The sequence below is a fragment of the Indicator indicator genome, chromosome 7 (assembly GCF_027791375.1).
Source record: "Indicator indicator isolate 239-I01 chromosome 7, UM_Iind_1.1, whole genome shotgun sequence".
NCBI classification, from domain to species: Eukaryota; Metazoa; Chordata; class Aves; order Piciformes; family Indicatoridae; genus Indicator; species Indicator indicator.
Window position 1 is genome coordinate 819528 of NC_072016.1, and position 139926 is coordinate 959453.

At 46.2% G+C, this 139926-nt stretch overlaps 7 protein-coding genes across 7 annotated transcripts in view; 2 read left to right on the forward strand and 5 right to left on the reverse strand.

The window, feature by feature from the left end:
- Positions 1-9849: 9849 nt before the first annotated feature.
- ACADSB (acyl-CoA dehydrogenase short/branched chain) lies at positions 9850-29100 on the reverse strand. Its single transcript, XM_054382184.1, has 11 exons — positions 29059-29100; positions 24117-24276; positions 23129-23229; positions 22141-22347; positions 21535-21705; positions 19948-20073; positions 19395-19487; positions 16761-16850; positions 13664-13801; positions 12357-12456; positions 9850-11700 (listed from the first exon to the last, which is right to left on the reverse strand). The coding sequence occupies exons 1-11, from the start codon at positions 29098-29100 to the stop codon at positions 11630-11632; spliced, it is 1299 nt and encodes a 432-aa protein (XP_054238159.1). The 3' UTR covers positions 9850-11629.
- A 2676-nt stretch (positions 29101-31776) lies between these two features.
- IKZF5 (IKAROS family zinc finger 5) lies at positions 31777-38477 on the forward strand. The gene is made up of 4 exons (XM_054382429.1): positions 31777-31790; positions 32091-32254; positions 32616-32798; positions 37534-38477. Exons 2-4 carry the CDS (start codon positions 32122-32124, stop codon positions 38475-38477), a joined length of 1260 nt encoding a protein of 419 aa, XP_054238404.1. The 5' UTR covers positions 31777-31790; positions 32091-32121.
- Positions 38478-42202: 3725 nt separating this feature from the next.
- PSTK (phosphoseryl-tRNA kinase) lies at positions 42203-46461 on the reverse strand. The gene is made up of 7 exons (XM_054382306.1): positions 46228-46461; positions 45695-45980; positions 45110-45312; positions 44585-44656; positions 43476-43578; positions 43189-43308; positions 42203-42405 (listed from the first exon to the last, which is right to left on the reverse strand). Exons 1-7 carry the CDS (start codon positions 46459-46461, stop codon positions 42203-42205), a joined length of 1221 nt encoding a protein of 406 aa, XP_054238281.1.
- A 1380-nt stretch (positions 46462-47841) lies between these two features.
- LOC128968036 (disintegrin and metalloproteinase domain-containing protein 9-like) lies at positions 47842-75477 on the reverse strand. Its single transcript, XM_054382356.1, has 22 exons — positions 75396-75477; positions 73640-73737; positions 72672-72748; positions 71984-72062; positions 70976-71052; positions 63270-63489; positions 62719-62784; positions 62562-62633; positions 60984-61156; positions 60237-60321; positions 57463-57584; positions 55867-56038; positions 54969-55058; positions 53235-53430; positions 52485-52590; positions 52169-52343; positions 51618-51698; positions 51003-51108; positions 49314-49446; positions 48847-48910; positions 48277-48329; positions 47842-47920 (listed from the first exon to the last, which is right to left on the reverse strand). The coding sequence occupies exons 1-22, from the start codon at positions 75475-75477 to the stop codon at positions 47842-47844; spliced, it is 2406 nt and encodes an 801-aa protein (XP_054238331.1).
- A 1875-nt stretch (positions 75478-77352) lies between these two features.
- On the forward strand, positions 77353-83453 carry C7H10orf88 (chromosome 7 C10orf88 homolog). The gene is made up of 5 exons (XM_054382598.1): positions 77353-77477; positions 78054-78126; positions 78650-78856; positions 81083-81561; positions 83225-83453. Exons 1-5 carry the CDS (start codon positions 77368-77370, stop codon positions 83451-83453), a joined length of 1098 nt encoding a protein of 365 aa, XP_054238573.1. The 5' UTR covers positions 77353-77367.
- A 1645-nt stretch (positions 83454-85098) lies between these two features.
- Positions 85099-114256, reverse strand: LOC128967988 (CUB and zona pellucida-like domain-containing protein 1). Its single transcript, XM_054382307.1, has 12 exons — positions 114193-114256; positions 104133-104192; positions 102412-102514; positions 99837-100043; positions 93390-93566; positions 92978-93192; positions 91768-91918; positions 89970-90193; positions 88939-89111; positions 87875-88260; positions 87031-87299; positions 85099-85271 (listed from the first exon to the last, which is right to left on the reverse strand). Exons 1-12 carry the CDS (start codon positions 114254-114256, stop codon positions 85099-85101), a joined length of 2202 nt encoding a protein of 733 aa, XP_054238282.1.
- A 17625-nt stretch (positions 114257-131881) lies between these two features.
- Positions 131882-139926, reverse strand: part of DMBT1 (deleted in malignant brain tumors 1) — a 57862-nt gene continuing 49817 nt past the window's right edge. Inside the window, exons 26-32 of the mRNA XM_054382308.1 lie at positions 138920-139394; positions 137487-137798; positions 135944-136094; positions 135443-135654; positions 135058-135230; positions 133049-133437; positions 131882-132167 (exon numbers count right to left, since the gene is read on the reverse strand). Of these exons, the coding sequence (XP_054238283.1) occupies positions 131882-132167; positions 133049-133437; positions 135058-135230; positions 135443-135654; positions 135944-136094; positions 137487-137798; positions 138920-139394 (1998 nt within the window). The remainder of the gene's footprint in view (positions 132168-133048; positions 133438-135057; positions 135231-135442; positions 135655-135943; positions 136095-137486; positions 137799-138919; positions 139395-139926) is intronic.

Consider the following 139926-nt stretch of genomic DNA (forward strand, 5'->3'; position numbering starts at 1 on the left):
ATTGTATGCTGCAACTTTTAAAGGCAAAGCTGGGAAAGTAGGACAGATGTTGTTCATTCTAAGCAGATTTCTGGAGTGCACAACTCATTTTAGCAATTTGATTCCTTGAAAGAACAAGTTGTGGAGAAATGGCTGAAAAGCCATTCTTCCAGCACTCCGATTTTTTTTCCCAGTTAATAATTCAATTACACATCACTAATGTATTTGTAAACATCCCCACTAAAAATAGCTAGTTGTGGGTTTTTTTTTTCTCCTCCTCTTTTTGCCTTAAGCCTTGCAAGACTGAAATCTGCAGATGGAAAAATCTAAAGATGTGAATCCCAGAACTCCAGGAGGGCTGTGGCCAGGCACTCCTGCTGACCGCACACAGAGCAATCTCATGTTTTAGCTCCAAAATGTTATCCTGCTTTATTTTTTCACAGACACCATATCACAAGCTGAGAAGCAAGGGGAAGCAGGTCCATCCCCTTGTACCTTTGCCCTGTGCAGACAACCAAGGTGCTGCACAGAAGCTACAGCTTCAGATGAGCACCGAGCCCTCAGCTGAAGCCCTCATCTAAAACCTGGCTCACGTGCAGCCTTTGCTGCTTCTGAGGAGGGCTGAGCCCTAAATTTGAAGACAGGCAGAAGACCCCACTTCAGGGATCTCAGCAAGTGTCAACCAAAGCAGATGACACTGGCAGCAAGTGGAGCAAGTTGAATTGACAAGCACTTACAGCAGGTTGGGTCCCAAGAAGCAGGCAATGGCAGGGGCGCTCTCATCTCGAGGCAAGACAGAAATCAGCTGAAGCCATGATCTGGCTCCTTAAAATAACTGTTTCTCCCTCTGCCCTTCCCAGAAATAGAACATGAAACCACAGCATCTTGGCCAAATTGGAATTTGCATAGTTCTGTGGAGCATTTCCTTCAGTTAGCAATGATTTAATTATTTTTCACTTCCTCTTCTAGAAATCATTCCTGGATAATGAGGTTAGCATAGAGCAGATACATTTCAGTCAAGAAGTAGATGTAATTCAGTGCCGGAAGGCTTTTACAGTTGAAAAAAAGAAACAAAGCAAAGCAGATTTTTGGACACTTCTGTACAGAAGTAGCAGCATAGAGAAAGTTGGCTATGAAATGACAATAATCTGAGAGCCCAGGGCACTGGGTGCTCCCACCCAGTCCTCTGTCAGCCCCCCGAGAGGACAACCACAACCCTCTTGCAGCCTAGATTCTTACACAAGGGTAACAAAAGCACATTTTAAACAATTATTCAATTCAAGCTCTGTTACCTCCAGAGAACTGTTTATCTCTGCAAATTGAATCACTGAAGTCATACTACAGCAGAGCTAAAAGGGAAGAGCTCCTGCTGCACCTCACTATGGACCTTGCAAACCCTGAATCCTGCACAGCACTCAGATCTGTTTTATGACAAATAGCTGGACCCAGCTTTTATTATTCAATCAAAGTAACCTGCTGTATCAATTAAAAGTAGACACAGCTGCAATTAAACTGAGAACATTGTTTTCTTTTCCAGGTTTGACTAGACAGACACTGAGATAGACCCAAGCCATTAAGAAGGGAGTGCAGCAGTTTGTGTTTGGTAAAAATCAGACAGTAGAAGATAAGGAGTTTTTGGTCTGAATGTGGGGAGAACAAGCCTAGGAACAGAAATGCAGCCCCCCCATCATCTAACCATTCTAGCACCTAATGGAGAGCCACAGAGCATTTTCAAAGTTCAGCAAAACTATCCAAGCAGAAAATAAAAAGTGCTTTGCCTCAGTTCTTACAGGGTAAACTGGCTGAATTTGCTGTGTAAACATCTTCCACCTCAGGAGCAGAATCTCTCAAGTTTTCTTTGCTAAACCAGACAGCAGCAGCTTCTGCACTAGAACACATTTGTCCCATACCCACTATATTAACTCCATTAAAAAACAAGTTCTGTGCGGCTTTTCAGTATTTAATTACATTCCCAGAGCCTTAATTTCTGAATAATTCCTCCAATTACTTGATAGTCTTGAAGATCTTTTCCAGCCAAAACAATTCTAGGATGATTATTTTTAGGTTAGTTTAGCAGAGCTGATACAAAGCTGTTCTCTAGGAGAAAAAAATGCAACAACCCTCCCAAAAACCCCCAACAACCAAACCAAAACACACAGAAAAAAAAAAAAATCCAAAAAAGCCCAAGGAAAAAAACCAAAAAAGGAAAAAGTTGGTTCTACAACTCAGTACCATTTCAAAGTTGGCTTTTGTGCTTCAGCTGGTCCTTTAGCTAGTGTTGGGTGCATGATACAGTGACTCCACAAACTGAGTTTTATCAGCTAACACCTTTTAGCATAAATAATGTTTGCAGCTTCTGGGATTCTTCACCTTTCATGCTCTCTAGTCTTTGTATCTCTATAGAAAAACAAAAAAACCCTGAGAAGTCAGTGTCTCAAAAGCAATGTCTCAAACAATCACCTCTTTGGGTACCATCTGCACAAAAAACCTCAGCAACATGGTATCAGATTCAGACTAGATGATTGCTCTGGTTATATTGAAATTTCTGCATTTTCTGCAGAAAATTCTTGTCTGGGCCAAAAATATCCAAGAGACTTGCAGAAAATTATGAAAAGGATGATCAGAAAATGATTCTGTTCCTCTGGCAGGTGGGGCAGCATGGAAGTCTTGGCTGAACATTCACAAGAGAAGGTGAGAAACAATCCTACAACCAGGGGAAGATCAGCTCTGGATGTGTGTATGAGAGCTTCTTGTGTCCTATGGAAACCTGCCCAGAGTCCTTCTGCAGGCTCCAAAATGGAAACTGCAGAACTGAATGGATCACACTTAGGGGACCCAGAGAAGCAGGACATACAAACTCATTGGGAAGCCACCATGCTACAGCTCTGATCTTCCCTTCTTTCTCTCAGCCATCTCACAGCTGGAAAACATGAAGACATCTCTGGATCTGGCACTGACCCAAACAAGCAGTAACACTCCTTTCCATCTCTTTCCACCACTCAGCACTTTCCCAACTGCCACCCTTCAGTCATCACTGAAGGTGAATTAAGGCCCATTTTAACTCCTGCTCGTGTCTGAAAGCTGCCTTCTCTCCTCTGTTAGCACATCCAAAGCACTCCAGCCCTGCCTTATCTGGCCTTTAACCACAGATGTCCTTAAAACTGTCACAAGTTCTGACAATGGTTTGTGCGACACTGGCAGCAGACTGCAAGCCCTCTTGCTCTGGCTGATTAGAGAGCACAATTTAATTTCAGGCCATAAATGCTAATTTCCTGGTTAGGTGCTCCCCAAAGACACCAACTTGAATGTGAAATTGGGGGTTTACTGCTCTGTTTTAGGCTCTCCTGATGTTATTTAGTTTCTATTAATGTAAGAGTAGGTACAGCTTGTAACAGCTTTGCTTTCTTCAGAGATGCCTGCAAAGTGTTTGCTGAAGGGATTTTTCTGCATGCTGAGAAGTCCTCCTTTGTGTGTGGTAAAGAAACCCAGCTCTGAAAGTGCTGCTTACTTGGCTGCTGAGACCCAGGCTTCTGGCAGGTGGGGAGTGTGTTTGCTTTGGGATCACAGGATCACAGAATCACAGACTCAATAAGGTTGGAAAAGACCTCAAGGATCATCAAGTCCAACCTGTCACCCAAGACCTCATGACCACTAAACCATGTCACCAAGTGCCACCTCCAATCCCTGCTTGAACACTTCTAGGGATGGTGACTCCACCACCTCCCTGGGCAGCACATTCCAATGTCTAACAACTCTCTCCATGAAGAACTTTTTCCTCACCTCGAGCCTAAACTTGCCCTAGCACAGCTTGAGACTGTGTCTTCTTGCTCTGGTGCCAGCTGCTTGGGAGAAGAGATCAACCCCCTCCTGGCTACAACCTCCCTTCAGGATCTTTAGGGAAGCCACCTTGAGATCATTTTCTATGTACAGTCCTCTGGCATTGGGAGCTCCACAGCTGCTCAGACACAGGCAGAATAATTTCAGAAAGATGTAAATCCGAATGATCTTGAAAGGCAGAAGAATGCTGTAAAAATGCTACTGCTGCCTATTGAGACTTGATTTATATTTAAAAATATATCAGAGAAAAAGATGTTACACTGCACAGTGCCTGTTCTTCTGAGCATTAATGTACCAACATGAATCAACTTCTGCAGGCTCTCATCTCTGAAACAAGCTATTGGGAGACACACTGGTTAGTTTTAGTTACCTCATCTATTAGGCAGCTATGGTACATAAACCAAGTATTTTTAAGGGATAATAAATGCCAACATTTCAAAGCAGCTAAATAACATCTCTAGGAGCAGAGGAGCAGATAATGAGAAATTCCCTTTATGCTGCTAAGCTGGACTTTGTTAATGATAGCAACTGAGCTTACAACTGGCAGATCTAACTGAAATAATGATTGAAAATCCTACTTGTTAGTCTGGAACTCTGGATTCACTAGGCAATGAGGTCTGACTGGCTCAGAAAGAGCTCCTGCTCCCTCTCACAGAATGGGCTGAGCTGGAAGGGAACTCTAAAGCTCATTCAGTTCAAGCCCTCTGCAGTCAGTAGGGGCATCCTCAACTAAATCAGGCTGCCCAGAGCCCTGTCGATCCTCACCTTGAATATTTCCAGGGATGAGGCTCCAACCACCTCCCTGGGCAACCTGTTCCAGTGTTCCACCACTCTCATGGTGCAGAACCTGTGTGTACTGCCAAGTACTCTACCTAACTGCAGACACTCAAATCCAGAAGAGTTCAAGCCACATCCTCTCACCTGGACCTAGAGCACAGAGCTGCACTGCAGAGAAGCTGGCTTGCAAACCACTCTGCAATGCCTGGATCTCAATACCACAGAAAATGCCAAACTGTGTGAAAGTTCTTTGGGAACCATACCATACATCTTCACCAAACCATGCATCTTCATCTGCCCACCAGCTCTCGCTGCATTTGTGCCTTCAACCAACACTTTGCACAGCAAAAACACAACAGCTAAATATTTATGAAGTGCTCGTGGTAGCTGCTCACCACTTCCATGTAATTCTCCTAGGAGCAGATCTGTCACACTCAATACACTCTGGGGTTGAGGGAAAACATTTCTTCAGCTTTCATGTATCCAAAACCCACGCTTGGGAAAGTCAGACAGCTGCTCTCCAAGCAGACTGCATTTCACTTGGTAGGAAGAACTCAAAATGTGTCTCTCACCAAAAGCTTTCCAAGTGGAAAAGCAGTAACATGTTAATTAGAGAATCCTTTACACAGCAAAAGGCTCCCAACATGTACTTTGTATTTCATATAAGCCTCCTCTAACACAATCTTCACATGGGGAAAAGAAAATACAGAGGAAAGAACAACAGCACAGAAAACATGATAGAAAATGCTGTATTTGAGTATTTCCCAAGCAGTGATTAAGCCTTTCTGTGGAAATGTGCCTCAGACCTTTATCACAGACCAGAGCAAAGGTAAAGAACTCTGAGAGGTGATACAGGAGTTCTCTCACTGTACAAAAATGGCAACATCTGGGACAAATATTAAATGACAGATGATTAGACAACTATCACCTGATGTACAAGATCACCACTGATTCAAGTGACATACCAAATTCAGGCACTTTAAAGTACATTCTCAACACAAGTATTTTTTTTTAACCAGGGATGCCCTGATGCAATGTTTGGACCTCAAGATGCTGTTTCAGGGCAATAGACCAGACTGCCCAAAGGCACATCAAGGGAGAACTCACTAACAGAAATCCACATGAAGTGTGAAGCCACTCTGAGTCTGGCACTAGCTCAGAGCATTCACAAGGACAGCTCTGCAGCCCTACACCACCCACAGTCCTGTGCCTGCATGGGGAAATGCAGTTTATGACTGTGCTGGTTTGGGGCCAGACAGATCCTCTCTTGCCCCGAAAGGGACAAAAGAATGAGACTCACACAAACGGATTGGAGAGTGATGGAAAGTTTAAATGGAAAAGCAATTGGTGAAGCTACAGAGAACTACAAGCTACAAAGCATAGTGACAAAGAGTATCCCAAAGCGTACAGAACCCCTCACAGAATTCCCAAAGCTTCCCAATCCTTCCCTTCTTCCCACCTGAGGGTAAACCCAAACCCCCCAGGGCTCTTTCTTCCCCCTCCCGCTGCTAGGCAAGTCTCAGGCTGGCCAGGTCTGAGACTGCCCCCCCCTCCATTCTCCTCCTGGCATTAGGCCTAGACAGGCCTAAGAGGCCTTGAGGATACTCCCCCGGCATTACCCGATAAGAGAGGACATCTCCCGTGGGAGCAGAGAGGGAAGAAAGAGGAAGAGAATGACTTTGCAGATGGCCTTATAGGGTGCAGGACTTATGGGTAGAAATACGTCGTTTCCTGTGTCCACCCCTGTGGGTGGGCACCCAGGACACCAGAGGTGTATCTCATGCGGCAGTGGCAGGGGGCACCCAGCCTAAACTGCCACATGCCACCCCTTATTTCATACCCATAATTCCTGCACCCAAAACATATCATCAGATCAGAAACAACTTTCAGATGACATGTCTGGCAAAGTCCAAGTCTCCATCTGGGCGTCCTTCCAAAGAGTCTCTCCCTTGGGCTCAGGTAACAGTTCAGTCCAGCTCTTCTCCCTCATCCTATGGAACGTCCCAGCGACGCAGAGTTCATTCTTCTGCACGGTGAACTCTTCATGGATCCGATGGAGCATCCTGGCCACCTGGAAACAACCTCATAACTTCTCAACCAAACATTTCTCCATCCACTCAAGCGGCATGTTTCCACCCCTCGGGGCAATCGAGTCTGAGCAATCAGGCTCCTCAACTCGACTCCTTCCACCCCTTGCAGGCAACAGCACGCTGAGACTTTCCAAAGCTGCACGGACCTTTCCCAAGCCCAGTGCTGACCGCTTCCAGCCGCGGCCCGAGGCTAATACGGATGCACACCGCGCACAAGCACACCGCTCCCCCTGAGCGTAAGCATGCTGAGGCGTGGAGGCATCCGGCTACACAGCCCTCCCCCGGAGAGGGAGTGGCTGCACTGCAACCCACCGAGAAGAGAGGCGGAGCCAGGTGCTAGGCGCCATTTTCGGAACGCGTCCGAAAATCAGGGGAGAGATAACAGCGAGAGCCGCCGTCACCTCTGCAGCCGCGGTACAGATCAAAACCGCCGCCACCCCTCGGGCCACAAGAGCGGCTTTTCCAGCCAAAGCTATACTCGCTCCCTGGGTCCTCGGAAGCAGCTTTTGAACTGGAGCCACCGCCCGCCTTCTTGAGTTGCGGGAGCCACCGCTCACCGCCCCGCTGCGGCTAGCCCCCACCGCCGCGGGACAAGCCGACCCTGGTCTGCTTCCGACTGTCCCTCCCCCTTCCTCGGCTCCGCGCCGCTCTGCTCGCCGCTGGCGCCGCGGGGAACAAAAGGGAAAGGGACAGGCACCGCATTCTTAAGCTTTCCCCCAGTGCCTGCAGCTATAGAATCGCCGCTGCCGCTTCGGAACAGCAGGAGGGATTCCACGCCACGGCTACGCACCAGGGTGTCCCCTCGGAACCCATAAAACGCCCACACGGTCGCCCCAGCACAAAACCTTGAGCCCAGCCACCAAAAACCAACAACGCCCAGATACCATTTTAACTTTTCCACCCCTGCTCTTCTCCAATCCAATTTGCAGAGTTCAGCACAGGAACCATCCTCTGCTACCAAAAATCTGTGCTGGTTTGGGGCCAGACAGATCCTCTCTTGCCCCGAAAGGGACAAAAGAATGAGACTCACACAAACGGATTGGAGAGTGATGGAAAGTTTAAATGGAAAAGCAATTGGTGAAGCTACAGAGAACTACAAGCTACAAAGCATAGTGACAAAGAGTATCCCAAAGCGTACAGAACCCCTCACAGAATTCCCAAAGCTTCCCAATCCTTCCCTTCTTCCCACCTGAGGGTAAACCCAAACCCCCCAGGGCTCTTTCTTCCCCCTCCCGCTGCTAGGCAAGTCTCAGGCTGGCCAGGTCTGAGACTGCCCCCCCCTCCATTCTCCTCCTGGCATTAGGCCTAGACAGGCCTAAGAGGCCTTGAGGATACTCCCCCGGCATTACCCGATAAGAGAGGACATCTCCCGTGGGAGCAGAGAGGGAAGAAAGAGGAAGAGAATGACTTTGCAGATGGCCTTATAGGGTGCAGGACTTATGGGTAGAAATACGTCGTTTCCTGTGTCCACCCCTGTGGGTGGGCACCCAGGACACCAGAGGTGTATCTCATGTAGCAGTGGCAGGGGGCACCCAGCCTAAACTGCCACAATGACAATCCATAAATGCCTATCCCAAAGTGAACAGGGGGATGGGGAGCACAGGCAGCTCTTCCCAGCTGCCAGCAGCACAGCACAGCACAGCACAACACAGCACAGCACAGCACAGCACATCTTATTACTGAGCTGACATGTGTGTTTGGTCTGGTGGTGGGATGAAGGGGATGAAGCAGCTGAACTCTTCTCAGAGTCGGTGCCCAGAGTAGCTGATGCTCCCCACAGCAGGGCCCTTTCAAAACAACAAGGGCAGAAATTCAGTGGTTGTGATTGCTTTGTGTGCACATCCCTCCATAGAACTTTGCAGACAAAACTCCAACACAATGCAAGCATTTCTTTCAGAAGCTTTTATGCACAGAGTACGTCACATACAACGGTGAGAGGTGAAATATTTCCATCTGCAGCATGAGTCAAAGGCTTGGCCTTGCTTTTCTGAGAAGAACTGGCCAGTAGCTGGTGAGGCTGTGCAGGTTGTCTCCTGCACCAGGCATCAGACTGCAGGCAGTCACATTATTTTGATTTTTTCCTGATGATTTTTTCAAATGGACACCTGACAGAGTTGTAGACAAAGAGACAGTCCTTCTACATCCTCCTGAGTAGCCAGCTCTTCACAGCCCTTCAAAGAGCTCTGCACTTTCCTCCAGAAAGGCTTTGCTTTTAGCACTACATTAAGTCAGTGAAGTGTTGCACTTCCTAGCCTCACACAAACCTGCAGAAGCCAAGCTAAGACATTAACTCCAACTCCAGACCTATTCAAAAGTCTGAATCAAAGCCTGATCTCTGCTGACACTCATGTTAGCAAAGCAGGCTAAACTTCATCAGCTGAGGGCTGCCTCACCTCAGCACAACTCATCACACTGAGCAAGCACTTTGTGGCACAGTTATGATCATTTTAGACTCACAGGTAAAGAGCATGCTGAGCAGAGTAATTAGACCTAACTGTTGTGGTGTTTGCAGTCCTGATTCTAGTCTAACGATCTTCACAGCCATTTCATGTTAGCTGAAAAAAGGCCTGCAAGCAACCTTAAATGATTAGCGAGGAGATAGTAACAGCAACAACAACAATAATACTGATGATGCTGAAGGTAACTTCAGAAATCATGTAGTCTTCCCTCCCACTCTTTCAGTCTCACAGCTGTTGATCACACTGATATGGGAGGGGCTTTTTTAATTGGCATAAGGATAATTACCACATCAATTCTTTGCCTATCAACAGGGAAAGTGTGTAGGTAGGGGGGTGCATTCACTGCAGTAGTTACTTCACTTTGAAGCTGGCAGAAAGTCAGAAAACTTTGTAAGAGGTGTTTTCCTCCTTGCTTGTTTCTTTGTGTAAGTGTGCTGGTTTGAGGCCAGCCAGAATATCTCTTGCCCCGAAAGGGACAAAAGAATGACACACGCAAACGGATTGGAGAGTGATGGAAAGTTTAAATGGAAAAAGCAATTGGTGAAACTACAGAAAAAAATACACAGCATAGTGGCAAAGAACATCCTAAAGCATACAGAGTCCCTTACATAGTACCCAGAGGTTTCCCAATCCTCCCCTCCTCCCACCTGAGGGTCTGCCCAAAACCCCCAGGGCTCTTCCTTCCCCCCCTCCCACTGCTAGGCAAGTCTCAGGCTGGCCAGGTCTGAGACTGCCCCCCTCCTCCATTCTCCTCCTGGCATTAGGCCTAGTTAGGCCTAAGAGGCCTTGAGGATACTCCCCCGGCATTACCCGATAAGAGAGGACATCTCCCATGGGAGCAGAGAGGGAAGAAAGAGGAAGAGAATGACTCTGCAGATGGCTTTATAGGGCGCAGGATTTATGGGTAGAAATACGCCGTTTCCTGTGTTCACCCCTATTGGGCGGGCACCCAGGACACCAGAGGTGTATCTCATGTAGCAGTGGCAGGGGACACCCAGCCTAAATTGCCACAGTAAGGCACTGCAGGCTGTTTTACAAAATCACACTTTTTAAGGGTCATTTCCCCTGGTTTGGCTAGAAATCCTTTGGCAGTCTCACCCTGTAAGATTCTAAGCTCCACTTGAAGTGAATCATCAGTGACTAGCAAGCTTTAAAATGGGATTCCTCTAAGTCAGCCAAAAGCAGAAACCAGATCCTCCCTCCCAAACCCACTTGGAACAAATTGCCAATTACAGCAATCAGAATGATTTTTCATATATGAAGTCTTCTGTCTCCTTAATCTCAGATAATTAGTTCTCCAGCCATGAAGAGGTTTCTGCTGTAAATAAAGCATAGAGCAGAAAGAGCAAGAGGAAGAACTTGGATATTCTGTGGGACTCCAGAGTACCTGGCACCTGGAACAATTCAGGGTCATCACATGGCAGAAGATTTGTGGGCTTCAGGAGCGTCCACTTACGAAGGACTATGAAGAATATTAACTCTGTCCCAGCCCAAACTTGCATTTGAAAGTAAACAGACAGGGATGAAAAAGCAAATTCTTCTCAAAACCTCCCTCTATTTCCCTCTCTCAAAAGGAGAAAAAGTTTGCTAGAGAACCACTAGCATCCATGAATGAGTTTTCTGGGCTGCAGATGAACAGTCCCCCCCAACTCACCAAGGCCCTAAGCACTGAAGTTTGTGAGTGCACTGAGCATGGCAAGGCCACTGTGAGGCAGCATCACAGCATCCCTACTACCTAGCTGCCTCTTTGCAGAACTGCCAGAGCTTTTTTAACCCCCTTTCACAAAGATTTCAACTCAACCTTTTATGAAAGGAGAACTATAAATAGGCTTTTAGATTAAACCCCTTAACAGCCGAGAAGGCTGGAAAGGGAGGTAGATATTATCCACCTTTCACTACTACGAATTGGGGCTGGAAGGGCTTAATTACCAAGATATACTTAAGAACACAGTAAGGGCTGCTATAAAAATGACTCCAATTACAGCAGCTCCACAGAGGTGGCTCCACCTGGGAGAGAGGAAAGCAGCACTTCCGTCTTCCTCCACAGACCTCTCCTGTGCCCCATGCTAGAGTGGGGCATAATGAACAAAAGCAGCTTCATGCCACGCAGCAGTTCCACTGCACATGGAGATGCCTTCCCCTAGGTGGTTTAACAGAACCCTTCACACCAGCCAAGCCAAGGATTTGGCTTCAGTCTGACATCTCAAGGTGGAGAAAAACCTTTTGTATAACCTAAGGCAACAAAATTATTTGAGCCATTGTAGTAGCTTAGAAATGTCTCAGGCAGAGATACTTTTAACCCATGATTTGGATTTGAAGGTGGAATTCCACACTCACTCTCCTGGAATGGGGGATTCATGGCTTTCCTTGTGGTTTTGTCTGTGATGATGTATTCTTCTTTACGATTTATACAGTTACAAAGAAAGGTGCAATTCACAACCAACGTTCAGGAAAATAACGTTAAGAGTCAAGGCAGTCCTTGTGGCTTCAGTACTCCTGTGCTAAGCATTTTGCAATGGTGCTCAGCTGGATATTTGAAGTTCCTTCGTAGATTGTACCTGAAATCAGAAGAAAATAAATTAGAATAGAAATCCACAAATGAGTGTATGAAGAGAGACCTAACAGTCCAGTTAGAACATTTACAATTATGAAGAGAAGCTTTATTGAGCAAGTTCTATAAACAGGCCTATTATTTACATAAAAGTTCCTATTTTATCATCTGCAACAATTAAAATCCAGTTCTGCTGCTACAACATAATGACATTTTCCTGAGAAGCAATTCCTTAATAACCAACAAAAATTAGATGTTCACAAATGCTATCAGCAATGGCAGTCAGAAGTTAATAGCTAGCAATGCCAAAGTGTTAGGTCTGAGGATTATATTGGTACACCAGGAGGTCTTGAAAATAAACCTCCACATAGATTCAGACCTCAAAGGAAGAAAATATTTTCTATTTTTACTGTTATTTTTTCAATGGAATGGAACACAATGAGTGTGTCTGTACTGCACTTTTACCTAACTCAATATGCCACCTTGCTTTATACACAGGTATTTACTCCTGAAGTTTTACCTTCTTATACCTGAGCCTTTAAATCAGCTGCTTAGTGTCAGGGGGGAAAAATGTCTTAAATTCTCCAATCAGCCAGCTGTTCATCCTCAAACTTTTGTACTGCTAATGCTACAAGGTATACTTGTTAAGAAACTGTCACTCACCTATCTTGCAGTCACGATAGTACTTTTCTATTGGGTAATTCTTTGTGAACCCAACACCACCCATCCATTCAATGCATTTACTGGTTGTCAGTGTTGCAACCTGTCAAAACAGTTTCAGAGTTACCATTTCAGGATTCAAGGGGATGCAAGTGGTAGTAAATCTTATTCTTTGTAGCTGTTTGAAGTAAAGCACAAAGCAGGAACTAAAGCAGTTATTGGAACAGATGGGAAGAGAAAGGACTGCTATTTTTTCATTCATCTTATTTATGCAAATTATTTTAGAACAAAAATGCCATTTTTCTGCATCAGAGAACATCAAGAATGCACTAAATATAATGGCAGTAGTTTAGATACTGCACCGAGAAAGGGACTAGCAGGGCTATGCAAGACAGCAATTCCATAGAGGCAGAAGCAATCCAATTTTGAATCTTATCATCTGGACTTTTGAATCTCCTCCTGCACTCAGACACCTTAGTCCTGGGTTCATTTTTGGGCCCCTCACTGCAAGAAGGACATTGAGGGGCTTCTCCCCAGAGAAAGGAAACTAAGCTGGAGAAGGGTCTGAAGAAAAGGGCTGGTAAGGAGTGGCTGAGGGAACTGGTGGTGTTTCGTGTGGAGAAAAGGAGGCTGAGGGGAGACCTTCCCACTCTCTATGACTACCTAAATGGAGGTTGGAGCGAGGTGGCGGTCAGTCTCTTCTGCCTAGTAACAAGTGATAGGATGAGAGAAAAATGGCCTCAAATTGCACGAGAGGATGTTTAGGTTTGATATGACAAGAAACTTTTTCACTGAAAGGGTTCTCAAAAACTGGCACAGGCTCTTAAGGGAGGTGGTTGAATCCCCATCCCTGGAGGTGTTTAAAAGACACAGAGATGTGGTACTAAGGGGCATGGTTTAGCACCAGACTTAGTAGGTAATGGCTGGACTCAATAACCTTAAAAGTCTTTTTCAAGCAAAACTGTTCTGTGATTCTGGATTAAGACTTGCTGAAACGTTCATGAATGAAGCCTCACCTATGCCATTTCTCCTGCCAGAAAAACAGAATTCTGGGAAAATGAAACCTCTCTCAATGAGTAAAAGTGCTAATTCACTTTCTGTGTTAATGCTGTTCCTTGGTTTTCAAAGCGCTCTCTAGGGGCAGGAGCAGTTCACCCTGCGGTGCCTACTTTGCATTGCCCACACTGACTGAGAATGAGCCACGAGGCAAAACACACCCACAGATTTCACAGCAAAAGATGAACGGCAAGTGATGCATGCCACAAGAGATGAAACTCTCAGGGGGCACTGGCAAGGAGCGTGGCAGTCACCTCTGCAGCGTAGTACTTGGCCATGCTGGCCTCCTTTATGATGGGCTGGCCTGCTTCCACCAGCCGTGCCGCGTTGTACGTCAGCAGCCTGGCCGCCTCCAGCTGCGTGGCCACCTGAGCTATCTGGTGCTGCATCCCCTGTGAGAAGCACACAGCAAGTCAGACACAACCACGCTCTAGTGCTCCACTAGAATCTCTAGCAAGAGCCATTCCTTTCACCAAGGGTCATACCCAGACTCTACAACAAAAATACCAAATCCAGAGGGGTTAGGCGTTCGACAGCCCTCTGCACCTAGTCATGCTGAAGCTGAGGAAGACTGCCCAAGTCCTTTTAAGGACTGAGCTCCCAATTTTCTTCTTCCTTCTTCTTGGATTCAGGAGTGCGAGGGAACTCTTTGTCTGACTAGCTGGACAGGAGGGTTCAATATGAACCTCTGTGCACCCATGAATATCAAGGATGATCTCAGCCACATCTTAAATGTTCTCCTTGACACCACAGAGATCCAGGCAGGTCAGAGCTGTGACATTAACCAACAAAAGTCTTAAACAAAGGGGAGAAATTGCAAGGTGACGAGAGCAAAGAGCAGTGTAAGAGTCTAGAGAACGTGACTGATGGATTCAAAGAGAAGGACAAAGCTGATGGAGTCACCTCCAAATGTTGAGTATTACAGAATAATAGCTTTACTTTAGGGGTCTCTTTCAACTTGGTTGATGATTCTGTGATTCTATGATGATGACTGAAAATGAACATTTAGTTAGAATAGAATAGAATCAAGAAGGTTGGAAGAGACCTCAAGGATCATCGAGTCCAACCTGTCACCCTACACCTCATGCCTATCTAAACCATGGCACCAAGTGCCACGTCCAATCCCCTCTTGAACACCTCCAGGGATGGTGACTCCACCACCTCCCTGGGCAGCCCATTCCAATGGCCAACCACTCTCTCTGTGAAGAACTTTCTCCTCACCTCCAGCCTAAACCTCCCCTGGCACAGCTTGAGACTGTGTCCTCTTGTTCTGGTGCTGGTTGCCTGGGAGAAGAGACCAACCCCCTCCTGGCTACAACCTCCCTTCAGGTAGTTGTAGACAGCAATGAGGTCTCCCCTGAGCCTTCTCTTCTCCAGGCTAAACAGTCCCAGCTCCCTCAGCCTCTCCTCATAGGGCTTGTGCTCAAGGCCTCTCACCAGCCTCGTTGCCCTTCTGGACATGCTCCAGCAATTCAACATCTTTCCTAAACTGAGGGGCCCAGAACTGGACACAGTACTCAAGGTGTGGCCTAACCAGTGCTGTGTACAGGGGTACAATGACCTCCCTGCTCCTGCTGGCCAAACTATGCCTGATGCAGGCCAGGATGCCATTGGCTCTCTTGGCCACCTGGGCACACTGCTGGCTCATGTTCAGGCGGCTGTCAACCAGTACCCCCAGGTCCCTTTCCACCTGGCTGCTCTCCAGCCACTCTGACCCCAGCCTGTAGCTCTGCATGGGGTTGTTGTGGCCGAAGTGCAGCACCTGGCACTTGGATTTGTTGAATACCATCCTGTGGACTCTGCCCATCTGTCCAGCCTGTCAAGGTCCCTCTGCAGAGCCCTTCTACCTTCTAACAGATCAACACCTGCTCCCAGCTTGGTGTCATCTGCAAATTTACTGATGATGGACTCAATCCCCTCATCCAGATCATCAATAAAGATATTGAACAGGATGGGGCCCAGCACTGATCCCTGGGGGACACCACTAGTGACAGGCTGCCAGCTGGATGTGGCACCATTCACCACCACTCTCTGGGCTCGGCCCTCCAGCCAGTTCCTAACCCAGCACAGAGTGCTGCTGTCCAAGCCACAAGCTGCCAGTTTGGCCAAGAGTTTGCTGTGGGGGACAGTGTCAAAGGCCTTGCTGAAGTCCAGGTAGACTACATCAACAGCCTTTCCCACGTCCACCAGGCGGGTCACCTGATCATAGAAGGAGATCAGGTTGGTGAGGCAGGACCTGCCCTTCCTAAATCCATGTTGGCTGGGCCTGATTCCTTGGCTATCCTTCAGGTATGCAGTGATTGCCCCCAAGACAATCTGCTCCATGATTTTCCCTGGCACTGAGGTCAGGCTGACAGGCCTGTAGTTCCCAGATTCTTCTGTTCGTCCCTTCTTGTGGATGGGCGTCACATTGGCCAGTTTCCAGTCTTCTGGGACCTCTCCAGTGAGCCAGGACTGATGGAAAATGATGGAGAGAGGCTTGGCCAGCTCATCTGCCAGCTCTTTCAGCACCCTAGGATGAATCCCATCAGGTCCCATGGACTAATTGGCTCAAAAAAGTCAATGAAATCTTTCACCTTATTAAAACATTGATGCTGCTCCAAAAAATTTGCAAAACTATATATGCAGGTCAAAATAACAAAATGATCTGGCAACTGCAAACTTCATTTCCCATTCGAAAGATGCAGGTCCAATAAGTTCCTAGGTATCTCTGAGTGCTTCCTAGAACTGATATAAATGATAAGCACTACTAATGTTCCTTCCCTTCACCCAATATGCAGCCTTCTTTTAAGAGGAAAATGACTAGAGTCATTACAATTATATATCTTCCTTATTACACTAGGCATCATTCTTACAACAGTCTTTTTTTTTGGTTTAAGATACAGATATCATCATGAAAACTAAATCTCTTTGTATATTACACAGGAAATCGAATCATTCAATCAGTTTTCCTCATCTTTTTATAATTTCTAGTGTCTCCAGAAAAAGGCCTTGTCCTGCAACTCGTCAAAGCTGTGAAAACTGGAACGCATTCAACACACTGTGACATTAAAACCAGAAGGGAAAGGACTTCCATGGGCATTGTTTTCAAAGGCAGTGAATGTACTGGGACAAGGAGTTCCGCTAATAATGCTTTGGAAGTTTGAAGTGATTTCCATGGTATTTGCAAAGGCAGAGAGCACTGAATTGACGTATTTTACATATGCTCATCTGAAAGTCTTGTGACAAATTCTTCACAATGATTGAGAAGTCAAGGACACGCAGACCAGATGACTCATGTGAATGACTTTACCTACTCTGGTAACCAATAGTCTCTTGGAAGAAATTTCCCACCTGTCCATTAAGGAATACCTGGAAATCAAATACGCTTTTCCCAAACTGGACTCTCTCCTTTGTGTAAGGAACTGTGCAGTCAAAACAGCCCTGTGCCAGGCCTAACATCTGCAAGGAAGAAGGCAGCTGAGTTAGAACAAACAAAACCAACACAAACTTTAAAGAATAGGGGTTAGTCCATACTGTTACATTCCTGACAGAAACTTTCACAGAGTAACAGAAGTAACAGAACGGTAGGGGAGACCTCTGGAGATCACCTAGTCCAACCTAGGGACACCCAGAGCAGGATACCCAGGATTATGTCCAGGAGAGTTTGGGTTCTCTCCAGAGAAGGAGACTCCACAACCTCTCTGGACAGCCTGCTCCAGGGCTCCAGCACCCTCCCAAGGAAGTCCATCCTCATGTTCAGATGGAATTTCCTGTGTTTCCGTGTGTGCTTGTTGCCCCTGGTCCTATCACTGGGCACCAGTGACAAGGGTCTACCCTCATTCTCTTGCCCCCTACCCTTTAGATATTGATAAGCATTGATAACATCCTCTCTCATTCTTCTCTTCTCCTTCTTACTAAAATCCAATTACCTGTGGAAACACTATCCCTGATTTTTGATCAAAACTCAGGTATCATCTGTGGTTGCACAAATATTAAGTGTGTCTGGAAAAAAATCCTAATTACACAGGAAAATGACTGCAAACTGAAGATCTATAGATCTACATTACACTAGTAAAGGAAAAATAATGTGAATGATTATTCAAAGCTATTTTCATAAATCAAAATAATTTCTCATTTTCCAGAAGCCACTGGATTGTCAGAAGTAGCAATTGATTCCAGAAGTTACAACATTAGTACCATGGAAGGAGAGCCAGCATTTCTGCCAGCACTTTCCACAAAACAATCTGAGAAGCTCCACTGTCTATTCATATACTCTCCTCACCCAGCTGCAGACAGCAAACATGATTGTTATCTTGGAGGAGGTACAAATGACTTGCACCTTGCATCTGCCTTAATGTCTGATTTGTTGGCCTGAAGAAACATTAAGAGCTCTGAAAAGTAAACTACTTTTATGGGTTTTTAACTAACAGATTCTGAAAAGTGTATTCCATTCCAAACAAGACAGTAAAGAAGGAACTCTGCCTTTGTATCTTGGCATATATAGCAGCTTAGACCAACTACTTTTAATGCTATACAATAGGGTTCGGGCAGACCCACATCATATTAAGCCAAAAGCCAAGAGCCCCAGGAAGGTAAAAACATGACTACCTGGGTTCAGACATCCAGTCTTTAATAATTTAATGCTCTAGTAAAAAACCCACAATACATAGGAAAGTGAGAATGTGGGCAAAGAAGGTAAGAAAATAATCAGCTGAACTACACCTCTTGTTTTTTTCTTCTTACAGAAACTCATGTAGATGAACCAAGCACATCAGCTGCAGCACCTGTGACAAATCTGCTCTAAACCTGGCACTAAAACTATCTGAAACCCTTTTCACAGCCACAATTACATTTTATAAGATGTTCATTATCTTTTTAAAACTATTACTACTTCAAAACTAAATTCAGTACCACAGGGCTTTAGAGCTGCTGTTCTTGCCCATTCAAGTACATTTCTCTTCATTTGAAGGTGTCAAGAAAGTAGTAATTAAGATATAAAAACTATCTGACCTTAACTTTAATTAGGTTCTAAGTCTAACTTGGAGTAATTAAAGAGTAAAACCTAGACCACGTATTTTACTGTCAGAGCCTCTACACTATTTGTATCTCTGGGAACAATGGGGCCCACAGCCCTAGTTTTTAAATGTCATATCAGTCACAGATAATCTTCAGCCAGGGGTGGAAGAGCCAATCCATTTAGCAGCATAGTACAGTGCCATGTGGAAGCTCTGAATACTTTTGGTCTGCCTGCAAACCAGGACAAATAGTAAAGGAAACTGATAGTGCAGGCATAGATACAGCACTACTACATCCACAACCAGGTAGAAAAAAAAAACAACACAAGATTACTTTGATGACCAAACTAAAAATAGAAAAACTTATAAGTCATTTTCCTATGGGGCTAAACCTGCTTTCCACTGAAATCCAAGATCTAAATGGAGTTTACAACATAATATAACGTTTTGAAATAACTCCAAGATCAGCAAATATTCCTCCCTAAGATGCCGTAAGGTGCAAGTTTTAAACACAACAATGAACTAGGATACTTCTACTGTAAAAGAAATAATCATATTTACTTTAAAAATCAATGTACTTTAAAAACTAAGGTGTTGGGCAAACATTGGTAAGCATAAGGTCACATCTAGAAGTAGGTGGAGAAATTAATATTACGCATTTCAACAGCTGCTTTCCTTTGTAAAATAAATTTGCATAATGAAAGATAAAACCGTTGATGTATTTCAGGAGCAATAAGTTAGCTAACAAAGACAAACCAATTGCCATGTAATGTTTTCTAAATCTATTGCGTGTGTCACTGGGGGAGAATTTCGCCGCTCAGCGTCGGTGTGTCCGTGCCACTTAGCTAAGGCACAGTGACATCTAGTGGCGATTGCAGGTACACCAAAGTTGTTAAGTTCTTTTTAGGCGCCTTAAATATCGTGTACATTTCAATCAAAACGCCAAGTGATAGGCCGGATGTATGAAGCACCAAACCCACTCACCCACCTGGGCAGCAATACCTATCCTGCCTGTGTTCAGCATTCCGATTGCGTACTTATAGCCTTGGCCAACCTGTCCCAGGATATTGCTTGCAGGAACCTAACGAAGAAAATCACTCAATTATTCCTGCTCTCTTGTGCTTTGCAGTTGCTAGCTAGGTTCACAGGTGAAGCAGTGCATGTATTGTTTAACGTTCCTCAGAACTGAAGGCATAAAACACGAACCAGACACTTGATTCCTAGAATATATGATAAGAACATTCCCTCACATGCGATGATAAACTGATGACTGAGAATAACTTTATCACAATTTAAGAAACCCGACCCCCCTAATGTCACCCAAGAAGGAATTTACTACTTACAGTTGTTTCAGTATTTGACTATAACTTAGATACAGGATTTTGGTGAAAGAACAGGGAGAAAAAAAGTTAAAATATGCCAAACAAGCAGTATGTCTAAGGAATAAAATATTGGGAATTGAGTTAATGTGCTTTCTTTAGAGGTGGTCAGGCTCCAGTTATACAGAAAACATCCTTCATTAACTAAACAACTTACATTACCTTAACATTTTCAAATGTTACTGGGCAGGTAGAAGATGCTCTGATTCCCAGCTTGTCCTCCTTCTTCCCCACCTGGAGTCCCTCTGTGTTGCGATCTACTATGAAGCAGGTAATCCCCCTGTATCCCTAGGGCGAGTGAAAAATACTACTCAAGAATTGCCTTTTATACTAATGGCACCAAATGGTGCTCTAAGTATCTCATTCCAGTACTGAAATTTTACACCTGCTTAGAATCATAGGGTTGTCAAGGCTGGAAAAGACCTGCACAACCATCGAGTCCAACCGTTAACCCAACACAACCATGTCCCTCAGCACCGTATCCACACAGCTTTTAAACACCTTCAGGGATGAGGATTCCACTGCTGCCCTGTGCAGCCTGTTCCAGAGCATGACAACCCTTTTGGGGAAGAAATATTTCCTGATGTCCAACCTAAACCTTCCCTGGTGAAACCTGAGGCCATTTTCTCTTGTCCTGTCACTAGCTGCTTGGGAGAAGAGACTGACCCCCACCTCACTACAATCTCCTTTCAAGTAGGGTTGGGGGTTTTGTTTTGTTTTGTTTTGTTTTTTCTAATTAAGAAGGAGATACTGGAAGAAGTTTTTAAAAAGTAAAGTTTTAAACAATGTAGTTTTGTATTTGATTTTCACTCTACTGCAGTGCTATAGTACACTGTAAAGCCTGCAGCTGTCTTTTGTGAATTTACTCCCTACATACCGAAGCACCTCTCCTATTACGACAGGCTCAAAGAGTTGGGGTTGTTCAGCCTGGAGAAGGCTCCAGGAAGAACTTCAAGCAGCCTTCCAGTATATGAAAGGAGTCTACAGGAGAGCTGGAGAGGGCCTTTTCACATAGGCATGGAGTGACAGGATGAGGGGTAATAGCTTTATACTGGAAAAACCTGGATTTGGATTAGACATTAGGAGGAAATTCTTCCCCATGAGGGTGCTGAGGCAATGGAACAGGTTGCCTGGAGAAGCTGTGGAGGTTCTAACTGTGGAAGAGTTCAAAGCCAGGTTGGATGGGGCCTTGAGTAATGTGGTCGAGGAGGAAGTGTCCCTGCTCATGGCAGGGAGTTGGAACTAGATGACCTTTAAGGTCCCTTCCAACCCAAACCATTCTGGGATTCTGATATCCAAATTGGTGACTTTAAATGTGCATATTCAGCTATATATTCTCTCACATGGAAAATTTGCTGTTGTATTCCTGTTAGTTCTTCAGTGCATATAGCCTGAGCTCTGTTTTGCCTTTTAAAAACAACAATTTAAGCCAGTTAACAAGTTAGTTAAGTCAGAAGTTAAGTCAATTGAGTCAGGAGGTCTGGAAAGCCATTCTCAGAAAAGCAATGCATGCTGTGCTCTTCATCTAGGCAATCCTGGCTCTGAAATGTTTACTCTCCCCGGTGGGAGGAACCTATGAAACTTCTTAGCAAGTTCCCCATTTTTGTTGGGAAATATTTTTATGGATTTGCTGTGAGCTAGAAGAAGTTCAAAGAACATTAACCTTTAACATCAGACTATCAATATAAAATCCATAGTTTCATATATCATCAGCTGTCACCGAAACGCTACTATGCTTGAACAGCTTACTAAGGATGGATCTGTGTTTGCCATCACAAAGAAAACTCCTGCATGTTCTGCTAAGCTAATCCACATCTTGGAGCCATTGATGACATAGTAGTCTCCCTTCTTTTCAGCCCGAGTCTTCAAAGCAAAAGCATCACTGCCAGATCCAGCCTCCGAAAGACAGAAACTGCCTATCTGCAAAGGATGAGAAAAATTCATTGTAGTGGTCCCTGAACACACAGGCACAGCAGAGAAGAAATCTGAAGCAATAATAGTTCTAGACAAGCACAAGACTCTTCCATTCAAACCTTTTAACCTGCTGCAGCAAAGGAACTAAGTTTTAGATCTGGACATTAAGAACAGACAAAGTATGTAATGACATGCCTCTCAAAGTCCACTGCTTTGAAGTTCTTTCCCACAGTAAATTCAATTTTAATGAAACTAGCAAGTGCTACTTTTACCTCTCAGCTACTGATGACTGAGATTTCATCTCTAGCCAGTATTTCAAAGTTCACAGATATTTTCCAATGCTGCACTTACCCATCTGGCTACTGAAAAAAAATCACCTGCTAACACTACTGAACTAATGAAAATCATGTTACAGTTTAGTGGAGCAAGACTTTGACTCACCAGATCTCTGGCAACCCGGGGCAAGTAAGTTCTCTTTTGTTCTTCTGTTCCATATGTGAGAAACAACTTATTTGTCAGTGTGTTTTGGAGTTCACATAGAAGAGCTACAGCTGCATCAACTTTGGCCAATTCTTCTACCACCAAGATGGTTGAAAAAAATGAGGCTCCAGTTCCTCCATATTCTTCCCCAAGCTCAATAGCCATCAGCTGCAATGTGAGAGATGCAAACAGATCAACCTGTCAACAATCTGTTAGTCCAAGCTGATACTTGGCAGATTAAAATGAAAACCACAGAATGTAAGGATTTCCAGATCCTTCCCCAAAGACCTTTTTCCCTTCCATACCCTTAGCAAGCTAACATTTCTTCACAGCTGACAGTCAATTCACATAAGACATAGCTAACGTGTGCAGTGTAAGATGCAAATCATCACCCTAACTTGATTACATTTTCCAGAACAATTGCAGTTTCAGGAGAAGTCTAATAGTTAGAGTTGTCATTGTATAAAATGACATTATAAAGACAAACAAGGCTTAGGTTATAGTAGAAAGGCTAAAATTGAAGCCAGGAATGATCAGCAGGATATTTGCAACACGAGTCCTGTGGCTGGCCAGTAAGAACACAGAGGACTCCTCACACCCTTTTCCAGCAACACATGAGAGTCATGCTGATTCTGGCATTCCACACAATTATGATTATCCAATTAAAACAAAACAAACAAACAAAAGGGGAAGGAAGACAAGCAACTCAAAGATAAGATGAAGAATGTGGGAGAAATTGAAAGAATATTACAGTGAAAGATGGAGAAGGACAATGCAGTAAAAGAGAAAGTTGCCCTGCTGTTGATGAATCCCAAATTTGTTATCGTTCATTAGTTCATTTGAATTCTATCCCTCAATCATTTAATCTAACAATCTGAGAAGTGCAGAGCTAGAGATCCATAAAATGACATCAGTTTCTGAATGAGAGATGAAGTGAAAGTGTGCAGACCCCTTGTTCAAACAGTCCCTGGATTACAGAGTCTTCCATTTTTGAATCCTCATCCATTTTCTGCACCAAGGGCGCAACTCGGTCCTGAGCAAATTTTGTCACTGTAAGGAAGAGAAGAAAGCAGGCATGTAAGTATTCTAACAGCCTCCTTGGAGATCAATGTCACAGTAACGTGGTGCTTCTGACTTGTATTCCCTGACTCTCCTACACTAATTAATGAGGACAAAGACTTGCCCAAGTGAAGGAACGTGATGTACCCCAAGTGTGGAGATGTAATTGCTTTCTGAACTCAGCGCCAACCCTATAAACAGAAACAAATACTTCCTAAAAATTCACAATCTTGAAAGCATCTCAGTAAATCCTAGGTAACAGTGGCTAAAAAAGAAAAGGGATAGAAAATATTTCAAATACATCCATTATTAGGATAGTGTTCCTTCAAGGATTAAACCTGCAGTTTGGGAAGATAGTCTCAGGCTTTTATCATGATTTCAAGTGCACAAAGTCCTGTAAGGCTGTTTCTGCTTAATCAGAGCCCTTCATAAGCTCTCTCTCAGATGTGAAGGTCCTCAATCTTTCACCTTTGCTCCCAGGATCCCTTCTGAAACACTGTCTCCTTCATCACATCACATCTGTCACCATTCTCAGTACATTTGAAATCTCTGAAAAGCAGCCTGAGCAGTTAACTGTAGCTGAACTAAACATTCCAGGAGGCAATGGCAGGCAACTTCACTTCTGCAGTAGCAGTTTTAAACAGTTAATATTTACGCAGAGTAAACTGCACTGTGGTAGGTGGAACTCTGCTATGGTAAGGTACAAAAAAGATCATTACCTTTCTCTCCTGTGAACTAAAGCAGTTTTGAAATGAAGCACAATCCCACACAGCAGTTGCAACGTTTAACCACAATTAAATAGAGAAAAGACATTTTTAAGCCACAATTGCCCTTCTAGTGAGGCATTTCTGCATTTTAACTGCACAGAGAATAAGTACCCATGTTTTTCAGCATAGTCTCTTCTTCGGTGAACGTCTGAAGTGGAGCACAGACAGCTCCATCATTGGCTAGATTTGGCTTGAGTTCTGATTTCGAGGATCTAAAGGCACGTGGAGAAGCTCTCCAAGGAGCCAAGCAGGCCGGTGCATTTCTTTGCAGCTGTTGACAATAAATACAGAACATCAGAACATGTAACAGAATTGGTATTTGTATACAGGCACACAATTGTACCCACTGGTTTTATTCAGCAGTGGAACAGGAAATATCCTTTACATTCAAGGTCTAGCTTGAAAGCTTTTGAGAAGATATAACCCCCTCAACTCCAGTGTCCTAAATGTCCTTCAGTTACTCTTAACTCCAAACAATTTTCTTTGAGAGATTTGCTAACACAATGATATTTTACAAAGTCTTTACAGACATTAATGTTAGTCCATTTTTGTGTTCACAGCAAATAAATCCTGCTGATAGCATTTATTTTGATAGGTGGCCTTGTAAATCTGCTGCAACAGTATCAGTGTATATTTTGACACAATTAATCCCTTTATGAACAAAGATGGTAAATGCAAAGCAGATATACACAGGTTTTCATGGAAGACCAGTCAACTTGAATGACAAAATTTGCTTTCTCCCTGTTTTTTATAGTGATCAGAACCCCTTGTTTCTAAAGCAATCTGATTGCACTTCATCTGGGCTACTGGTATTTTGCTGTGAAAGGGCATAACTTTAACAGCACTGTGAATTTTTGTATTCCAGCTGAGCTTTCATCTACCTCTTCATTATTTTCAGAGTGAGCACCCATTTCATAGATAAAGCCCTGGCACCCAAGTGTTTCTGTGGAGTTAATTTCTATACAGCTAGTTTAAATCCTACAGCTAGTATGGTGATAGCACTATGTAACTAATAACTACTGTGCCTTATTTGGATGATTAATGTAAAAAGAACAGGAAGGAACTAAAGGCGAGTCATCATCTATGCTTACCCTCTCCCAGTCTGTCCATGACATACAGCAATTTCAAATGATACCAAGTAGCACTGGTTATCCCACCAAGGGGGTATTACAGTGTCTTACTGCAGGGGAATGGCATTAAGCATATGTGGCAAAATTCCTAAAAATGAACAAAACAGAACAGTGGCTTTTGGGAGCAAGCTGCATGGTGATTGTGAGATGGACAGACATAAAGTGATAGGCAATTAACTTTGTACCTTGGTGAACTATACTTTAGTGTTCAAAGACTCGAGTAGGTAACAGCAGGCATTAGAAAGGAAGATGCTTGTTTTGAAAGTTCTTACACTTTCCACCCACAGAGTAATTTCCTAGCATTTTAGAAAGAAGTTGGCATAATGAATATGATCTGGCTCAAAGAGTAACAGGCTAACAGTAACTAAACTACTGCAAAATGTACTGCTGAAAAGCAGTGCTCAAAAAAAGCAGCATAGTTTGACCGACTGGTCTCAAAAGAGGCAAGATAGAAAAATGGCTTCGCTCTCATAGCTCCCCAAACCCACCTTACTCTGTGGCTGAAGTCTACAGCTCAGACCTTTGCTGCAGATTTCTGCCGCTTTTGCTATGTCAGTCTACAGTGTGGAGACATTCATGTCTTCTCAAGGCAAGTGCTGACAGAAGCACCCAGCAGAAACACAGCTCCCTCATCAGAGTACCACACATAGGAGCATGTGCCTGCCAGCACACACTGCACCCACCGCCAGCAAGGCGACTGAGGGTGCGGTGCCACAGCCAGGCTGTGCTCCAGCTCCCACAGCACCGCACAGCTTTGCACTGCACGCCGTGACAGCTGCACACTGTGACAGCAGCATGCCAGGACAGCAGCACTCCTCACAAAACACCAGCAACTCGGGGGGCAGGAAGTAAAGATCCCTTTGATCCTTCTAATAATTTACTCTCTTTCATGCTGGCTTTCAACACTTGTCACCTCCCTGGCTGAAGAGCTGACAGGAAGCAGAGCTATGGAATCTTTCTGGCGTAGAGATGACATGCTTAAGTCTGTTATGGTAAGGAAATGACAACTTTAGCACAAATACTCATGAAGGACCAAAGAAAAAAACCAAAACCAAACCACCAGTTAGAGATGGCAATATAGAAAACAAATACTGATGTGAACATCCAATGTTTGTTTGCATTAATACCCTTGGTCCCATAAAGCAAATGCTGCTAGTGGGGCTGATTCAGGAATACAAAGTTTGGATGACCAGCAACAACTGCAACACTTTCAAATCATAGAATCATGGTTTGAGCTGCAAGGGACCTTAAATGTCATCAGGTTTCAATGTCCCTGCCATGGGCAGGGACACCTCCTACCAGACTAAGCTGCTCAAGGCCCTGTCCAGCCTGGCTTTGCACATATCCAGGGCTGGAGCCTCCACAACTTCTCTGGGCAACCTCTTCCACTGCCTTACCACCCTCATGGGGAAGAATTTCTTCCCAATGTCTCATCTAAATCAAGCTTCTTCCAGTTTGAAGCCATCACCCCTGTCACTCCATGTCTTTGTAAAAACTCTTCTCTTCTGCTATTCTACCTGAGTCACTGTAGGTCTTCACAGAAAAACAAAACAGGACTTCTTTTAATAGAGATAAAAGCCAAGGCAACCATGTTCTGGGATCTGTCAGTGAGGAATAGATTATTCACAGAACATCCAGCTATAGCAGGGTCATTCAATATCCACCTGCATAGGGTTCATGTTCCTAGCAAGTTCTGAGAAGAAAAACCCAAGTCTACACACACAGAGTATGCTTCCTGAGCACTTAGAATATTACAAATCACACATACTTCCTGCTTCTTCCAAGTGCAAAGAGCATTTTTCTTTCATGTGGCATAGCCAAAGACGCAGCACTGTGAATGTACTGTCAGCACCAGTACTGACCAAAAGCTGTCAGGAAAAACAGCATTTTTGAGATGCTCTGAATAGGTATGCTCAGCAGTGAGTACTGCTGGAACCACAACGGGTAGGACTCCAGCATTACATCTGCTTTCATTTGGTGGCACCTGACCCTTGTATATAGGACCAGTAACCAGACAGCTGAACATGTCACTAAATGCATGCAGAAGGCTCTGCTTCATGTGAAGTGGGAAGTACAGATTTTATAGATCAACCTCCCCCAGCCTAGATTTCTCTCAAGTGATTTCATGAAAACGAGAAGCTGGCCAAACCTGATTACAAGCAGCTCAGCAAGGTCGAGCAAAAGTGCATGCTGTAACAGCAGAGGTGACCTGCCAAATGCCTGGCAAGCAGAAGCTTTGAAATACAATAAACAACACAGTATTTGCTATAGGTTACAGCAAGGCTGCTCTTGGGAATAATGCCACAAGTGTTGAGAAAGTTGGAACTCACTGAAAGGATCCCTTCATTCACTTCCCCTCCTTCTGCCTTTGAAGAAACCATCCCAGGCTTTCCAGCCTCCCCAGAACTTTCACTTGGGGAGGCTCTTCCACAGCAATCAAAAAGTGTCCTATCCCAGAAGCAGCAAAGGCATATGCATGCAGACATGGTTTGATAATGCTTGTTTGATAGCCCACCGAGGTGGCACTCCAGGACAAAACGAATATTCCTAACAAGGTTACCTCAAAAAGTCCTCAAACCACTAGGATGGCCCCAAGGGATGGGACCTACACTGGCAACACTCCCACACAGGGAAGCAACCCCTAGGTGTACCAGAGTAATGGCACAGTATAGAAATGATGTTTGATTTCAACATTTAGACTTAAAAAAACCCAGAAGTAATAATAGTAATAACAATTACAAAAGTCACTACATTATTGTTTACATTTTTATTCTTAGAATCCATGCAGACATACACCACCACTGACTTTCAGATAAAGTGCAGATGTCCTTTACTCAAATGCTTTGATACTGCTTTCCTGCTTTCCCCCCCTCTTTCTCTGCAGGTAAGGAAATGATTTCCACTGCTACAAGATTCAGACTGCTTGGCCAAGTAAAAACATGTACTTGAAAATTGGTCCCTGGGCTGCTGATAACATTGATTTTTCTATTTATCTCAATTCTTACCTCCACCTCAGCTCTTTAAAGATCAGGGTTTTTTTGTTTCCTTCTGTTTGCTTTACAATCTAAAACAAGATTTTAATGCTGGCAGACCTGGCAGCAGCATTAAGATACAAATAAAAGAAGGCCAGAGCAATATATTTTCCTAAGCTCACTTTGCTTTCCTTGATGACTTCCACTCGTGTATCTGGTCCTAGCTGCCTTCCAGACAGCTCCTACTTCTGTAGCTGAAGTAGAGAAGATCATTTATAGGGTTGGCTTTCTTTATTTCACTCATCACAACATCCTGACCAGCTGCCATGAGAAGGTCCCAGGCCAGCATGCCTCCTCACTCCGCACAGTAAAAAGTGTGTGGCACAAACCCAGCCTTTCTGCTTGTTTCCTTTGCCGTCTGGTTACCCCTACGGGCTGCTCCAGCTACCAGCTGTTTCACAAGCCTGGCAAGAACGTTTTGTCTCAAGAAGTTACTCAACATCACCCCTCCACGCAAACCCCACCAGACCCAAGGACAGGAGGGCTTTCCAAACCCGCCTTTACCCGCTCCAGAGCTGCCCTTCAGCCGGCTGAGCAGACGCCGCACCTCGCCAGCTCCCAGGCCCAGCGAGCGGCTCCCCAGGGCCCCCCGCGGCGGCGGGCGGCCACGCCCCTGTCCCCAAAAGACCACAGCCCACGGCCGACACGGCTTCCCTCTCCCGCAGGCGGGACCGGAGAACCGCAGACGCGGGTGTCCCCTGGGAAGCCGCAGCCAGCAATCTGAGGTGAGAGGCGATGCGGATCCCCACACCGAGCGCAGATCCCCGGCTCGCCGCTCCCTCAGGCGCCGTGACAACGGGCACAGCCGCACCGGCAGGCTCGGAAGCGCCGAGGCAACGTCAGCGCCCAGTTCGGACAGGGATCCCACCCCGCCCAGGCGCCCCGCTTCACCTTGGCGCAGCTCCTCAGCCAACCTCCCGCTGCCGCCGCCATGTTGCCACCGCCCCCCGCGGCCCGGCCCCCGCGGCCACCGCCCCCCTCCGCCCGCCGGGCCGGTCTCGCGAGGCTGCGGTGGGCCGGGCCGGGCCGCGGGAGGGAAGGCAAACATGGCGGCGGCGGCGGAGAGGAGGGCCGGTAGCGGTGTGGTGCGGCGCTGGTGGCGGTGAGTAGCGCCCCGTCCTTGCTGCCCCGCGTCGTCAGGGGGCTCGGCAGCAGCGCGGCTCATGCCCCGCTCCCAGGGGTGGGGGCGGCGGCCGTGACATGTCTGCCCGGCGGCCGCGGGGTCCCCCTGCTGGGGCCTCCCTTTGGCGTGAGGGGGGCCGGGCGGCGGGGAGGCTGCTCTCGGAGCCCCCTCGAGAGCAGGTGGGCAGAGACGGGGGAAAGGCAGGCGGGCCGGCCGGGAGGGTCGTGCTGCCCCGCCGGCAGCGGGGGCCGGGTCATCTCCTCGGCTTCTCCCTTGTGAAGCCGGGAGGCAGCCAGCTTCAGGCAGAAGTCTGCCGTGGTTGTGTGGTTTCCCGCCCACGCGTGAGCGTGTCGTGGGTCGGAGAAGGTGGAAGAAACGCGGGGGTATTCGTACATCTGAGGCAGGAGGGAGGTGGCGGAGAACAGGCAGTTTGCTTTGATGACAGCTCCTGGGGCTCGGGCAGGCTTCCTTGAGAAGGAGCAAGAAGGGCTTGGGTAGAGTTTGCGATCCTTCCTTCTTCCTTAATTGTAAGTTATTTCGCTGAAAAAGATGTGCCTGGGGCAAAGAGATCTCCCGCTCCCCCGCCTGAATTCCTTCGAGGACAACGGGATATACACATGTGGTTCTCGGTCGTTTTATTCGCTTCGAGTTACTGCAGTAGGAGTTCTTACACTGTTAAATGACTGATTTTGCTGTGTCTGGATGGTTTTCTTTAGCAGAATTCTTTAGGCAAAACATTTATAACACCCTTTCATCCCACGGGTCTTCTTAGACAGTAAACTTCATACACATGGGCAGGGTAACCAGTGTGAAATCCAGCAATTATGCCCCTGGAGAAAGCAAATACCCAGTGCACTACCAACCAGCCTATAAAACTGGAGAGGGTGGAGTTGTCTATGCAGAAAATGTCCTAAGCAGGACTTGAGGAACATCTGCTGTGATCAGCCTGTGAAACATGAGCTGCTCTGCTCAGGTTTCTAATGATTGGAATTGCATTTACTAGTTTGCACTAATGACAGCGAGCATCCGATCCTTGTCATTCTCCCCTGAAAAGGAGAAGTGCTGGTTGTATACCTATAAAAAATGCCATGTAAAGTCACAAAAGGCTCTTTGTAGAGGTTTGAGGCAGTACTTCAATTGGGGCAATTTACCTACACTGACATGAAAAAAAAAATAGAAGGATCCATGAGGTAGAGAAAGGAAGTTTTATAAAGTTGCTCACCAAAATAATGCATTTTCCCCAATAATTTTTTTTTTGGTGGTAATTTTGTGTAAAAAATCAAATGTCATTATGAAAGTAATCCATCAAATAAGTTTTTATGCCTTACACAAAGTGTTACACAGATTCTTCTGTGAAAATGCGTACCTTTAACATTGTTTCATGGTGAACCATTCAATGTTTAGAATGGTTTCATTTTAATTTGTTACTTTTTGTCATTATAATTCAGCCTGGTCAGAATTCTGCTTTGCGCTCTCCTCCTTTTCCCTGTCTTTAATTCTTATCCTGATATCTTTGTTTTATTGCAGGAGACACCAACAAATGGAACACAAATTAACTTAAGCCTGCAGAAGGCTGCTGACACCTGAAAGAGGGTAGGCAAAATTGGTATGTAAAGATGTGTTCAAAACTAGCTTACTGGTGGTAATAATGGTGGTGGCTAAGCACACTGGGGTGTGATGGAAGAGAAGATACTCATCTGGATACTAATAATGAACTAATACTTCTAAATAACTTTGAAAATACAGGAGAATGTATGTAAATGTGGCCTTGAGGTTTTGTAGGTCACCTGTGCCTTGTTTAGTAGCTATTGGAAAAAAGTATTCTTATAAAAAAATGTATCATTAGAGCTTATTTCTGACTGTAATCTGCAGGAACAGTAATGTGACTGACTTAGTGCCCTCTTTCCAACTGAATCCTAAGTTCTCTCTTCACAAAGTCGTTGCAAATTTGGGCTCTAGAGGTTTGTCACTTACAGTCCCAGAAAAGAGCATGACCAATGACTTCCAATGAAGATGCTTGTGATTTCAGTGTTAAATATGAAGGTTTTTATGCAGAGCAGATGTTGGGAGAACTATGAAATACTGCTTTTTATAAGTTTTCTTTCCATCTTTGCTCATCAGTGATGTTCGGTTGGTTTCCCAACCTTACAATTGCCATAACTGACTCAGGTCTGGGATTTTTGTGGAACCACGTGTTCACCAGAGAAGCTGTTCGTGTGATCTGTGAGGTAACCAAGAGTGGAAACAGTCTTTGGAAGGGTTTTGCTGGCAGTGTAATTGTTTTAATAAAACTTACAGCAGTAAAGTGTTAGAAGGTGTATTTTAAAACTTTTTGGAAGTTTCTTTCTTGCACCTTGTGTGAGTTGGGAAGAATGATGGACTGCATTTCCTTTTTTTCCTTCCAGGAAAAGTATAGAAGCTGTGCTCTGTGTTTTCTATCTGACCTGTTGGGAGTACATTTTGGAGCATGTTTGCTACTTAGCAGGGAACTGAAATTCAGGTACAATCCATTTAAAAAAGAAAAAAAACAACATGATTTTGATTATTATATCATTTTACCCAATTTGGTATTTTCTGTATGTTGCTGTTGCTGAAAATGTTTTCCCCAGCAATATATATTTGTTAATACAAATTTTTAATGAGTTACAAATTCTTTTCATTGTCGATTTGTGCACTGAGTCATGCTGTCTGATAAAAGTGGTCCTTCACTTAAAAAAACCCCAAACAATCTGAAACAAACTTGGTTGTTTGTTATTCAAATTCAGTGTCACTTGGGTTTTGAAAATATTTTTGTTTCTAGGCACAAGAGGCTGTAAACATAAAGAGTGAATATGGGTGAGAAGAAGCCAGAACCTTTGGACTTTGTAAAAGATTTTCAGGAGTATCTTACACAGCAGACCCACCACGTAAATATGATTTCTGGATCAGTTAGTGGAGACAAGGAGGCAGAGCCTCTTCAGGGAGGTAAGCTCATTTCTGGGCTTTATTTTTTTTTAATTTGGAATCATAGCATCACAGTATGTCAGAGGTTGGAAGGGACCTCAAGAGATCATGAGGTCCAACCCCCCTGCCAGAGCAGGAAATAACTGCACTGTTTATATTCTAGATAATTATGCAGCCTGCTATGGCTGTCTGGAATAATTTCTGATAGATGTTTTCACATCACCCAAGACGTGCACACAGCTTAGTTCTAATCAGGGTACGATTTTATAGTCCTGTATACTTAAAGGGCATAGGGAAGCAAAAGATACTTGGCACGTTCTCACAGCACCACAGATCGTATCTCGCTGATTCTTAACTGACATCTCTGTTGTCTTATTCACAGCTGGGACAGAAGGTGATCAGAATGGTCTGGATCATCCTTCTGTTGAAGTTTCACTGGATGAAAACTCAGGAATGTTAGTGGATGGGTTTGAAAGGACATTTGATGGAAAGCTAAAGTGTCGATACTGCAACTATGCCAGCAAAGGAACAGCACGGCTGATAGAGCATATCAGAATCCATACAGGTAGGAAACCTGCACTGCTGTGCTGTCAGGCACTGTGCTGTTAGCTCAGTGTTTGCTTTGGGGTGGGAGTTAGCATCTTCAAGTAATAGGATGGTTCTCAGAGTCACTCAGCAATTAAAGCTGGGTTTTGAGGTTTATTCACAGAGTCACAGAGTGGTAGGAGTTGGAAGGGACCTTTGGAGATCAGTTTGGTTTTTTTAAGGTGTGCCATGTAGCTATTTAAATTCTGCAAGCTCCTGCTCACACTTATTATTGCAGATTACTGAATCTGAAGGAACTATATGGGGGAGTAAAGCTTAATATTAAAAGCACCAGTGTAAATTGAAGGGCCCTAAATTTAAATTTTGTTTTTTTCATGCTGATTAGAAAAGTCCAAAGTGTACATGCTGCCATGTGGAGATTTATAGAGGCTTTTCCTCCTCTCTTGTTTAGCTGTGAAAATATTCCTGGTTTGTACAGCATTCTAGATGGGGAAGTACAAGACACACTAATAAGAATGGTGTTTTCTTGATGGCAGAGTAGTCAAACTTGAGGTGTTATTAACAGGTGGTTAATGACAGTGTGAAAAGTTACTTAGTGTAGCTTGTTAGAATATCCTAAACTCTTCATCTCTATCTAACTTCTTGGTGGAAACAAATGAGAACAAACAAACCAGAGAAAACAAACAAAAGGCCCTTGTAAAGTCTGACTTTGATACCTGCTGAGTATATTACACCAATACAAAACACTTTATAGCTGCTACCTAATGAGGAAAGAAAAAAAGAAAGGGTTATTCTGCAAAAAGTACAAGTTTTTACAGGTTTCCAATCTGGTATGGACTGTCCTGAAGTGTATCATGTCAGTGCTCCTGGGTAGGTGTCATTCTGGGACACACTTTGGAGGATGCACATTGTCGTAACTTGGCTGTAATCGTAGCTCTCTTTAGTTAGAGTTATTGTTGGTTGTGGTTCTCACTTTGCTGTGTACCGTTGCTGTTGCACAGTCACTCCCAGGATGTGTTTTGGGGAAGTAAAGTGCTTGCAAAGGACTTCTGAGATCATTGAGTCCAACCATTGACCTAACATGACCATGGCCATTAAATCATGTCCGAAGTGCCATGTCCACAAGTTTCTTGAACACCTCCTGGGGTGGTGACTCCACCACCACCTGGGGCAGCCTGTTCCAGTGCCTGACCACTCTTGCAGGAAAGAAATTTTTCCTAATATCCAATCTAAAACTTCCCCTGGCACAATCTGAGGCCATTTCTTCTTGTTCTGTTACTTGATACTAGGGAGAATAGACAAATACTCATGACAACCTCTCTTCAGGGAGTTACAGAGAACAGTGAGGTCTCTGCTCAGCCTCCTCTTACCCACATTAAACAATCCCAGTTCCCTCAGCTGCTCCTCATAAGACTTGTTTGCCAGACCCTTCACCAGCTTCTTTGCCCTTCTCTGGACTTGCTTCAGCAGCTCATGTCTTTTTTGGTAGTGGGAGCCCAGAACTGAACCCAGTGTTTGAGGTGTTGCCTTGCCAGTGCCAAGTACAGGGTGCAGTCATTTCCCTGGTCCTGCTGCACACAGGATTGTACTGGAAGAACGGAGCTGTATTCCCATTGTCAGAGAGTGTGTGCATGACTCGTTTGGTAAGGAAACTTTCACAGAGGTGCTAGCAAGTGGTTGCCAAATGGGAGGCACTCATCACTCTGCTGCAAAATCATGCAGGTTGAATTACTTCTGTTCCAGAAACCTGGCAAGCAGTGAGAGAGAGATCCAGGGGCAGTTGGCCTGCTGTATGTCAAAGAGCTTCAGCAGTCTGGAGACACCACACAGTGAATGCTTCCTAGCCAGGTTGTTGCCTAACCTAATGAGATACCAAGTAACATAGTACACCAGTAGCTGCACTGAAGGTGGTGCATGGAAGTGAAGGGGTACAGCCTGTTTGGGGTTGTAGTTTAGACAAGAATCTCAGGCAGCCAGAGGCCTTCTGGCTTCCCTGTATAGATTGCCTTTTTACAATACATCTCATGTCCTTAATTTTAGTACTGCACTGCACAGTGTCCCATTGGCAACATCATTTTGACAATAACTCAACGGCTCTTCAGAAAGCCTTGCTTTGTTTCTTTGTACAGAGACCTCCAGGGAGGGCTTCTACAAGGCCTAATGCTGAGTCCTGCATTTGAATCACAACAACTCCAGGAATGCTCCAGGCTAAGGGACCAGTGGCTGGAAACTGCCCATCAGAGAGAGACCTGGGGCTGCTGTGGGCAGCTGGCTGAATATGAGCCAGAGGGTGCCCAGGTGGCCAGGAATGCCACCAGCATCCTGGCCTGGATCAGCAAAGGTGTGGGCAGCAGGACTAGGGAAGTGATTGTCCCTTGTACTCAAACTGGTGAGGCCACACCTTGAATACTGTGTTCAGTTTTGGGGCCCTCATTACAAGAAAGACTTTGAGATGCTGAAATGAGTGCAGAGAAAGGCAACAAATCTGGTGAAGAGTCTAGAGAACAGGGCTGGTGAGGAGCAGCTGAAGGACCCGGGGGTGTGTAGTCTGGAGAAAAGGAGGCTGAGGGGAGGCTTTCTCACTCACTACAACTACCTGAAAGGAGGTTGGAGTGAGGTGGAGGTCAGTTTCTTCTGCCTAGTGACAAGTGATAGGACGAGAGAATACGGCATCAGATTGTATGAGGGGAGGTTTAGGTTGGAGATTAGAAGAAAATTCCTCACTGAAAGGTTCTCAAACACTGGCACAAGGTGCCCAGGGCAGTGGTTGAATCATCATCCCTGGAGGGATTTAAAAGCCTTGTAGATTGTGGTGCTGAGGGACATAGTTTAGCAGCAGCCTTGGCAGAGTTATATAGTGGTTGGACTCCATGATCTTATAGGGCTTTTCCAACCAAAACAACTCTGTGAAGCTTTTGGTTTGTTTGGAGGTTTTGTGTGAGTTTTTTGTTTGGTTTGGGGTTGGTTTGTTTTTTGGGTTTGTTTTTTTTTTTTTTTTTGTTTGAGGAGTTCTCTTTGCTGTCTTGCTTTGGTTTTCTTGTGGTTTTTTTTTCTCACTTGAGGGCAAGGAGATCGAAGACCTGAGTGTCGTTTTGCTGAGAAGCATGCCAAAAGGCCAAGAGATTAACTGCATGGAGTGTGAAGGCTCAGAGTGGCTGAATCAGCATTAAAATAGGGCAATAGTAGCTGACTGGTAGCCTCAGAGCAATGCAGGTAAAAGATGATGCATCCTGGATAACATGCAAGCACAGCAAGGTACCTGCCAAAGTAATTATAGCCCAGACACCATCACACTATCATTATTAAGTGCAACTTACTGCAGAATTAACTTCCTGCTGAGTCTGACAGCACCATAATTAGTGGTTCACCAGCTGTGTTGTGTTAAGGGCATGCAACAGGGCATGCAAATCCTTATCTCTGTGTAACTAGTTTGGAATGAAATAAGCCCAGACTGCCAGACTCTGAGAATGCAGGGAGTTTGTCAGTCTTTACATGGTGGTGGTTCCCAAATTTCTGGGTCTTTGCACACATCCATACATACCTGAATACATACATGTGCTTGTGGAGAACTCATGGTTTCAGCTGGTGCAGATAAAATGCTTAAAAGGTAGCATGGGAATTGCTTTCTTTTCTCTCGAAGAACCAGTGATATAAGGGAAAAAGTTTTCTAGTAAGTATTCCAGGCTGTGATTCCAAACTATGGGATGCTCAGCATGGGAAAGGCTTTCTTGGCAGTACTTGCAGCATAATAGTGGCCCTTGCTGCATTCTGGCTTTTAGAGTTGTTGCAGGTGGCCTGTATTGAAAATAGTAGAAAATGCTTTAAAAAAGTCATGAGGGCTGAAGAGAAGGAGCCCACTCACATTTGTTTTGGGCTTGTCATGCTGTGTGGCAAGAGAATGAGCTGCACAGCAGTGATTTAGATATCACCCTTGCACTCCAGACAGGAGGCTAAGATGATGTGTCATTTCAGCACGTACATGTGCCTCAGATCCTTTAGGCATTCCTAGCACTGCAGATCTGCATCTGAAAACTCCTAACAGTGATCTGTTACGAAAGTAGAGTCAATAGTGCCAAAATGTCTTTGTTGCAAATGTGGGGGCATGTAATTATGTTTGAAAGCTTTCAAAGGCCTTTTAAAGGTGTTCACATCTTTAAATATTTAAAAGAAGAGCCAAGTTCTGCCTCTCAGGAAGGAGAATATCTGGTACTGTGGTGTCTGAGAGAGTGCATGGATGCGTAGGGCTGGCTTTTGTTTTCTTTAGCTCTTTATCTCCAAGATCCTTCTTCAGAACTGAGTTCTTGAGTGAGTAAGTGTGTCTGTGGGTTATTTAGATAACAATTCCAGGGTGATTAAAAGTAGGAATGTTTAGAGGATACCAAGAGGGTAGCCTCCCTCAATGGTAAAGCACAGTTCTCATTGGGAATGATTCAGTGTGGTGGTGCAGACATTCCTGTGTCCAGCTGCTCTGTCAGTAAGGGTTGGATGCAGTGAAGAACATAAACATTGCTGCACGCTCTCCTTGGCATCTCTACTGCAGTTCCCAGGCAGGTTCTCTGCTTTGCTAATTCTGGTCATGTTTTTTTCTGATGACTACATTTACTCTGCTCCTCCACCAAGTGCCCAGCTAAGCTCAAGGCTCAGTATCTTGACTCTGAAGCTGAACTGTTTGATGAGCAGCTCCCAGTTAGCCGTGGTCTGTTCTGCGGAAGGCACTGCGAGGTGCTCTGGTATAATCTGTTTTCATTTTCCAGGTGAGAAGCCACACAGATGCCACTTGTGTCCCTTTGCATCAGCTTATGAACGTCACCTGGAGGCCCACATGCGCTCGCACACGGGGGAGAAGCCCTACAAGTGTGAGCTGTGTTCCTTCCGCTGCAGCGACAGGAGCAACTTATCTCACCACCGCCGCCGCAAGCACAAGATGGTGCCTGCCAAGGGGACCAGGTCTTCCCTGAGCAGCAAGAAGATGTGGGGCGTGTTGCAGAAGAAGACCAGCAGTTTGGGGTACAGCAGAAGAGCATTAATTAATCTGAGCCCACCTTCCATGGTGGTTCAGAAACCAGATTACCTGAATGACTTCACTCACGAAATCCCTAATATCCAGCCTGAGGCCTATGAAGGCATGGCCAAGCCAGCCCAGAGCGGCGGGTTGCCAAGAGACCCACAGGACCTTATGGTAGATAATCCTCTAAACCAGCTGTCTACCTTAGCTGGACAGTTATCTAGCTTGCCACCCGAAACCCAAACCCCAACCTCTCCTGACGTTGTTTCCTGTCAAGATGAAAAGCCTTTCATGATCCAGCAGCCCGCTGTGCCTGCGGTAGTTTCAGCTGTGTCAGCAAATATTCCCCAGAGCTCCTCTCCAACCAGCCCAGACCCTCGGCCTGCGCACAACCAGAGGAACTACAGCCCCGTGGCAGGTCCCAGCAGTGAGCGCAGTGCCCACACCAGTACTCCCAGCATAAGCAACAGCCAGCCGAGCACTCCGGCTCCCACCCTGCCGGTCCAGGACCCTCAGCTACTGCATCACTGCCAGCACTGTGACATGTACTTTGCAGACAATATCCTTTACACCATTCACATGGGCTGTCACGGCTTTGAAAATCCCTTCCAGTGCAACATCTGTGGCTGTAAGTGTAAGAACAAGTACGACTTTGCTTGCCATTTTGCAAGAGGCCAACACAGTCAGCATTGACTGCAAAGCTGCCGTGGGTTAGTTTTTTAAGGTATTACAGTCTATTTTTCGTACTTGCTGAAGGACAACTTGCACATTCCCAGAAGGAGTCTTTCACATCCATCACTTTGACATAGGAGGCAAATTTACGTTGTTGTAAAACTTGCCAGGGAAATTTTATCTTAAGGTGTGGTTGTTATTTTATGTGTAGCCTTGCAAAAAACAGCCGAGAGCCTGGTCTGAGGGTTGGAAAGCACTCACCTGCCCTGGCTGCTAAATTGAAGCTGCTTGCACTTAATCCCAACACACATTCTACAACTGTAGAAGCAGAGCTTGTGTCCTGAAACACAGGATGCAATTTTCAGACTGTTTACTAGGCAAGACAAAATATATTCACCATAAAACAGGAAAGGGTAATGCAATGATACCTATAGTTACTTTGGAGACATGCTTATCCCTATAAACATAGCCAGAAAAAAATGGAAAACCAAACAGAAGCAGCTTGGACTGACAAATTCAGTTTGATGTAAAACTTGCTGTTATCTGCTGAAGGTTAATAACATGGTTTTGGTTAGTGTAGGCCAAACTCTTCATGCTAGGGCTCGAACACCAATTTATTGTGTTTTAAAGCTCATCACAGAACTAGATGACAAGTTGTGGTGACTGAAACTTGAGTAGGAAAAGATTTATGAGCTTGTCATTTGCTAGTTAAACAAAAATTAAACGGAACAGCTTAATTTAAACTGCCCTTACTAGCATGTTACAGCTCACTCTTGGTAAAAGGAGGTCATTTTGGAACAGTGATAGGAAAGAGCTTATAGAACTAATAAATATTCTGTGAGAATTTCATCTGCCTTTAACTCCTACAGCTGTTTATAATTTGCACAGTCAGACTTCTTCTGGCAGAAGTTCTAGTAGTAAACAAACAAGTAGTTTACAAAGGAACCATCAGTTCAGTTTTATCTGGAGCCAAGCTACAATGGACAGGTTGCCTGTGTGCTTGCAAGGTGTGTTTGCAAGGTGTGTGATCTGGCGTATAGACGACTTCAGCCCACTTGGAAGTTAGTTTCTCTTGGCCCTGCCCCAGCTTGGTTGTCCTTTTGGTGTGCTAGAAGTAAGGGGCAGGGTGTCTGGGCTTTCTGAGCTGTTGGGGTGGCTGGCAAAGGAGAACTGGCCAGGTGATGTCATTGTGATTGAGGATTGTGGGTAGAAATGGTGGCTGAAGATGTACACAAAGTCCCTTGCACTTGGCTGTCCTTTCTATGCTGTACGTCTGGCTTCAGAAGCACCTAGGCTAAGGGACAGGCACTTTAACAGGAACCTCAATAAAACATTCTAGCAAAATGAATAAAAGCTCTTGCTGTGCTCCGTAGGAATGGGGAATGTGAAGAGCTGCCGCTTTGCCCATCCTTGGACATGCACTTTTACCTCCATTTGTCTTTCTCTAGACAGATTCAGGCTTCCCTTATGTATTCCCCTTTTATTAGCAGCAAAAGACAACAGCAGATTTATTTGTTAAAAGCAGGAAGAGGCTGGAATCTGAGTAGCAAATGTTTGGTTTATTCAAATTTCTGTTGCTCAGGTGGTCTCTGCACCACACCCCTCCCCAGGCAGCTGTTTGGTGAGCAAAGGTGATTTTAGCTTTGTTGATTCATATCAAGAGAGACAAGATTTAGTCTCTTACAGGTGCTGATCACATAGACAAGTTCTCCTTGGGCTGTGGCCCCAGTCTTTCTCTCTCTTGGTATCAGGAGGGAGATTAGCCCCAGTGTGCTAGGGATGTTCTGCAGTTCCTGATCTGTTGGGACTTCATTTGCAGTGCTTGTAACCATTATAGACTAGGTCAGCTAATGAGTTGGCAGCTCAGAACAATGACTTCAGAACATGCCCCTGAAGGAAATTTTAGGTAGAAGAGCTAGGTCACTACTAGAGGTAGCTGTTAGCAAGAGGAAGCCTGCATGATTTTACTGGAAGGGGGCCCTCAGCTAGGAGGGGATCCTCTGTTGCTGGGGAAGGAATGTTCTTAATGATAGATCTCTGTGAAAAAAATCATCTGACTGCAAACTTTGCAGGTTGTTGTTTGGAATTGTTTTAAGCTGCTGACAATGCCTTGTTTCTCCTTCCTAAGGAAGGGAAAGCTGAACATCTGTCAAGTGCTGAGCAGTGCTAAACATATTTTTCCCTCTTTCCTTGAGCCAGCTCATGTTTGCTGGGGGTGGTTCTTAGGCAGCAGCAGGCTTTGGTGTTCATCCCTTGGTTCTGCAGCCAGACTGTGGAGTGGATCCCTGTCCAGTGCTTCCCAGAAGGTCACCCTCTGGACAAGGATCCTAATGCTGTGTGTTCAGCTGTGCCAAACAGTGCCCCAAGTCTGGTTTGGTTTTCTGTCTGCTGAGCAGGTTTGAATGTGGATTTTCAGGTTAGTTTTTCATACTTTGGCACATAGTGCTTGCTATTATTTAAAGCCCTGAATCAGTACTGGAAAATTGTTTTAGATCCTGGTGATTCCCTTGCACAAGCAGGCCTTGCACAGAGTCCAACAGGGACACTTGTCAGGAATTATGGGACGGAGTCCTTGGTCAGGAGGACTTGCCATACTGCAATCTCTACATGCTACAGTGCACTAGCTTGTTTGTTCTGAACAAACCCCAAACCCTTACATTTTAAGGTGGTAATGAGCGTTTTAACTTCTATTGACAGGGAAGTTGGGAATGAGCTGAAATTTCTCCGTAGCTTGACTCTGTTAACTTCTGTAGTGGCAAAATATGAACTTGGTGGGGGTTTAGTTTTTCTTGTCCTAGATGATTTGATAGATTTGTTGACATTTTTAACATGCACTATTTATAGGACTCAATGCAGACTGACTGAGGCTGAGTAGTTCAGTGAACATGCAAACACTGAACTGAAGATCATAGCAGATTATCTTGGTTAATTCTTAACCCCATCGTTATGCAGCTAGGAAGGAAAATTGGTTGTTTTCACAGATACATGTTTAGAGAAGATGATTTTTACAGGAACCATTGGCCTTTTCAGATGAACTCGGTGCTGGAGGACACGTTCCAGCAGTGTGTCCTAGCAAAACGATCTGCCCCTCTCTGTTTTGTTCCAGAATGCTTGGGGAGGGGGGTTTTGCTTCTTTGGTTTTTTTTCTTCCTGACAAAGGGAATGTAATTCAAAAGTCTTCACTGGCAAATTTTTCTCCTAATTTTAAGCTTCTTTGAAAATGTACAGCAAATGGATGTTCTGCTGCAGGAAATCTATCCCCTGCTGAAGCATTTTTCATGGAGCAATCTTGATGTGTGTGCTTCGAAGTTACCTGCTTTGTTCATCACCTGTATTTCAGTGTAAAGAGCATATTTGGTATGCAAAACAATGAAACCTGTTAGAGCTGTCAAAGGAATCTTACCGTGTAGTGAATGTTTTCAGCTGCCAAGGTGAACTCTGACATGACTCTATCCAGTGTAGTTCATGTTGTGAAGCTTTGCTTTTGTAAGATATGAATAAAATAACACTTTCTAATGAAGTCTTATGTGAAGTGCCTGAGCTGCAGCAGGTGGAACTGCTCATCTGCTCCTGACTAGCTGTAGTGTAGGATGTGGTGAGGAAGTTAAGCTTGGCTTTGGGTGAGCAAGGAACTTGTGTTTCACTCTGCTCAATTTGAAAAGGCTTGATTTTAGTGCTGAACGAGGCCATGCTTTTACTCCTTTTCACTGTTAGATATTTGCTCCTCCTCCACATTCTTTGTTTCCTCATACTCCTGTTTCCTTCTTATCAAGAGTTCTGTGTCTGAAATCAAAGTGTTTGTCATAGTGAGGTGGTGTCACTGCATGTGGAGCTTCTGTGTATGTTGGTATTAGCAGCTTTGAAGCTAGCACCAAATTTTCAGTTCCTTTGGAGGCTGGAGTTAACCCTACATGCACACAGTGGCCGGGCTTCTGGTTCTTTGCAGTTTCTGTCAGGGAAACAAGCAAAAGAGCCAAGAGCCACCCATCTCCTTGTTTTTATACCTAAAGGTATGCTCTGGAAATCCTCAGCCACCCATTTGGCAGGGCAAAGCAAGTTACCATCCAAGGTGCTCTTCAAAACCTCAGCTGGAGAAGGCTTTCAGAAAGCTGATCCAGTCTGAAGTTAGTCCAGCAGTAAGCAGGAAACAGGACTAGATCACTTCTAGGTGTGCCTCCCAGGGTAACTTTTCCCATGAGTCTCTGAAAATTAAAAAAAATCTAAGGCTGGATTGAGCTTCAAAGTCAAATGTGAGTGCATTTCTCTTCCATAATCAGGAACTGAATTGAGTTGGAAAGGACCTTTACAGGTCATCTAGTCCAACCCCACTGCAGTAAGCAGGAACAGTCCCAACTAGGTCAGGCTGTTCAGAGCTCCATCAAGCCTGACGTGGAATGTCTCCAGGTACAGGGCCTTCACCACCTTCCTGGGCAACCTATTCCCCAGAGCTGCTATCACATCATCCCCCAGCCTGTGATGATGATGGGGAACTTCTAGGAGGATCTGTTCCATGATCTTTGTGGGCATAGAGGGAGAAGGGTTACAGAAAGTATAGGCCTCCAGAGGAGGAAGCTGTCTTGGGGGTGTTGAGCTGTACTGCATTTTAAGCACTCTGGACTCTTTTAAAACAAAACATCCCTAAGGCATTATTTGAAAATATATTTATTAACTACTTTGGTTGCTTCCTGCTGGAATGAGGAAATGCTGCAGGCAGCAGGCGTGGATTGGTGACTTTCCAGGCAAATTTGGTCTTTCCAATTATTTCCCTGACGCAAGTCTTCCAGAAATTCTGCTTTGAGTTTGCCGAGTTCTTCTGCCAGGCTCTTCATCTCCCCTGGGAGTACCTTTTTATCTAGAAGAAAATGAAAGCTGAACTTCTAATTTACAGGCTTTGACTGCACTTCTCCCGGTAGCTGACCAGACTGCTGAGGGCCACCTGCCTCAGCCACACCTGCAGGGCTGGGATTCCTTAACAACTGCCTGCGAGGGCAGTTCAGAGGTTTGGTCTCTGGAATGTACTACCTGTATCTTTAGCATCCTTCATGGCCTGGGAGATGATGCGCCTGCAGGTCTGGTCTGCCTGATGGATGGCACTAGCTGCACAGATTGCTCGGTCTGCTTCCTGGCCAGGGGGACCAACAGGGAGGAGGAACACATGCAAGCACAATACATTTGATTTAGGCTGTCACCAGCTTCTCCAGTACCTTAGTAGCAACACAGTGACCAGCATAGCTCATGCCTGCTCTGGTGTATTAGGAGCCAGGTAGGTCCACATGGGCGACCACCAGAGACTGGCATGTGTGATACATGTGTGGCCAGCAGGTCAAGGGGAGTGATTGTGCCCCTCTACTCTGCCCCTCTGACACTGCACCCAGCTCTGGAGCCAGCAGCACAAGGATGATATGGATCTGTTGGAGAGGGTCCCAGAGGAGGCCACAGAGATAATCTGAGGGCTGGCGAACCTGCCTTACAGGGACAGGCTAAGGAAGTTGGGGCTGTTCAGCATCCCAGTACTTGAAGAGGGCTACAGGAGAGCTGGAGAGGGGCTTTTTAATGAGGGCTTGTGACAGGACAAGGGGCAATGGTTTGAAACTAGAGCACGGTAGATTTAAACTGGACATTAGGAAGAAGCTCTTTTGCTATGAGGGTGGTGGGACACAGGAATGAGTCACCCAGAGAAGTTGTGGACACCTCAGCCATGGAAGTGTTTAAGACCAGGCTGGAGGAGGCTTTGAGCAACCTGGTCTGGTGGGAAGTGTCTCTGCCTATGGCAGGGGGGCTGGAACTGGATGACCTTTAAGGTCCGTTCCAACTGAAGCCATTCTATGGTTCTGTGCTAAGAAGTGAAGGTCATTTCCCTCAGTGTGATGTGTCAGCTCCATAGTTTTGTTAACCACTCTAGAACACATTACAATTTTCTTAAAAGAAAGTCCAGGGGTTTGCCTGCATAGGGTGCCAGAAATACCCATTTCAAGTAAGATTAAATCTTTGGTGTACATTTTGACACCAAGGGATGCAATGGCTGCTTCTCAGCTCCTGTCATCAGGATGTTCTGGGCACAGCTGAGTAATAAGCCATTCATCACCACCACCTGCAAGAGACATGGCTGTGAAGACAAGCAGGGCTACCTTGTTCTCAGTGCTCTCCTCGTTCTGCTTGAGTGGGTTTTCCAAAGCCCTGGCCAGCAAACTAATTATCTGCTTGCTACAAAAACAAACATAAGAGTAAAAGGCATTAATCAACCAGTTTCACAGAGGTGTCACTTTTTTCATTTTGTAATGACACCCGATCAGAGGTAAAAAAAGGCAAATTTTCAGTTGAATTTATGAGATAATCAATGCAATGATCTTTATATAGCAGGTGAGATGAAAACAATTACAACTAAAACTAAAGGAATGATTTCTAGTGTGAATGTTTCAGGCAATTGTTACACAGCTTCTCACCAGCAGTTTAGAAATGCAGTTAGTTTGGAGGTTAAGTCTGCAAGGAATGGTGGCTGTAAGCTCCCAGCAACTGACAAATGTTGTGCGTGTAAGGGGCTGGCTTCCAAACACCACCACAGGGATAGTTTTAACGTATTGTTTTGATACAGCTTTTGCCCACCCATTTCTGAAAGCAGTACTTAGTGAAACCCCTCACATCAGTCCAGTAGCACAATGATCCTCTGAAGTGCCACCACCACTTGGCAGAAGGAGGCTGTTCTGCTCCCAGGCATTTTTCTTGAGATCAGGCATTTCTATTTTGTTTGCCATCAAGCATATTGTCTGGTCAGGTATGGGCTGGCTTCTGAGACGATTTCTCTGCAAGCAGCATTCAAGTGGACACTCTAAAAATAGCTGGCAGAAGCTCAAGGAATCTAAAAGAACATGAACAGACAGTTTTACCTTTAAACTGGTCAAGTGAAAAATGATGAGAGCAACATGTACGAGAACGGCTTTACGTGAACAAGGAGCTGCTACACGACTTCTGAGCCTGAAAACAATGCTAACTTGAATACAAACAGTCTTCAAGGCTGCTCAGGTAGTAATTTCTGAGACCAATGCACATAAGAAAGGCTTTAAGTGACCTAGCAATGTCTAATATTACAGTGAGAAAGTTGGGGATTGCTTTACTGCAGTAATCTAGCAGTTCAGAATAACAGATGTTACACAAAAGCACTTAAAGCAAGGCAGTTAAAGGCCACTGAACCTCCCACAAAGCCGAAAACTTTCTCATGCACAGGGGCGCAGAGTAATTACATTTGCGAGCCAGCTGGTACACCTCATATCTCATGCTCTGGTAATAAAAGTTGTCATCCAAGATCAGGTAGAGCGGCCGAGACGCGTCTCCCAATGTCCGGTAACTAGCTCCGGCGTGGCTTTCTGCTGAGAGCAGCCCCTGCTGCCGGCAGCAGGCCAGGAAGCGCTCCCAGGCCGGCTGGGTGGCGGCGGCAGGGCGGGAGAGCGGGTCCCTGGTGAGCAGCGCCAGCAGGAAGCTCTCTAGGCACTGCAGCAGCTCCCGCCGGCTCCGCTTCCAGCGCGGCAGCTGCGGAGGAAGGCAGCGGAGGGGTTAAGGCCCGCGCTCCCATGCCGCCCCACCTCAGGTCACCCACTGCCGCCGCTGCTGAGCTCTCAGGGGTCCCGCTCCGCCGCCCTCCCCATTCGGGCCCCGGTACCGAGGCGGCCCCAGGTGAGGGATGCACCGCGCTGCCTAGCAAAGACCGCCGCGCGACGCTACTGAGCGCCGTCCCCCGGGTGGCCAATGAGAGCAGCGGAAGAAGCGCCGCACTGACCAATGAGGACGGTTCCTGCGACCCCGCTTCCAGCTCGCACGGGCCGAAGGCTTCTGGCGGGATCAGCTCGTCGTAGGTGAGGAGGGCGCAGGCCCAGCCTAGGCGCTGCGGCAGTTGGCAGCGCAGGGCGCGGGCCAGGGTGGACTTGCCGGCCGCCGGTAGCCCGCACAGCACGCACAGGCCCACCCGGGCGCGCCCAGCGCCGCCTGGCTCCTCTTCCTGCGCCGCCGCCATGAGTCGGACAGGAACGCCGGTGGTCGCCGCCTCAGTGCGCATGCGCGATGGGAGGCCCCCTGGCGGCCTCCGGCCCCGCCGGGAGCTGCGGAGAGCGGTGTCGCAGTGTGGGTGAAACGGGCGGGGGCCGTCAGTGCTGTTCGGTAGTAAACTCGGTGATAGTTTAGCGAGCCCAGAAGCGTCAGGGGGCTGAGCGATTCCGGCTGTCTCCCGCGGTGAGACTGGCTGCGATCATAAAACAAAGATCCTAGGAGGTGTGCTGACACTGGTGATTTATTTTAAATGACCATTTATTTTAATGTTCGTGTAAATCATTGTTAAGGACTAAAGGATATGAATAGTTAATAATAACAGCGATTTAAGATTCTGAGGAATTAGGGAAGATGACAGTTCTTTGGAAGATGCTTCTTGCCAGTGCAGAGTTTTGCCTGCAATATATTTTGGGTTCTTTCATCTAGGGTTAGCAATGTTTTCTTAGTGAGGTCACTTCACAATTCATTCACTCTTCTTGCTAGTTCATGTTCCCACAGTTTGCAGATGAACACAGTCAGTGTGGAGTTTACTTTCTGACCATGGAATGCTTTAGGTTGGGAGGGACCTCTGAAGTCCAGCTAGTCCAACCTTCCTGCAGTCCGCAGGGACATCGTCAACTAGAGCAGGTTGCTCAGAGCCTTGTCCGACTTGAGTTGGAATGCTTCCAGGGACTGGGGCATCTGCCACCTCTATGGGGAACCTGGGCTGGTGTTTCATCTCCTTCACTGTAAAAAAAAGTATTCCTTATCTCTAGTGTAAGTCTCCCCTGTTTTAGTTTAAAAGCATCACCCCTTGTCTAGTAGGTAATGGGAGGGGAGCTCTGGATCCCAGCTTTGGTAGGATTGCACTGAAGCCAGGGCTCAGGTCCTTCAGCCTGGCACTGTTCAGCAGGCACCATGGAGGTCTCCAGACAGCCTCGGGGTTAGACAGGCTGCAGCGTCCCCAGGAGGTCAGTCTCCATTCTCATTTCCACAGCAGCAGATGACTAGAGGTGAATAGATGATGTCTGTAAATAGATGAGTTCAGCCTGCACAGAAGGCAGTGCCTCAGCAGAGCTCTGCTCTCTGGTGCTGTTACAGGTTTAATCTAACAGAGTGGAACTTCAGACTTCTGATTTAAAAATAAAAACAAGAGGTGAGGTAGAAGAGGCATAAACACAGCCAGCAGCAAAGAAGGAAATCAGTGTGTTACAGAATCTGTGTTCAGTGCCTCTTGGCATCAAGCCTTTTCCCAGAGGTATGTGCTTGCAGAAGGCATTTTGGCTGCACAAGGAGAGGATTGGAGGATCCCAAGCTCTTAGTTTTTTTCAGACTTGTCAGAATTGGTTGAGGGCTCCCAAGAAGCAAGTCAGACAGCTTGTTTAGGTGGGACTGGAGGTCTTAGAGGTCCTGGAGAAACTGCAGGAAACTGGGTTTGTACTGGCTGCCTGAAGTGTGGAAAACAGATAGTGTGATGTATTTAATGACTTGAGACAACTGGTATTTGTAAACTGGTTCCTTACCACCATCTTTAAACAGTTGCTAGCATTTATACATAGATTTAACCCTCTCTGTCCCTCTCTCTTCCTCTCCCTGCTAGCATTTGTGCTGGTCCCATTGTGCTGGTTTCTACACAAGCACTAGAACTGCATTTCTCCTTCAAGCATTTACTCTGTTTTATCTCATATGGTGCTGCATGAAAAATCCTCCTAAGCAGGACAGGAGACCTCAGTAACTTCACTTCAGTGACACAGCAATGTAAACACAGCAAATGTGAAGTGAGAAGGGTTTAAATGCTACAAACCTTGGAGCAGGGAAATGTGATATGGTGAAAAAATCAGGACTCGATGTGGCAGACTGGAAAAGATGTTTCAGAAAATCAAGTTAACAACACACAGGTTTCAGGGTATAGCTCCTGACTCACTATCAAGGGAATGGCATTTTAGAACATGTGGCATTCTTCCTATTCTCCCTCCTGGTTTGAACTAGACCAGAACTGATCCTCATTAGTGATTTGACTTCTCAGCTCAGTCTCTGCTTGGTGTTGGCTGCTGAAGGTCTTGTCCACCCTGGCCTTGAACAAGTTCTAATCTCCAGTCTAAATCTGCCCTCCTCAAGCTTCAATCCCTTCCTCCTCATCCTGTTACTACAAGCCCTTGTAAAAAGTTCCTCCCCAGCTTTCTTGTAGCCCCCTTCATGTACTGGAAACACTTGGACTTCAAAACCCCTTGAAACCACTGTTTTAAACCCTTGGGACTTCAGATGGTTTCAACATATCAAAGAGCATCAAGTGATCAGTAAGTATACTCAAGAGAAGGAGCTGTATAGTTTGGGTTACTCACCATGAAATAATGCAACTATGGGTCTGTCCTACCTGATCATTGCTTGTGTTGTGACCTGGTCCATTGTTCTGCTTTGGTTGCTGCAGATGGGTATCCCTGAAATAAACCCCACATCATCAGGCAGATCCCTGCTGGGTTAGTCACCTTCAGGGCTGCAGCATTGTTCAGGGGACAAGGCTACAGCTCAGAGCTCTGCATTCTGTTCCTGACTCCACCCCTTTCTATCCTGGGCAAGTAATTTCAATGTGTCTGTGCAACACAATTATCCATAACAATTAGGGAAGTGAAGTGTATTAGGGGGAAAAATGCTTGAGAGCTGACAACTGGAGGGGCTTCATTAAACCACCTAATAGCAGGGTACTGGCCATTAGAGTCCCTATAGCAGGGAAGTCTTTTCTTTTGGGGAATTCTGTGTGTAGCTAAAGCTTTTGCCTGCCTGCTAAACTGATCTGGAGCATGCTCTCAGTGCTGAAATACTCAGTTGCAGGAAGGGAAATACCTGTGTTGTTTTCTGCTTCTCCTGCAGAACTTCCTTCTTATTGCATCTCTCTTAATTACTGCTAACACAGTCATGATGAGTACTGGCAACACCAGGAGGAAAAAAATGAGCAGACCATTCCGAAGTGATGTATCTAGAGAAAAGGAATTGGAATCATGTAAGATAGTGACCTCATTTAACTTCATTTTAAAGCATTTTTTCCTGCTAAAATCACATTTATGTTGAAAAAACTACAGTCCCAGAATCACAGAATGGTGGTGGTTGGAAGTGACCTCTCGAGATCATCTAGCACAAGCCTCCTGCTAAAGCAGGGTCATCCAGAGCAGCTTGCCCAGGATCACAATGGCCAGGTGGGGTTGGAAGCTCTCCAAAGAAGGAAACTCCACTTCCTCTCTGGGCGCCAGGCCTCCAGAACCCTCACAGGAAAGAATTTGTTCCTCATCTTCAGACTGAACCTCCTGGGTTCCAGTTGCTACCTGTTGCCCCTTGTCCTGTCACTGGACACCACTGAAAAGAGCCTGGCCCCATATTTTTGAGCACCTCCATTTAGGTGTTAACCACTGATAAAATCCCCTCTCAGTTTACTCATCTCCCAAGCTAAACAGCCAGAGGTCTCTCAGCCTTTCCTCATTCTATTCCCCTCTGCATCTTCATAGCCCTCCCCCAGACTTTCTCTAGTAGTTCCTTGTTGACATTTTCAAATGATTATAGATTAAAACTTGTAACTCCACTGGAATGTATACATGCTATAATCAGGAGAGCAGGATTTACCATATGTTACCACAAGTTCTGCTTTACCCACTCCATCGTGTATCATACTCAACCTTTTTCCTTTTCTATCTTTGTTTTCCAAGAATTCTAAAGCAAACAAATTCATTTTGGTTTTGCTTGCACCTCTTCTTTGCCTTCCTAAGCCGTTTTTTCCCTTTCCCAAAATATGAATTTAGATACACTAGATCAGATATGAATTGGCTTTCTTTTTGCCTCATAGAGCTACAGGTGATGACCTATGCTTGGAAACAAAGAGAGGGAAAACATTTTTGTGTGGTCTCTCAGTGTGAAGCTGTGGTAGTTTCAAGGCTGTGCCTAGAAAATTTTCCACAGATCTTGAACAGAAAGTGGTAGAATGTAAATAAATCTATTGGATTTAAAACTATTGGATGTAAAAAGGAAAATAATGATAAGGTCTAAATAATCCCATTGGCCTGATTAGCAACCCACCACAGAAGGCCAACAAAGTCTACTCCATTTTCCCTTTGCAGGATGTCATGGCTCTTACACAAACCAGCTGCTTCTTGCTGTCTGCATATCCTTACCCCTCTTATTTCTGTTGACCCTTTCCATATATACAGGTTTCATCCTCTTGCTCTATCACATCCATTTTATCAGAAATCTGTTTGAAATACCTAAATAAATGTTCAAGGATCTAGCCATTAAAAAAACATGTAACAGTAATTTTAAGCAACTTGTGTTGCTGTTTCTCTCAGGCCAAGAGAGGTCTAATTCCCCCTTGGACCAACTTCCTAGGTGTTTGCAGACCTACACATCAGACAGTCAGGTTTGCTCTTTGAGTCAGTCTGTGACCGAGTGTCCCATGCAGTAGCAAACAGCAGTGGACAAAGTGCCTGTTGCTGGCAGGTGGCTGTGGCAGTGGCTGGGAGCAAAGGAGGGCCAGTTCCAGCAGCCTACCGATGTGAGCTGGGCCACTGTTGACGCTGCTGCCGTACCCGGACTGGTTACAGAAGGGAGGCACCCAGCCCCTGTTGCAGTGGCAGTTCCCGTTGTTGTTGCACACCTACAGGGATACAGCAGGGATTAGTCAAGCCAGCAATGCCTTCTGGAAGCAGCCATTCCCAATCTCCAGTATCTGTTTGGAGTTAATCATTAAGAATTGTGCATGGAAACAGGAAATCCTGCCTAGCACAGCATAGAAACCCATGGGGTAGTCACTGGGCGTGAGCTCTGCCTCTCCAGAACATCCCAGAACACTCAGTGATGCAGGCACCAGGAATTATCCTTCCCAGAATTTAATCTTTGGGGTTTTGTTTGCCTGCAATAGATTCCTCAGAGAGAACTCTTCAGTTTTAAAACATTGGGACTCCATTTTGGTTTTTCCTATAGAAATATGTAGAGCAGGAGTCACTCAGCTGCCCTCTTTGGAGCAGTATTTTCCTTATTATTATTTCCTTCCTTCCAATACAGATAAGAGGAACCCCCAAAGCCATCTGGTGATTGCTTTTATGCAGGGATTTTATCCCTGTCTCTGTCTTCAGGAACCAGGGCATGCAAGCACCATCTACTCACCCCATTGTCATTGCACCTCTGCTTCACATCACAGCTGTAGCCCAGGCGACTTGCATCAACACATTCAAAACCCACACAAGCCTGGAACAGGTGACACAGAACTTCAACAAATCCTTTTCACAGAATCACAGAGTTGTTTCAGTTGGAGAAGCCCTCTGTGATCATCTCGTCCAACCATTGACCCAACACCCCCATGGCCATTAAGCCATGCCCTGCATTGTGCTATAGAAAGATACATGGTTACAAGTCTCCAGCACTGTCTCAAATGGCAAGGGAAAGGGCTGAGAGAACACTCGGGGCTGTACAATTTCATAGCTGCATTTGTCTCAGGTTTTCTGAGGTCTGTGGATGCATTTTGGTGGGGTGATTCAATAACTGCTATTGCAGTAGGGATTTGTAGCACCCCAGTTTTTGAAGAGCTAGTTCATTGTTTGTATACCTGAGAAGGCAGATTTATGTTGTATTATGGCATACCAATAAGAGAGCTAAGTAGTGCTTTGGAAAGCCAAGAGCTTTCCAGCTGGTGGAACAGATTCTGTGATTTATTTTACCTTCTTTTCTCCACAGGCTGTTCCATCATGAACTTGAGCAGGATCAGGGACATCTGATCCCAAGTCAAAGTCAGAAGCCCAACATAAAACCCCAGAGGCATTATTGACAACGCTCCAGGCAGGCAGATTTTGAAGACTAACAGATGTGCACTGGAGCTTGCCACACAGACTGTGCCTGCAGGGAACAAATGACACCCAGAGACAAGGTGAGCAGAACAGAGCCCAAGCTCACTGCAAACACACTGCCCAGCCAAACTTCTCAGCTTGCATTGCAAGGAAGATTTTTGGGGTTAGCTTTCATTTGCTGGTGACTTACTGTACAGGACATTTCTTGTAGACTCCACCTCTCATTCCACAGTTTCCAAACCTATCTCCTTTCATGTTTGCTCTCTCGAAGCACACATCAGGTGCTTTTCGTGCCCCTGTGTGAAACCCAGAGAATCTTAGTCAGCCACTGCACAGCTGTCTTCATTTAAAGAGTGGACAGAAATAATTTTACTCCCAAAAGACATACAATAAAGATGCTCTCATTGAATTGGAGAGAAATACAGAATTATATTCAAAACTACACAGGAAAATACAGAACACACGAATCCTCAACACCTAATACATATACAGGATACGTGAAACCCCCCCAGAAACCTTCCCCCAACCAGACTAAACCACAAATCCCCCCTTCTGCTGCCTCCCTTCCATTAGACCTAAGCAGGCCAAGATTGCTCAGGGGAAATTAGTCAGGCCTCTGAAGGCCACAAACAGGACTACTCCCCCATTGTTAGCAGAGAAGGGACTCCCTCCGGAGAGCAGACAGGAGGGAGAAAAGAGACCGAGTTGGCCTAGCTGCCAACTTATAAAGAAACAGCAGAATTATGGGATTGAATAACAAAATTACAACTTTCCTGCCCATCCCTGGAGCTTTCTGGTCCTCCTGGATGACTCAAACTCCATGATTTTTTACTTAAAGGCCTCAAACTACCACAACAGCCTTAAACATCCAAGAAAGAAAGGAAAACTGGCAATGTCTTTAGGAGACTGCAAGTCTTTTCACATTGAATGGGAACCATACCTTTTCCATAGATGGCTTCACACTGTGAGTCAAAACTCTGGCATACTCCATAGTAGCAGTAGGCCTTCATGTTGTCACAAGGGTAACCATTCATGATGTAAGCATCCTCTGGACAGTAGGCATGGCTTCCGTTACAGTATTCAGGCAGGTCACAGAAGTCCATTTTGGATCTGCATTCTGCTCCTGCGACTTTAAACTAGAATCACAAAATTGTTTTGGTTGGAAGAAACCTCTAAGTCCAGCCATCAACCCAACACCACCATGGCCATCAAACCATGTCCCAAAGCACCATGGCCACAGGTTTCTTGAACACCTCCAGGGATGGTGACTCCATCACCTCCCTAGGTAACCTATTCCAATGCCTGACTACTCTTTCATAAGGAAATGTTTCCTAATCTCCAATCTAAGTCTCCCCTGGCACAATTTCAGGCCACTTGCTCTCATTGTATCACTGGATACTAGAGAGAAGAGACCAACCCCACCTCACTATAATCTCCTTGCAGGGAGCTGTAGAGATAAATGAGAACCACAGAATCACAGAATCACAGAATCGTTCAGGTTGGAAAAGCCCCTCAGGATCACCAAGTCCAACCCAGAACCCTACTCTACAAGGTTCACCCCTAAACCATATCCCCAAGTACCACATCCAAACCACCTTTCAACACATCCAGGGTTGGTGACTCCAACACCTCCCTGGGCAGCACATTCCAATGCCTGACCACTCTTGCCCAAATATTTTTTTCCTAATGTCCAGAGAGCAATGCCATTCTACTTTTAATATGAAACAGTGGAAGTTCTAACATGAAACCCTGACAGCTGGGAACCTTTTGTGATTTTAAGAAAGACAAAGTAGTTTTTCAGGTTGTCCTAATTTTGCTGGGGTAGAATCCTAGGCCAGCCAAGGGCTGCAGGCCAGGAGCAGTTTGGAGTCAGCCAGGGCAGCTGACCCGAGGTGGCTACAGGTGTGTCCCAGACCATAAACTGTCACACTCAGTGTAAAGGGGGAAGTTTGTTGAGGATGGGGGGTTTCCTGCTTGGGCTCCTCCTGACCCTGTTTCTCTTCCTTTTTCTGCTTTTGATGACTGCCTTCCCATTTACTGTGACCCATTTACCGTGGCTGCTGTACCTTTGCTGGGCTGAGTATAACTTTGAGTACTTTATACTGGCATTGATATCAGTTTTCCATTCATTCCATTTTGTTTTCAGCCCATGAGTCTCCTCTCCTTTTCCCAATCCCCCTTCTCTCCTGGAGATGGGTCATTGGGTAATTAGGGCAACTGCTATGGTTCAGTCCCAGGCACAGGCTAAGCACAGGCACAAATCAGTATCTGACAAAGAGCCAAATCTTCCCTCAGTTTCCCATGGTGTAGATACAAAGTTTATGAGCTGAGCCTGCAGAGGACTTGGGTAGTTCATCCAAACATGCACACAAGTACAAATGAAAAAGCAGCCAAGTACAAATGAAAAAGCAGCCAACTCTCACAGACCTTGGAGAAGGTCTTGGTGAGCCCCTTGACTGCTCCTGCCTCCTACAAGGGATGCCACAGAGGTGACATTCCACTTCCAAACTACTGCCCAAGGCTTGTTTGGCACCCGTTCTCTGCTTACATGCTCTCTGCTGGTGAGCATGGTCTGACAATGTGAAAATCCATCAAGAGTACTACAACAGCTCTTCTCAATCATTACAGAGTTCTAGTAAATATTACCAGTTTAGCTCAGTAAAACACAGCCTACCTTGCAACTTTTGCAGCACAGCCCTTGAGCACATTGTGATCCAGGGGTGAGTTTGCAAGTTGCAGCATCACAGCAGGGGTTAGTGCACTCCTGAAGAACACCCACAGACAAGGGGACACAGGATTTTGGCCTTGCTCTATAGAGTACAGCATCAAACCAAATGCACAGACAAACTAAACCTTAAACACACCATCCCTTGCATGTATTATGTGTTGTACCACAGGGTGTGGGATAGGCTTACGCCTTAAGTGGACTGTAAAAGAAGCAGAACACACTGGTTTTTAAATAATACTTCTTTAAATAATACCCTCTCCCCATCTTATTTTTCCACTACACTAGCAGGCTAATGTAGAGAAATGTTGGTTTCTGCTCATGGCTTAGAAAAAGGCTATACAATGGCACCTGGGTTTGCTGACAGCTTTGTGATTCACTGCTCTTTCTTTTTGAGACACCTCTCTTCTAAAGAATAAGTCAACACATCCCACAGTTTGAGGGACATTCTGACCATGCAAATGCAACAGGCAGAGTTCAAAGTTTAGAGAGTTCTGTTTACAGCTATAGAGCTCTGTAGAGCAGAGCAGTAACAGCAATGCCCACACTGCTAAAACCAGCACACCCCCCCTGGTGTTTCCATGTACTCTGCACTGAAATGCTGTTCTGTTTTAGGCATGGGCTCAAAGCTCTGTGGAGTCCTGTAGTCCTTAACTGAGTTCCCATGGAAGTCAAGGAATAATGTTAATCTTTTTCTAAAATGTATCCTTATGTTGCTTGCAAAAATGGAAATTTACAAGGAAAACTCCACAGATATTACTTCAAATCAGGGAAAAGAGAAGGCCAGTGTTATACAACAAATCTAATTTAATGTGCAATAAGTACCCAGCTGGATTTCAGTCATTACCTCTGGTTTGCCACAGTCACATTCCTCATTGCTATCGACCACATTATTACCACAGACAGGCTCCTTGTAAATGTTGCTTGCTTTTGGAGGGTTTCTAAGGCAGTTTCCTCCTCCATTTAGAATAAGGTTCTCAAAATCATCAGCACTGCAGCTGCTGAAATTCCTGGCACCACTGGAAAGCATAACTTTTTTTAAAATTTATAAATATTCCGCTTACAGGAAAAAGTACAACTCAAGCCCTTCAAATATTGCCAATCTGTAATGAATCCCAAGTTTCATAATGCTAAGAGTCCATGAGGTACTTCATTCTCACTTTATTTTGCACTAGAGTACAGTACTAGAAATTAAAAATATATAACATAAATGCAAGGATTCTCAGAAGGAAAAAAGAGACCATCACGTTATCCTTTCTGGCCTCCTACATAAAGCTGGCCTTAGAAAGACCGTGTCTGTACTCAGGCTAAAAATGCTTGATTAATAAATGATTTCTAGAAAGGCATTCAGCTTCCTTTGGAGTCCCTAAGAACTCAGGAATGCATTTTCTTATAGTATCATAGAATGATAGAAAGGTTTGGGTTAGAAGGGATATTAAAGGTCATCCAGTTCCAGCCTCCCTGCCATGGGCAGGGACACCTCCTACTAGAGCAGGCTGCTCAGGGCCCTGTCCAACCTGGCTTTGAATACTTCCAGGGTTGGAGCCCTCACTTCTCTGGGCAACCTGTTCCAGTGCCTCACCACCCTTGTGGTGAAGTATTTCTTCCTAATGTCTTATCTAAATCCAGCTTCTTCCAGTTTGAAGCCATTAGCCCTTGTCCTGTCACTACAAGCCTTTGTAAAAGTCCCACTCCAGCTTTCCTTTCAAACACTGGAAGGCTGCTTTAAGGTCTTCCTGGGGCCTTCTTCACTCCAGGCTGAACAACCCTATCTCCCTTAGCCTTTGCCTATAGCAGAGGTCCTCCAGCTCTCTGATCATCTTTGCAGCCCTCCTCTGGACCCCCTCTAACAGTTCAATGTCAGTAGTTTTGCCCAACATCCAATTACCCTGACTGGGTAATACAAATGTGGGTAGATAAAATAATGTAATCTTTTTATCTTAAGGGGAAACCAAAGAATGAATGAACTGAAAAAAACTAGGCTGAGAGTTTAAGAGCATCTGTGTGAAGGATGCATGTTTGCATAAGGCCAGTGGATACATGCAAAACACTTTCAGCAGGGGAAAAATAAATGAATGACTGTAATTAAAACAAAAAAAAACAAACAGTTTGAGGAATGCTTCAAAGAAAGAATGACTGGACTGGAAAACAGCTGACATTAGAAATGAGTTACAATGATGTCAGGCTCGATGTGGCTCTTGGCAGCCTGCTCTAGTTGGAGGTGTCCCTGTTCACTGCAGGGGGCTTGGACCAGATGACCTGTGAGGGTCCCTTCCAACCCTATGCAACCTGTGAACATCAAGTCAGTGAATTCACCTCTGTGTTTAAACTGTCCAAACAGCTCCCCATTCTCAAGAGTTCTTCATGATTTATGGGAGTTTCCTTAGGCATGATCACAGCAGGTAAATAAGCACTAGTAAAATCAGGTAGCTGGAAATCTTACTTGTCTGTGCTGTGCATAATATAGGATGCAGGACACCTCTGGTCATCGTGTGTCATTCCCAGATTGTGCCCCAGTTCGTGTGCAACTACTGTGGCATGACGTAGCATATTGGTGTGCTGCAGCTAACAGAGAGAATCACTGTTAAAAAGGTACAAAAAGGAAGACAGTGCCAAGCTTCTGCCTACTGATTTGGCCAAGCTCTCAGAGCCTGTGAAGACAAAATGCTGAACTGTATTGCAAAATGAAAGCAACAAGGACAACTTATCTCTTGGTTTTTTTTTCAGTAGGGCCAGATCCTGCCACTCTTTCTGTTCCTTCTCCTAGGATCATATTCTGAATAATGAGACAGTTACCCAATCATCACACCCATTTCAGTGAAGTCTTCAAAGACAAAAAGACTGTTAAAAGAGCAGAATTTGTCTCTTCAGGTTGCCCACGATGTTGTGGTATCCACACTGTAAGGGCAGGAATCTCTGGAGGTACTGGCACTGCCCCAAGGATGAAGGACAAACCCCAGTGGTTTATCAGTAATTTAGCCACCTTTCAAATGTGGCCTGTTTCTAGCCTTACCCTGGGGAACTGCAGGCACTTAGGGTGCAGTATATTCACTGTCTACCCATGTAAAAAGTAAAGCTAATGCACATTATTTTGTATCTGCATTCCCATCCCATAAGCACCGTGGCTGTGAACTTAAGTGGTATGAGGATGGACTTTTCTTATGCAACAAAGAATTACAAAAAAGGAGCAAAATACTAGAATCATAGAATCATAGAATCAGTCAGGGTTGGAAGGGACCACAAGGATCATCCAGTTCCAACCCCCCTGCCACGGGCAGGGACACCTCACACTACATCAGGCTGGCCAGAGCCTCATCCAGCCTGGCCTTAAACACCTCCAGGGATGGGGCCTCAACCACCTCCCTTGACAACCCATTCCAGGCTCTCACCACTCTCATGGAGAAGAACTTCTTCCTCACATCCAGCCTGAATCTCCCCAATTCCAGCTTCATTCCATTCCCCCTAGTCCTGTCATTACCTGATAGCCTAAAAAGTCCCTCCCCATCTTTCTTGTAGCCCCCTTCAGATACTGGAAGGCCACAAGAAGGTCACCTCAGAGCCTTCTCTTCTCCAGACTGAACAGCCCCAACTCTTTCAGTCTGTCCTCATAGGAGAGGAGCTCCAGCCCTCTGCTCATCCTTGTGGCCCTTCTCTGGACACCTTCCAGCATGTCCATATCCCTCTTGTAATAGGGGCTCCAGAACTGGATGCAGTACTCCAGGTGGGGTCTCACCAGAGCTGAGCAGAGGGGGAGAATCACCTCCCTTAACCTGCTGGCCACACTTCTCTTGATGCAACCCAGGCTCTGGTTGGCTTTCTGGGCTGCAAGTGCACATTGACAGCTCATGTTGAGCTCCTTCCCTGCCTATCCTTCCTAAAGAGCTTGTACCCTGTGCTGTCTCTCTCTGTGCAAAACAGTTCAAAACCCCAAGGATCAGATTTGTACTGCAATGTACAGAACCCTTATTCCATCCAATCCCTCTGCGCTGCAATGTGCAGAACTCTTATTCCATCCAATCCTTCTGCACTGCAATGTGCAGAACTCTTATTCCATCTAATCCCTCTGCACTGAATAAATCAAAACTAGAGGCAAAGCTGGGTCTGAAAGGCAATGTTCATCAGAGAGGAACAGGGTGAGGTGATACCTATTTTATCATGGCAATCCTTAATGCGTTCATTATGGCAATAATAATTCTGCAGCCACAACCAGACTGCCAAATTTTGCATTGTTTCTGTGTTTTTGAAGCTTTCCTTCAAGTTTAGGTCCATCCTTCACCAATATCCATCCATTTTGAGTACTGTGTCAGCATGCTGCCCTTCTGATTTCACTTTGCCCTTACTCTTTAAGGACAGTTAGTCCATGTGGAGCAGCAGCTGAGAGGAGCTGTGCCGCTGCACCTGCACAAAGGACACCGGCATCAGAGAATCACAGAATCAGTCAGGTTGGAAGGGACCACAAGGATCAGCCAGTTCCAACCCCCTGCCATGGGCTGGCCAGAGCCTCATCCAGCCTGGCCTTAAACACCTCCAGGGATGGGGCCCCAGCCACCTCCCTGGACAACCCATTCCAGGCTCTCACCACTCTCATGGGGAAGAACTTCTTCCTCACATCCAGTCTGAATCTCCCCACTTCCAGCTTCATTCCATTCCCCCTAGTCCTATCACTACCTGATATCCTAAAAAGTCCCTCCCCATCTTTCTTGTAGCCCCCTTCAGATACTGGAAAGCCACAATAAGGTCACCTCGGAGCCTTCTCTTCTCCAGACTGAACAGCCCCAACTCTTTCAATCTCTCCTCATAGGAGAGGTGCTCCAGCCCTCTGATCATCCTACTTCAAGAATAAATCAGCCCTCTGATCCTACTACTTCAAGAATAACTCAGCCAAGAGGACTGGAATGTGCTGAAGAGAGAAATTGGAAAATATAATTGATTTGTTTTAATGCACAAGTCTTTACATAAGAAACCCCCATGACAGGAACCATACAGCTTCAAGACTGGGGTGACTTGAGCAAAGAGGTCAGCAAAGGGCACTTTATTTGGGATGTTCTGGCAGGTAGCTCTCTGGAAGCAGTATCTGGCAGTAGCAGTAGCTACACCTCTGCATTGTGTGCATGCAGAGGGGAAAGCCTTCAGTTGTTCAGGTGCCTCTTTGTGCCACTAGCAGTTTAGCAGCTCCTGCCCTAGCTTCTTCCAATAACAACCACGGGAGGTACTTACAGTGCTGATGGACCCTCCCTGGACCTGTGAGCAGACAGTACCCACAAAAGCCATTCCAATGGACCCACCATAAGAGCTTCTCCCTCTGCAACAAAAGCAGTTTGAAGGTGTTGCTGAAAGAGAGGCTGAAAGCTCGTGATTTCTACTCAAGCACACTAATAAGTTGGAAACAAATATTGCAAGACTAAATGTGGCCTTTTTGAAATCAAGAAGAAATGTATCACCATGGAAGTGTTTCACTATTATTAATAATTAATATTAGAGTCTGAAATATAATAATGAATAATACAGCTTGGAAACAATGATCCAACACCTAAATCTTGTGTATCTTTGCTTCCAAGTTCACAGAATGGCTGAGGTTGGAAGGCACTTTGGAGGCTATCTGGCCTGACCTCCCTGCACAGAATCACAGAATGTTAGGGGTTGGAAGGGACCTTAAAAGACCAAGTCCAACCCCCCTGCCAGACCAGGATCATCTAGAGTAGGTCACACAGGAATGTGTCCAGGTGGGGTCTGAATGTCTCCAGAGAAGAAAACTCCACAACCTCTCTGGGCAGCCTGCACAAGCAGAGCTACCTGGACTTGATTGTCTATAAAGAATTCATGACATGTTGCCATTTTCCAGGTTAAAACAGTTTGGAAGTGTAGTGAATTTTACTCTAGTTACATTTTCCTTCATACACAGCCCCCAAATCTCACAGACCAATTGCCCTGGCAGCATGGCCACTTTTGCCACTGACCACTTACATGATGAGATGCCCAACGTCGTTTTGTGATCGCTTGAGAAGATCTTCCTGCCTCCAAGACACAAATCTGCTCAGTACATCTCCAGCTGAACCATCCATCACAGATATGTGGTTTGTGTCTGTCCAGATCTCTAACCCAACCAAAACAATGTGGATGTTTAATGCTCTATACATCTGAAAGAACCACAAAGACAATCACTGTCCATCAGTCTGTCTCAGCTGAGTTATGAAAGGTTATCTCACTGCTACTGAGTAAGCAATAAGCTGAACACTGTGACCAATCCATAACTTCATTTTCTTTGAATAATTAACAGTTTGATGTTAGGAAAGAATAGATAAGTGAAAAGCAATCTACTTCATGAAGATACCTAAACCTAGAATCATAGAATTCTTTGGGTTGGAAAAGATCATCCAACCATCAAGACCTCTGATCCAGGCTGGAAAGGACCTCCAAGATCATCAAGTGCAGCTGGAGAGCCTGGAAAGACCACATTCATTCACTTCCTTAGCTGATTGTCTTGAGGAAAAACTGGGAGCAAATGATCACAGAGCTTATGGAATCCATAGATTCATAGAATACCAGGTTGGAAGGCACCTCAAGGATCATCTAGTCCAACCTTTTAGGGTAAAAATTGTTCACAGTGTTGAGTGTTTTCTTAATCAAAAAAGAACTGTCAGTGTGAGGCGAAATTCCCCCTCCCCTCCGACAACAACCAGGCTAGCCCAGTCCGGAAGCAAATGAAAGCTGTATTTACAAAGCAGAATCTACAATCTATGATGAAATGCAATGAATATGTACAAATATACAAAATTCACAACATTTACAAATATATACAATCAACAGAAAAGCACAACCGATCTCCCTTTGCTTCCCCCCAAAGGGGACCCTTCCCAAAGAGGCCTCCCTCTCCCAGGAGCTTGCCCCCCCCAGGCCCCCCTTGGACAGAAAGCAGAGTTAGTTAGAGCAGAAAGTTGTTAACTTAGCTGCTAAGGTCAGTGTGTGTTATCTTCAGCCAGAAGAGAAGAAGAAGAAAACAGCAGCCAGACAGCCCAGCAACTGCCCCCACTGCAGAATGCAGAATGTGCAGAGTGCCCACTTTGTTTTGGGTAATAGTTCTTAAACATTTCTATCTATCCAATGGAAGTGTTTAGAACAATCAGTATTTTGCTTTCTTACACCCAATAGTGACTTATTTACACTCTTTCACTTTCTCTGTCCTGAACTTTGCAAGGAAAAATTAAAAAGACAGTTTCAAACCACCACAACAGTGTTGAGTGTTTTCTTAATCAAAAAAGAACTGGAAGTGTCAAACCTACTGGAGAGCTCACATTCCTGCAGCAGCCATAGTCTGGGAGCATGGACAAGTGGTTTAAAAATCATCTTGCATCTCTCCCTCTGTCTACACCTCTGTAAAACCTGTGCTTAGATTCATGAGGTGCCTTAAATGTGTTAAAAATTGCTGAGTAACTTCCAAAGGCAGTTTCAGAAGACAATTGTTCAGATTTAGTTCATTAGCTGCTCTTCTGAAAACCATACTGGAGTAGAAAGTATTGAACCTCAGCAACTGATCTGACCTACCCCATCAACGTAGTTAATCAGCTCAACTGTTTCCTTTTGCACTGCAGCAGGATCAGAATCCTTCATCAAAAACTGTAAAATATCATATGAGGATGTCAGAGAGAAAAAAAATTAATGGTGTAATAAAAATGCATGTAGCAGTGGATGAAATCATTACCCTGTTGTTATCCACAACCACAAATAACTCCACGTAGCCTTCCTGTGGCAGGACAGCTCGCTTCTGCTGCAAAGCAGAAAGCACAAGTCAACAGAAAGAGCTCAAACTTCTTCTTTTTACTTATCTTTCTTGTGATTTTTCACCTCATGGATTTATAAAGAAGTTATGCATTTTTTAAAAACGTGGTCTATCAATTTGCCTGAGATTTCCACACAAATATCTGTATGTCAGTAATTCATCTGGGCTCAGACACTGGGGTGCATGAGCTGAACGGCAGCTTCATGCCTTTCACATCATACCCAAGACTGTCTTGGGCAAATCTGCTAAAAGATTCCTTGCTTCAAACTCTTCCCATTGTGCTGTTCTTCTGTTTCAGGATTTCCCTAGCAATACTTCCACCAGTTTGGGGCCCATGCTAATGAAGGCAACAAGGAAGTTGCTGCCAGTCTACTTGCAATGACACCAGGCCAAAGAAAGATCTCTGAAGACCCTTGACTGGGTCAGATCAAGGAGAAGGCTTGGGTGCAAGACACAGACAGAAAGGTACTTACCCTAAGAAGCTGTTCCCTGCTGGAGGTGCTGTTTGATAAAAAAGCATATTTCACAGCCTGCTTCACAAACAGCTGTTCCTGATGAAGGCTGCCATTCAGCACACCACACTGGAAGGAGACATCCTGCATACCTTCTAACTGGTAAAAGATGTGTTCAAATGTGCTGGATGCGTTGAGTGGCTCCATCCCATACCATTTGCCACCAATGTAGAGAATTCCTCTAATAATCTGTGTCGGTGTGAGCTGAAATTCCCCCCCCACCGACAACAACCAGGCTAGCCCAGTCTGGAAGCAAATGAAAAGCTGTATTTACAAGCAGAGTCTAAAATCTACAATGAAATGCAATGAATATATACAAATATACAAAATTCACGACATTCACAAATATATACAATCAACAGAAAAAGCACAACCGATCTCCCTTTGCTTCCCCCCAAGGGGACCCTCCCAAAGGGGCCTCCCTCTCCCAGGAGCTTCCCCCCCCAGACCCCCCTGGACAGAGAAGCAGAGTTAGTTAAGCAGAAAGTTGTTAACTTAGCTGCCAAGGTCAGTGTGTTATCTTCAGCCAGAAGAGAAGAAGAAACAGCAGCCAGACAGCCCAGCAACTGCCCCCACTGCCGAACGCAGAATGTGCAGAATGCCTACTTTGTTTTGAGTAATAGTTCTTAAACATTTCTATCTATCCAATGGAAGTGTTTAGAACAATCGTTATTTTGCTTTCTTACACCCAATAGTGACTTATTTACATTCTTTCACTTTCTCTGTTCTGAACTTTGCAAGGAAAAATTAAAAAGACAGTTTCAAACCACCACAGTCCACCCCTTCTAAACAATTCCATTGGCTGCTACTATCATTTATCTAATCTAAAATAATATCTACAACAATAGGTGAATAAAGACCATAGTCCATTCCGGCTATTTCAGATGTAGATGATTCAAAAGAGTCAAATCACAGGAAAAAGAGCAAACAGCTTGTTTCCTCGCACATGGAGTGAAGAAAGGAACAGGGACTCTCAGGTGACTCAGGGCTCTCAGGGTTTGTGCACCGTAGATCTCATGAACTCTCCTCTTGGGCGCGATGCTGTATCTGTGCAACACTCTGAATTTAACCTCTCTCAGCCAAAGTTAGATTTCTTTGTGGAATACACTGAATTTCACCATTTTCTTGCATCACCCAATAGGTGTGACCAGGACCTTCAGCAGAAACCACCCCTCGGACAGGTTTGGCCTCTCCTGAAGGAGAAAATACCCAAACAGTTTTGTCTAACAGATTCTTTTCTCTGATAACAGGAACTCTATCACCTTCCTCCTTTCGCAACAAATCTGATTGGGCAGGTCCAGCTCGATTCACTGAACCTCTACTATTCACCAACCAGGTTGCTTGTGCTAAATGTTTCTCCCAGTTTTTCAATGATCCACCCCCCATGGCTTTGAGAGTGGTTTTCAGCAAACCGTTGTAGCGTTCGATCTTCCCTGCAGCTGGTGCATAGTAGGGAATGTAGAATATCCACTCGATGCCATGCTCTTTGGCCCAGTTTTTTACAAGATTGTTCTTGAAATGAGTTCCGTTGTCTGACTCAATCCTCTCTGGAGTTCCATGTCTCCACAGGATTTGTCTTTCCAGACCAAGAATGGTGTTACGTGCAGTTGCATGAGGAACTGGATAAGTTTCCAGCCATCCAGTGCTTGCCTCTACCATAGTCAGCACATACTGCTTACCAGATGGAGAACGAGGTAGAGTGATGTAGTCAATCTGCCAGGCTTCACCATACTTGTACTTGGACCATCGGTCACCGTACCACAAGGGCTTGATCCGCTTTGCCTGCTTAATAGCAGCACAAATGTCACAGTCATGGATGACTTGTGTGATAGCATCCATGGAAATGTCAATGGATCTGTCACGAGCCCATCGGTAGGTTGCATCTCTGCCTTGATGTCCTGACGAGTCATGGGCCCACCGAGCTAAGAACAGCTCACCTCGGTGTTTCCAGTCAAGATCAGGATCAGGATCAGAGTTTGTGTCCACCTGGGAAACTCTTGCAGCTAGATCTGCCTGATGGTTGTGGTGTTGTTCCTCTGTAGCTTTGCTCTTAGGAATGTGAGCATCGATGTGTCTCACTTTCACTGGGATTCTCTCAATGTGAGCAGCAATGTCTTGCCACAGATCTGCAGCCCAGATTCGCTTTCCTTTCCTCTGCCAGACATTGTTCTTCCAGTCTTTCAGCCAACCCCACAAGGCATTGGCTACCATCCATGAGTCGGTGTAGAGATAAAGCTTTGGCCATCTCTCACGTTCAGCTATGTTAAGAGCTAGCTGGACAGCTTTTACCTCTGCGAATTGACTGGATTCTCCTTCTCCATCTCTCGCTTCTGCAACTCTGCGCGTTGGGCTCCACACTGCAGATTTCCATCTCCGCTTGTTCCCAACCAGACGACAGGAACCGTCTGTGAACAAAGCATATCTCTTTTCATCATCAGACAGATCACTGTAAGGAGGAGCTTCCTCAACACGAGTTACTCTCTCCTCTGGAGGTTTAGCACAGCTTGTGCCTTCTGGCCAGTTTGTGATCACCTCCACCAAACCAGGCCTTTCGAGATTTCCCATTCGAACTCTCTGTGTTATCAGAGCCATCCACTTAGACCAGGTAGCATCTGTTGCATGATGTGGTGAAGAACCTTTGCCTTTGAACATCCAATTCAGAACTGGCAATCTAGGAGCTAGAAGAAGTTGTGACTCAGTTCCGATGACTTCAGAAGCAGCTTTCACTCCTTCATAAGCAGCTAAAATCTCTTTCTCTGTTGGAGTGTAGTTTGCCTCTGAGCCTCTGTAGCCACGACCCCAGAAACCAAGAGGACGTCCTCGTGTCTCCCCTGGAGCTCTTTGCCATAAGCACCAGGTTGGACCATTGTCACTCGCGGCCGTGTACAGAATGTTCTTAATGTCTGGACCAGTTCGGACAGGTCCCAGACCCATCGCTTGGACTACCTCTCGCTTGATCTGGTCAAAGGCTGCTTGTTGCTCAGGACCCCATTGGAAACTGTTTCTTTTTCGAGTCACATCATATAGAGGTTTCACAATCTGACTGTATCCAGGAATGTGCAGTCTCCAAAATCCCACTATACCTAAGAAACGCAGAGTTTCTTTCTTGTTGGTGGGATTTGCCATGGTGGAGACTCTGTTTATCACATCCATTGGGATGTGACGGCGACCGTCTTGCCACCGCACTCCCAGAAACTGGATTTCTCTGGCAGGTCCTTTCACCTTGTCTCGCTTGATAGCGAAACCAGCTTGCAAGAGAATGTCAATGATTTTGTTACCTTTCTGGAAGACTTCTTCAGCAGTCTCACCCCAGACGATGATGTCATCGATGAACTGAATGTGTTCTGGAGCTCCACCTTTCTCCAAAGCATCATGGATCACTGCATGGCAGATGGTTGAACTGTGAATCCACCCCTGGGGCAAACGATTGAATGTGTACTGAATGCCTCTCCAGGTGAAAGCAAACTGAGGCCTGCATTCCTCTGCTATGGGAATAGAGAAGAAAGCATTAGCAATGTCTATGGTAGCATACCATTTGGCCTGCTTGGATTCCAGCTCATATTGGAGTTCCATCATGTCTGGTACAGCTGCACTCATGGGTGGAGTTACTTCATTCAAGGCACGGAAATCAACTGTCAGATGCCACTCTCCATTCTGCTTTCGCACAGGCCAGACTGGACTGTTGAAAGGTGAATGAGTTTTGCTGATGACCTTCTGACTCTCCAACTGACGAATCAAGTTTTGAATGGGCACCAAAGAGTCACGGTTGGTTCTGTATTGTCTGTGATGCACAGTTTGAGAAGCAACCGGCAGCTTTACATCCTCTATCTCATGTTGTCCAACAACTGCAGATTCATCTGAAAGCTCAGGTCTAATGGACAACTTCAATTTTCCTCCATCAATTTCTACAGTTGCTATTCCAAAAGCCCATTTGTAACCCTTAGGGTCTTTAAAACGCCCTTCTCTCAGAAAGTCAATTCCCAAAATACAAGGTGCATTAGGACCTGTTACAATAGTATGTTTCTTCCACTGCTTCCCAGTTAAACTTATATCAACTTCTATCTTAAACAACTCTTGAGATCCACCAGTGACTCCCTGAATAGTTATAGATTCTCCCCCTTGATAATTTGATGGTATTATGGTGCACTGAGCTCCTGTGTCAACCAAGGCCCTGTACTTCTGAAATTTTGAAGTGCCAGGCCACTGGATGTACACATCCCAATAGATTCTGTTATCTCTATTATCCCTTACCTCCCCCTGGCGGAAGGCAGGGCACCCCTAATGGTGGGGATTACCTCCACATGTACAGCTGGCACAATGTCCAGCATCAGAATTAGGATCACTGTTGGAGCTATCAGAGTTGTTCTGGGAAACTGAGGAAGCGACAGCTAGCCTCCTGGTATTGCTACCTCGGGATCTGCCCCTCTGCAGCTCCCGTAACCTCTTGAAAAGATCAGAAGTTGGTTGACCATCCCATCTGTTCATGTTCTCACCAAACTGATCACGCAGAGTTATCCAGATACTGCCACGTGATTGCCTCTGCTGTCTGTTTTGGTTTGACCTATTCTGGAATGGCCTCCTTGGAGCACGTCTGTTCCTAACAGCTGAAACTTGTATCCATCTGGAGGAAGAAGAATCAGAATCATCCCCCTTCATCAAGTTGGATATGGAGGTTTTAAGTTCCTCCTTCAGCTCTTTCATGCAATTCTCCATCTTTCCAGACAGAGCCTCAATGGCTGAAACCAAAGAAGTATGTGCAAGACTATCCTCCAACTGCCTCATTTGGTCAGTGAAATGGCCAACAGTAGGAGGTGCTTCACCATAATTTCTTGCCACAATCCTGCTTGCCAGAATAGTAGCATAATTAGGAGGAGCAAGCTTAATGAGCTTTTTGGCAAGGCCTGTTCCAACAGGAATTTCATCAGGATTCAGAGTCTTATGATCTCCATACATTACTTCTCTCACAGCAAACTCTCTCAGACGCTTGATTCCCTCAGCTATTGTGGTCCAAGGCTTAGGGTTCCATGGTAAATCATCTCTGCTGGGGTACCTCAGCGAGACTGCCAGTAGGAGGCGTGCCCACAGAGAAAATTTACCAATGCACTTGCCTAGATGCCTGTCTATGCCTGTATCCTTTGAGAGCATCCCCAACTGAGAGGCCGACTTGTCGCCTACCACCAATGCTGGGGCTCCCATATCAAAACACCTGGCTAGCCAAGACAGGACTGGCTCATTATCTCCTCTGATGTAATCCTTCCTCACATGTCTAATTTCCTGTCTGGGTGCATTAGCTGACTGTATGTCATCCTCCTCCTCCTCCTCATCATCATCCTGAGGTTGCTGTCCCCATAATCCTATTTTAATCCTCCGTTGAATTTCTTTGAGTTCAGAGGCACTACCAGCAGTTGCTAATCTACCAGGGTCTACATCCTGACCTACATCTCCATCATCCATGTGGGGTCTCAAGAGGTCTACCAGAGTTTTAAGGCTAACCCTCTCTTCCTCATCAGAAGGATCTTTCTTAACAGAGGGACCCTGAGTAGAAGGACCCTCATCTCCATCTGCACCATCTCCTGCAGCATCTGCATCTCCTTTACGCTTTCTGGTTACAGTGGCCACCAAATTTACTGTCTTGGTTTTCACATTCACAGCAGAGTTGGAAGAGCAAGTAGCCTTATGTCTTTCTTGACACAGTGCTATCAGTAGCCATATGATTATTCCAAGAAGCAACAAAATTAAGGCAAGCACAAGATATTTAGGGTACCACTGGTTCCAAAGACCCTCTGTAGTTGTAAGAGGAGTAACAAACTCATATGTGTCTGCTAGCAGATCCATAGTTGAGTTACCATAGCTTTTTAGCCCAATAAGACCACAACAGAATTCACCAACATTCAGTAACTTGTTCTTAACCCAAAGAAACGACTTATATGCCACATATCTCACAATCTTGTCTATCATGCAGGAAACAGCCCATCTGTAAACAATCACACCGATAATAGATGAAATAAAATTACTCAAAATCCAAAACAGCTTCATTTTGCTTCCTAATCTGAGCAGAAATAAATCACAAGCAATCGAGCCCCGAGCTGGAGCGCCAAAAATAAAAAGTGTGTCGGTGTGAGCTGAAATTCCCCCCCCACCGACAATAACCAGGCTAGCCCAGTCTGGAAGCAAATGAAAAGCTGTATTTACAAGCAGAGTCTAAAATCTACAATGAAATGCAATGAATATATACAAATATACAAAATTCACGACATTCACAAATATATACAATCAACAGAAAAAGCACAACCGATCTCCCTTTGCTTCCCCCCAAGGGGACCCTCCCAAAGGGGCCTCCCTCTCCCAGGAGCTTCCCCCCCAGACCCCCCTGGACAGAGAAGCAGAGTTAGTTAAGCAGAAAGTTGTTAACTTAGCTGCCAAGGTCAGTGTGTTATCTTCAGCCAGAAGAGAAGAAGAAACAGCAGCCAGACAGCCCAGCAACTGCCCCCACTGCCGAACGCAGAATGTGCAGAATGCCTACTTTGTTTTGGGTAATAGTTCTTAAACATTTCTATCTATCCAATGGAAGTGTTTAGAACAATCGTTATTTTGCTTTCTTACACCCAATAGTGACTTATTTACATTCTTTCACTTTCTCTGTTCTGAACTTTGCAAGGAAAAATTAAAAAGACAGTTTCAAACCACCACATAATCATAAAAGAATGAACAATTCTTCCACAGTTTTCCCCTCATGGTTATGACTAGGTGAGTGAATACCAGCTGGATACTTAAAGACTACAACTGTTCATGCCACTGTGTTGAACTCAATTATTTTCTTGAGTTATCTTCATACAAGGGGCACATCCAAATAGAACTTAGATCACACATTGGATCCTTGAATCACTTAGCAGGAAAGCCAAATTGTTACTACATGAGTCTAGGCTGTGGGCACAAAGGTGATGCAAAGGATCTCATTTGGTCTTTATCTCTAGCCCTATGCAGATAAAGTAAACCAGCATTTTAGAAAAGGAGATCTTCTAAGATAGAAAGAGAGGCTAAAAGCAATCACCAGGGTGTTTGAGGGCAACAGCTGAGCACATTCTGAATATCTGCAGAATTTGCTGTGCCTGCTGTCTCATTTTGCCAGCTCATATGGACTGATTCTGTGTGGAGAACACCATCTTGTAGGCATTCATCTGGCCCCTTTATGTTTCTCAAATAAATGCAGTTTTACTGGGTTTGAAACACAAAAGTGGTTCAGTTTTGGTCAAAAGTTTTCCTCAGAACTCATTTGAATTGCCCCCAGTCCGAAGACAGAACTGTTTGCAGGGGTGTTTCAAGTTCAGCAGAAGCTTCATCAGACAGCACTTCTACAAAGCTACCTCTGGTCAAGACATTCACATCAAGTAAGAGAGGCCTCAGTTCATGCCTAATTTCTGCCTACACTTACACTCTCCTCTCATGGTATCTTTTTTTCTGTGAATGAATTTTACAAAAGGGGGGAAAATACAATTTGGGGGAAACTAAAACCTCTCAGGAGTTTCAGCTTTGTCAAAAGGTGAAATACTGACAAAGAGATAGTGTTTTCTCTCCAGCTGTATGGTGAATAGCAGCTTGGTTTTTAACTGGATTACTTTGGTACTGCACCATGAATTATCCTAAAGGAAAAAAGCAAGAGGTAATACCTAAGGCCACTGCATGTGCTGAGAGCAAGCATTGAGTCAGCAATTCCTTCAACGGTACCATGGTAATGACAGTGTGTCTGCAATGCAACAAACCCACACAGTGAATGACACAAGACATTGTTCCCTTCGCATGCAAACTTATTTTCTAACTAACCTTTTTATTTGCGTGACTTTAAGGCTGGCTGGTACACAGTTCCCTGTTCTAAAAGTAATCCCAACCTTGGGGCAAATGATGACATGACATGAATGACTGCAACAGCATTTTGTCCCTTGGTTCTAGAAAACAAACAGCTTTTTACCTTAACTCAGCACCAGCTTTTAGCAAAATCCTGTCTACTGCCTTACTCATCCTGTTCTTAGACAGACCCCTCTCAAAGCCTGATCTGAGATCTCCCATATGCAGAGCACCCAACTGAGTCTCACTGAGCTCACATGCAGCTGAAATTTGAAATGAAATCCAGAAGTATTTATAAGGTTTGCTTTATGTGGGACCTAAAAGCTACAGAGCTTTGGTGCTGCCATGGCACCTTTAATTACATACTATGCAAAGAAGACCTAATCAGGTAGCTCACATTCAGCCTTGGCATCATCTTCTGGCATCTCCTTTCACACCCTGGAAAGCAGCAGTGCTGTATCACCATACACAGCCCACTCCCTGCTATCCCACACAACTTTGTGTGTTTTGTGTCCGTGGTTTAACAACAATGCTGCAAATGTGAAACCTCACAAAAGCCTCTTTCCCAGCAAATACATTTTTCTTCTGCAGATATTTTCTGTGCATTGCTAGCCTCTTCCCTTCCATTGCCACAAATGTCACTGACTGTCACTATCCTTTCACAGAGCTATGGAGGCCCTCAGAAGTAATGCCTGGGCACTGGCTTTTGCTTTGCAAGCACATTTAGATACAGAGGCATCCTTGTCATCCTTAGCTCCATCAGTTCCCCAAGCTTGGCTTCGCTTCTTTGAGGAAGCTTTGGCACAAAAAGGGAATTTCATTGTATACAATACCTGGGGTTTTGATTGTCTTGCCTCCAGTTTCCCATTTTCCCCATATGTATACAGTATAAAGTCTTCACTGACAAGCTCTCTGGAAACAAAAATAACCTAATGCTCTTTTAGCAGTCTAGAGAACAAGAAGTTCAGAATCCTAGTAAGTACATTCTGTTAGCAGCACACTAGTGTTACATTATCATTACTAAAATACACATATGTGAAACAAAATCCCTTAAAGTGAGCTGTATTATTTGGAAAAGAAGTTGTTTTGAAATGTTGTAACTCAAATACCCATAGGGTAGCATCTGAGCAGGCTGTGTTGCATCAGGGACTCAATGCTCTGGAATGAGGAACAACAGTAGCAGAAAAATTTGTTTAAATACAACAGGGCTTAACAACCCTCGCTCCTGCTACCACAAAGCTAATGTTGAACTGGCTCCTCATTTCCCATAAGGATTTTCTGAAATGTGCTCTCTTGTGCTGCTAATAAGAAATTAATCAAAACAAGTTTCTTCATGATTAGAAAAAAATAGGATTCTTTTCTATTTGCAAGGCACTACTGTAACAGAGACTATTTAACAGAGTCACTTTGTAATTACTACAATCTGACATTTAAATGCTTTCTTCTGAATTTTGTCAGGATCAAGATACTTGTCTGTATGCAACTAACTCCCACAGTTCCTTAGAACACTCTATCACATACTTCTTTTTCCTCAGTTTGAGGAGATAGGTTCCATTGCTGGTTTTAACTGAGTAAATCAGATTGTCATCTGGGTGCTCCTGAAAACAGAACAAAAGAGAACACTTCATGAGGTGATTTTCTACTTGGTTCTGTCAGTCCTGTCTTTTGCCTGACAAGAGAGGTCCAACTACTATGTATGTTTGAAGTATCTACCAAAACACAAATTGCTGACCCTCATGCCTTCTATGCTTTGAAGTCTCAGCAGCACACTCTGCATTCTTTCCTCTGGGAAGTTTATGCTCTAATAATCTCTAGCTTTGCTTGTGGAAGACAGGGGCACAGGCCATGTATGCACTTTTTGCTGGACTATCGTGTGGTGTTTCGTGACACTCCTTATGCAAATTGTGCCTTCCCAAAGTGGTTTGCACAGAGCTGACTAATGCTGTTTCATTAACAGTTACTTCAGTAACTGAACTTGATATCTAGCACAAAGGTAAGTTACCTCACAGCTGAAGAATTGAGGCTTGGATCTTTCTTTTTTAACTCATTAACCTGTACAGATCTCTGGGACCACTTCTCCAAAGTGAGCATCAAGCCCTTTAGGTGCTGCATGGCTGAAATCCTCTGGTTATCCAAAGACCAGATACAGTGAGCAAAAAGGGATACACAGCATGGATGTTAATTCATGTTTGAGTTCAACATCTACTCTGACATGGAGGAAATGGAAATATTCATGGTCCTTCTCACTTCTGCCTAACAAGGCTGTTCACAGAAGTTTGAAAGATGCTAACTTAGAGTGCAGTCACAGCCCTTCCCTTTTTTGGAAGATATTTACTCAAAATTTGGGAAAACACTAAGAATCTGAAGAGCTAGCACGGAGCACATTCCTTCACAATAATCATCATCATCTCTATAGACCATAAACTGTATGTGTGACATAGGACAGTATTGTGAAAACCAGCAACAGGAGAAGAAAAAGAGTAACAAACCTCTTGGAAGGATGTGTGATGCTTTTCTCTGCCTGTGAGGCTTTGAGGAATAATTATTTCTAATGTAGAAAGTCTAGATGTCTGCTCAGAAGACACACCTACAAATAAAGTTTGACATTTCTAAAGAATCAGAAAGGATAATTAGGATGTTAAGTTGGAATCTACACAGTAGTGACTACCAAAACCCTGTTCTGATCTGGCCATGAATGGAGCAAGAGTAACATCACCAGTACAAGGTCTGACTGCCCATGGTCAGAATGGTCTCTTCTGTCTGGCCCAGAACTCTTGGATTGTGCTGGGAAAGTTGCAGAAATCAACATTTTAATTCATTTTTTTCAGAACTTGCTGGACAAAGAAGTGGAGAACATTGTATCTGCTGAGGAATAAATTCCATCCCCAAATACCTCGGGGAATGTCTTTAACTGGCTAGAGTCACTTGCTGTTAGCTTTGCCTTCTAGCTGCTGTTAGGTCCAGCACTTGCTCATCTCTTCCCTCTTGCTCCTGTCTCTACTTCCTTCTGTTCTTTCCTTGATTAAATTGACTCACCTTTCAGCTTTCTCCTTCCATGCAAATCCCTTTTCTCATATTCCTTTCCCCATTGCCCTGAGGAACACTTAAGAGTTGTCCTCTGGATACAGTTCTGCCACCTGGCTTGGCTCCCCACGCTGCCAGCTGCCACTGCCTAACACTGCATTTTGTTTGTTCCAGTCAAACCTTTGCACAAGGTTTGTAGCCTTTTACATGAGATCGGAATTATTTCCAGAGCATCATGCCAGTGCAGGAAGCTAAAGACGACTCTGCTGAGTGTCTGGTTTCAGGTAAACATGTCTATAAAGGCAATTAAAGTGGTTTCTTCCTTCTTAAACTGTTGTTTCCTAAGGAAACAAGAGTATTTCTCATTTATAGCAGCACAAAGTCACTCTCAGCCTCCCACCTTTCTGTGAAAGGAATTCATAATTGCAAAAAAGTCACAGAATCACCCAGTCAAAGTGAGGAGGAGGATTCTTCAGTGTAATGATGATCTCTACCTGTGAGATAACATCAGGACTTCTAAAGGCTAGGTAGCATATGGTTAGCATTAAAGACTACCACTGCAATCAAAATGTGGAAGCTGCTGTCAGCAAATAGGTCTGCAAAGAATATTGGCACTCAAGCCTTCGCTCTTCAGTAATTTCATTATCTAAATCACAAAATCCATTGTGTTTTGTGAGTGAAGTGTATCATAACAGTGGAAATGCAGTTCTAACACATTTTGAAACCTAAAGTCTGAAAACTGTCCTTAATACACATGATAAAAATATCTATCAGTTTCTGGGAAAGCATTTTGTCTGTTACACCTAAATCTAAAATCTGAAGCCAAAACGTAAATGGAAATGAGTTAATGAGGAACTAAAAACTGTAGGGATTTCCCTCACATTCCTGGAGAATAAATCTTTTTCTAGTCTTTACTGTCGATGAGGGTGACAGTAACTGCAGCTGTCACCAGCAGTGTCCCATGTGGAGGACGATATATTTACATACCTTCTACCTTTTGGAGAATAAAAGCAAACACAAAGAGCTCAACTGTAAAAAGCTTCAACCTGTCATCATTTCCAGAGAGCTTTTTCTTGAACCAGATTTTCTGAATGAGCAGATCAGCTACCAGCCTAGCATCTGGGGAGGGTGGTGACCCCACTGGGAATGTGCAAATCATCATTACATTGGACTGCTGAGCACAAGAAGACATGGAGAAACTTTCTGAATATGTAGCAAAACCTGAAAGCTTACCTTTTATCCAAGAAGGTTTTCCAGTTAAAGTTATTCCAAAAGTGAGCAGAACCAGGCTGTGTTTTATCATGACTGTATTCCCCAGAGAGACTGAAGGTATTGCCTACCCAGCTCTCAGCTGCTCTGCACAGGAGACTAGAGTGATGGGAACCGTCTGCTCCGAAGGTAAACAGCAGCCAAAGCTCTCCCATACTACATCTCCAAGGAAACGGGAAGGCAAAGTTAAGCCATTAGGCTTGCAAAAAAAAAAACCAAACCAACAACCAAACCAGACTGGTCAGGCAGCTTAAAGCAAATAAAAAGCAGCACTCTTAAATGCTGATTGGAGAAAAGAGCACCAACCCATGGAAGGATCAAACTGGTTCTGATACCATGGTGATATAAGGAGATTAGAAAGGTACAGTATTGCTAGCAGTGGGTACTATACTTAGGTCTGGAATTTCAGCTTGTGCTTCCCTCCCAGCATTGTTTCATCTTTACTTTAAAAATAACAAAAATACCATGCAGATGAACACACGGAAATGCCCCAGGCACAGAGAAATCCCCCAAACAGGGCAGCCTTTCCTTCTGCCAGGATGGGAATAACCTTCCAGGGCGTCACACCACCACACTGTCACCAAAACAGCACAGAGAGCCTTCTAACCCTGGGTGAAATTGTAACACCTTTCACAAGTATCCAACATCTCCCCAAACCCAGAAAAGGAGACTGAAACATCACGGTTGAAATGCTAGAACATTTACATTAATTAATTAAAAATTAATTAATTCACTCCAACAGAACAAATCCATTTTTCTATTGCCAGTACATCACATAAGCCAATGGTTTCCACGACACCAAGCACAGATGTTGGCAGCGTATGTGATGTTAGCTTGTACAGAGCCTGTGCCAGCCCACCTTCCGACGTTCCCAGCCCTAAGTCACCTTCCTCAGCCGAGCACCAGGAGGAGGAACTCGACCTCCGGTTTGTGTCTGCAGCGCAGCGCCTGGAGCAGCTTTCCCTGACTCCAGAAGCTGGGATGCTACTGCAAGTCAATGATGTCCATCTTTTATTCACAGCCTCTGCCATGCGGCATACCGCCAGAGCATTCCATTGCTCCAGCTGTTGGTGTTACCAAGTCCCGTAGCACTGACATGCTTGTAAGGCCTTTTCACCTCTGCGAAGGTGCGAATTCTTTCTGTTTTATTAGAAAAAAGGCTAACACCGGCACTTTCCCGTACCGCCCGCCCGCCCTCGCCTCGCCTCGCCGCTCCCCTCCCTGTCAGCCTTCGCTCCCCGGGTCAGGCGGGAAGCCTCGAGGGCTAAGGAGGGGCAGAGCCCACCGCTCCCGGAAGGCAGGCTGCGGGCAGGGGGAGGACAGCCCAGGCAGCACCAACGGGCTCCCGCCGCCGTCGCGGGGCCCAGCCGTTACGTCAGTGGGGTACCTGGCCCGCCGCCGGGATCCCGCGCACGCGCGCCGCCGCGCCTTGCGCAGGCTCCTTGCGCCGCAGCCTCCGTAGCCGCCTGCGCTGGGTTCCGCCTGCGGCGTCGCGATGGCGAGCGGCTGCGCGGCGCGGGAGGCTGCAGCCGACCCGTCCGGCGGCCCGCGGGAGCTGTGCTGTGTGGCGGCGGAGTGCTCCTGGCCCTGCGCGCTGCCTGGCGGCCTGGCCCGGGCGCTCTGTCTGCAGCGGGACGCGGGTGGCGGTGAGGCCAGGTGAGGGCGGCGGATGAGGGTTCCCCCTCTCTGGGGGCTGCGCTGCCTCCCGCTGGTTCTCCTCAGGCGGCTGTGGCCGAGCGGGCGGCGTTAGGGGATGCCGGGCTGGGCCTGGGCAGGTGGCGGGGGCAGGAGCGGGCCTGGCGGAGCAACGCGGCCCTGGCGCTTCATCCCCCGCAGCACCGAGGCCGTGGTCGTGGAGAGGCGGACGGGCGGCGGGAGTGAGGTGCCCTGCGTGCTGCAGCTGGAGTGCCGGCCTGCCGGGGAGATGGTCTCCGTCGGTATCCTGAGCGAGGCCCGGAACATGGAGGTGTACGTGGGCGAGGAGTACTGCGGCACCAGCCGGGGCGAGAGTCTAGGCGCCGCCTGGGCCCCGGGGTGAGTGGCGGGAGCACCGGCGGTGCCTGGAGCGGGCGTTGGGATGGGAGGCGGTTTGCTCCTGGGTCCCTGACACCGTTTGGCCCTTCTCTGACTGGCAACGCCATTCTCTGTACATCTATAATGTGCGCTTACTAGTAAAGACCTAACGTCTGCACCATGAAAGCCGCCCGGCTTGTGCTTTCTCGAAGGTCTCTGCAGAACTGGTGAATGGGCATAGGCACCGCAGTTGCCTGGGATTGACCGGGTGTACTCCTCACAGTAACTGCTAGCTTGCACAGCTGCCTGTGTGACAGAGAACATCATGCTGCAGTTATACCACTTACTTTTTTGTTCTTCTGCACTTAGTGAAATGATTTCAGTAAGTCAGAAAGTGTTACTCTGAAATTCTCTTGTGTAAGGCTACAGAACCAAGTATGAGCTTTAAAATTGCTATACCACTTAGAAGTATGTCCTAGACAGTCTTGCTTTTTACCTAAGCTTTTTTCAATACAGATATTTTCTAAGTATTTAGATGTACTAAGGAAAAAGTGCTTGATATAGTGATGTCACAGCTCACTTACTGTCTTTTTCTAGTGAAACTGAAAAGGTTACTTTATACCAAAAGTACCTTAAGTTTGAATGCCCTGCAGCCTCCTGTAGAATTAAGGTAGGGAGTTGAACAGAATTGTTTTATTTTTCTTTTATCTTTTTAATTACTTGATTGATTAAATTGCATTGCTCTTACTGGCTTTATGCATTCCATCACTTCATAGAATCACTTAGGGAGCTATTAGATGACTTTCTGTCTTGACAACAGAGTTCTTAAAATCAGTTTTAATTTTATGAAGACTATATGAGAGAGATAATGTAGTCTTAGAGAGGGGAAGAAACTTGCTATGTAATTAGAACCGTTAATTGTGGTGTGGTTAAGTAACTGTATGAAAATCTGTGTGGTGACTAATCTTAAGTGCTTAGATCAAGCCCTGGTTTATCTTTGGACATCTCTGTTCCAACCAGAATTTTCCAGAGAGTCACAGCAAAGAGAAATTGGCTTAATTTCCCTGGAAGAGAGCTCAGCATTGTTTTTGCCAGAACTCAAAAGAATAATGCATTGCCCTGTATGTGTACCAAGAAAACATGAAACTATTATTTCCCCTAACCAAAACACTCTCTTTTACTTCTTGCAACAGCTGCTATCCATTGGTGAGAAGCAAAGGGTGCTCATCAGTAAAATAATTGTACAAGTGAAAACGGTGTCTGCAAAGCCAGCAACAGATTTTCCTCCACTAGGCTCAAGCATAGATCTAGACAGAGTGCAAACTATCATGGAATCCATGGGATCTAAGTTGTCTCCAGGTGCTCAGCAGCTCATGGACATGGTCCGATGTCAGCAGAAAGTAAGTCAGTGTTCTTGTCAGTACACGTAACTAGTGCTGGTCTGGGACATCAGTTAAGTGTGTACTGAACTGACTTGTGGGGAGAGATATTTGATGTGTTTTGTTTTTAACCCACACTTCCTGACATTTTAATCTTGATTTAGCTATTGCCACCTGTGCTGGGGCACACCCATCCTGGATGGGGCTGAGAAGAACCCAGCCCCAGGTGGACAAAAGAAATTTAATCTGGGGAGGGCTTGGCCCCTCCCCTGCTGGAAGAAGGTGGTCCCCTAACTCAGAGGTGGTCTATTCCACTTCCCCTTCCTGTCCAGCAAGCCTATAAAAAGGGCGGATATCTTGCTGCTCTCCTCTTTTTCCTGCCTCGTCTGCTTGAGAGTACTTCCTGCTGCTGTTGCTGTCACTGTCTCCTGCACCGGACCACGTGGCTGGGGCCCTTTCTCTCTCTAAACTGAATCCACCGACATCCAGGGGAACACAAGGCCATCCAGGCTTGGTTTTGTATATTTTTTTTCACTTACCCTCATCCCTCACCTCTGTGAACCCCTCCCTGTTACTGATATATATATATATATATATGTAAAAAAAAAAAAAAAAAAAATTTTTCCTTTCCCTTTTGTGAAAAAAAGAAAAAAATTTACTCCTCCTACTTCCAAACCGACTTCAGAACATTTCTTTCACGAATTTTTTTTTCCTTTCCCTTTTCCCTACCCCTTTTTTTTTTTTTCCCTTTCTTCTCTCTCTCTACCCTGCTGAGAAAAAAAAAGGGAGGGGGGGGGAAATTTATATCTATTATCATTTGAGCTCCTAAACTCAGAGCTCAAACTACCACAATATTTCTTTTGGCGCTTCCAATGTGAGGCTTGAGAAATATTTTTTTTTTTTTTTGCTTGAAAATAACACCTGATTGGGAAAGAAGGGTTTGGAAGTAGAGATGGTAATTTTACAGACTCTTATGGTTCAAGTTTTTGGATGGGCTGTTGGCTGGATCTTTTGGACGCATATGTATAAACTACTGACTTACCATGTGCTTTGGTTAATTATAGAGACGCTGCTTGACTGGATAAAAACTCTGCCAATGCAGTTTTGCATGTACCTTTTGAATTCCATCAATCTTACTGGCGGTGGACACTTCTCAAACTTTTCTGACATTTTCAGAATTTCTCTGAAACCTATTACGAAACTAAACGTGTGGATAAAAATATTGCTGAAGGAGAATGGGACTATGTAAAAATATGCTCTGTAGTTTTAAATGTAATCTTGATAATCATACTTGCTCTGGCCATGTGGGGAAGGGGGTGCCCCAACCCATTAAGAGCTATCTGTGGAGGGACAATCGGTTTAGGGAATTCTTTTGTAAGCCTTAATGGCCCAAAGGCAGAGAGCTGTAAGCACTGCAGGCACTGTGATAATGTTTATGAAAACAGGAGGGAGGGGTCTGGCTGCTGTGAATGCTGTCCAGCCCGATGGAGGCTGGCCAAACCTGAGGCCCAGCCCCGCGGGTTTGACCCCCCACCAACAGCTTCACACATAACCCCTGATGCTCCTCCACCTGTAGTTTCCCTAGCACCAGTTACCACACGCAGGAAAAGGATGCAAAAATCAGCTCCAAATACGGATGGTGAAGAAGGCACCTCAGCAGGACCCAGCACACCACCCTTAAATGAGCTCAATGAATAAGGATTGTGTACTCAGGGATTCACTCTGTATACACCAAGTCCAGAGTTAAGAGCTCTGTATCATCATTTTAAACTTCACTGCCACCCTACTCTCCTTTTGTTTGTTTCCATTGTCACTGCTTGTCAGGGGGATAGGCATGTTCCCTGTGACGTTTGAGGTGTAGGTAGATGGACTGGTTTGTCTCCTTTATGGTTATTGAAAGTACATTGCCTTCAGCTAAAGGGAGCCTGCTCCTACAGAGGATTGATTTGATTGAGATCCTAATCCTGTAAAGTAGCCTCTTTCAACACAATCTTGAGTCCGTCTGGTGCTAGTCTCGGGGACATAGCATGGTAAAAGTGAAGTCATGAAAGCTGTTTCATTACTTTGAGACTGGCAAAATAATTAATCCTTTATGTACAGGGGAGATCTTTGCCTGTGCTTTCCCCCTTACAGAACTGCTTTTAAAATCTTCCCATCGTTGACAGAATGCTGAGTTATGAAGCACCTATTGGTATTGTTGTCCAGGTATACTTCAAGTATTAATCCTGTTGTTTTTCTTCCCATCAGAACAATTTACCTCTCGGAGACAGACTTGACTGGATCTTGGGGAAACATTCAGCCTTTGGAGGTGACCATGTAAGGGATGGGTTGCAAAGTGCAGCTGTTCAGATCTCACAGGATCAAGCGTCTGGTGAACCTTTCCCTGTTAGAAATCATTCAACGGGTGAAACAGGATCTGAAGGCTTAAAAACAAGTGATATGAACACACAGCTGCCTGAAGGAGAGAAGACTTCTGATTCTGAAGGACTTGCTACCCAGCTTACTACCCAGCAAAATACAGTTGACCTCAGAAGTTATTGTAAAGCGCTGGGGTCGCTGGGCACGCAGAAACAAGTGAGTGACCTCCCCCGAGTAGCGAATCCCCAGGTGCTGCTTCCTTTCCTGCAGAACTTGTGCAGTCAGGTGAACCACCTCCGGCTGAAGGACAGTGACAGGCAGCTTGGCAGAAGTGCAGTGACCAGAGAGGAAGGCGTTCAGCGTGCTGGGTAAGCTGCGTTTGCTACCCTTCTTGCTGTAGTAGTTTGACTGCATTGACAACAAAATAAAGCCTGGACTGATGGCTGACGCCAACTGCTGGGTCCTGTACTTGGGTCACAAGAACCCCATGCAATGCTACAGTGTTGAGGAAGAGTGGCTGCAGACTGTCCAGCAAAGAAACACCTGGGGGTGTTGATCAACAGCTGGCTGAACATGAGCCAGCGTGTGCCTGGGTGGCCGTGAAGGCCATCCTGTGTCAGGATAGTGTGATCAGCAGGGCCAGGGATGTGATGGTCCCCTGTACTAGGAACTGGTGAGCCCACATGGAATCATAGAATTGTTTCAGTTGGAAAAGACTTCTAAGGTCATGAAGTCCAACCATTGACTGAACACTACTATGAGCATTAAACCACGTCCTGAGGTGCCCTGCATGTGTTGAGTACTGTGTCCAGTTTTGGGGCCTGCACTACAAGGAAGACATTGAGGTGCTGGAGCATGTCCAGAGAAGGGCAGTGAAGCTGGAGAACAGGTCTTGTGAGGAGTGGCTGAGGGACCTGGGGTTGTTTAACCTGGAGAAAAGGAGGCTGAGGGGAGGCTCTTGTTCTCTATAATTTCCTGAAAGGAGGTTGCACTGAGGTGGGGGCTAGTCTGTTCTCCCTAGTAACAAATGATAGGATGAGAGGAAATGGCCTCAAGTTGTACCGGGGGAGGTTTAGGTTGGATGTTAGAAGGAACTTCACTCAAACACTGGAACAGGCTTCTCAGGGAGGTGGTTGAATCCCCATCCCTAGAATTGTTTAAAAGATGCAGAGATGGTAGAGTTGGTAACTTGGTAGAGTTAGATGATGGTTGGGCTCGATCTTAAAGGACTTTTTCTGACTGAAACAATTCTATGACAAGGCTGAAAGATATCCTAGAAACTGTAAGCATTCTATTCTCATTCACAGCAATAGTGAATCTTAAAAGATGTGGCTTTGAAGGGTGTGTGGCACTGACCATAACTGCAGTTAGTTTTTCAGATAAGCTGCCTGAATGTGGGATTTTTTTTCAGAAGAAATCACATTTACCGAATGGTCTTCTGCTTCCATTTAACCTTTAGTGATTTCAGATGTGGTCTTTCTGCAATTTCATGCACGTTTGGTTTGTTTTTCTTGTTACTACACCTTGACTGCTTCTGCAGCCTGAATTCTCTCTTCCTGTTTTCGCATTGTGCCACAACCTTTCTGCTCTACTTGACACATCTCATCCCACCAGTCTTTCCTGGCCCTCCTTGGCTGGCATGTACAGTGCAAACCTCATAGTAGTAGTGCGCCCAGCTTGATACCTTAGGAACAGCAGTGGAAATAGTGAGATGTAGGGATGCTGCATAGGGATCAGGGGTCTAATAGAGCCTGGATGTCTCCAGGTTTTGGGAAAGTGCACTGATTTTAAAGAGTGCAGATGGGAAAAATAAAGAATGGTACAGTCTGTGTAATTCTGTAGCTGAGAGGAATCAAGTCTGCCATACTGACAGGGCTTGCACTGTGTGCTGTTGAGTTGTATGGGTTTTGTTCTGCATAACTGAGCTGTGTGATGCTTAACTGAGCCTTTGGGAAAGGAACAGGCTGAAAGAAGCATAGCCTAGCATGTTCATAGCATGTGTACTTACTCTGACATTTGCTCTTTTCACAGGGTAGAGCAGCAGCCTATTTGCTCCTATTTGGAAAAGATCATTTCAAAAAATATGGACCTGATGGAGAGAAAACTAATGGACTATATTGATCGTCAGATCCAGGCTCTTCAGGCACACATAGATGATAAAATAGTTCTCTTAATGGACTTGGTGCAGAACTCAAAGCTAAACAAAATGCCAGAAGCACACTATGATTCCAGTGAGGGCTTCTCTAATGGAGAGAGATAGGTGTCTGTAGCTGAAGCAGCTCAACACAAGGACTGCACAGACCTTAGTGCTTATGGAGTTCATAACTACAGAACCTCAGTGTTGTTGGCTTGCATTTTGTTACTGTAATTCTATCCACTCTTGTACACAGTTGTTAGTTTTATGAAATACCCTAAGAATGTGTGGGTTTTGATTGTTCCTTTTTTCCCTAAATACAAGAATTTTGTATGCCCTTTATGGCTTATTTATTTAAAAAGCATTGCTAAAAGCCATCTGAAACACAATTTCCTACTTTCAATGTGAACAGTGGAGAAGTACTTTAAATAAATTACTTAGAGCTTATCTTTTTTTTACCTAAATGTAATGAACTCACTTGTTTTTGCTGATATTTTTTTTTTGTTGATGTGTAAGATGTTAGCAGTAGCACAGAATGTAGCTTCTTTGTGGTTTATTTTATTTTTACTCCTGTTGAAGGTGTTTGTTATTCTGTCTGGAAAAGGAAGGGTATTCCTGGCATTGCCTAACTTGGACTGTTCAGGGAGTCAGGTTTAGAGACTTGAAGCCCAGCCTGGGTTCTTTTGAAAGCTCTGCTGGCTGTACCATCACCTAAGTTAGAAATCTCAGCTCCTTAAGTGGTACCTGAACCAAGACTGTCAGACTTTTTTCCCTCCTAAAATAACTGACTGTGCAAGAACAACTGAAATGAATGTGCACTTGGCAGACTTGTATTTATCCATGATTTACAATCCTAAGAGATGAAAGTGCTTCATTTGTGGTTACTGTTGAGGGGTCTTTGTTGCCTGTTGGAATGTGCTGGGGTAGGTAGGATCTGCTGCATTTCACCAACTTGTAGCACAGAGGAGTAGCTTCATCACACCTGTATACTTCAGCCTGTGGAGATCAGCTCTGCTGCCAGCTGGGGAGGTAGATGTGACTCGAAGTGCCTCATTTCTGGAATATCAAGCTTCATACTTGGATCTGTGTATTGCTCTTTCAATTCTGTGGTGCACCATTTAGCTTTGTGTAGGTACTTAATTGTCAAATCCTGAGTTGGTTGTGCACACATTGGTTATGTTTTGGTGTCTTAATATGTGCTGAGCAAAAGCTGCTGCTGAGGAAGCAAGTGTAGGCATGTACAATCCAGGATCTTGATCTAGTCTGTCCATATTGCCTCCTCCAGGAAAACTGATGTCTTGTGAAAACTGTCAAGAGCTTAATGGTAGCAGTGCAAAGGAGTAGGTCTTTGAAGAGAGGATAATTGGCTTCGCACAAACATCTCACAGTTCCTGTTTAGCTTAACTCATGCCAGGTGCAGTTTCAAAGTCATTCAAAACCATAAAAATTAATTTTTTTTATGAAAAAAGGACCTAAATTATCTGGTACTTTACAAGTCAGTTTATACCTCTAGAATTAGTTTTTGGATAGATACATTCTTTCTCAACTTGGTAATTTAACATACAGTCCAGTTGAGAAGCTTCCTTAATTACATGAAAAGCTGAAAATGTTTCCAAGTGTTGTTGTGTTCCAAGGCTGCTCATTTCTTGATATTTTTTTTTGGTTTTTTTTTTGGTGGTGGGGATGCTTTGGGTTTGTTTTTTCTCTTCTCCCTTCTTTGGGTGACCAATCTGAATAGAAGTTGAAACAAATCCGGAACATCCTGAAGTAGTTAAGATGAGCTCTGGAGTTTTTGGTAGCCATATCCTGCTTGGTATTTGTGATATTTTAGTATCACAGCTACCACAGTGACAATGTTTGAAATTAAAACCACAAAGGCAAAAGCGTAGAAGTGGCTTTGTTGAAGGTTCATGGTTCCTTCAGCACCTGCTTTAGTGAGGGATTCTGTGTGGAGAAGAAATAAAGTGAGAAGTTTAAAGTTTAGAATGCCATGTTACTTCAGGGAAAACTAGAGCCAAGATAGGTGAAAGCTGAGGAGTTGACCCATGCTGTTGCAAATTCTGAGTTTGTAGTACCAAAGAGCTGTAAAAGTTTGTAATAAAGCAATGGTGCTGAAGAGCATCACCATGTTAACAACTCTTTGGTGTTCCTGCAGCCAAGTTTCTGCTGAGCAGTGCTGCCATAGATGGGAGATGTGGTGCTGAAGCAAAGCTGGGCAGAAAACCCGTGTGGTTCTAACCCTATTGCTGTAAGGATTTGCTACCTGTTCTTTGGCAGAATTTGTTGGCTTTTGGTAAATCATGAGAGGTACTATGAGAATTGATCTGTGTTATAATGTGTTTATCATGGTGATCTATTTGCACTTAAATCCTCCTCACATTATACACCTGCCTGGTTTCTAGCCTAGGGATGCAAATCTTTCACTGCTGAAATGTTTAAAGTGCTGCTAGACTTCAGAAAGGTCAATAATTATTAACAACAACAAAAAAAAAAGAAAATGTTTTAAGAGTGTGATTAATGCTAAAATGTCTTAAAAGGCACCAGGGAGACTTTACAGCAGCCTTCCAGTACCTGGAGGGGGCCTACAAGAAAGCTGAGAAGGGACTTTTTACATGGGCTTGCAGTGATAGGATGAGAGGGAATGGCTTGAAGTTGGAAGAGGGGAGATTAAGACTGGAGATTAGGGAGAAATTCTTTACAGTGAGGGTGGTGTGATGCTGGAACAGCTTATGGATACCCTCTCCCTTCAAGTGATGAACTTGGAGGTGAAAAGGGTCTTGAGCAACCTGGTCTAGTGGGAGGTGTCCCTGCCCATGGCAGGGATTTGGAACTAGCTGATCTTCACTGTCCCTTCCAACCTAAACCATTCTGTGATCTGACACTTGAAGGTGTGTGGCACACGGTGCTTTTCTCAGGTGATACTTTGGGCTCAGCAGAAGTTAGAACAATGAGTGTGGTGGGGGTTACAAGCCCTTTGAAGTGACATTTTCCATGTTTTATGGTCCACATTCGTCACATTAGCTTCATACTCACCTAAACCAGCGTAGAGCAGACTGCAAATGGTGCTAGCACAGCACATTAAGGCACTAAAACTTAGTTGTCTTAAAAACAGCTTTCCAGCTCTAGTTTAAGTGTAGTGCTTTTGGTTTGTGTTCTAATGGCCATCCTCTTCAGAGTTTTGCTCTAATAGGCAATACAGACAGTGTGGGGATTTGATTAACCTGGTGTGGAACAAGTCACCTGTGTTTTGTCATCTGGCAGAGCTCTCCTGTAGTACCTACAGGTAAAGCTGAGTGAAATTGAGCAGGCAGAGGAGATACAAAAGGTTGTGCCAAAGCCTGGCTGTGATTTGGGACACGCTTGAGGCAGTCTGTGGCTTTGAGATTCACTCTTGAAGCAGTCTGTGGCTTTGAGAAATGAGCCCCTAGTCCCTATCAAAAAAGTCAGCTTTGAAAATCTGAAATCTCCTTCATAACTCTTTCTGACTACAGAGATCCTGCATATGCTGCTTCTGTGACAGGAGTGAGTGTGGCCTCGGAGCATACCTCCATCCAAGAGTCCATTGGGCTGGCTGTCCAAAGTACCTCTGACCTCACAAGCTCTGAGCCTATTGCTCCGAGTTTTGAGCTGGTATGGTTCACTGCATTAGTGGAACAAAGGCAATGATTTACACCAAGGTTCTTAATTTATTGACACCTCTTACCTGAGTGAGCAGCAGCCCTGAGTGCTCTCTTCAGCCGGATGGGCCCTACGGCAGTGTTGGTTTTCCACAGGTATGAGGATGCAGCTCTCTTGTGTCTGGAGAGACAGCCTTTGGTACAGCGAGAGTCTGGGGCTTGGCTGTCACAAATCACAATGTCACACTGCAGATAAACTGAGGGAGAGCTGTGCAGGAACGTGAAGGCGTTGAACTGGAACCGTCCGTAGTGCTCCAGCGGTGGGTAGGTTAGCACAGTCTCATCATTACTGCACCTGCAGCAGGATTGGCAGAGCTGTTACAGCAGTTCACATACAGTGGTGATTCTTGCCAACTGCTGTGAGCTTTAACCACAGCTCTTAACTGGGGCTTTAGTTTCACACAATGATGTGTTGCTCTTCCTCCCCCCAGGGCAATGTGATGCTCGTTTTCTGTAGCTCTGGTTATGTTGGGATAGAAGGAGAGGGAATGGATTGAGACTTGAGGAGGGCAGACTTAGACTTGAGATTAGGAAGGAATTCTTTACGAGGGTGGTGAGACACTGGAACAGGTTCCCCAGAGAAGTTGTGGATGTCCCCTGCCTGGAGGTGTTCCAGGTCAGGTTGAATGAGGCCTTGAACAACCTGGGCTGGTGGGAGGTGTCCCTGTCCTTGGCAGGGGTCTGAAACTGGATGGTTTTTAAGGTCTCTTTCCTTCTGTGATATGATTCTATGTCCTGTCTTTCAGTTTCTATGGAATTTAGCTTCCAATCACCATCTACTAAAGGAAAGTGGAAGAGACACAAAAAATAAAAGATAGCTTGTATTTCCCCCCATCTCAGGAGACAGTTGTACAGGATGGAGAGTCTTACCCACTTTTGATTAAGTCATATGTTGGTGAAGTAAAGTCAGCTTGTGGAGATGCTGTGCAGGTATCCACAAACACCAGGAGGTTGGGGTCAGTGGAGCGGAGGCTGACTTGAGCAAAGAGAGTTTGGTTCAGGTCGACTTCGTAGGGGGCCTGGCCTATGGGCTTGGAGAAGGAATCCGAGTCGTAGAAGGACATGCTGAGGTTGTACCTGCCCACAGCACCTGCCCTTTGGATGATGTTGTTTTGGGTTACATAAAGGACTTCCAATGTTGAGTTGTTGTACATTTTGCACTTCATGATGATCTGGAGGCTCTTCTGGCGGGTGATAACACTGCCAGTTGCAGAGAGAGAGATGATGTTGGTGTAGGTGATGCTCTGACCTTCATCCTGGGAAGGGAATTGTGCCAGGTGCTCAGCTGTGATGGTTTGAGCAGTGCAGCTGAAAGCAGTTCTGAGTGTCACTGCAAACCTAATGGGTTGGGAGGGACTGTTGATCTGCTTGAGGGTAGGAAGGTTCTAGAAAGGGACCTGGCCAGGCTGGGTCGATGGGCTGAAGCCAGTGGTATGAAATTCAACAAGGCCAAGGGCTGGGTCCTGCACTTGGGTCACAACAATGCCATGAATGCTCCATACTTAGGGAAGAGTGGCTGAAAATTGCCCAGCAGAGAGAGACCTGGAACTGAACATGAGCCAGTGTGTGCCCAGGTGGCCAAGAAGTCCACCAGCATCCTCACCTGGATCAGCAATAGTGTGGGCAGCAGGACCAGAGAAGGGATTGTCCCCCTGAACTGAGCACTGGTGAGGCCACACCTTGAGTACTGTGTTCAGTTTTGGAGGGAATGAAAGATCTGGTATTCATTCATGTGGGTTCCACAGGACTTCTGTAGAAGGCTCCCTCATCATCAGGTTCTTAAAGAGGAGAATGTTCTTCCTGCTTCAAGACTGGAAACATGCGTTTCCATGGGGTGAGCTAAGTAAATCAGTTTTGATGGTATTCAGAAACTGCTTTTCCAAGCTATTCCTAAGCTATTGTTAGCTTATTCACCTATTTTCCTCTCCCTTTACCTTTTTAATTGTCCCACAGCTGGCTAATGGGAAGGAAAAGATCACAGAGTCTGATACAACTGGCCTGCAAGATGGATCATTCAGCTGGAGCTGAGTTTCACTGTAGCCAAGGGAAGCCAGGTAAGGCTTGCTCAGAACAATTTTCATTTCATCTGAAGAACAGGTGAGGAGCGCTGCCATGGGGAGAGAAATAGCAATAAGTAAACCAAACCACAAAGGAAAACACATTACCACAAACTCTGTGCGTTTCTTACTTGATCTAGATCGAGCTGGAGGTTGGACTAAATAAGCTTTAAAGATCTTTCCAACTCAAAGCATTCTGTGATGCTATCATCCTTGCTTTGTCAGTCTGAAATTGCTCTTGTGCCTTTGAGGTCATACAGGAGCCAGGGCTACATTTCATGCTAAACTTCAAAAGTATTAGGTAAGCAGAACCGTGTAAAACTGGGGCTGAGAGGTGGGTTTTAAACCTAGCACCACAGAATGAATTGCAGCCTTTGTAAAAGGGAAAAGAAATCAAAGTTCTAGGGCAGAATGGTGAGTGAGGAAACTGGTCTCTGGCAGACTTTGAGGCTCCTTTTTCTCACTTAATGAGAAGGTGAACATTGCAAATGTATGAAACCAGTAAGTTAAATGGTCCAGTTCTGGGGAAAAGGGACCTATAACACACCTAAACCCTGTTGGTCTCAGTGTGCAGACAGTTTCCTGACTCTCTCAGGGAACAAAACCATTCAAACTAACCAGTCAATAGGCTGGAAGTAGGATGTAGAGCTAAACTCTCTTTGCCCAGAATGAAAAGCTCAGATTTTTCAGTGGTGCCTGCCAGAAAGAGTCCCAAAAGTGAACAGATGAGTCAGGTAATAACTTCTGCCCTGCAGGTGGGACTAACGGGATATTTGTATATAAAGAGGGCTAATGGCTACTGAGAAAAAGGCTTAAACCTTCAGTATCAACCATTTAGCTGTTTATAAGGGAAGAATCCTGTGTGAGAGTAAGCAATGGCCTCCTGTTTGTGTGGCAAGTGTACTTACTGTCGGGCTCCACAGGGCCTGGCAGTGCCACACTGCTGTACTGAGCAGAGAACCCTCTGTAGGAGCTGGCATGGTCTGTAGCCAGCACAACTGTCAATGTATTTGAGGAAGATTCATAGGTGGGCTTAGCAAGGCCACATATTTTTCCTATTAAGCCTGTGTCAGTGGTGGGGCCATCATACACTGCTGTGAAGTCAAATTGGCAATTTTGGTCTAGTTCCAGGCTGTAAACAGAGAAAAAAAAAGTAATTACAGGGAAATCTGAGCATAGAGATTTGCTCACGCTGGATAGAGGATCTAGTGGCTGATGGGCAGATAGTGTCTGATGAATTCCAGTCAGCTGGAATAAAAGAATGGAGAAGAAAAGAACACATAAATAGACATTATTAAGAGCAAATAAAACATAGAAAGCCCTTAAAAGCAAGAAATTTCCTGAAAATGGGATTCTGCTCCCACTGAAATAGCAAACATTTTGCTGTAGCTGATTCAGCTGTGGTTATACAGCTCTGAGACTACAAATACTGAGTGCTACTTACTAAAATTAGCCACCCCTTCAAATACCTATTCTATACACACATAAGACATAATCCTGTTCTCTTAGAGCTTTGAAAGGGTAGGGTTGACTGAGGCAGGTCTCTGAAACTCTTGTGTGTGACAGCAGAGGAAGGATCTTGCCCTTTCTATCAGTCTGTGCGAGAGCTTCTCTCTGTGCCTGCCACCCTTGATGAAAAGCACCAGCTGTGCTGGGGTGGGTGGATACCTCCTGAACAACCTCTCTGCTCCTCAATCAGCAGATGGACCCTGGCCAGGGCTGGTGAGAGCATACACCACACTGTGCAGAGCTGAGAGTCTCAGGGGGCAGTGTGAAAGCTAACCATTTGCTGTGGAATTCTGTGCGTTCCATACTGAGTTCTTGCACACAATCCTGAACATCTCAAGGAATGTTCTTCAAGATACTGCCCTTTGAATTCTCTTCCTTTTGAGGCTTTCACGGAATCCCAGAATGCCAGCTTGGAAGGGACCCCACAGGGACCATCTGGTCCAACTTTTCTAGGTGATGGTGCAGTGTAAATGAGGTGGCTCAGCACTCTGGCAAGCTGAGTCTCAAAACTGCCCAGTGCAGGGGAATCCACTGCTTCCCCTGGGAGATGATTCCAATGCCTGACTGTGCTCATGGTGAAGAATTTCTTCCATGTACAGTGTCAGCTGATGCAGGGAAAGCCAAAAAAAAAAAAAAGGGCTGCCAGTGCACTGCACATGGGATAAAAAGCGATGTGGGGCAGGGAAGTTCATACCAGTGTGGTTTCTTTAAGTCAGTGCATCTACCAGCATTTGTCCTTGGGGGTACTTAAGCCAGGGCCAGGCCATCCTCCTTGCTCAACAGCCACCAGTGCTGAGGGAAGAGGTACTGTGAGCAATGTTTGCTCTGTTCTTCTTTTGACCTTCAGTTCTAAACTGCAATTGCAGTTCACATGATGGTTTGACATGTGTTCTTTGTGAAGCAAAAGCTTTATTTATACTGATGGATATAATTGGGGTGATCCAGGCCAGTTTACAGTGGGCCTGCACCTCATGGCTGGTCATCTGCCATGCTGTCTGAGCTTCTGCTGCAGTGGCTGTGAGATAATGCACAGTGGTGTGAAACACATTGCAATTACTTCTGCCATAAGAGCAAAGCATGGCTATGTGGCACTGTATAGATGTTCTCAAAGTCTGACAGCACTTCTGCTTCTTGTGTTTAAAGAAAAGCCTTCAGAGAACGGAAAAGGAGTAGCAGAGTGTTAGAACATTGACTCACAAAACATCCTGGAACTGTAACTCGATCCTCGTGTTGTTTTCTGTTTGTATGTGCCAGACACAGTATGTGAAGTCAGGGTAAGGTGCTGGGTAGTTTGGGCTGGTCAGAGTCCCACTGGGACCAGATAATTGTCCCCCACAACTTTCAGTGTCTGAAAAGGAGAGAGATTGATAAGGTGATAGTATCTGTAATCAGGCAAGACAAAGAAACTGAAGCTCTGAAGTTACATAACTAGGAGGATGGTTTCTTTAAGATTCCATTCCCTTGGAAATGACTAAAGGCACTGAAGGTAAAACTGCTGTGGGGAACTGCAGGTAATGTGGATGGTACAACATGAAGCCAGTTGTCACTGGGGTGTATCTGTGAGACATAGTGCAGTGAGATGGCTGGAGACAAGTTAGCTTTGATAACATCATTTAGTTACATCTACACTTCAGATATAATTCATCTACCTTCAGATAGGTGCCAGCTTGAAAAACTGGTAATGAGGATGCTACACCAGCCATAAAAATCTCTAAGACTTTATACTAGAGAGGTCTACAAGACCTTGGTCGTCAGCTATGCATACATGCAGAATCTTCCAAGGTGGAGAGATTTTTACTTGGCAGGCAAAGGCAAAATAAAACACATCAGTGGAAACCTCAAAACACCAATGTAGACTAGAAATGGGGCACAAAAATTAGACATGAACTAGGATGTGATAACTATGTAGATTTGAAGCTTTTAAGAGCTTAATACCAGGGCACTCAGATTAGCAGAAGAAAAGGAACTATTTGCAAGCTAAGACTGATTTTTGTCCAAGCTCTTGAGCTTGTGTTGAATGAAACCCCTTAGTGACTCTGTGACCTGTACTCAGCAGGAGTTCTGACTAGAAGGCCAGGTTCTCTTTCTGGGTAAGTGCAGTAATATTTGCAAACTGCATTTAGTGCATTTTAAAGCCCATCAGTAAAAGTTGGGTCCTATAGTGCCTTCCTTACAGTGTTTGTTGAGTAAAATGTAACTTCTAAGCCTCTCTGCAAACGCTCCATTGTTTTGCTGCCTCTTTCCTTTCCCTCATTTCCCTCTGCCCCCACACCATTCTTTAAGGCCTGGAAAGCTGAGTGAGACTAATTAAAAGTTCTCTTAATAGTTTCTAGTAGCAGCCCTAAGATTTCCCTTATTGAGAAGGGTTCTTTCAATGGCACAATTCATTTGGCATTTAATGACTTACTTGTGTCTGGTGAAAAGAAGTAATAGTAGGCTGCAAAGTTCCGCCTGGAGGCCTGTGAGTCGGTTGTTATCAGGAAGGTTAAGCTGTTGGAGGATGATTCCAGCACTGGGACTGCGTTGCTGTCACTACACACTCGCTCAAGAAGAGGTGAATTGGTTGAGGGACCATCATAGACTTTAATGCTTTCTGCTTCACAGCTTGAAGAAGGAGCAAATCTATTGAAAAAGCCAAGCAAGCCACCATGAGAACTGCCTGAGCTCACTGCTGGAGACATAGGCCCCGAGGAGTCCACCACACAGACTCCAGCAGCATTTCGCTCAGGCAAATGCAGAGAAGTACTGGGAGGCAGCACGTTCTGTGCTGCATTCTCATGGAATGGAACAGGACAAAAGCATCTGGAGGAAACACTTACTTAAAATAGGAGAAAATGAGCCTGATGGTTTGATTTGTATCCCTCTGGATTTGCCAGATGCAGTTTGCATTCGCATCTAGTTGAATCCTCAGTGCTTTGTTGGGCTCTTGCAATGAAGCCCCACAGCGAGGCATACCTGCTGAAGAACAACAACAAGAAGAATCAGCTTGCAAGGCTCTCTCTCAGGCTTTCTCTTGCAATACTGCTTCATCCTCCACTGTGTAAGGACTCTGGGACAGTCCATCATGGAACAGACATGCACAATCATAGAATGCATCTTGTCCAGTCCCTCTGCAGTCATCAGGGATATCTTTAACAAGGTCTGGTTGCTTAGGGCCCCGTCAAGTCCGACATTGAATGTCTCTAGGGATGGGGCTTCTGCCACATCCCCAGACAACCTGTTTCAGTATTTCACCACCCTCATTGTGAAGAACTCTCTTCTAATGTCCAACTCAAATCACCCTGCTGCAATTTCAAACCATTGTCCTTTGTACTATTGCTATGTACCCTTGTGAACAGTCCCTCCCCGGCCTTCCTATGGGTCCCCTTCAGATACTGTAGCTATTAGGTCTCCCTGGAGCCCTCTCTTCTCCATGCTGTGCCACCCTAATTCTTTCAGCCTGTCTTCATAGCAGAGGGTCTCCAGCCCTCTGTCATCTTTGTGGCCCTCCTCTGGACCCCCTCCATCAGGTCCATGTCTCTCTTGTTTTGGGGGCCCCAAAGCTGGACACAGTACTCCGGGTGAGGTCTTGCCAGAGCACAGTGGAATAGCAGAATCCCCTCTCTTGACCTCTCTCAGGGAATCAAAAAGACTTCAGATGTGAACTTCTAAAGGACTGTATGTAGGATTGCTGTATATTTACTGCATACAGTTCTGATCCTCCACCCCTAAAAGGGTACTGCTAAGCAGGAGAAACTTCAGAGAGTGGCAATGAAGATGATCAAAAGTTTAGATTAGCTTCCAAACAAGGAATGAGTAAATGGACTGAAACATTTCAGGCCAGAAAAAGGAGAACTAGGGGAGAAGGGATGTACTAGGGATCTTTGAATTCATGGAGAGAGTTAATATGATGTTCTCTTCCAGTACAGCAGCTCAGTGATCTGGAAAGAAACCACTAAGTTGTGAGTTTGAAACAAACAAAAGGAACTGGCTTTTGGCATGTGGATCTTTGCTGTAGTGTGAGGTGGATGGTAGAAGTAAACTGTAAAGCAGGTCACAGCCATGAGAGAAGCAGCCTTGGGTAAGTATCAAACACAAAGATTGCATTTCTTCTGTGTCAGAAGAGCTGAACCACGTTTGCTGGTGACTGGGAGAGTGTTCTGGGGAAGCATCCTCTCTTGACTGGTTCTGGGTTCAGGCTGGGCTTCTTTTATGGTAAAGCCCCACAGCACTAAACCAGCTGTGGCTGACCTCCTGCACCACTTCAGATATGGTGGAGTAGTTGTAGTGATGGCTGTCATGCAGGGACTGCAGGGAAAGTCCATTTTAAAAGGGTGTTTGAGCATAAGATCTCCTTTTCTGCTTTAGTATCAATCTAGAAACAATGGTGTGAAATAGCAAGGAGAGTTTCCTATGCACTCTAGGCAGTCCTAGACAAAAAAAGATTAGGCTTTCTGAGAAACTCCAGAGTGAAGAGTTTGGGGGGAGGGGAGACCTTTCATGAAACCTCACAACTGTAAGAGCATTCCAGGGTCATCTTTGCCCTGCCCTCCCTCTGCTCTGTGCTGGAGCCACAGCACTGGGGCAGCCCTGCAGCACTACTTCCTTATTCTACAGTAGCTCCCCATTCTTAATCAGGTGAATTACTGCTCTGAGTGCAGAGTGCTGATCCCAAACCACTCTGCAGTGCTTTGGGCTGAACACAGTGAAAATGAGCAAAGCTCTTCCAAAGCAACCCTTTCCCAGGGAAGTCACCTTATTCCTCTTACTTCAACAGAACATTCACTTATAAATGCAAGTTTCCATCCCAGAGGAAAATCTCATCCAAATCAAGTTCTTAAGAATATGGGAGTCCTGGGGGGAGTCAGAGATGGAAATGTTTTAGCACTTGCTGTCACTGTTGGGTGTTGTTACCATGCAGCAGCACAGTAAAATCAGATGCACCTGCGGAGGTAGGTTTAAGGTTTTTCCCTTCGGTTGCCAATAAAACTACTACTGTGCAAAGAGGAGGAACCTTTCATAGGTGGAAAATAAAGACAAGATCTCCTTACCTCTGGAGTCTCTTGAGCTGTCTTCAGCAAGATCTATAGCAATCAAGAGAGGCAGGAGGAGGAGCTGTCTGAAGCCCTGCATTTTGGTAGCAGCTGGGGAAGGTTGGCTTTGCTAACTTTTATACCTCCTGCTCTTTCATAATCACCTTGCAGTCCATGGTCTGGGAGAGGGAGGCCTTGATCAGTTACTCTTTCTTTGTAACAGATATTGATGAGAATGTAACAGGTGTGCTTTTTTTTTTTTTTTTTTTTAAACATGTACTGGATGGAGAAAGCTTCATTTTGCTTTTGTCAGCTCTCCTGGGTTCAAAGCATGTTTTTCAGCTTATTTTGTTGAGTCTCTGTTTGGGTGTGGTGAGGTGAGCAGGAATGTTCTGGAAAGGGATTGCCAGACTCTCCTGGGATATACAATCCGAGAGTGGGAGGGGCTGGAAGGGACCTCTGGAGATCATCCAGTCCACCCCCCTTGCTCCAGCAGGGCACCCACAGCAGCTTTCCCAGGGTCACAATGTCCTGGTGGGGTTGGAAGCTCCCCAGAGAAGGAAACTCCACAACCTCTCTGGGCAGGCTGCTCCAGGGCTTCAGGACCCTCACATGAAAAAAGTTTATCCTCATCTTTGGATGTAAACTCCTGGGTTTCAGTTTGTGCCTGTTGGCCCTTGTCCTGTCACTGGGCACCTCTGAAAAGAGTCTGGCCCCATCCTGTGGACCCTCAGTCTATGGAGGTTGATTTGCACTGAGAGGATCCCTGCTCCCTCTTCTCCAGGCTGAACAGCTCCAGGTCTCTCTGCCTCTCCTCATAAGAGAAATTGTTCAGTCTCATCTCCTTTGTAGCAGCAGCTTGGTTTTGTCCATCTTCATTTTTTGGCACCTATTCCTTTAGGCTGTATTGGGGAAATCATTGCCCGTCCTTGCTGAAGGTTCCTCAGGTTGTAAAGTGCAACTACCATAACAGACTTCCCAGACTAACGATGTCCTGTGGCTGGATGAGGAAGACCAGATGCATGTTAGTCACAGATTTCAAAGAAGATTGCCCTGCAACCACATTCTTAGTCCCACAATAGAAGCTACTAATAAAGCCCCAAAAGAAGGACTCGGCCTTTCCTTCCCAAGGTAAGGGAACAAGCAGTCTAAGAGCCTCAATTCCTTCTGGCATGAGCCTCCTGGTATCTGTTCCAAAATATTTACTCTACTTTGTCTTTCCAGAACAACCAAAGCTCCTGAAATGCGAATTATTTCCTTCTGCAGCAGCTGATGCCCAACCTTAAAGCATCTGGAGGCTGTGCCAGTGCCACAGATGTGCTGGTACCTGACCTTGGTTTGCTGCGGTGCCTGCCTGCTGTGGGAGCAGCCAGGGCTAGTGCTGGAGCCTGCCTGTGGGATTCTTTCCACTACAGAACAGGTACCCACAGCTGTGCAAACAGGTGTTTGTCAGGGTTACTACAGAAAGCAAATTACAACCCAGACCCTGAAGCTTTGTACACAGCCTTTTTTTTTTTTTCCCATTTCTGTTATAAACAAAGTGCAATGATGCCTCAGTAATCATAGAGCCACCAGCTTGGAAAAGACCTTAGCATCATCAATCCAACCATAGCCTGGCATCTCCACACACACAACTAGTGATCCTCTGTTTCTGATATCAGACCTATGCCTTTGAAACAGTTCTCTCTGGTTTTGATCTCACTTGAAGGATTTTAGATGCAGTTCTCTCTCCATCATGGGACCACACTTGCACTGCCTTTAACCACAGAGGTACTGGGCACACGTACAATGTTGTGTAGCATTTGAATACCATTAGCTTTTGCAAATGCTAGATTTGCATTTACTCTGCACAGCCTTTTATTTCTCAACCCACCCACCCTGCCATGGTTGACATTCCAAGTGCTAGCATCCATTGTGTAAACATTTACTGTGGGAACTGCTGTGTACTGTGGGAACCCTGCCAATCAATGCTGTGTCCGTCAGAATGAAGGAAAAACGCCTCTGGCTACCATACCCTGGTAGTTTACTGTGCTAGCTGCAAGTTAGTAGTCAAACTGTTTGGAGTTCTTTGTATGTGAACGTACAAAACATTTTCTTGTGCTGGAATTGATACTTCAGGGGCTGGCCCCTAGGCAGTGGCCTGTGCTCTTAGCAGAGGCTGGCTGGCAGCTCTGCCTGCACAGGTGAACCCTAAGCAGCTCTGCTGCTGCTGCTATGTGTGCTTGTGCTACAAATCCAAGTGTTCCAACTGCTGTCAGAGCTGTGTGGTAAGCCTGTGTTCAGAGATGTGCTCAGACATCAGGTGATGCCAACATACTAATGGCCTGCTTTGGATTGCCTTTTCTAGCTCAAAAGGAAATGTGGCCAGCAAGTCTTCATGGAAGTCCTTTAAAGTGAGATTAGAATGACAGCAGGGAAGGTGTTATGCAGTCATGAGTGGCTCCTCAGAGCAAACTAATGTTCATTTTAGTACAAAGGAGCAAGGATTCAGCTCTTGTGGCTCTTATTTACAGGCACTTTCTCTCACTGCCTGCAGCCAGGAGTACAACAGCAGGGAAAATGTGATTTCAAGCACTTTAGAGCATTACCTGTGAGAAGCAGGGCAGCAGGGTTATGAGTGTGATGGAGTTTGGTATGAGCTAAGTACCATGAGGAAATGCTGTGGCTCAGGACACACGTTATGGTCCTGCAGGATGAGGGCTTTGGCACTGAGCCTGCTTAGGCAATGCCAAGGCTTAACCACCAGATTCCATCTGAAACCTTTGGGGAAGATTTGTGTGATTTTGGCATCTGAGAGCTGACTGAATTATTCATGGAGAAGCTGAGTTTCAAAATGACTCTTGTCCCTTGTTTGAAAGGATGAAGCATAAAAGGAGAAGTTGCTGGAACAAGTGGATTTGTGTGTCTCGTGTGGCACAGCCTCTAGACCCTAGACATCCTTATTTAGTGCAGGGCATCTCAGTGTGAGTTGGAGTGACCTGCACACACTTGCCATATGGAAAGAGTCCTGGCCTTAAAGATGCTTGTCACAGTCAGGCCAGGTTCACCAGATGACCAAAATTTGATCTGTTTCTTTTCCTGAGATGACAGTTCTGAAACCAACACATTCTTTTTCTGTATATAATGACCTGGAAAGTCTGAATTTCCATTTTTCTTGTCATTGAGTCATTCCAAGTGGGACAATTTAGCATTCAAGTGCAGAAAGCCTTGACTCAGAGTGAGATTGTGTAAGCAGATATTGAAAGCAAAAGGCTCAATCAAATCTTCTCAAGATGTAAGTTTAGGTGTGCAGGTTTTTTGCAGCTCTGATCTCCAGTAACAGAAGCTGACCTGAGGAAAGGTTGTTGTTGTTTGTAGGCATTTCAGAGATCACTTCTCAATAGATGTACAGTATTTCCAGGTATTTTTGGCTTTAAGACTATCTCTTGGCTATCTATTTCAGGTATCAGTGGTCACAAGGGCTGCTTGCCCTTTGATTGATGTCTGTTGGTGAGCTCAGAAAGCAGCACTGTGATCACAGAATCAGCCAAGTTGGAAGAGACCGCCATGATTATCAAGTCAACCAATCACCCTACCCTATCATCTAATGAACCAGATCATGGCACCAAGTGCCTCATCCAGGCTTTTCTTAAGCACCTCCAGGGACGTCGGCTGCATCCCCTCCCTGGGCAGCTCCTCCCAATGGGCAATTTCTCTGTCTGTGAAGAACTTCTTTCTAAGATCAAGCCTAAAATTCCCCCTGCACAGCTTGAGACTGTCCTCTTGTTATGTTGCTGGATGCCTGGGAGAAGAGACCAACCTCCGCCTGGCTGCAACCTCCCTTCAGGTAGTTGTAGAGAGCGATAAGGTCTCCCCTGAGCCTTCTGGCTAACCCCCCCCAGCCCCCTCAGCTGCTCAAGTGCTGTGTGTGTCTGTAACGCAGGCACTTCCCTAAGTGCTCAGCACCAGAGCTGTGGGGTGCAAGGGGGAGAAGTGGAAGAGCTGTGAGAGGGGAGCAAAGTCTTGCAGAGGAAAATGAGCCAGCTGAGCCAGTTAGGCTTTGTCACAGAGCATTTACTGAAGAGCAGGATTTTACAAATCTGGCTGCACATAATGAAGGAGCAGAAGGACAGGTAGCATTCGACTGCCTTCAGATTTACACCCCCTATATCACCGAGCGCTACAAGCTGGCAGCAGCTGTGCCACAGGCTGATCAGGTGTAGGTGATCACCACAGCCTCGTGGTCAGCAGCAGCAGGATCAGATCTGCTGTTACTTGGGGATGATGATGATGGTGACCTTGTCCTTAGCGCTGCGCTTGCCCCGGTAGCCATAGCGCCGTGGGTGGGGGGAGCGCGAGGCGTTGCACGCCAGCACCTCGCACCGCAGGCAAGCTCTTGGGTACGTGGCACCTCTGAGCCTGAAGTGAATGACCCTCTGGCCTGGTAAAGAGTAGTTCCCACAGGATGGGTCCCTTACACACCTGAGAGAAGAAGGAAAGAAAAAAAAAAAAACCATCCCCAAACCTGTCACATAAAATTGTCTGGCAAAAGCTGTGCCACGACTGAGCCCCTTGGTGCCAGGGCTTGCCAGAAACTTCCCTGCTGACACACAACTCCTGGACACAGTGCAACTACAGTGTGTGCAGCAGGGCTAGGGAGGTTCTTCTCCCCCTCTACTCTGCTCTGGTGCGACCACACCTGCAATACTCTGTCCAGTTCTGGGCTCCTCAGTTCAAGAGAGACAGAGACCTGCTGGAGAGAATCCAACAGAGAGCCACAAGGATGCTTAGGGGACTTGAGCATCTCCCCTCTGAAGAGTGACTAAGAGCCCTGGGGCTGTTTAGTCTGGAGAAGAGAAGGCTGAGAGGGGATGTGATCAATGTCTATCAAGAGCTGAGGGGTGGGTGTCAAGTGGAGGGGGCCAGGCTCTTTTTAATGGTGCACACTAATAAGCCAAGGAACAACAGGTACAAGCTTGAACATAGAAGATTTCAGCTCAACATGAGGAGAAACTTCCAGTGAGGGTGACAGAGCCCTGGAACAGGCTCCCCAGGGGGATTGTGGAGTCTCCTTCTCTGGAGACTTTCAAAACGCATCTGGATGCATTCCTGTGCAGACTACCCTAAGTGATGCTGCTCTGGCAGGGGGGTTTGATTCAAATCTCCTGAGGTCCCTTCCTACCTCTAATGTACTGTGAGACTGTAATACAGGGAATTTAAATATCTCTGTTGGTGTAACAGGTAACACAACAGAGATCAATGTCACAGATGCCTGTAAATGTTTGAATGTAAAGCACCTGATGGATTTTTGGACATGAGGAAGGGTTAACTGTGCAGGCCTCTTATAGTTCTTGAAGTGATTTCTTCTTCCAACCTCACAATTTCTAACAAACTGTGAAGGACCAATTCCATATTCCATACTCTTTTCTAACTAGATCACCTGCCATGGGCTATGAGCTGCTAAGTAAGGCTGAAACCTTCTCCTGAATGCTCTAGAAAGTCAGGTAAGCTAAGAGGCAGCAGGACTCTGCTCTCCATGCTGGGAGGATCCCAGGCCCCTCAAGGTGGCTTCAACACAGGCCCCAGTTGAGGACATCGCTGAGCTGTGAGAAAGTGCAGAGCCAAGTAGGATAAGGAAGGTGACATTAGTGACAAATCAATTACTCTTGCTTTGTCTTCAGATAGTAGCTGAGGGGCTCACCAGGGGAGACACCATGATGGAGAGATAAAATGTCCTAAAGGGAAAAAAAACATGGAGAAAGGCAGCAGAGGACAGCGGAGGGTCTAGTTCAAGGAGCCATGGAAGAAAATTACTTTTCCCTGCCAGCTTCTTGCCTGGCCAGCAAAGGTTGGTTGGGACTCTTGGTATGGTGAGCATGCTGATGCCCAGGTGCCCACCTTGTGAAGCCCTGCTCTCCTCTGCATTGTACATCACAGCTGAACAAAACCTACTTGCAGAGCCTCTTTGTTTGAGGCACATATAGCAAAGTGACCTCCTGAGGAAGGGTTACACAACGGAAGTGTGGAGGGAAGTGTGGGGAAGGTTGCTAAAGTCATAGTTTAGACTGATGACCTTCCAGAGACATGGGTTTGTTGTGCTGCTAGTACAACATTCACCTAGACTGGGGGTGCTCCACCTTTTAAGTCTTGGCAAACCCAGTACCAGCCTGGGGAAATATTTTTAATGTGTTTTTTCATAAATAATATAGAGAACGTTCTGGCAGCCTATCATTTGCCTTCCTCCCAGCCCTCTCCTGCCACAGCCTTTGCAAGCATGGCACAGCTTGCCTTGTGGGTTGCTCTGCGGTCTCTGGCATTGATGTAGGGTCTTGTGGTAGTCATTGTTCTGAAAATTATCTTCCTAACTCTGGTATCAGTCTTTAGAGAAGGCAAATGCATTAAATTTGTGGATGTCTATCAGTTCACATTATACACCATGATGTAATGAGGCAGTGGAATTCTACTGGAGGCTCCGCTCTTGGTCATGCTTAATTAAAACAAACCAAAGGGCAGCCTGACCCTGAAAAAAAGGACTTTGCTTTGTGGAAGCTTGGAGCTATCCATGGAGCATTCCTCTAGACAGCTGAGATAATCCCAGCTGTCCTGCCACATCTCTCCCAGCATGATCAGTAATTCCAACAAGCCTGACTCCAAGGACATCTGGATCAATAGGCAGGCAGGGAGAATGCTGAAGGAGCAGAGGAGGTTTGCAGAACTCACCACAAGTGGCCATCAGTAGTGTGGGTGATTAGCACCTGAGCTTTGGAGGGGTGTAAGAACCCTGTGCAAACCCACTTTGGTGGTACTCCAGCTGGGCTGGGACACCTGATGAGCACGAGTAGATGCTTACCTGTGTAGCTGCACACTCTGCATCCCAGGTCTCCTGGGCTGGCACAGGCCAGACAGGTATTTCAGTAAGGTCAGCCGCAGGTGCTTGGGCAGGTAAACGGGGGCTGCGGGAGAGGGAGGGACTGAATGTTTCCAAACCCTGTGCAAGCACACAGTAAAGTGCAGCATCTCTTAAATCCTGCCAGGTTTTGCAAATGCACGTGGGGGCCTTGCTGCTGTGCCTGGAAAGAGCAGCTGGGAGCAGAGGAAACAATTTCTGCTCCTTTGGTGGTGTACAGGCTGCTTCCTTGCCTGTGAGCCCTGCAGAGCACATGGGCACTGACTGCCCAGCAGCCTGGCAGGCTACAGGGGGCCTTGTACGTGTGGTTTTTCATAAATGGTGCCAGCTCATCCCCTTGGTGCATCCCACCAAGGATGGTTTGGCTGCCAGCCCCTGTAGCAGTGGCACAGGATCCCTGGGTAACCTATGGCATTCCCAAGCTCTTTGCCTACTCCTCACCTCCCCTACTTCCCCCTTTCCTCTGCACTCAGATACCTGCTGCAGCTAAACTGCCAAGCTTTCCCAGCTCACAGCGCTTACCCAGCAGGTACTGCCCTTAGGAAGAGAAGTTCTTTGCTATGATGGTGATGGAACACTGGAACAGGGAGGTGGTGGAGACCCCATCCCTGAAAACATTCAAGGTCAGGCTCAGTGAGGCTCTGAGCAAACTGATCTAGCTGAAGACGTCCCTGCTGACTGCAGAGAGGGTTGGACTGGATGACTTCTAGAGGTCCCTTCCAACCCAGCCCATTCTGTGATTCAGTGAAAAGAAGAAAGAACAAGAACACCTCACCTGTGCCTTTGCATGCTGGCTTTTTTCCTGCATGGGCTTTGAAGGCAAAGAGAAAAAAAAAAAAGAAACTGAGACTGAAAGAAGAGAAAGTGTGCTTTTCTCAATTATCATACATTGTGATCAGCTGGAGGCATTGAGAATAGGAAATGTTAGCAGCCACAGTTCTGAGGAACAAGATTGTCATAGGCAAAGGGCTCATATAAAGAGTGCAGGGGCTCCAAGACTGAAGCTGACACGATTGGCATTAATGTGAAGGAGGTTTAATTCTGCTCATTCCTTTGTGTAGGCAGAGAGTCCTGTACTCAAATGCACACTGTGCCTCCCACTTTGGGTTCCTGCTTGCTGTCAGCACAGGCATGTGTTTTACTGAGCAGCCAAGTGCCCTTTACCAACGTGGAGTGGGCAGGAGCAGACTTAAACCTGAAGTGTGCTGAGAATCTGAGGCAGAATACTTCCAATCAGTGAGCACAATCTGTAAGCCAAGTTTCAAAAAAAGAGACAAATCCCACTGCGCAAAACCAAATAGCTTTGAATATGTCAGAAGGATTCCCACCAACTCCCAGCAGGGATGCAGCTTTCAAAGTGCAGGGAGCCTGACTCTGGGAGTGAGATGATCCAGAGCAAATCTGAATTCATAGTGGTGTAGTGTCTGCCACAGCAGTTTCCCTTTCCTTAGCACTTCCACCAGTGTAGGTATTTCTCCCATATTGATACCAACAGCATTTTTTTCAATCCTTAATTAGCATGGAAGCCAAAGGAATTATCCTCAAAGTGAAACAGTGGATCTATGAGATTGTGCACACAGTGGAGTCACACCAGCACCTCATCAGATCATGGCTTTGACAGAGAGCTCCAAGGATGGCAGTCAGAATAGTGCTGCATTACTCACTGTTGGTAGTGGTTGCTGCTTCAGCAGTCGACGAGGCTGACGTGGTGGGTGAGCTTGTTGCTGTGGGAAGAGAAAACAGGACATTAAACCTTGTCCATCCTTCAAATACATTGATGACTTGCATGAAAAACATCCATCTGGTTAAAAAATAATGAACCATGGCTCAATAAATGACCAAAAATAGATATCTGGGGTTTCAGCTGTGGTGGACTCAGTTGGGACTGTCAAAGAGGAAGCAAAAGCCATGGACTGGTAATGGGCAGGGAATTAAGAGTTTACTCCCAGGCTGAAGCAAAAGACCAATTCCACTAAAGCTGAGGTCATACCTACCTTCTGGCTCAGGTGGTGTGCTTTCTGCTGGGGCTGATCCAAGACAGGAGAGAAAACAAAACTGCAGGTTAGTCCTGGGCTTGGCACAAGATAGCTGAACCAGCAGAGCCCTGCAGGGCTCATTCCAGTGGTGAGCAGCACCTGGAAGATGCTGCTGCTGCTGCCCACGGCAGGCATTAGCAAGGTCTGCCCAGAGTCTGAGCAAAATACATCCCAAGGCAGGCTGCCTCTGCCAGGCTGCTGGCCTGCCACATGAAGGGCCCTGGAGACCTGCAGGGTGTTTGCTGAAGAGCAAAGAGGTAAAGTTTCTTTGTGGCATGCAGTGCCCCTGACAGTGCTGGCACTGCGCTCGTGGTGCTGAGCTCTGTGCTGCCACTTCAGCAGGTGCTGGACCTGGCTGTTCCTGTGGGCCTGGTTGGGGCAGCAGTGGGGTGCAAGTTTGGGAGGTGCAGGAAGGCTGGCTTGCTTGGACTGGGATGACGGGGTGTGAACCCCAGTGTACACTGGTGGTGGGCATCAGCCCTGGCAGGCTCCCCTTCCCTACTGCCTTCCCCAGTACAAGTGTTCTGTACTGACACCAAGCACTTTTCTCTCCTTTCCTGTGTGTGGAAGCCAAGGCAGAGGTGTCTGGGATTATCCCTGAAGGTAAGGGTTAAATCCATGAGATTATGCATCCAGGGAGCCACTCAATACATGGTCACAGCTTGGGCAAACAAGGATGTAAGCCAGAGCAATGCTGAGTTACTTACCAGTGGTAGTCTCTGCTGGTTCTGGAGTAGGGGAGTCTGTGGGAAAGTAGGAGATGAAATGAAATATTGTCTGCATTGTGAATGTATATGTTTGCCCCTGCAGGGCTCATTGCAATGGTGAGCAGCACTTGGAAGGTGCTTTCCAAGGTGCAGCAAGGTTATCAGCTAAGTGAGGTTAGTCCTCATGGAGTGAGAGCCCCAGCCCAGCCCCATTACAGCAGCTTACCCCAGAACCTGAGGCAGGACACCTCTGAGCACAGAGCCCACTAAGAGTTCACATTCACCTGAGCACCTGGACAGTGCTCCAGAAAAAGCCTTCTTTGGGGATAATGATGAGGGAGGTATCTCAGAAGCTCATCTTACACTCATTTACCTGCTTTACTCAGTGTGTGAATTACTATATAAAATCTATCAGTAGTGAAGGCTTGGCCAGAGCCATCTAGAGCAGACTCACCAGGTGGAGCAGGCTGTGTTGTGACCAGGGACGTAGCTGGCTCTAGGAAAGGAAAGAGAAGGGTGAATGAATTTCTGGTTTCACTAGAAGATGTTGAATGATGTCCTTCTGTTCCTGTGTGAGCAAAAGGATGAGCAGCAGTGCTGTAGAGCAACCCAGCCACCTCTGGAGGCATCAGCATCAAAAGGCTGCAAACCCTTTCTTAAATGCCAGGTGTTAGTGGTTGTGGTTACCTTGTGGGTGTCAGCTGCAGTTCTGGCTCTGAGACAGGCTCCCCAGAGAGACCTGAGGTCTTTGCTGAAAAAACTAACTCTGTGGGAAAGATTTCTCCTCAGGGACAGGAATGTCCAGGAGAAGCTGTAACCTGCACTTGCTGGAAAGCTGTCTGTCAGAAAGGGACCTGGGGGTGCTAATGACAAGCAGCTAAACAGGAGCCAGCAGTGTGTCCAGGTGGCCAAGAAAGCCAAAGGCATCCTGGCTGGGATTAGAAATGCTGTGTCCAGCAGGAGCAGGGAGGGGATTGTCCCCTGGGACTCAGCTCTGGTGAGGCCATACCTTGAGTGTTGTGTTCAGTTTTGGGCACCACAATACAAGAGAGAGGTGGAGGTGCTGGAGCCAGTGCAGAGGAGGACAAGGAAGCTGGGGAAGGACTCCACTAGATCAGGTTGCCCAGAGCTTGTTGAGCCTGATCTTGAGTATCTCCAGGGATGAGGCCTCAACTACCTCCCTGGGCAAACTGTTGCAGTGTTCCACCACCCTCATGGTGCAGAACTTGTTCCTCACTTCCAGTCTAAATCTGCTCTGCTCTCATTTTAAATCATTGCTCCTTGTCCTGCCACTGCAGGCCTTTGGGAACAGTCCCTCTGCAGCCTTCTTGTAGCCCTTTCAGGTAAATATGCATAAAGCAATCAAAAATGCATGAAGCAACAAAGACTAATAGGGTAGAATTAGTAAAAGTAAATAAAGATATAGAGTAGGAAATGGCATCAGAGAAGATTGACAGTTATCTTCCAACAAGCCAAAGGGTCTGAGAATTAAAAGAAAGAGTTAAACCACAAAGCTGTGTGAATAAACTACAGGAGTTAAAGAGAAAAACCCCATGGATCAAGCACTGCAGTTCTCACAGCTCTCGGCTTCACGCCTGAATTGATTCCTCTGATCGAAACAAGCTGTGCATCAGAGCCTTTGCTGCAGGCAAGCTTGTGCTGCCTGTGGAGCAGCAGCTGAGAGGAGCTGTGCCGCTGCACCTGCACAAAGGACACCGGCATCAGAGAATCACAGAATCAGTCAGGTTGGAAGGGACCACAAGGATCAGCCAGTTCCAACCCCCCTGCCATGGGCAGGGACACCCCACACTAGATGAGGCTGGCCAGAGCCTCATCCAGCCTGGCCTTCAACACCTCCAGGGATGGGGCCTCAACCACCTCCCTGGACAACCCATTCCAGGCTCTCACCGCTCTCATTCTTCCTTAAGTCCAGCCTGAATCTCCCCACTTCCAGTTTTATTCCATTCCCCCTAGTCCTATCACTACCTGAGATCCTAAAAAGTTCCTCCCCAGCTTTCTTGTAGCCCCCTTCAGATACTGGAAGCCCACAAGAAGGTCACCTCAGAGCCTTCTCTTCTCCAGACTGAACAGCCCCAACTCTCTCAGTCTGTCCTCATAGGAGAGGTGCTCCAGCCCTCTGCTCATCCTTGTGGCCCTTCTCTGGACACCTTCCAGCATGTCCATATCCCTCTTGTAATAGGGGCTCCAGAACTGGATGCAGTACTCCAGGTGGGGTCTCACCAGAGCAGAGTGGAGAGGGAGAATCACCTCCCTTGACCTGCTGGCCACACTTCTCTTGATGCAGCCCAGGCTCTGGTTGGCTTTCTGGGCTGCAAGTGCACAATGACAGCTCCTGTTGAACTTCTCATTCACCAGCACCCCCAAGTCCCTCTCCTCAGGGCTGCTTTCCAGCCAGTCACTGCCCAGCCTGTATTTGTGCTTGGGATTGCCTCAATTCAGATGCAGGACCCTGCCCTTGGTCTTGTTGAACCTCCTGAGGTTGGCTTGTGCCCACCTCTCCAGCCTGTTAAGGTCATCCTCCTTGTGCTGGCAGTCGTGGACAGCAGTCCCGTGGTGTGGGCAGTCCCATAGCTGTTCCTTGTCCCCTGTGCACTCCACATCATCCAGGAGGATGCTCCCGGAGCTGGGACCGAACTGCCTTTCAGACAAAGCCAGCAGAGGCTCTCTGCAGCCCAGCACCCTGCACACCACCTTGGCATCCTCCATGTCCCAGGAGTCGTCACAGACCATTCCCCACCTGCCGTTGTGGCAGAGTTCCATGCAGCTGGAGCACCGCCCGTGGCTGCCGGCCAGCCGCAGGGGCATCTACTGGTGGGGAATGAGCCCAGGCCACGTCTCACTGGTGGTGGCACAGCCTGCCTTCCAGCCAAGGGCCACCCCGGTGACAACAGGAGCAAGAACCTGCAGCAGTCTGTGCTGATCCTCCCCCGAGTGACACTTATTGCAGGACATCACAAGTGCTCACCCCACCTGTCTTGGTTAAAATTTGTCATTTTGCTAGAAAAGTGTGAAAATAAAGGGAGCTTTATTCCAGGCAATAAACATGGACTTAGCCCTTTTACGTCTGCTTGTGTCTCTGTCACCACCTCACACCGTGATAAAGAAATGTTCCAAACATGGGTTTCTAAGCTTCCTAGCTACTGGAGAATGAAGCAATGTGTTCTGATAGAGCTTCATGAAAACCCCAGTGTGCATATTGTCCACACAGGATGGGCTTCCCTTAGCTCACTCAGGCTCTGGGCAGCCTGAGCTAGGTGAGGATGTCCCTGCTGACTGCAGAGGGGCTTGGACTGGATAACCTTCGGAGGTCCCTTCCAACCCAGACCATTCTATGACTCTATGACTCAAAAGGTCTTTTCCAACCTAGATAATTCTATGAATCTACAATTAATTAACAGCTAAATGATCTGAAATATTAGACAGTTGTTGTGGCCCTGCCATTGTAATCTGTTGTAAATAAGCACTGCTGTTACCAGATTTTATGCCATGGTGTCTGTTCTTACCTTCAGCAGCTGTGGAAGTGATTGCTGGAGCAGAGGTAGCCTCATCTCCTGTGAGTGGACTGGGTGAGCCGGATTCTGCAGGACTTGAAGAGGCTGTAAGAGGAAGGCAGAAACATGGAAATGAGAGGGAAAGAGCATCCAGGCGGGGCTGAATGACTGAAATTAGCTCTTGATGAATTTAATTGTCTCCAGGCTTTCTGGGAAAGGGAGTCTGTATATTGATTGTCTTCTACATCCACTGGCATGGCCCAAACATGGATCTTAAAGCTTTGCATTGTAAACATCAGCAAAGTTTCAGGCTTCTTTCACCCAGAGCAAGAAAAGCAAAAGGAGTGTAAGAAGCAAAACTAGACAGGAGTGTTTGAACTTGGCAGTAACACTGGGTGGTTTCCCAGCACTGCAATGGGAATGTCTTGTCAGCGTCACTGGGAAGTTCTGAAAGTGAAAGGACAAAGGACTCTGATTCTGCAGAGGGAAACCTTTGTTACAGCTAGTCCTGGGTCAGCCAATTCCCAGAGGTGTGCTGGTCACTGGAGAAAGGAGGGAGAGGCCATCAGGACTGACACTGAAATCCACCTTGGCTGCAATTCTCTGCTGGATCTCCTTGCCCTATGGAGCATCCCTATTAGCAGGTGGCAGCTATGCCAGAGATGGGAGAGCTACCTTCCTCACCCCTATCTCCTCATCCCTAGCTCCCTCATCCCCAGCTCCCTCATTCCTGTCTCCTCATCCCCAGCTCCCTCACCCCTAGCTCCCTCATCCCCAGCTCCCTCATCCCTATCTATCTCCTCATCCCCAGCTCCCTCATCCCTATCTATCTCCTCATCCCCAGCTCCCTCATCCCTATCTCCCTCATCCCCAGCTCCCTCATCCCCAGCTTGCTGGGCTGAGCCTACAGCATCCTAGCCCACAGGTTGGGATCTTGAATCTGAGGTGAGCTGAGCTGATTGCTCTCAAGGGAGAGAATGGGACCTGCCTTTCAACTTGGCCTAGACTTAGTCCCCCTGGAGTCAGAGGGCTCAGAAAGCCAAAGCCTGGAGGCTTACAGGTGGTTTAGAATCCAGCCAGGGAATGTCACAGAAGGTAAAAGTGGGTGGCTTTGTCCTGAGTCCTGCTTCTTAAAGAAGTCAATGAAGATAATGATTTCTTTCAGATCCTGTGGTTCAGATCCTGCAGGTCTTGCATATAGCATTCAATAAGTGGAGAGGGAGGCACCCAGCTGAGGGAGATGAGCAAAATGCCTGGCTGTGCTCCCTAAGGATTCTGGAGTTTGTGGGAATCTTGGGCACACACAGTCACAATGATCTGGACACTTCTGCTTTGTAGGCCTGTAAGTACTTACAGCCACAAGCTCAGAGGCATTTGACCTGCCAGGCTGAGACTTTTGAAGTGAGGATGCTGTGAGGGAATTGTTCCTTCACAGGGACGTTTAGTTTGAGGTGTCTGCTACGGATATTTTATAGCTGGATGTAGTCACATCTTCACTCAGCTGAAAGCCCCAAGTTAACAGAGTCTTTGTTTCAAACAGCACTTGCAGAAGGGCTGCTCTTACCTTTACAAGTTGTGGCTGGGGTTTCAGAAGCTGATGTGGGGTTTTCCCCTGAGACAATATTGGACACAGATGATGTGACTGAAGCCATGAGAAAGTTGAGGAAATGCAAAGAAAATGACATTGGCAGCAATCAGGAGTCAACACACCAACTGAAGTCTTCTTGCAAGTAAGGGATTTGGGCTTTGCAGGATGATGAGTTGATGCATAGCCCTTTAGTTTTGCTGGAGAAAAAGGACTTGCACCTCCATTTGATATTTAATAACAGAGACAGCAGACATTTCTGACTGCAGTCTGTAGCTACCAGAGGTTCAGCAATCATTTGGAAAGATGCAAGGTGACCATTGTTAGGGAAAACAAAGCCTGAGATTTGTGCTGTGGAAGTGACTCTCAGCATGCCTCACCTTCCTCAAGGGCTGGCCCTGGAGCAGATGATGTCTCAGTCTCTACTGTGCTGAGGGCAGAGGTGAGGGCTGCAGAGGTGGAAGCTGCAGAAGTGGAATCTGCAGAGGTAGCCAGGAGGTGAGGAAATATATTACCAAAGAGAATCAGCAGCATGCAAAAGAAAAAGCATTTCAAGGATCTGTGAAACCATTATTACTCCAGGCTCATGGAAAAGAAATCAGTTCCCCGGGCTTTGACTTGCAATGATGTGGCTCAGAAGAGCATCTTCCAAGCAGTGTGAACTCCAGAGATGGATGCAAGTGGTGCACCTCCTAGCAGGACATGAACACTGCTGATTTCTATTCTACTGTTGCACCAACTTAGGACCCAGGCAAAGTTCAGCAAGGTGATTAGAGCTGCCTCAGGTGAACGGACTGTGAAGACCTCACCACACATACATGGGGCTCTGACAGCTGCATATGCAGGTGGGTTTAATCCCATGCCCATTCTCCGCCCAGGTGCAGCTGTCTGTGAAAATGAAGCTCTTCCAAGACTAATTACCTGCAGAGTTATTAAAATATTTCCCTGAATTCCCAATATTGCTCCTGTCTGCTCTAACAAAACTTCCTCATGCACCATTCACAGCTGGTTTCTTACCTTTGTCAGCAGAAGCTGGGGATGCTGTGGTAGGTGTCACAACAGTGATGTCTGTGGAAAATGTTGATGCAGAAGTGGAGGTTTGGGGATTCTCTGAGGATGCTGGAAGACAGAGGAAATAAATTGTTAGAGAGCTGTGGGAATGGTCATGAGAACTGAGACACTACCGAAACACCTGAAACAGAAGGGGTTGTGCAGCACTGGGTTAATGTTCCAGACCTTAACTTCTGGTAGGATGAGTGAAGTCCCTGTTCTACATGAGCTCCAGAGGTATTTTCCTCTGCTACCTTTAGTTCAGAAATAGATGTGCAGAATATGCAGCAACAGTTCAGGGAAACAACAGTGAAGCTTTGTGAGTTCAAGTCTTGAGGAGAAATGGTTTGGAGAACCAAGCTTTCATTTCTGGGCTACATATGATAGAAACCCACATTTTAGTACCCACTCCTCTGTGGCTGAGTGTAATGAAGAGCATGATTAATCTGGCACTTAAACCCCCCCCAGGAGACATGAGTACTTTAAGGTTTCTAGGGTGCTATGATTATTTCAAGGAACAGTAAAAACAGCAGGAGTCAGAAGCTTAGACCTCGAATGTTAAGACTTGCCTTGTATTTTTCCTAATCATTGGTAGATGAGTGACAAATGCAGTTCCTCTGAGCAATCCGAAAAGCAGAAATATGTGGTTGTGGATGAACAGATAGCAATTTGGAGCAATAAGCAGTAACTCAGAGCATGCACCTTGCTAGAACACTGTCTGCCAAGGAGCTGTGACCACTTTTTTTTTTTTTTTTTTTTTTTTTAGAATTGAAGTTAATCTCTGAACATTTGGGGAAGCTGTGAAGAGCTAATGGACTTCCAAAGCCCTTCCTTACCTGAAGGTGCAACTGTAGAAAGTGGTGCATCTAGGAACATTCAAACAAACAAAAAAGCAAAAATGTTATTTTTTGTGATGCAGTTATTTAGAATGATTCAAAATAAGCTGCTTCTGGCTATGTAATCTTTGATTTCAGTTAAGCTCCTGACAAGACTATTAATTTTTCCTCTCAATTCAGAGAGGGTTCACATCTGGATGTGCTTCTATCTCCTCTCAACTGGTTGCCTTTCTTATCATGAGAACAGCCTCGAATCAGATTTTGACTCAAGTGGTCCTGAACTACCTCATTTTCATGATTTTCCTACTCAGTGCTTGCTGCTGCCAATCTTGGTATTTTGTCCAGGACATCTTTTTGTTCCTCAGCCTGGATGCAAGGGACCTCCATCCAGCTGCACCTCCCTGTGCAGGGATGGGCTGCCCAGTGCTGGCCTGTCCCCAGTCCCTGGGGCTTACTGGGGAACACCTGCAGAGCACAGAGCAGCACAGAGCAGGGAGGTGAGCAGCTGAGCCCATATCAGAGTGGTTAATTCAGCCCTGTTCACAGGGCTCTGCTGCACACAGGACTTGAGCTCTCCTGGTTGGCTGTGGTTGGCCCTGCTGGTAAGACATCCATTTACAGCTGGCTCATGGATTGGAAGGGATTAAAGCTCTCTAGTTCCAAAACATGGAACTCTGCAGCTGTGCCAGGTATGTTCACACTCTCAGCCTCTTACCTTTGGGTTTAAGTTTGTCTTTTAGCCATTCTGCAAATCTATTCCAGATTCCAGTGTCTGAGTCTCTTGATGGGTTCCACCATGTGCCGCTTGCTGCAGAAGATAAGAAAATATTTTTGCAGCCCATGACATCATGGTTCAGACACCAAGGGATGAAATGTCTCCCAAACCAGAATGCACCTCTAGCCTGATCCTGTGGTTTTGATAATAGGGAGTTTTAATCACCATAAATACCTCTGAAAAGTTGCTCACATTCATTCAGAGGAAAAAAGACTGAAAGTGCCAGGAGTCAAAGAATGTTTGCAAATGGCATCTTTTAAGAATTATATCCTTGTTTGTTCACAATCTGCAGGCTCTGAGGAGATGTGCCACATTCAATCACTAAAATCAGGGAAAATGTCATTATTGCATTATTTTTGCCTTTTGGTGGTGTTTGGTTTTTGTCAGGGTTTGTTTGTTTGGTTGTTTTTGTTTCCTAATTGATATTTTATCTTCAGACACTTGCACAGACTTTTAAGTTAGTGATACTAGAATCTTGGCTTTGCAAGACAAGATGCAAAGTAATTTTTCCAGTCAAGGTTAATCCATTCTACATCAGGTCAAACCAAAGACAAAAGTGAACCTATGAAATAAGGTCAAAGATTCCTGGGCTGCTGAAGGATTTAATGACCTTCTTGAAAGGCAGCTTTGATGCTCAACTTCCATCTGGATTGCTTTTGCTCTTGTCTTAGAAATGATTCAATATAGTCAATCTCTTAATCTACACTCCATGAAATCATCTAAATCATCTCTTTTTTTGTGAGGGATTGACAAGACTCTACTTGTGGTGTCCATAACTAAAGATCAAAGGATTTCATTCAAACCAGGAAGATCATAAGGAGGGCTTGGGGTTGTTTGAAGTTTGAATGAACAGAGCACTGCAGTAAAGTGTATTTCCACCTGGCTATGGTAGGCTGCTCTCTGCTTCTTTTTCTCTCCTTTTCTCCATTTTTAAATGTACAGTGTAAACTAGATTCAAAGCTAGAATAGTAGAAAAGGAACGTTTAGAAAACAGCTTCCACCAACTATTCCCTCACAGAAGAGAAACAAAATGTTCTTCAACCTTCTTCAGCCTGCAGCTTTCATGAATTAGAAGACGAATGAAACCATCAATTTATGGTACAAAGCTTGCTAGCACTCTAGGAGGCTCTTTGCCACCACACCCCAGCAAGGCAGTCTGTACTAGCAGCTGGTTCTGTCTCTGACATCCCCCTGCAAGCATGACAATGTTTCAGGCACAGTACCTGGCTGGGACAGCAGAGCAGCACTCAACAGCAGCAGCCAGGTGAGGCTCACTTGCCGGTCCATTGTCGCGGTGGTTGTCTGTCCTAAGCCAAGGCAGGCTCAGAATTTATACTAAATGAGTGCTGGTCTATAGCAAAGGTGTGTGCTGTGCAATTTGACCTTTCCTCCTGAACTTCCAACTCCATGCCAAGGAAGTGATTTACTGAGTATTTTCATTGCTCAGAGTACGTCCAGACATCCGGATAAATAGATCCCAGTCACAGTGCTGTTCCAGACTGGCTACCCAGTCCTTCCCAAACACTCCCCAGGCACCTGTGTGACCTGTGAGCTGGTTGTTCCAGGAAGCAGTGATTTACTTTGAGAGATTAGGCTGTTTGGTAAGGATTCTCATACTACCAGTTCAGAGGGTCTCCAACTGGGAACAGTACTAAATCAGATTAAATCGGTGCAAGCATTGTGCCCAAAGATCAGCATCCTAAAAATGTCAGGAGAGTCTCAACCAAATTCTCCCTGACCCCTACAAGCTACTCCTCTAAGAAGCAGTTTCTATGCTTTCTGGTATTTCTCTGACTCCTCTTTAACCTGGGTCTAGATCCCACCAGCATGTTTCAGACCTGCAGTTCTCCCTCTCTCACTTGCAGCCTACAGAGTGATAAAATGGTGTAAGAGATACTGGCCAAGGCACAGCTAGGTAAGAAGGGCTAAAGTATAGCAGCCAAGGAAATGGAACAAGGTAGGGCTAGAGGATGCTAAATGAAGCTAGATCATTAAGTGAAGGAACCTGTGTGTAAAAGCAGAGGAGCACAACCAGCTGCCATGCCCTGTTGTGGGGAAGGCCAGCACAGACTGCAGGCACAGAGCCCTCTGCAGTCATCTGCACCAATTCCCTGTCATCCCCAAGCAAATGGTGAGCACCAATGGAGCACAGCAAGGAAAAAACAAATTATCCTTGGGAGCCAGGGGGTTGTTGAAGGGAATCAACCACCTTCCTTACCTTACAGTAACCATAAATGCTGGAGAAGATGAAGACTCCACTGACAGTGCCTGCTTTCCATCTAGCACCTCCCCAGCTGGTGTGTTTCTGATCAAACTGGACTGAGATGTTCTCTTTATCTTCAAAGGACAAGCACGCATTATTTGACAGTCCCATGTGTGGCATCCCGCAGGGACATGGTCGGCACAGAGCCTACAGAAGTGGAGACTTGGTCTCCACTTGGACCTACGCTTTTGGCTCTGTGAGATACTACACAAAGAAATTGAGACACCACATATATTTCAGGTGAAGGAGAGAAACTAGAAACCTTTTTTTTAACACTGGCAAGAGATGTGCAGTGGTAGGATGAGAGAGAGAGAGAGAGAGAGAGAGAGGAGGATATTGCAGTGCCAGTGTAGATACAAATTAATAAAGGACTGGGAGAAAGCATGAGGAAAAGCTGCATGAGGAAAGTTGTTGTGAAGAAGAAATATACAGCAGGTCATGCTGTACCATCAGGGAGAAGATGAGTTTCAGCTGGAGAGAGAAAAACAAGCAAAGCTAAACTTTCTTAGCTGGTTTAAAAATGAAAATGTCTTTCTCTTTCCAAATGTCCTTCTTATCCTCCCAGCACAGTGCTGTGTGGGATACCTATCCAGGTGTCCATGTTCCTACCTTCACAGTACCTTCTTGGGCAACCCCAGTCATGTCAAGCAGCTGAACTCCTACTTCCGTGTGTGTGCCCTTGAGCTCAGTGTCACTTCCTCAAGTGACCAAGTGGGCTTATGGTAGAGCCTTATCAAGACCCAGGGAGCTCTAAGCTGGGCCTGGGCAGTACAGCACGTGCCAGGCCTCTCTCCTGGCAGAAGTTACTGCATTTTGTACAAACATTGTCTACTTTTGAATGAAAAAAAGGGAAGAAGAAGAAGCAATCCACAACTCCAGATGAGAGCTCCTCATGAAGTTTTCATTTTTAAAGAACAATGACAAATGGATTGGTTCTGTCTTGTGAACTGCCCTGGATCGAAATGCTCTGATTTAAAGGTCTGGATCTGACCAACGTCACATAGAAGTCACGGAGGAAGTGCCACTGCAGGCCATTCTGTAACCACCTTGCAATGGAAGTATTTCTTTGGCGCGGCTAGGCTTTTAACGATATTCTCCTTGGGAAGAGCAAAGTGCTGCAGAAGCACATCAAGTGTCAGTCTGCTGACTCGGCAGAACTCTGCTCAGCAGCAAAGCTGCTTGCCCAAGAATGCCATGCAACAGGAGTGTGGGTGGTGGTCCTGGAATAGCAAAGCTGTTTCCCAGAACATCTTTTAAAGGGAACCTATCAAAATTCCCTTACAGAAAACAAACAGCTTTTTGTCTGCAGTGAAGTAGTTTTGTGCTGGAGGGTGGATGTTGATCTCCCTGTGTGCTGTGAAGTTTTTGCTGCACTGGCAAACTATCCCTCCCTGGAAGCAGCTTTTTGTGACTAGGTGTGAATTGCACACTGACCAAACCACCCCTCCCTGGAAGCAGCTTTTTGTGACTAGGTGTGAATTGCACATTGGCCAAACCACCCCTCCCTGGAAGCAGCTTTTTGTGACTAGGTGTGAATTGCAGCGTGTGGTTTGCATCTGAATACTCACAGACTCAGAAACTCATTCTGCTTGGAAGAGACTTTTAGGTGAGCGTCGAATCCAGTCACTAACCCAGCTCTGCCAAGTCCACCGCTAAGCCATGTCCCTCAGCACCACGTCTACCTGGCTTTTAAAGCCCTCCAGGGATGGGGACTCCAACACCTCCCTGGGCAGCCTGTTCCAAATCCTCACAACCCTTCCGGTGCAGACATTTTCCCCACTACCCAGTCTAAGCCTCCCCTGGTGCAACGTAAGGCTGTTTCCTCTTGCCCTGTCACTAGGACAATGGGGAAACAGGACCCCTCAAGTCTGGGAGATGTGTGTGCATGCACAGAGATGCAGAGGTCTGGATCTGGGCCATATTCTCCATAGGACACCTTCTGCTAAGGGGCAGCTTCTCCATGATCACCTGCTGCTCTTCATCTCTGAGCACACAGCTTCGCCAGCATTTGCAAACAAAAGTAAGCTCACCAAAGACATTTAAATATCTAATTTTAATGGGAAATTAGTGCTGTAATTCCCCTACGGGTCTGGGTCTGACACAGTTTATGGGGCTGAAAGCTGTGCTGGCGGCTCCTACCGCTGGAGGGCAGCGAGCCTCTGTCCTTGGGGGACTGAGCACAGGGCGGGGCAAGGCGCTCTAACCACACACTGCTCTCGAGGGTCCTCAAAGAAGCCTCCACTCAGCAAATACCTTTAGGGGTAGGCAGAGGTGAAAACAAACACCTGCAAAAGCGGCACTCACAACCAGCAGGACAGCTGTTTCCATTCCTCACCTGCCTCATGCCCAATTTCCAGGCTATGTCTCTGCCCATAGGGGGATCAGGAGAAACTCTGGCCCATCATGCCAGGTGTGCACCTGCCTCATCTTCCTTTGCAGCTCTTCCCCTGTTAGCCCCTAAAGAGGTCACAAACCATGACACCTAACAGCTCCCATCTCTAACACCTCTAACATCTGTCAAGAATTCTGCTGCAGTTTCCTTTAAGGAATCCTAGAATCGTTAAGGTTAGAAAAGACCTCTGAGAACACCAAGTCTAAATGTCCCCCCAGTGCTATCGTGATCACTAAATCATGTCCGTAAGTGCCACATCTACATGGTTATGGACACCTCCAGGGATGGGGACTCCACCACGTCCCTGGGCAGCCTGTTCCAATGCCTGACTACTCTTGCAGTGAAGATATTTCCCCTAATCCTCAGTCTAAACCTCCCCCTGGCACAACTTGAGGCCATTTCCTCTGGTCTTAGTGCTAGTTACTAGGGAGAGACCAACACCCACCTTGCTACAACCTCTTTTCAGGCAGCTGTGCTGCCTTTCTCCTCTACCCATATTTCTTGTACAAATACTTAGTGGTATTTCTTCTTCCCTGAGAAAAAGGAATGACCAATGCTTGTGAGCTCACACAATGGTGCACTGCTGTCCATGCTAGGGTGGTGCAGTTGTCATTTCTGCAAATAGACTTCTTGCACTTATGAGATTTCACAGAATGGAATCACAGAATGGTCTGGGTTGGAAGGGACCTCAACAGGTCACCCAGTCCAACCCCCTCTGCAGGCAGCAGGGACATCCCCAACTAGATCAGGTTGCCCAGAGTCCTGTCGAGTCTTATCTTGAATATCTCCAGGGAAGGAGCCTCAACCACCTCCAGTGTTCCACCACCCTCATGGTAAAGAACTTCCTGATATCCAATCTAAATCTACCCTTCTGTAGTTTAAAGCCATTGCCCCTGGTCCTGTCACTGCAGGCATTTGCAAAGTCTCTCTCTGTCCTTCCTGTAACCCCCTTCAGGTACTGGCAGGCTGCTATTAGGTCTACCTGGAGCCTCCTCTTCTCCAGGCTGAACACCCCCAGCTCCCTCAGCCTGTCCTTGTAGCAGAGGAGTTCCAGGCCCCTGATCATTCTCATGGCCTCCTCTGGACCTGCTCCATCAAGTCCATGTCCTTCCTATATTGGTGGCTCCAGACCTGTACACAGTACTCCAGGTGAGGTCTCATCAGAGCAGAGCAAAGTGGCAGAATCACCTCTCAGGATCTGCAGCCAGTTCAGTGTTTAGCTGAAGTTGTCTTCCCAACAGGCTGGTAGTGGCCATGGCTAGTCCATGGTGGAGGTGTTCACAGGGCCAAGCAGAAGCAGCCCCAGCAGCTCTCAGCTAGTGGGGATGAGGAACCAGTGTGCTGAAAACTGGATCCCCACACTAATGAACTCCTCTGCTCCTCAGAGACAACCCTGGGAGAACAAGGGAAGTATTTCTCTTAGGTCATGAAACACCTTGGGTAAGGACCTGTTTGGTTGTTTAGAAAAGAGTGCCTTTGGAAGCATGATGAAAAAGCCTTTTGTTAAATATAATAAAGCCAGACCAAAGCATTGATTCAGAAGAAGTGTCATGGTTTGCTTCAGTGCTTTTTCCTTGGTCTCTACAAGCAGAGCAGAAGGACCAGCTTCAAAGAAATTTTGAAGGCTTTCAAGACGTAAATGTAAATGGAGGTGGTGGAATCACCATCCAGGGAGGTGGATGGATCATTTACACACCTGCAGGGGTTTAAAGGACACAGAGATGTGGTGCTAAGGGGCATGGTTTAGCAGCAGACTTGGTAGAGTTAGAGAATGGTTGGACTGATGCTCTTGAAGGGCTTTTCCAACTGGACTGTTTGCTCTCTCATATTAAGGGCCATAATGTTGTATATTCACTGCTGCAGCCATTGATGAAGCTGTGTGGTGCCCTCATCTTTGTTGCTTGTTCTGGATTGTAATTCAAATGCACACTCTTTGGGAGCCTTCTTTTTTCATGCCTTCTCCACCAGCCATTCCATTCCATCCAACACCAGTAAGTTCTGTACTGGAAGGTATTTTTGCACACCGAGGAGTGCATGGAGAAAAAGGCAAATCCCAAATGACAGAAGTCACATCCCTGATAACCTTCGGGAAGGTTCCCTGCATTTATGATGAGTTTATTGGTAAAGCAAAGTGGAAACTTCTCACATGAAGACATCTTCTGTGGACAAAACTGAGCGGAATCATAGAGCTGATTCGGTTGAAAGAGATCAAGTCCAGCTATTAACCCTAAACCATGTCCCTCAGCACCACATCTACATGGCTTTTAAATCCCTCCAGGGATGGGGACTCCACCACTGCCCTGCACAGCCTGTTCCAGGCCTTGATAACCCTTTTGGGGGAAGAAATTTTTCCTAATGTTCAACCTAAACCTCCCCTGTCACAACTTAAGGCCATTTCCCCTTCTCCTGTCACTTGTTACTTGGGAGACCAACTCCCACCTCACTACAATCTCCCTTCAGGGAGTTGTAGGGAGCTAGAAGGTCTCCCCTCTGCCTCCTTTTCTTCAGGCCAAACAACCCCAGCTGCCTCAGTCATTCCTCACAGGACTTGTTCTGTAGATCCTTTGCCAGCTCCGTTGCTCTTCTTTGGATTGCTCAATGTGCTTCTTGCTGCAGCTGAGGGCAGCATTTGAGGAGCAGCCTCTCCAGTGCCAAGGACAGGAGCACCATCACCTCCCCAGTCCTGCTGCAGCACTCAGTGCCAGATCTGAATTCTTGGTCCTGGAGAAGCATTGCCTTGGGACGAGGATGTCTCTCCAGCCTCTGCAAGCCCCAGGCCACCCCTGTGCATCCTGCACAGGAAAGCCTTTGCCAGAGGGGAAGGGCATGCCAAGGTGAATGGACAGGAGAGGTACACGTGGCAGGCAGCTCACTTCACGCTGTTACCCAGCTAAGGCTTTGTGTCAACACAGCTTGCTTAACTTGGCCTCTGCTGCCTTCTTGCAGGTTTTCCTGCTGCTCACGTTCACATGGGAAAACAGGGAGTCTAATAAACTACTAGGAAAGGAGTTGACAGCTTAGAGCATTAAAACAGAGAGTTTGATACAGAGGTTTTCTCAGCATCCAGCAAATTCCTTCCATCTCAGCAGATGCCATGGGTAGGGATCACACAGAGCACCACCTGTGCTGGTGCCTGTCTCCAGCACCCCTTGAACATTTGCTGCTACAAGAATGGAAGTGTCCTCCTTGTGCACTGGGGTGCAGCTGTGACTAATATTGCCTTTAAGTTCCTTTTAAGTAGATTTGGAAAGTCAAATAAATGCAATAAGGGATGATGACTGAAGTGCACAGTCTGACCAAATGTTAACTCTGACAAAGCCTGATTCCTTCCAGAAACAAGATCCATTTATCAAAGCCACATTTCTGTTTGGAGCTTTGCCTCTTCACAGTTTGAGTAGACCCTTTAAGCATGCAAAGACCACAATAAGGTCATCCTGGAGCCTTCTCTTCTCCACGCTGAACAATCCCAACTTTCTCAGCCATAACCTGTCTTCCTACACTCCCATCAATGTGGGAGGTGATGGAGGAGAACAGAAAGAGGCAAGTAGGCTCTTGATTCTCCCTTCACCATGATGAAATCTCTGAAAGGTTTTGAATCTTAGCTGGATGGAAGTTTGCAATGTCAAGTACTGATCAGAGTTCAGAGCCTTGGTACTGGCAAGAGCTATAATGCTGCTGAGAAAAGGAGAGGAGAGGAGGGGAGGGGAGAAGGGAGGGGAGGGTAGAGTAGGGGAGGGGAGGGGAGGGGAGGGAAGGGGAGGGGAGGGGAGGGGAGGGGAGGGGAGGGGAGGGAGGGAGAGGGAGAGGAGAGGAGAGGAGAGGAGAGGAGAGGAGAGGAGAGGAGAGGAGAGGAGAGGAGAGGAGAGGAGAGGAGAGGAGAGGAGAGGAGAGGAGAGGAGAGGAGAGGAGAGGAGAGGAGAGGAGAGGAGAGGAGAGGAGAGGAGAGGAGAGGAGAGGAGAGGAGAAAGATCTACCTTAGACTAAATAGAATGGACAGAGATTATTTACCCACACTGCTAGAAAAAAAAGGCCCCACAAAGCAGTTCTCAGTGATCTTTTCTTCAGGAGGTTATTTCTATTTTTGTAATTCATAGGGGCATGTATTTTGCACACAAAATAGAGTGCCTCATGAGAGATGTTTGTCTACATCACATAAGGAAATGACCAGACGGGAATGGCAAGGGGGATAAAGCCTGGGTTCTCACACTGACACTGTGCTGTCATCACCCAGCCTGGGCTCCAGCATGCCCTATTGTGTTTTATCTGGCCAGCAATGCACTTCACAAGGAAGCCAGTGCTGAGAGCAAGGTAGCAGCAGGTCACTGACATTGGCATTTCACTTCTTGAAACAAAACTGGAACACAGGTGTCCCCTTAGGGATTGCTTTTGCACTGGTTGCATGTAGCTCTGCACAGGGAAGACCACTGTGCTGCCCCTTGGCTCTGAACAGCTTCCTGCTGATCAGCTGCTTTGATGAAGGGTATTCCCAAAGCCCACAGGAACCAAGGAGCAGATCACTGCAAGGAGCAGATCTGCTGACACTGCTGTATCCAAAGCAGTCATTCAGACCTAGGTTGTGTCTAACCCCTAGGCTGTGACTGACTTGCAGCTCACTGTGCTTTTACCAGCTGCTCTGACCTGCTTGATGGGATCTTTTTCCAGTGTGTCAGACTTTGTCTAAGCCACAGAATCACAGAAACATTCAAGTTGGAAAAGACCCTCAGGATCACCAAGTCCAACCATTAACCTCTACAAGGCTCACCCCTAAACCACATCCCCAAGCACCACATCCAAGCCACCCTTCAACACATCCAGGCTTGGGGACTCCACCCAGGCTTGGGGACTCCACCAGCTCCCTGAGCAGCACATTCCAATCCCTGACCACTCTTGCTGGGAAAAAAATTTTCCCAATGTCCAGTCTAAAGCTATCCAGTCACAGCTTGAGGCCATTCCCTCTTGTCCTGTCACTAGTTAGCTGTGAGAAGAGACCAGCACCAACCTCTCCACAACCTCCTTTCAGGTAGCTGTAGAGAGCCAGGAGGTCTTCCTTCAGCCTCCTCTTTTCCAAACTAACCATCCCCAGCTCCTTCAGTCTCTCTTCATCAGATTTATTCTCCAGGCTCTTCCCCAGCTTTGTTGCCCTGCTCTGCACTGGCTCCAGTACCTCCACCTCTCTTTTGTATTGAAGTGCCCAGAACTGGACACAACACTCAAGGTGTGGCCTCAGCAGAGCCAAGTGCAAGTCCCTCCAGTGCACCAAAGACAATTATTTAGCACTATGTATTTTTTCCTACAATGCGTAAAAGCACAACACAATGTTGTGTCCTCTCTACATGGCAGTAAAAGAAATAATGAAAGTATTTGGTGGCATCTTCAGCCCACAAGCCCACTGAACACCAGTTTGAGGGAGACTTGATACAGTTTACAACAGTGATTTCAGAGGGAAACAGAAGAGAGAGAGGGAGGTAGCACTGAGCAGCATGAGGCACAGTACCTGAGCCCTGTAGATGCCCTCCAAAGCGTGGTCATCATGGGACTGATGTCAATCCTGTTCCCTACAAGGCTGAAAAAAAAAAATCAGTTTTTATCAGTACCCAGGGTGTGCTCTACAGTTTGACCAGCCTCTTTTAAAAAAATATTTCATTTAATATAAAAGACTGGGGAGGAATGGAGCAAAACTAGAAGTGGGTAGATTCAGATTGGATGTTAGGAAGAAATTTGTCCCCATGAGGGTGGTGAGACACTGGCACAGGTTGCCCAGGGAGGTGGTGGAAGCCTCATCCCTGGAGGTTTTTGCAGCCAGGCTGGATGTGGCTGTGAGCAACCTGCTCCAGTGTGAGGTGTCCCTGCCCATGGCAGGGGGGCTGGAACTGGAAGACCCTTGTGGTCCCTTCCAACCCTGACAATTCTGTGATTCTATTTCATACAATGGAGATACTTCTAAAAAACATTCTCTTAATGTTTTCTTTTTTCTTTGCAAGAGTTTCTTTCTAAGGTTTGATTTTTCAGTTACCTTAACTACTGTTTGAAGCTCTTCTCTTCCTCTGTGGGAGCAGTGGTTAAACTCTTCCCTTGGTATATCTGATGACAGCCCCTGGCCAAAGAGGAGCCAGCCACATGCAGCCAAGGAGAGAATTAGTGATGGCAAGTGAAAAATGATGGCAGAATTTTTTCACCTCTCAGTCTTTCCAGTGTCCTGAAACTTGGCTGGAGGTGGATTTGTTCCCTTGTCCTCTCAAAGACCAGACCCCACAGCCCATGTCCATGATGGTAGCTCTGCCTGGGGTCCATTGGGGTTTACAGGGACTTGCCACTTGTGCTGTCCAGGAAGCCAGTGGGAGCAATTCCCAGCAAAGAAGACTTCATCTGGGGTATCTCTAGGGGAAGGGGTACCACGAGCTGGCTGAGGTCTTAGCCCCATGCTCCCATGGCTCACACACCCAGGCCCTGCACACCAGAACATCTGCAGCTGTAAGCACCACCAGGGCAATGGACTGCTGTACCTGCTAGGAAATGAAATGCTGCTTTCCAGACTGCCAGAAACCTCTCAAGGCTGTAGAAATCCTAGTCTGGATTTGAAGGAGTTAATTTCCAGCTTGATCTGCAAGTGTCATGCCAGCTGTCATAGCTCAGAGCCTTCAGGCAGCATCTCATGTGATGCCTGGATTAAGCCTGGCAGAGTCATCCACTTGTGTTCCTCAACAATGCATTCCTCAGAGAGCTCCAGTGAACTTTGCTGAGACAAAGAAGGCTTGTTCCACGCTGGCAGGGCTCACATCAAGTGTTTACATGCACAGTCTGCAGCTTTCAAATGCACACTGCTCAAGCTGTCCAGGACCTTGAAAAGAAACTGAAGCAAGGGATTTGGCCACCCTCTTGCAATCAGGGCTTCACTGGGGCTTTCTGAGCCTGTCCTTAGGGATGGCAGGATCCAGCATTTTGGAAAGAAGGCATTGGTTTTGCCACATCCATATTAAGTCATGCTCTCTGGCACTTCTTTGTGCGGGAGAGCAGAGCCCTCCGGTCAGTGGAGCTCAATTCTCATCGTATCTCATGCAAAGAAGCTCTGCTGGAGTCCAGGCTTACTAATGGAAGGTGGTGGTAACTGATGGAAGATGCTGGTAACTGATGCCAAATGCTTCAGAAACACCTTAACATCACCATCTGAACCTGTGGATAAACCTTTGCAATCAGGAAACTTCAGGCCTCAAGTCAGGCTCCTTTTGTATGAGCAGCTGGGGGGGGTGCAGAAGAAAAGTCAGCCTGTATGGAGTGTCCAGGTTTACTCAGTGCCTAAATTCAAGAGCAAGAAGCAGAAGGAATGAAGGGAAAGGAAAAGAGGGAGGGAAAGAGAGAGAGAGAGAGAGAGGGAAAGTGAGAGGTAGAAAGAGGGGGAGAGAGGGAAGAAGAGAGAGAGAGAAAGGGAAAGAGAGAGGAAAAGAGTCTTCATACAGAAAGAAGAGGAAAGAGGGAAGTAATTGCTCTGAAATTCTGCTTTCTGAAAACTGAAAAATAAAAAAAGAAACCACAAAAAACAACAACAACAACAAAAAACCCCCCACAAAACCCCCCAACCAAATCCAAACCCAAAACCCCCACCCAACCAAACAAAAAAGCAGGTGACAGCCATTCAAACTTGGCAAGTTCTTTCCAGCACCAGCAGTGTGATTAATTTCTACAGACTGTGACTAATTCACTTATTTCAAAAAGAAGGAAAAAAATCTGCTTGGATGGGTACCAGGTGATTCAGGTCAAAAGAGGTGATCCAAATGTTATTCTAGGAAATGAAAACAAATCTTGCTCCCAGTGAGCCTGCTGCCTCCTTGATGAGTTTCCTCAGCTCGTTGTGATTTCATTAAAATATACTTTTTTTGTGTCACAGTTGTTGAGCCTGAGATCTAAATACATCTAAAATAAATCTAAAGTAAATCTAAAATACACACTCTGCTGTCAGAATTTTAATCTCTCCTCAGTTTTTGCCCCAGCTAGAGAGAAACTGCCAAACAAATACAAATACAAATGAAGTCAGGGAAACCATGAGAATAAAACTATCAAAATAGAGAAAAAAAGAACAAATAAATAAGGAAAATCTCTTCTTGTAACACAAGGAAGGCATTTAACAGAAACTGTGCAAAAAATAAATTGTGCTCAGGTCAGGGAAGCAGCATTTTTATCTTTGCCTTGGAGCTGTTGCAAAGTCAGGGCAGTGGTGGGTTAGCCTCTGTAATTGCTTTTGCTGCTCCCTCTGAGTTTGTTAAGCACAGTGGACAATTCAGTAACCCAGCTGCAGTGGCTGGCTCCCTGAATTCCTGCTCACGGTAGATTCCAGGGCAAACCTGTGAAAAAACCTTGCCCATGATTGGTGAATCTGATGGACTTGTTAAAAAGTAGTAATTGTCCAGTGAAAGCGATCTCCAGGCTGTATTCACTTAGTTATTTAAGTGAATTTCATGTGAGAAGTCAGTCTTGGGTGTTAAAGGACAGCTGAGCCCCAGCTGTGAGCAGAAGGTTATGCTTAGGCTTCTATGGCAAAGCATGGGGAGAAAGTACTGAAAACAAGACAAATGGTGTCCTTACCCATACCCTGCAAACCCAAACTACCTTTTTTCAGTCTTCATGGGGATGTGTTACTAACAAGTGCTAGCTACGAGGGAGAAAAACGAAACACTGCTTATTTATGCCCTGTGTATAAATATGTTTCTAGTATGGTCTTGGGAAGGAGAACTACAGAGTTGAATGATCTGCTTTAGATTCCCAAATTAGAACAGAAAGATAAACAGGACAGCAAAGCACAGGAAATCCAGCACACAAACAAATAAGAATTTTGTTACTGAGCTTTGCTTTAACTCCAGTTCTGGCCAGCCAGGTTGTGTGACAACACTGGGACCAGCACACCAGCAGGAGCTCACAGAGTCCAGACAACTTGTAACCAAAAGCAAACAAATTCCTTGGATCCATGGATCCATTCTTTTTTCCATTAGAAAACCCATCTCAAGAGATACTTCAGGTGAATTCTTCAGGGATGTGCAGTTTCATCTCACTACAAGAAAGACATTGAGGTTCTGGAGTGTGTCCAGAGCAAGGCAATGAAGCTGGTGAAGGGTCTTAAGAGGAGGTCTTAATGAGGAGTGGCTGAGGGAGCTGGGGTGCTTTAGTCTGGAGAAAAGGAGGCTAAGGCAAGACACTGGTCACTCTCTACAACTGCCTGAAAGGAGTTTGCAGAGAGGTGGGAGTCAGTCTCCTCCCATGTAATTAGCTCTAGGACAAGAGGAAATGGCCTCAAGTTGCAGCAGGGCAGGATTAGATTGGGTATTAGGAACAATTCATTTACTGAAAGGGAGATCAATAGTTGGAACAGGCTGCCCAGGAAGGTGGTGGACTCACCACTCCTGGAGGTGTTCCAAGGATGTGCAGACATAAGATGACAGGGCTGAGAGGGCAGGGTGGTGTTGGGTTGGCAGCTGGACTTGCGATCTTAGTGGTCTTTTCCAACCTTAATGATTCTATGGTTCTGTAGGAGTTATGACCACGTAGAGCTGTATGGTTTGGATACACATGGTGTAATTCAGTCAGCAGCCTCTACCTGCACGCAGGGTGACATCTGCATGGGATTTTAGCATGGTGTTGCAAACAGTGTGTTTGGTTGGCACTCAGACTGCTGGCTGAGCACATGCTACTGAGTGACCTGGCTGAGTAGTGGCAGACACACTAGGAAGAAATTAAGTAATCTAATACCAAAATTAGACAGTTATTAAAAGCAAAAATCTGCCAAGTGTCTTCTCTGAGAGTGGAAGAGGTGACAGAAAGCCTAACTGCAACCTTCAGAAAGCTCATTTAAAATGAGCAAAGGCCATGGCCTCCACATGTCCCTGGTTCCTGAGATCCTTGGCTATGCAAGCACCAGGCTTCAGCAAGTGGTTGGGATAACACTGATGCCACACAAAATTAATAAACACACACACACACAAAACCCCAACCCCCCCAACAAACAAAAAATCCAATAATAATAATAATAATAATAATAATAATAATAATAATAATAATAATAATAATAATAATAATAATAATAAAATAAAACCTGAAACCAAACAACAGCGAAACCCCCCAAAAGCCAAGTAAACAATTTTTGTTTACATTTTGGCTTTAATTCTCTGTATTTTCAGCTAGAACATGAAAAGTCCCAGCTCTCCCTTTTCATGTTTCCATGCCCCAGTGGTAAATGTTTGAGTGGGATTTGGCTGTTTGCATTTCCAGCAAATATCAGCCTGATTTATGAACATGCACAACACACTCCAGGACCTCAATGCCTCTCTCGTAGTGAGATGAAACTGCACATCCCAGAACAGGTCCCCTGAAGTGGCTCTTGAGAAGGCTGGGTAAGTCCTGAGAAGCCAAACACCTCCTAGCCACCAAGCACAAAACCACGGGGGGGGGGGAGAAGAGAAAAAAAAGAGAAATGAAATAATTTTATCATGATCAGCATCCAAAAAACATTCAAAATGAAACAAAACTCTTCCTTCTGGAAAGGAGACATGAAAACTCTTTCCACATTTAAAGGACATTCTGTTGAGACCTGAAAAGTCCTACCTGAGACTGGATCTCTTGGATGAGGTTGGTGGTTTTGCTGGGTTTAGGATGTCACATATGTGTCCTGTGTGTCAATGGGAAGACTCCCAATGGATTTGACAAGCCTTTAGATCAAGCTGTGTCATTCAGCCTTAAATATTACAAATAAGCCACCTTCAACAGCTCAGTACCTTTTGAATTTGCTTTTGCTTAGCCTAGGGAAGTGAAAACTTAATGGAAAAAACATCAATCTCCAACTAGGTAAAATGCACCTCAAGAGAGAGGGGAGAAAATCACTTCCCATGGCCAGGAGGGACAGGGCAAGAGCTGATGGGCTTGGGCACCAGCAGTGACAATGAGGGGTGGACACTGTGCAAAACCTTGCCAGCAGTGATGCTGAGTTCAGCAGTGACTCTTGTTAAGTGTGAGAAGAGATGACCCAGCTGAGTTAGGGAAATGGTTGGGAAGATGTAGGGCTGAGCTGGTGGTGCTAAGGGCTCAGAAGGAAGCTCCAGCTGCTGTGCTTTAGATGCTCTGGGTGAGTAGCAGTGCCTGTGGCTGAGGAGGAGGAGGCACAGGGGTGGCTGGGACAGAGGATGGAGGCAGCAGCAAGGATCTAGCAGCTCTGTGGGAAACAGGCTGCATTTCATGGGGGCTAGTGCCACAGTGTGGAGCAAGAAGGAGACCAGGGCTAAAACAGGGATCTCAGGAGGTGCGTGCCATGAGAAGATACCACCAGAGCCAGGAGAGGAAAGAGCAATTGTAATGACAGCCAAATGGCTGGGGAATATTTTTAGACCTCTCAGGGCACAATGAGTTGATTTGCAAATCCATCCATCAGCAGTGAGGAACCAGAGAGTCTTTCAAGGCCTTCCCTGTGGGGTCTGGCCATGTGTTTTACCTTTGATGCTAGGTTTCATTTTCTTTTTTACTCCTCCTTTACAGTTTAGCTCCATTAAAATGCCTCGGTTTAGCAACCTCACACCTCTTCAAAACACAACCAATGGGCAGAAGGTTGAATACTGGAGGGAAAGAATTCTCTCCAGCAACATGGAGAAACACCCTGGCTGCAGAGGAGAGTTATTCCTCTGGCATTTCAGGGAAGCTCCTGACACCTTGCTTGAAGACCTCACCTTTGGTGATGCTGTGGGAGAAGCAGTGGATGCAGGAGCTGATAGGGTGGGAGAGGATACTCAGTGCAAAACCAGCTTTGGAGGGACAACAGGGGTGGAAGAAATGCAGGTAGACAGCTGCCTGAATAAAATCCTAGAACCATAGGGTCATGCAGTTGGAAAAGATTTCTGAGGTCATCAAGTCCAACCATTCTCTATCTCTGCAAAATCTGCTGCTAAACCATGTCCCTCAGCACCACATCTTGGTGTCTTTCAAACACCTCTAGGGATGGGGATTCAAACCTTTTCACTGGCAGCTAGTGCCAGTGTTTGAGAACCTCTCCAGTGAAGAAGTTTTTTTCTAACAGCCAACCCAAATCTCCCCTGGTGCAACTTGAGGCCATTTCCTCTCATCCTATCGCTTATTACTAGGCAGACAAGACCGACCCTCACCTCACTACAACCACCTTTCAGGGTGTTGTAAGGAATGAGAAGGTCTCCCCTGAGCCTCCTTTTTCTCCAGATTAAACAATCCCAGTTCCCTCAACCACTCCTCACCAGCCCTGTTCTCCACAACAACAATGTAGGTCATTTTGCTTCCTGTGTGATGGGAAGGAGAAAGTAATGGCGACCAAAAGAAAAGGCATTTCTGAAGCAAGAGTCAGCAGTCTGAGTTCCCAGGGCCAGATGTTTTCTGTAAATTCACATGTACAGAAAAGAACAGAATGCACTCCTTCCTTTTGAAGGATGCATTATGATATTTCCAAGTCCCATCTGCAGTATTTCAGCAGCAGAGGCTCAGTCCATCGCTTGGGGAAATTTCAATCCAGCAGACCACGTCCTTCATCACGTTTTTATTTCAATCACAAAGGCAGGGATTTGAAAGACAAAACAGAATGATTGCTTTGTAAACATGCCTTCCTTTGATTTGCAGTTGCACTGCTCGAAACCAGATCGCTTCAGCTTGGAAATCTCTCTGTTTTATAAATAAGCACAGATCCATCATGGTTGCAGTGAGAAATTTGGCATTAAAATCAATGCTCAAAATAATTCGAATATCGTATAGCCACAGCTCCCTGCTAAGATCAATTTTCACATTTCCTTTCCAGACAGGACCTATTACTTCTCTCCTAATTAAATATTCCTCCATTTTAATACACCTTGCAATATTTATCGGTGCCTTGTTTGTATTTTCTCTCTAGCTCACAAAATTTCAAGCAGTTACATAAATGAAGGATGCGAGATGAGAATTAGAGAAGAGGAAAATGGTGAAGTGATTGTATCAAGCAACTCATGGCATGAATTTTGAAGTGATTTCTTAATCACTTAAGAGGCGTCAGGATTACAAAGTTGTTCCAAGGCACTGTAACAGGTTAGGATTCGTGGCAGGTAATGATACCAACATCACAGCTCCTTAAAAATGAGACGTGTGTGATTGTCACTGAAGCACTTTGGTGGCTCACAACGTAGGACTTTTGCCCAGTGGTCGTTTGGTGGCTGAGGAGACCTCTGGTCTCACATTATCTCATGTGAAACTGGTTTCTTCAGTGCAGGCCTTGCAAGGAAACCAGCAAGAACAAAACCCACAACTGCCAGAAGGGCGACGGCGGCAACGAGTGATGCGAGAGGATTGTCGGCAGCGGTGGGGACAGCGTGGGGAGGAGACGTGGCAGAGTCCAGCCCTGTCAGTGGAGGCAGAGGGAGTTTGATCTCAGTATGTTAAAGATGTGGATGGTTGCCAGACCACAAATGAGCTCACTTAGAACAGATCTGTGTTTTAAAACTACCTGAGCAGACTTTGTACTAGCAGGGATGACAACTCAGTAAAGCAAACTTCATAAGCAGGAGACAGGCAGTTAAAAGGCTCTCACAGAGGCTGGGAGTTTGCTGCCAGCTGGCTATCACATTACACAAGCAGGCTAGAGCTGAGCAGTTTAATGGAGTGATAGTACTAAAATGAATCATAGAATTGTTAAAGTTGGGAAGATCTCTAAGGTCATTGAGTCAGCTGTCAACCCAGTGTCCCCATGTCAGGAAGTGCCACGTCTACACGGCTTTTTGAACGCCTCCAGGGATGGTGTCTCCCTGGCCAGCCTGTTCCAATGCCTGACCACTCATTCAGGAAAGAATTTTTTCCTAATACCTATCTAAACATCCCCTGGAGCAATTTGAGGCCACTTACTCTTGTCCTATTGCTAGTTACTTCAGAGGTGACACCAACACCCATCTCACTACAACCTCCTTTCAGGTATCTGTAGAGAGCAATGAAGTCTCCCCTCAGCGTTCCCTTCTCCAGAATAAACAATCCCAGCTCCCTCAGACACTCCTCATAACACCAGTTCTCCAGACCCCAATGGATTAGATGCTAGCTCTCCTTTGGAACAGCCAAAGCAGTTATACTTTTTACATATGCAGATGAAAACAAGGGGTCTGCAAGGTGCTGAAAGAAGAAGCCTGTAGACATTCGGGTCAGCCAAGCAATCCTTTCCTTTTTGCGGTGAGGTTAGCTATAGCAGATTTCAGTGACAGGTCAGAACCGCAGGGCTGTGGCTGTTCTTGAAGCATAGAAGCAGAGAAAGTCATTGGTCTTTACCAGCATTCCTGCTCTGAGCATCCCCTGCTTGAAGCTGAAGTGGTCCAACCATGACACTGACTTTTCCCTCAGCAGAACTTGTGTCTCTCCTGGCCCTGCTGACACAGCCCCGGTAGCAGCGGGAGGAGAGGTCCCAGCGCCGGCACACCGCCAGCTGGCACTGCAGGTACACTGATGGATGGCGGCTAAGGAACTCGAAGGCGCTGAATTTGAAGCGAGCAAAGTGGCTCTGGGGGGAATAGAAGGTGGTGTAGGAAGGATCTCTAGCACATCTAGAAAGAAAAAAACCCAAGATAATTAGTCTCCAGGGATACAGATGTGTACAGTTCTGCAGAAATACGATAGAATAAACCCAAATGATATCATGGCCAAGTACTGGGAACACAGTGATGGGATAAAAATGCAGCTTTTATAGCTGAGTATAGACTTCTGAAATAGAGAATCATCAGAGAACAGTTTGCATTGGGAGAAATCTTAAGTAACAGCTAGTTCCAGCCCCACTGCCCATTCACTCGACCAGGCTGCTCAAAGCCTCATCCAGCCTGGTCCTGAACACTTTCAGGGACTGGGTATCTACAACTTCCCTGGGCAACCTGTGCCAGTGTCCCACCCCTCTCATAGGAAAGACTTTCTTCCTTATATTTAACCTAAATCCACTCTCTCTCTCCATTTAAAGCCATCACTCCTTAACCTATCCAATACAGACTTAGTGAAGTCCTAGGAAGCAGGTAAAGCACTGACAACTCCTTTTTCTAATTTCCTCCCAAAAGGAGACTTTAAGTGGTGAAGAGTCAAAAACAGACTCTTGCTAAAGGCTTAAAAAAAATCAGTCTAACATTTGACCCAGTGTTACTAAAATATTTAACATCTAGGACAAGAGATTTCTTCTGCCAGTTTTCACTCTCTCATCTCATCTACCTCAGTCTCACTGCTCTGAAATTTGTGTATAGGACAAGGACGAAGTGTTGGTAAGATCTAAATGGCATTTTGTATATCCAGGCTCATACTGTAAGAATGAAAATGAAAATCAAAGACCTCTATTAACAGCCTGTTGGCAATGAGATCTAAACCAACTCAGACTGGCTCTGCGCTGTTCAACAAATACAGAGAAGGTACTGCAGCCACGTTTCTAACCACTTGAGAATGCACTTACCCATCCCTGACTATATCATAGGCCACAGTGCTAAAATCATAAGGATCAGGTGATGCCACACAGGTGTCCACAAACACAACCAGATTTGGGTCAGAGTTGTGAAGATAAGCTTGGAGGTACAAGTTCTGGTTGAGGTCAATGTAGTAGGGAGAGTCATGCACTTGCTGCACGAAGGATGAGGAATCATAAAAAGTGATGTTCATGTCGTAGCTTCCAAACTGGCTCTCATCCACCTCCACAGTATCCTCAGCCACATACATGACTTGCATCCATGTGTTCTGGAGCATTTTGCAATTGATGTGTAAGTTAATACTCTTTTTCCTCCTGATTATGTGGCCAGAAGATGTAACTTTGATCATGTTGGAATAGTTGATTGTGTCGTTGGTCTCCTGTCCAACAGGTAATTTCAAATGAGGAACTGCCTTTCCCACCCCCCGTCCCCCCCCTCCCCCGAGATTCTGTGTTCTAAGCTTTGACAGAGTAATATGCACTTTAAAAAAAACATAGATTCATAGAATCATAGAATCAGCCAGGTTGGAAGAGACCTCCAAGATCATCCAGTCCAACCTATCATCCAGCCCTATCCAATCAACTAAACCATGGCACTAAGCGTCTCATCCAGGCTTCTCTTGAACATCTCCAGGGACAGTGACTCCACCACCTCCCTGGGCAGCACATACCAATGGACAATCTCTCTCTCTCTGTGAAGAACTTCCTCCTAACACCCAGCCTATACCTCCCCTGGCACAGCTTGAGACTGTGTCCCCTCGTTCTGCTGCTGGTTGCCTGGAGACCGACCTCCACCTGGCTACAACCTCTCTTCAGATAGTTGTAGACAGCAATGAGGTCACCCCTGAGCCTCCTCTTCTCCAGCCTCTCCTCACAGGGCTGTGTTCCAGGCCCCTCCCCACCTTTGTTGCCCTTCTCTGGACACATTCCAGTACCTCAACATCTTTCTTGAATTGAGGGGCCCAGAACTGGACACAGTACTCAAGGTGTGGCCTGACCAGAGCTGAGTACAGGGGAAGAATAAGCTTCCTGTCCTAGTGGGTACAGTATTCCTGATCCAGGCCAGGATGCCATTGGCTCTCCTGGCCGCCTGGGCACAATGCTGGCTCAAGTTCAGCCTACTGTCAACCAGCACCCCCAGGTCCCTTTCTGTTTGGCTGCTCTCCAGCCATTCTGTCCCCAGCCTGTAGCGCTACATGGGGTTGTTGTGATTCATCTTAAGCTCTTTAAACTGAGAAGCTCAGTGTTAGTCTTTTCTGCTCACACATTGTAAATCAGCTTGCTGAAGTATGTAATCAAACAGAATCACAGAATTGTCAGGGTTGGAAGGGACTTCAAGGATCAGCCAGTTCCAACCCCCTTGCCATGGGCAGGGACACCTCACACTACAGCAGGTTGCCCAGAGCCACATCCAGCCTGGCTGCAGAAACCTCCAGGGATGAGGCTTCCACCACCTCCCTGGGCAACCTGTGCCAGTGTCTCACCACCCTTATGGTGAAGAACTTCTTCCTAATGTCCAATCTAAATCTGCCCTCCTCTAGCTTCAATCCATTCCCCCCAGTCCTATCACTATCTGACACCCTAAAAAGTCCCTCAAAACCAGTGCAGAAAACCTCCTTGCCAAATCCAAAGCAAAGCACATTCATTGAACATCTGTACAACACACCAACAGTGTAGTGCAGAGTAATCTCAAAGCTGTGTGGCACTTGCAAGAGTACATCCACTTTATGCCATGGGAAGTTCATATAACTCCCTCCCAGGCTTACCTCCACCAACAGTGTAGTGCAGAGAAATCTCAAGGCTGCAAGGCTCTTGCAAGACTACATCCACTTTATACCATGGGAAGTTCATATAACTCCCTCCCAGGCTTTCCTCCCTAGTAGCTCAATTTAATGAAGCATGGGGATTCCCTAAGGCATGGAAAGGTAAAGCACTAATTTCCTCTGGATAGTTCACTGCTTAGCACCACTCTTCTTGCAGGCACACAAGGGTGACCATACCTCTCGTGTGGTCCCACAGCCAGTGTAGGGGATGTTGAATATGACCTCACGTGGGGTGACTGTTGGTCTGCAGCTGCTGTCCTCCAGGGTGACCATCTGCTCTGAGTAACCCTGAGACTGGAGATAGTCCCTGCTCACCACTGCGTGCATATAGTCTGGTAAGCACAGAAGGGCTGGCAGAAGAAGAAGACACAATGAATTCAAGAATTCATCGTTGATTGAAAGTTGTAATTGAAACAAGCGTTGGTGTTTTCTTCATTTAGAAGGTGAGCATTAACACATCAGCTCATTGTATTTCACACACATCATTTCATTCCCCTAACATCTCTAAGCACACATTTATTTTGGAAACAAAAGCAACGAAGAGGCTCGTCTGGGAACTTACTAGTGTTGTGATCTGCTGGGATGGAGGAGTAGTGAGCCTGAAAGCCTCTGAAGGTGTGTGTAGAATCACTGTGAAAGAGAATGGCCATCATGTTTGAAGAGGATGTGTAGGTGGGGAAGGAACCAGAGCAAAGTCTCCCAAGGAGTGGGGATGAGTGTAGGGGCCCATCATAGAGTTCAACATAGTCATGCTGGCAGCTGCCACCTTGCAGTCTGGAAAGGAAATGTTAGCACCTTGTCAAATGCATTTCAGAAATCCTGACTGAGCTGCCTGGTACGTGATAAAATCTTTCACAGGTTTTATTCCTTTTGTAGGCAGCTGTAGCTGAACATTGTGAGCAGAAAATCCTATAGCAATCCAGATTTTCTTCTGGACTTCCAACGGGATGTTACTGAAAATATCTTTACAACTGGGAAGGTTGCCTCTTCCTAAGCAGGTTTTCAAACTTCTCAAGCAGTGTTTGGCTTTGTTACTTGCCCAGGGAGTCAAGGTTTTACTTACGCAATGTCTCTAAAGGTGAGCATGACACGGAAATTGTTCTCTACTTTTATTTCCCACACGCAGTCAGCATTGTTTGGATAGCTTCCAGGGTAGGAGGGACTCTGCAGCATCCCAGAGGAATTTGAGATTGAGCCACCACAAAAATAAGGTGCTGCAGAAAGAAATGGAAGAGAATTTATTTACAGTGACCTCTACAAAATCCTTCCTCAACTGTTAAGTGTCTCAGCCACAGCTCCTGAAAAGCAGGTCACCTGCTGGCTGCAGATGACATTCTGTGTGACCTCAATCAAAGCAAGTATTTGTTTTTACTTTAGGTTTGCTTTCATGTTGAATTTGGGATTCCCTGTCCCATCCATGGTATCAGACCACCCTCTTCAGGCTGGGCTGGTAACACCTTGAACCTTTCTGCTCTGGTTTCACATTTCTGTAGTTGAGGTCTGGTTCTGGGAGGTGTCGTAACAGTCAAAATGGAAGTATCTTCCTGAACAGAGAGTATCCCCTTGGCTGCTCTGCTGCTTCTCCCGATTCCTCAGGTGTTTTGAGGATAAGTAAACTGGAAGTCTTCCATGAAAATCTGTAATTTGATGGTCTCAAACTGACATAAGCACTCCAGGCTGCTGGGCTAAGTCTTATAGATGTCTCATTTCCCCTATAAATGTAGCTGCAAAAAGCTTTCATGTTTATGAACAATACACACAGATGATCCTGAAGTCTTTCCCCATAGGGAGGTAAGCACAAGCTCTGAACTTAACAGATGTGAGATGTAAAGGCAACGAACACCCATTTCATGTTCCTGCACAGTGCAACACACTCCTCTCAGCCTAGGGATTTGGTGATTTGCAAGCTGGTCCAAGCTTGGGAGCATCAGCTGTACCCAGGCACTGAACCTTCTTCTGATTAGATGGGGCAGGCTTTCAGGTGCCTTTTGTACTATTTTCTCCTATGAAGCATCAAAATCTGAATCTAAAATCCCCTTTCTAAAGCAAAAATAGCAGGTGAAGATCAAAACAATTCTAGTATGCAGAATAGCCCCAAACTATAGATTGCAATCATATGTCACCCTGCCGAGACTGATGTATGAAGTTAAAACTAGAGATTAAGACATTTCCTAAGGCTCGACCTAGCTAAGAGCACAGCCAGAAAGTGGTATGGCCAGAGACAACCAGCAGAATTGCAAAATAACCATCACTCAAATGAAAGGGGAGATCACAGCCTGATCAACAACTCTTGTGCAAGTTTACAATGAAATTGATAAAAACACAAAAGGGAAAAAGGCAACAAATGAAAAGGTGAGAAGAGTTGCAGGAGAACATTACCTGATGCAGGGGTAGGTGTGGTCAGAGGAGCTGTGCATGTGGAGGAAGAAAAGCCACAAGTGAGAAGAGTTGTTCGTTTGAAAGGTGCTGGGGCACAGGCCTGGCCCCATTATGGGGACATATGGTACCAGGATGGGCATTGTAGTGACGAGGGCATGGGGACACAAGGCGCCGGGCAGAGTGCGACATGAGCTCAAGAGAGCCGGTGCCCTGTGCTGGCCACGCACCTGCACAGACGACGCTGGCGTCCTCATGGTGGCCGCAGTTGTGCATGCCCCAGCCGCCGTGCCGGCACAGCTGCAGGGAGCGCTCGTCCCCGCCGCACTCCACGTCGTCCAGCAAGATGCGGCCGGAGCCGAGGCCGAAGCGAGCGCTGCCTGGTGCGGCCAGGGCCCGGCCGCAGCCCAGCTGCCGGCACACCACCTGGGCGTCCCGCAGGTCCCAGGAGTCGTCGCACACCGTGCCCCAGCTGCGGCCGTCGCTCAGCTCCACACGTCCCTCGCAGCCGTGCCTCCCGCCGGAGAGCCGCAGGCGGCCGCCTGGGGTGAGGCAGCAGGCTCGGGGTGAGGGCCCCTGCAGCCTGGCCCCCTGCACTGCCCGGGTGGCAGCCGGGGAGCCTGCACGGCTGCTGCGAGGCCAGGAATGGCTCAGGGGGGCCGGAGTTACCTGTCGAGGATGGCCAGGTGGTGGTGCCCGCTGGAGCTGCAGAGGCAAAGAAGATGTGGTGACAGTGAGAAAGGCTGCACGCAGATGTTGTGCCCAGCATCCCAGAGCAGCTTTGTCTTCAAAGAGGCCCTGTCCTGTGGCACTTGACATCAGGAGAGGACCTTTTATTCAACTGCAGTGACCATCAGGACTTGTCTGTGTCACACAGTATATAGGAGGACAGAGACTGAGCACAGAACCTGCATATGCAGAAGCTCCCAGCCCAGGGACCAGCTGGCAGGGTCCATAGGACCTGCCAGTGGGCAGAGGTGTTCCATGCACTGCAGCATTTGCAGGGAAAACTTTTGCACACCTTGGCTTTTGCCCATGCCCTGATGGGGATCACTCATGCACTCTGGAGATGCCATGGGCAGAAGGGAACTGCAGCCATGAACTGGGCTTGGCATGTCCCCGCTGCTCTCCTCTCATGCTGGGCTAGGGCTGGCTGCAAGACTGAGAAAGAGAAGAAATTACCTGCTGAGTATGGCCATGGGGCAGGAGTGGATGGAGGTGCAGCTGCAAGGAAGAAGAGAGAGTGAAATGGTTGCCAGTGCAGAAGCTCTGTGATAGCGGATGGACATGGACATGAAAATGAATGGCTGGAGCACCCCTGGGGAAAGAGGCCGTGGGGCTCTGTTGTGACACTCTGTCTTCTCACACCAGCCTAATGAGTCTGCAGTGCTGCTCCATCCTTTCCAAACCATGATCCTGCAGTCCTGCTGTGTGCCACCGCACCAAGCACCTACACCTGTGAGCGTGGAGAGGCTGCTGTGCCCCCAGTGTGACGAGGCCCTTGCATGGCACCGGCTTCAGCACCAGGCAGCACAGCCCCCCAAAGACACTGCTCTGTCTCAGCTCTCCCGAGGGAGGAAGGTGCAGCCCCTCTTAAGGGAGAGCACTGCAACAGGCCCCGCGGGGTCTGCCACGGAGCCGGTGCCCTGTGCTGGCCACGCACCTGCACAGACGACGCTGGCGTCCTCATGGTGGCCGCAGTTGTGCACGCCCCAGCCGCCGTGCCGGCACAGCTGCAGGGAGCGCTCGTCCCCGCCGCACTCCACGTCGTCCAGCAAGATGCGGCCGGAGCCGAGGTCGAAGCGAGCGCTGCCTGGTGCGGCCAGGGCCCGGCCGCAGCCCAGCTGCCGGCACACCACCTGGGCGTCCCGCAGGTCCCAGGAGTCGTCGCACACCGTGCCCCAGCTGCGGCCGTCGCTCAGCTCCACGCGTCCCTCGCAGCCGTGCCTCCCGCCGGAGAGCCGCAGGCGGCCGCCTGGGGTGAGGCAGCAGGCTCGGGGTGAGGGCCCCTGCAGCCTGGCCCCCTGCACTGCCCGGGTGGCAGCCGGGGAGCCTGCACGGCTGCTGCGAGGCCAGGAATGGCTCAGGGGGGCCGGAGTTACCTGTCGAGGATGGCCAGGTGGTGGTGCCCGCTGGAGCTGCAGAGGCAAAAAAGATGTGGTGACAGTGAGAAAGGCTGCACGCAGATGTTGTGCCCAGCACCCCAGAGCAGCTTTGTCTTCAAAGAGGCCCTGTCCTGTGGCACTTGACATCAGGAGAGGACCTTTTATTCAACTGCAGTGACCATCAGGACTTGTCTGTGTCACACAGTATATAGGAGGACAGAGACTGAGCACAGAACCTGCATATGCAGAAGCTCCCAGCCCAGGGACCAGCTGGCAGGGTCCATAGGACCTGCCAGTGGGCAGAGGTGTTCCATGCACTGCAGCATTTGCAGGGAAAACTTTTGCACACCTTGGCTTTTGCCCATGCCCTGATGGGGATCACTCATGCACTCTGGAGATGCCATGGGCAGAAGGGAACTGCAGCCATGAACTGGGCTTGGCATGTCCCCGCTGCTCTCCTCTCATGCTGGGCTAGGGCTGGCTGCAAGACTGAGAAAGAGAAGAAATTACCTGCTGAGTATGGCCATGGGGCAGGAGTGGATGGAGGTGCAGCTGCAAGGAAGAA

Excerpts from the sequence above, each read along its gene's own strand:
- LOC128968036 (XM_054382356.1), bottom strand. The coding sequence starts at position 75,477 with ATGATAAAACACAGCCTGGTTCTGCTCACTTTTGGAATAACTTTAACT. Across the intron at positions 73,738-75,395 it reads GATAAAAGGTAAGCTTTCAG|GTGTGTCTTCTGAGCAGACA; the intron begins GTTTTGCTACAT and ends CTTTATTTGTAG. Across the intron at positions 63,490-70,975 it reads AGCACATGCAGTGGCCTTAG|AGGAATTCTCTACATTGGTG; the intron begins GTATTACCTCTT and ends ACAGATTATTAG.
- IKZF5 (XM_054382429.1), top strand. The coding sequence starts at position 32,122 with ATGGGTGAGAAGAAGCCAGAACCTTTGGACTTTGTAAAAGATTTTCAG. Across the intron at positions 32,255-32,615 it reads GGCAGAGCCTCTTCAGGGAG|CTGGGACAGAAGGTGATCAG; the intron begins GTAAGCTCATTT and ends TCTTATTCACAG. Across the intron at positions 32,799-37,533 it reads GCATATCAGAATCCATACAG|GTGAGAAGCCACACAGATGC; the intron begins GTAGGAAACCTG and ends TTCATTTTCCAG.
- ACADSB (XM_054382184.1), bottom strand. The coding sequence starts at position 29,100 with ATGGCGGCGGCAGCGGGAGGTTGGCTGAGGAGCTGCGCCAAG. Across the intron at positions 21,706-22,140 it reads CCCGGGTTGCCAGAGATCTG|ATAGGCAGTTTCTGTCTTTC; the intron begins GTGAGTCAAAGT and ends CATCCTTTGCAG. Across the intron at positions 11,701-12,356 it reads CTATCGTGACTGCAAGATAG|GTACAATCTACGAAGGAACT; the intron begins GTGAGTGACAGT and ends TTCTGATTTCAG.
- C7H10orf88 (XM_054382598.1), top strand. The coding sequence starts at position 77,368 with ATGGTCTCCGTCGGTATCCTGAGCGAGGCCCGGAACATGGAGGTGTAC. Across the intron at positions 78,857-81,082 it reads TGGTCCGATGTCAGCAGAAA|AACAATTTACCTCTCGGAGA; the intron begins GTAAGTCAGTGT and ends TCTTCCCATCAG. Across the intron at positions 81,562-83,224 it reads GAAGGCGTTCAGCGTGCTGG|GGTAGAGCAGCAGCCTATTT; the intron begins GTAAGCTGCGTT and ends CTCTTTTCACAG.
- LOC128967988 (XM_054382307.1), bottom strand. The coding sequence starts at position 114,256 with ATGGACCGGCAAGTGAGCCTCACCTGGCTGCTGCTGTTGAGTGCTGCT. Across the intron at positions 93,193-93,389 it reads CTCATTTTCTCCTATTTTAA|ATTTGCTCCTTCTTCAAGCT; the intron begins GTAAGTGTTTCC and ends CTTTTTCAATAG. Across the intron at positions 85,272-87,030 it reads CAGGGCTGCTGCTCACTCAG|AATCCCTCACTAAAGCAGGT; the intron begins GTAAGAGGTGTC and ends TTCTCCACACAG.
- PSTK (XM_054382306.1), bottom strand. The coding sequence starts at position 46,461 with ATGGCGGCGGCGCAGGAAGAGGAGCCAGGCGGCGCTGGGCGCGCCCGG. Across the intron at positions 45,981-46,227 it reads CGCAGGAACCGTCCTCATTG|CTGCCGCGCTGGAAGCGGAG; the intron begins GTCAGTGCGGCG and ends CTTCCTCCGCAG. Across the intron at positions 42,406-43,188 it reads AGACCAAATTTGCCTGGAAA|AAACTGCAAAGAACCAGAAG; the intron begins GTCACCAATCCA and ends TTTCCCTGACAG.